This window comes from Sminthopsis crassicaudata, chromosome 4, assembly GCF_048593235.1.
Source record: "Sminthopsis crassicaudata isolate SCR6 chromosome 4, ASM4859323v1, whole genome shotgun sequence".
In the NCBI taxonomy this organism is placed as follows: Eukaryota; Metazoa; Chordata; class Mammalia; order Dasyuromorphia; family Dasyuridae; genus Sminthopsis; species Sminthopsis crassicaudata.
In genome coordinates, this window is record NC_133620.1 from 243,423,803 (window position 1) to 243,567,981 (window position 144,179).

Genomic DNA, 144,179 nt, shown 5'->3' on the forward strand with positions numbered 1-144,179 from the left:
ATGGTTTTGATGATCTACATCTAGGCCATCTTTATTTGCATTTTTTTCATTAATTTTCTTGAAATTTTTGATCTTTTGTTCTTCCAGATGAATTTTGGTTTTTCTAGCTCTGTGAGGTAATTTCTTGCATCCCCTTAATTTTCAATTCTTTACCACCACTAGAGGAACAGCTATATTTTTATAATTTTTTTTAATGTTGGGGATGTAGACATAGTAGAGATATTTTGGGGTATTTCGTTCTCTGGAACATCATATTCCAAGTCCTCTGATCTTTTAGTGTAGAAACTGCTAAATACTATATTATCCTGATTATGCCCCTACAATACTTTATGACTGCAATATTTTACGTGGGACCTCTAGAATTTGGCTATAATATTCCTGGCCATTTTAATTTTGGGATTCCTTTTAAGTGATCAATAGATGCTTTCAATTTCTATGTTATCCCTCTGGTTCTAAAAAATTAGGGCAGTTTTCCTTGGAAACTTTTTGAAAAATGCCTAGTCTCTTTTTGGTTATGGCTTTCAGATAGTTAAATTCTCTCTCCTGGATCTATTTTCCAGATTAGTTGGTTTTCCAATGAGATTTCACATTGTCTTTTCATTCTTTTGATTTTTTAAAATTAATTTTATAATTATAAAATTTTTGACAGTATATATGCATGAGTAATTTTTTATAACATTATCCCTTGTATTCATTTTTCCAAATTTTCCCCTCCCTCCCTCTACTCCCTCCCCTAGATAAGAGGCAATCCCATGCATTTTACATATGTTACAGTATAACCTAGATACAATATGTGTGTAAATCCAATTTTCTTGGTGCACGTTAAGTATTGGATTCCGAAGGTATAAGTAGCCTGGGTAGATAGACAGTAGTGCTAACAGTTTACATTCAATTCCCAGTGTTCCTTCTCTGGATGTAGTTGTTTCTGTCCATCATTAATCAACTGGAAGTGAGTTGGATCTTCTTTATGTTGAAGATATCCACTTTCATCAGAATATATCTTCATATAGTATTGTTGTTGAAGTGTATAGTGATCTTCTGGTTCTGCTCACTTCACTCAGCATCAGTTCATGTAAGTCTCTCCAAACCTCTCTGTATTCATCCTGCTGGTCATTTCTTACAGAGCAATAATATTCCATAACCTTCATATACCACAATTGACCCAACCATTCTCCAATTGATGGACATCCACTCATCTTCCAGTTTCTAACCACTATTAAAAGAGCTGCCACAAACATTTTGGCACATACAGGTCCCTTTCCCCTCTTTAAAATTTCTTTGGGATATAAGCCCAATAGTAGCACTGCTGGATCAAAGGGTATGCACAATTTGATAACTTTTTAGGCATAGTTCCAAATTGCTCTCCAGAATGGCTGGATTCTTTCACAACTCCAGCAACAATACATCAGTGTCCCAGTTTTCCCACATCCCCTCCAACATTCATCATTATTTGTTCCTGTTATCTTAGCCAATCTGACAGGTGTGTAGTGGTATCTCAGAGTTGTCTTAATTTCCATTTCTCTGATCAGTAATGCTTTGGAACACTCTTTCATATGAGTGGATATAGTTTCAATTTATCATCTGAGAATTGTCTGTTCATATCATTTGACCATATATCAATTGGAGAATGGTTTGGTTTCTTATAAATTAGGGTCAGTTCTCTATATATTTTGGAAATAAGACCTTTCTCAGAACATTTAACTGTAAAAATATAACTGTAAAAAAATTTGCTTTAGTATTGTTTCTACAGAAACTTTTTAGTTTGATGTAATCAAAATCTTCTATTTTGTAATCAATAATGTTCTCTAGTTCTCCTCTGGTCATAAATTTCTTCCTCCTCCACAGGTATGAGAGGTAGACTATCCTCTGTTCCTCTAATCTATTTATTATCTCATTCTTTATGCCTAAATCATGGACCCATTTTGATCTTATCTTGGTATATTGTGTTAAGTATGGATCCATATCTAATTTCTGCCATACTAATTTCCAGTTTTCCTAACAGTTTTTTTTCAAATAATGAATTCTTATCCCAAATGTTGGTATCTTTGGGTTTGTCAAACACTAGATTGCTATAGTTGTACCCTTTTTTGTCCTTTGTACCTAATCTGTTCCACTGATCGACTGGTCTATTTCTTAGCCAATACCAAATGGTTTTGGTGACTGCTGCTATATAATATAGCTTTAGATCAGGTACACCTAGACCACCTTCATCTGACTTTTTTTCATTAATTCCCTTGAAATTATCGACCTTTTGTTCTTCCATATGAATTTTGCTGTTATTTTTTCTAGGTCACTAAAATAGTTTCTTGGGAGTCTGATTGGTATAGCACTAAATAAATAGATTAGTTTGGGGAGTATTGTCAACTTTTTTATATTGGCTCGGCCTATCCAAGAGCACTCAATATCTTTCCAATTACTTAAATCTGACTTTATTTTTGTGGCAAGTGTTTTGTAATTTTGCTCATTTAATTCCTGACTTTTCTTCGGTAGATGGATTCCCAAATATTTTATACTCTCGACATTTGTTTGGAATGGAATTTCTCTTTGTATCTCTTGCTGTTGCATTTTGTTGGTGATGTATAAAAATGCTGAGGATTTATGTGGATTTATTTTGTATCCAGCAACTTTGCTAAAGTTGTGAATTATTTCTAATAACTTTTATTAGAATCTCTGGGGTTCTCTAAGTATACCATCATATCATCTACAAAGAATGACAGTTTGATTTCCTCATTACCTACTCTTATTATTTTAATCTCTTTCTCAACTCTTATTGCCAAGGGTAGCATTTCTAAAACAATATAATGGTGATAGTGGGCAACCTTGTTTCACTCCTGATCTTACTGGGAAAGGTTCCAGTCTATCTCCATTATATATTATGCTTACTGACCATCTTAAATATATGCTCCTGACTATTCTAAGGAATAGTCCATTTATTCCTATACTCTTCAGCGTTTTTAGTAGGAATGGATGTTGGGTTTTATCAAATGCTTTTTCTGCATTTATTGAGATGATCATATGATTTTTATTAATTTGATTTTTGATATGGTCAATTATACTAATAGTTTTCCTAATATTAAACCAGCCCTGCATTCCTGATATAAATCCTACTTGATCATAGTATATTGTCCTGGGGATGATTTTCTGAAGTCTTATTGCTAATATCTTATTGAAGATTTTAGCATCAATATTCATTAAGGAAATTTGTCTATAGTTTTCTTTCTCAGTTTTCGATCTACCTGGTTTAGGTATCAGTACCATGTCTGTGTCATAAAAGGAGTTCGGTAGGACTCCTTCATCCCCTATTTTTTCAAATAGTTTATATAACATTGGGGCTAATTGTTCTTTAAATGTTTGGTAGAATTCACATGTAAATCCATCTGGTTCTGGGGATTTTTTCCTGGGGAGTTGATTAATAGCTTGTTCTATTTCTTTTTCTGAAATGGGACTATTTAAGCAATTTATCTCCTCCTCTGTTAATCTAGGAAGCCTATATTTTTGGAGGTAGTCATCAATTTCACTTTTCAAATTTATTGGCATAAAGTTGGGCACAGTAACTCCTTATTATTTCTCTAATTTCCTCTTCATTGGTGGAAAGATTCCCCTTTTCATTTTTAATTCTAACAATTTACTTTTCCTCTTTCCTTTTTCTGATCAGATTTACCAAAGTTTATCTATTTTATTGGCTTTTTCATAAAACCAATTTTTGATTTTATTTATTAATTCAATAGTTTTTTTTTTAACTTTCAATATTATTGATTTCTCCTTTTAATTTTAGTATTTCAAGTTTAGTTTTTGGTTGGGGGTTTTTAATTTGGTCTTTTTCTATCTTTTTAAGTTGCAGGCCCAATTCATTAATCTTCTGTTTCTCTATTTTGTTCAAATAAGCCTCTAAAGATATAAAATTTCCTCTTATTACCACTTTAGCTGCATCCTACAAATTTTGATATGATGTCCCATCATGGTTATTATCTTGGGTGAAATTATTGTTTCTATAATTTGCTGTTTCACCCAGTCATTCTTTAAGATGAGATTATTCAGTTTCCAATTACTTTTTGTTCTATTTATCCCTAACTTCTTATGGAATGTAGTTTTTATTGCATTGTGATCTGAGAAGGCATTTATTATTTCTGCCTTCCTGCATTTAATTTTGAGATCTTTATGTCCTAATATATGGTCAATTTTTGTATAGGTTCCATGAACTGCTGAGACAAAAGTATACTCCTTTCTATCACCATTCAGTTTTCTCCAAAGATCTATCATACCTACTTTTTCTAATGTTCTATCTACCTTTTTAATTTCGTTCTTATTTGTTTTGTGTTTTGATTTGTCTAATTCTGAGAGTGCAAGGTTGAGATCTCCCACTATTATAGTTTTGCTGTCTATTTCTTCTTGCAACTCTCTTAACTTTTCCTTTAGGAAATTAGATGCTGTACCACTTGGTGCATATATGTATATGTTTAGTATTGATTTGGCTTCATTGTCTATGCTACCTTTTAGCAGGACATAGTTTCCTTCCTTATCACTTTTAATTAGATCAATTTCTGCTTTTTCTTGATCTAAGGATGGCAACCCCTGCTTTTTTGGCTTTACCTGAAGCATAATAAATTCTGCTCCAACCTTTTACCTTTACTCTGTATGTATCTCCCTGCTTTAAGTGTGTTTCCTGTAAACAACATATTGTAGGGTTCTGACTTTTGATCCAGTCTGCTATCTGCCTCCGTTTAATGGAAGAGTTCATCCCATTCACATTTACAGTTAACATTACTAATTCTTTATTTTCTGCCATCATATTATCCCCAAATTATGCTTTTTTAAAATATCTTGACCCCCCTGAAACCCTTCCCCAATATTTAATTTATAGACCCCACTTGTGATGTGCAGCCCTCCTTTTTTAGTATCCCTCACCCCTCCTTTTAAGTCCCTTCCCCTTTCTTGTACCCTTCTCTTATTCCCCTTTTCTTTTTCCCTTTTCCTTTCCCCCTTTTTTAATGAGGTGAGAGAGAATTCTCTGAAAAACAAATATGTCAACTATTTACTCTTTGAGCCTATTCTGATGAGAGTAAGATTCACACAATGTTTCTCCCCTTCTCTAAATTCCTTCAGATGTGGTAGATTTTCTATGCCTCTTCCTGGGATGTAGTTTCCCTCTTTTTATCACTCCTTCCCGTTTTTCTGATACTATCCCCTTCCCTTTACTACTTCCCTTTTTTATATTATATCAGTAAAATCAAATTATCCATGTGGATTTTCTGTATATCCACAACAGAGATACACTTCTCAAGAGTTCTTTTTACCTTTTTCTGCTTCTCTTCAGTCTTGTGGATGTAGATTAAATTTTTTGTTTAAGTGTGTTTTTTTTTCTTAAAAACAAATGGAATTACTCTGTTTTATTAAATGACCATCTTCTTCCATGGAAGAAAATGCTAAACTTACCTGGGTAGTTTATTCTTGGTTGCAATCCTTGTTCTTTTGCCTTTTGGAATATCAGGTTCCAGGCCCTTCAATCCTTTAATGTGGAGGCAGCCAGATCTTGCCTGACCCTTATTATGGCACCTTGATATTTGAATTGTTTTTTCCTCGCTGCTTGCAATATTTTTTCCTTAGTTTGGTAGTTCTGCAGCTTAGCCGCAATGTTCTATGGAGTTCTTTTTTTAGGGTCTTTTTCAGAAGGTGTTCGATGAATTCTTTCAACACATATTTTCCCTTCTGTTTCTATTATCTCAGGACAGTTCTCTTTGATGATTTCCTGTAAAATAGAATCTAGGCTCTTTTTTTGATCATAGTTTTCGGGAAGTCCAATGATCCTCAGATTATCTCTCCTAGATCTATTTTCCAGGTCTATAGATTTTCCCAGTAAGTATTTTGTTATTCTCCAGCTTTTCATTTTTTTTTTGTTTTTGTTTTTGTTTTTTGACTGATTCTTGGTTTGTCAATGAATCATTCATTTCTATTCTGTCCTGATTTTTAAAGTTATTTTCTTCATTCACATTTTTTAGTTTTTTGTATATGCCCAATTGAGTTTTTAAATGAATTATTTTGCTCTATTGAATTTTCCATTTCACGAATTTTTTTAGTGAGTTATTTTCTTTTTCCAATTCAGAAATCCTTTCTTAAGAATTTTTTTATCTTTTCCAATTCAGAAATCCTACTTTCCTGTGATTTTTTAACCTTTTCTAATTCACAATTTTTTTTTCCGCACCTCCTATGAATTCTTTATTTTTTCCAACTCAAATTTCAGGATGTTGTTATTCTCTATCATAGCTTCTCTTTCCTTTCCCCATTTTTCTTCAAACTCTAACTTTTTAATAGTCTCTTCTAGGAGAGAGCTATGTGATGGGGGGCAGGTATCATTCACCTTTAGTGTGTTATCTGGAGACTGTCGGTGTTAGCTTATTCAGGGTTGGATACCTGCTCTTTCTCTGTGTAGAAAGTGTCAATCATTCTCTTCAGCTTCTTACTCATTGTTAAAAATCTGTTGGGGTTTGCCCTTGGGGTAAGAAGTTTATTTACCAGCTTCCTCCCAGACCAGAGCAATGCAGACAGACCATGCAACAACCCTGTGCCTGAGCTAAGAGAGAGCTCTGGGAGAGAGTTCCCCTCTCCCCTCCCCAAAAATGCCTCAGAGGTGATTAGCACAGCTGCGCTGTGAGGAGTGCCCAGTGAAGGACCCGCTGTGTCGCCTAGCGACTGCCCTGAGGTTTAAGGCTGAACAGTGAAAGCATCACAAACCCCAGCCAATGCCTCCCATGGGGCCGTGGCTATCAGCAGCTGATGTGAAAAGCCCCTGCACTCAAACTGGAAGTGTGTGCCCGGAAACCCCGGTCCCTACTTCAAAGGTTCTGCTCCTCTGGTAATTCCACTGCTGCTAGAATTCCACTGCCTCAGGCTGAGCTCCGCACTAGGTGGATTAGAGGCTGCCTTGGGCTGTATCCCCGCTGTTCAGGCTCTTATCTACCCCACGGAGAAGCCCCTGACAGCAGAAGGCATCTGCACAGCCATGCAGAGATCTATTAGGTCACTTCCGGATTGGAGTGGTTCTAGGATCTGGCTTTATATTTTAAAGTGGCTTGATTTCTCTTCTGAACTGCTGTTTTGTAAGTAGAGAAGAGCTAACAGCCTGTGTCGGATTTCTCTATCCCAGTGGCTTTTCTGATCCCAGAGTTCTCCCCGGCCAGATTGGCACAGTGTGATAGCACCTAATCCTATCTGTGGTGGTCTTTTTTTTTTCCTCCCCTCGAAACCTTTTCTGTTGAAATTCCAGATTCTCTTCAGCTGGTAAGTTGTGTTTCTAATCCTTGTGGTTTTTATCAGTCCAGCATTATTTTTGAGGCTGATTTAATTGGTAATGAAGGGAGCTTACAAATTTGCATGTATCTTCTCCGCCATCTTGGCTCCACCCCCATTCTTCTGATTTTTTTCATTTGCACAATTCTAATTTTTAGGGAATTTTTCTTTAATGGACTTTTGTACCTCTCTTTTCCTTTTTGGCCAATTCTGCCCAAAAAAGTTATCAAACTGTTCATATCCTTTGATCCAGCAGTGTTATTACTGGGCTTATATCCCAAAGAGATACTAAAGGGAAAGGGACCCATATGTGCCAAAATGTTTGTGGCAGCTTTTTTTATAGTGGCTAGAAACTGGAAATTGAATGGATGTCCACCAATTGGAGAATGGTTGGGTAAATTATGGTATATGAATGTTATGGAATATTATTGTTCTGTAATAAATGACCAGCAGGATTAATAGAGGGGTTTGGAGAGACTTGCATGACCTGAAGCTAAGTGAGATGAGCAGAACCAGTAGATTATACACTTCAATAATACTATATGAGGATGTATACTATATGAGGATGGAAGTGGATATCTTTGACAATAAGAAGATCCAATTCAATTCCAACTGATCAATGATGGACAGAATCAGGTATACCCAGAGAAAGAACACTGGGAAATGTAGATCACTTACATGTTTTTCTTCCCAGATTATTTTTATCTTCTGAATCCAATTTTTCTTGTGCAACAACAGAACTGTTTGGATCTGTACACATATGTTGTATTTAAGAAATATTTTAACATGTTTAACATGTATGAGACTTCCTGTCATCTAGGGGAGGGGGTGGAGAAAGGGAAGGGAAAAGTTGGAAAGAAGTGTGTGCAAGGGACAAAGCTGAAAAATTACCCATGCATATGTTCTGTCAATAAAAATCTATAATAAAAAATATATTTTTCCTGAACTGTGATTTCATTGGTTTGAGGATCCCAAACCCCAACAGATTAGCAAATCACCAATAACTTATCTTAGCACTGACAAGAAATTCTCCCAGAGTAACCCAGCTAGCAGTCAGGATGTGCTGGAGACAGAACATAACTAAACCAGTCACCCACTGCATAGTCTCTCAAAATTACCAAATGTAGGCTAGTACACCATTTGGGGCTAAGTGACAGAATTCTTTTTGGAGGTAACTGGGGTTAAGTGTCTTGTCCAGGGTCACTGCATGTGACCTCCTGACTCTTCTGTATCCTCCTGACTCCAAGGTGATTGTTAAACCTACTTTGCCACCTAGTTGCCTTGTATACTTTTGAATTGAAAATCAAATAGAGGTGATTTTTACCAAGCTCACACTGCAGGATGAAGATATAGCCAGAATTAAAATCCAGAATGTGAGAGTCTTATAAGGAGGGAATTAAAAATATTTCAATTAGTGATATCTCTAGGGCATAGTAATATAATAGGGCATATGAAAAGTTCGATATTTACTTATATGTGGAAAACTCTGCAGGTTTCCCCCCCCCCAAAAAAAAAGGCTAAAGTTGTTCCTAAAGTATCCTTTTTTCTAGTAAACATTAGTATCTATTATGAGTGCAGACTGTTCTCCAAAAAGAGCTCACAGGTTAACTTGTCTTCTACCTTCCTTTTAAGACAAAGCCAATAAGGAAGTCGTGATAAAGACCTCTGAATTAATCTCTAAGTAAATGAAGTGTGTACCAGTACAGAATCATACTTCTCACCACAAATATCCTTGGCTTCAAGAAGTGCCAGGGAATGGAGAAATACTGGTTTTTCTGATATATAGTTTAGATGGGTTGATATTTGCATTATGTGGAGACCTGGATACTCTGAAAGTAAAAATCTGAAAAGTGAACTAGTAACCATTCTTCTGCTTCCCAAAGCCCACTTCACCACTGCTACTTTCCCATAGTTACTATAAATTCATGTCACTTTAGCACCATATTCCAAAAGCACAATAAGCCCATATAAATGTGCTAGGGTTCTGGAAAGGAAAATAAATTGATTTTGATTATAGGCAGGATGTGTGTGTGTGTGTGTGTGTGTGTGTGTGTGTGTTTCATGCACATGTGTAGTCTCATACAAGTGTCTTCATGTGCTTTAGGAAATTAAAAAAAACAACTAGTAAAGAACTTGGAAATACCCTCTTTAAAAAATTTTGCTTTCGCTTTGGAAAATGGAGTGCAGTCTACATGTAAATCCCTAAAAATTATATGAAATGTTAAATTGTGAATCAGATTAATTCAAATCACTAGTCATTAATAGTTTTCCTACAAAATTGCATGATTTGACAGTTATAGATTACATCAATTTATTGATATAACCATAGGGAAATTTGCTTAACTTTTGAAAGATAAAAAGAAAATGTTGAATTAGACCTTTAAAAATCACCAATATTTGGCACCATATTTCTAACATAATAGGTATTTAATAAATGTTTCTTGTTTGATGTATCTATTAGTAAAAATTATTAACATTGATTTCAAAGGATTATGATAACATTTTGTGCTCTTCCTCTTATGCACACATCACTTATGTGTACACATGTATTTCTCTAAACACACATTTAAATAGGTATCTATATTATATGACATCTAATATACACAAGCTATATATGTAAATTATATGTGTGTATACATGTACACACACAGAGACACATATACAAACACATACATATGGTTTATAATTCCCATTAGATCCTAAGTATTTTAATTATGGGGAATGTAATTTATATCTCCATCACAAAAATTATACCTAAAATGAACTTAAATACATGTTGAATGAATTAATTAATTTTTATATAGCTTTTTAATAAAGGATGACTTTACAGTAACAGATGAGGAAGTACTAAATAAATGTAAACTCTCATATATATATATATATATATATATAAATACACACACACATACATATATATTAAAAGATAAAAATCAAACATTTAGGCCCTGCATTCAAGATGACATTTATATAGCACATATATCATTTGAACTTCCTGAAGATCCTTGTGACATACATAAGAGCTTCTATCTTTTGTGATGATCCTATGATATCACTGGCATAAAAAGTTCTAGATAAGCAAATTCCTTGTATCCATTCAGGTTGTCACCACCTTTGTGTGTCCTGAAACTTTGCTAAAGTTATTTATTTCAAGTAATGTTTAGTTGAGTCTCTAGGTTTCTCTAAGTATACCATCATATCACCTGCAAAGAATGATAGTTTTGTCTCCTCATTGCTAATTCTAATTCCTTCAATTTTTCATTGGCTTGTTATAGCTTACATTTCTAAAACAATGTTGAATAACAGAGATGATAATGGACATCTTTGCTTTCTCTCTCATTGGGAAGGCTTCTGACTAATCCTCATTACAGATGCTTGTTGATGCAGATAAATAGTACTTATCATTTTAAGGTAAATTCTATTTCTTCCCATGCTCAAGGACTAGTGTCTTCCCTGTCATTAAAGAACTTATAAGATGGGACCTCCTTGTGGAAAAGGTGAGGTATATAATGCAGTTGTCATTATTTCCATTTTTCACTAATTAAAAAGCTAAAGGCTATACAACTACTAAGAGACCATCTGAGCTGAAACCTAGTCTTTGACTCCAGTATCTACTGCATTATAATACTTCTCAGATTAGTCAAGAACACCATTCTTAAACGTTCTTCACCCAGAAATCTCACCTCTTCATTTCCCCCCCCCCAGTTAGTTTATATCTCTTCATAAAATCCTTCCAAAAAAAAAAAAAAAAGAAGAAGAAGTCTAGAAATATTATCCTCTTGGATTTATGGGAAGGAAAGGGATGGGTATCTTGAACACCTAATATGAAGGAAAATTAGTCCAATATCATTTATAGGTTCAAATATATTGCTTCAATATTCATAATGCCATCCTCACTCACCTCTGAATTATCAAAGGCAATGATAAAAACACAGACCTAAGAAATAAAGGTCATTAATACAACCCCCTCACCTTACAGATGACAGATCTGAGGCCCAGGAAGGTTACATGAGAAGTTAACAGCAGAACAGGGATTGGAAATAGTCATGTGACCCTGAGGTCAGGATTCTTTCCTCTGTATCACATTACACAGTCAATGGAAATGGTGAGGGTAAAATCTTGAAATCTGTCAATCAGGCATGCATCCTGGTATAATGGCTCCTAGAGAAAGAATACATAGCTAGAAGATAAAACTTTTTTTTAATCTTCTTTTACACCTTCAATGTGCTTATTTTGGATTAAAAAACAAAAGAAAACAAAACATCAACATATCTCATTAGTAGAACCAAATGCCTCCTTAAAGGTATCTGACAAAATGTCACCCATGCGTATTTCTAAATTATATAGGGATTCTGGAAAGCCATTAACAGTGATAACCTTGTTTAATGACTCACTGGTCATTAATATCAAGTAACGCATAAAGCAGTGATAATATGTTTGTCAAAGTTATTCACCACTGTCAAAGAAGAGATGCAGAACAGAGTCCAATCCAGAGGGATTCCTTATAGATAATGAGGCCCTCCAAGTATTCTTATTTTCAGATGACATTTATGCTGATTGCACCAAGCCTCAGAACATTTCAGAGCTTCTTAAATGAGATCCACAATAACTAAGAAGATTTTGTTCTAACTATCCACATAGGAAAAACCAAGTGGACGAAGAATGCCTATTGTCCAGCTTATGACAAGCAATTGGATGAATAACCTATAGAGCTCATCCATCAGTATATATCTTGGACAAACACTGCAAATGTACAACGAAGTGGGCCCAGAACTGAACAGGAGTACAAGAGTGGGCTGACTTGGGCTGACTTGCCTTAGGAAATTGCAATTACTGAATAGTTTCTTCCTAAAACAAAAGGCCATTTTTTTTCCTTATTTACATTCTTTCAGTGTTGTATGACTGAGTCATAATGTCCCGTAGTCCCTGAAGAACTGAATTTGGTGACCAACCAAATTGACAGTTGATACAACATGATTATAAGCAGGCTGAAACAAATTATAAATGAATAATTAGTTTGGAGCAACAATGTTAAGTACATCATCAAGAAATGCATAATTAAAAAGATGGGCTAGTACAACCAAGGGATACCAACCAAGGTATCCCTTAGATGCCCATCAGTAACCTTTTAATGATAGGAGGAATGCACACTACAGATTGGACATATCTGTGGTAAATTAAACTTATTTTTTTTGTTATTTATTGTGGTAAATTAAACTATCTATTTATTTTTATTTATTTATTTTATACTATTATTTATTGTGGTAAATTAAACTGTCCTTTGACAGTGTCCAGAGTTATGCAAGACAGGTTGACACAAAGGGCATTTTTGTAACAACATTTACCTATATACAAGCAAAGTTAATTATTTCTTAAAAGGCAACTAAACTTTAATTAGTCCAGGGAATTAAGGAAGTTTTGAACTGTTTGTTGCTGTAGGTGTCGCAGCATAAGAGAAATCAGGAACTATACAGGTTTGACATGCCTTGCTGACCCTGTATGCCACTGTAGCAAATGAATAGGCAAGGAAAAACTGGGACTTTTTAAAGCAATGTTACCTCCTTGCTATCCTTTCCATTCAACAGTTAGGACACAATTAATTCAAATAATGAATCCCTTGAAGTGTCTTAGTTCAAATAATGAATCCTCTGAAGTATCTACACTATTCAAATTCACATTTTATATTTCCATTGGACTGAAACCAATGAACATATTTTACATAATTATAACTTTAAATATAGTATAATTTAATCAAGACTTAACAGTATTGTTAACTAAACCCATTAAATGTCTGAAGATCTATGAGTGGTTCATTCTATGTCAGATTTGAACCACTTGAGTGGACCAAATCTGACCTGGCCAGAACAGATAAATCCTATCTATTGTGAACATCATTGAGATTACTTACTCAAGTATGTGAATATTTGATAAGATCAAATGGGGAGAGTAAAAATGGTTATAGAACCTTTGCCAAATTTGCCCAAAAAAGTGAAAACACACCTACATATAGCTATTAAAGCTTAAAACTGCATTAAGAGTTTGGCACCTTCCAAATCACTACTGATCAGAGAAATGCAAATTAAGACAACTCTGAGATACCACTACACACTTGTCAAATTGGCTAAAATGACAGGAACAAATAATGATGAATGTTGGAGGGGATGTGGGAAAACTGGGACACTGATACATTGTTGCTGGAGTTGTGAAAGAATCCAGCCATTCTGGAGAGTAATTTGGAACTATGCCCCAAAAGTTATCAAACTGTGCATACCTTTTGATCCAGCATTGCTGCTACTGGGCTTATATCCCAAAGAAATACTAAAGAGGGGAAAAGGACCTGTATGTGTCAAAATGTTTTTGGCAGCTCTTTTCGTAGTGGCTAGAAACTGGAAGATGAATGGATGTCCATCAATTGGAGAATGGTTGGGTAAATTGTGGTATATGAAGGTTATGGAATATTATTGCTCTGTAAGAAATGACCAGCAGGAGGAATAAAGAGAGGCTTGGAGAGACTTGCATGAACTGATGCTGAGTGAACTGAGCAGAACCAGAAGATCACTATACACTTCAACAACAATACTATATGAAGATATTCTGATGAAAGTGGATATCTTCAACATAAAGAAGATCCAACTCACTTCCAGTTGATCAATGATGGACAGAAACAACTACACCCAGAGAAGGAACACTGGGAATTGAATATAAACTGTTAGCACTACTGTCTTTCTACCCAGGTTACTTATACCTTTGGAATCCAATACTTAACATGCAACAAGAAAATTGGATTTACACACATATATTGTATCTAGGTTATACTGTAACACATGTAAAATATATGGGATTGCCTGTCATCTAGAGGAGGGAGTAGAGGGAGGGAGGGGAAAATTTGGAAAAATGAATACAAAGGATAATGTTATAAAAAAAAATTACTCATGCATATGTACTGTCAAAAAATTTTTTTATAATTATAAAATTAATTTTAAAAAAGAGTTTGGGACCCCAAAAACATAGTAATAAAAAGTACCAATAGTGCTGTTGAACTTTAAAATCAACATGTAGCTAATAGTAATTTTAAATCTCCATAGTTCATTGATCTTTAAGAGATAATGTTGTAACTAAGCCATAATTAGCTAAATCATAATATCCAATAGTCAAATGAAATCAAATGTCATTTACTTAGTTTCTTCTCTGCACAACAAATTTTGATAGTGAACTAGTTGTTTATAATGTTTAACTAAAAATAAATTTTCTCCAACATGATCTGGTAAGAACAATGGCCAGCCTCCAACTACTGCTATTTGCTACCTTAGTGAACTTGGACAGTTTGCTTTTTAATCTCTTCTGAGCTTCAGTTTCCCTATCTATAATTTGAGCAGATGAAACTAGGTAAACTCTAAGGTCCCTAAACCTATGATATCTTTTCTTCAAATATATGTTTTCTATTAAATTATTTTGTCAGGTATTAACAGTAGGGTGTTAATAAATCTTTTGGGTTTTAGTACTGAAAAAAAAATTAATCATATGCCTAACCAATATTATACTAAATTGTACTGGTATTCCTTTAATACAATTATGCTGCATTAACATTTTAACGGAACGATTTTACTTCTATATTTAGTAACTCTTATTTAGAGATCTGGTGTTTTGGCATTAATTAAAAAACAAACACACAAAAAAATTCAAAAAACCTGAGAAATACTCGATTGTTATGATTAAGATTATTACTTGGTCGTCTAAAAAATAGCAAACTGATGCCTCCAAGATGTGTCTTACAAAAATTTTTTCATATAACTTTTCCAGAAATGGCAGTTTAACTTTGGGGGAAAGGGAGGATCGAGGAAGGGAAGGGAAGAAGAGTGAGAAAACTTGTAAAATGATTCCCGCGTTCACACTCTAGTATATATATTCATAAACATCGTATCTGGCTGACTAGATCTAAACTCCCCTTGCAACCCACACTTTCTTGGCTCTCTGTTCTCACTCCAGGGCGGGATAGCACCACTGGCCACAGTTAGCTTCATTCCTAATGGAATAGGGGGTGGATCTGTTGCCCGAGTTCCCCTCTATTGGATGAACCCTCCGGGACTGGCTGGGTTTCCTGGCCCTTCATTGGACCGATTTGCCCCCTCTCCGCCGAGCTAATTGGTGGATCTAGGAGGGGGGGGATGGAGGAGCTGGGGAGAGAGGGCGGGGGTGGAATTCCCCACTTGGATTTCTTGCCGGCGGTCTAGTTGTAGGTTGCGGAGAGGAGCGCTCGGTTTAGCGGATCAGGGCTGGGGTTAGAGGCAGGGGAGAGAGAGGAGGAGGAGCCGGCAACTGTGGTCCCGGGGGGCGGGGACGGAGTGCCTTGGTCAGGGGTCCTGGGTAAAAAAGAGCTCCTAAAAGGGAAGGTAAAGGAACCTGACGAACAAGTCACCTGCAGTGTGTCCTAGGAGGCTGGTTCAGTGCTTTCTTCCCTTTCTACTGGTGCGGCTCCCAGGCATCATTTGTCAGCGCTCCTCCTCCTGCTCTTCCTCTGTTCTCCTCCTCCTCCTCTTCCTCCTCCTCTCCCCCCTCCCCCTTCTCCTTCTCCTGCTCTCGCTGTGGCTGCTGCTGCTGCTCTCACGGCTGCTGCTCCTGCCCTCGCTGCTCTTGCCCTAGCTGCTCATGCCCTCGCTGCTGCTGCTTTCGCTGTTCCTGCTGCTGCCCCTGCCAGGGGCCTGAGCTCCTCAGGAAAACTAAGCAAAGCAAAGCAAAGCGAACACCAGCCAAAAGAAGAAGGATCCCGAGCTGCAGAACCGCTCGGCTGTCAGGTTAGAAGCGGAACCGATCCAAGGAAAGGAAGAAACACACAAAGAACGTGGTGAGAGGAGGAGGAGGAGTAAAATCGCAGGGGGGGAAGGGGGGCGGGAAGAAGAGGGAGGAGTGGAAGAAGAAGAAGAAGAAGAAGAAAAAAAAAAAAAAAGACGGCAACTGGAAATGCTCGGCTGCATTCCCTCCTCTCTTCTTTTTCTCCTGCTGTCTCTGCCTTCGTTGAACATGCTCTCTTTCGAGACAATACCCTGCCGGCTACTAGAGTCCGTCCCGGCACAAGGAGCGTCTCGTTGTAGCGGATACACTTCTTAAAACAGGGGGGTAGTTGCTCTCTCCTCTCTTTCTGGCCCTTACGCGTGTGAGTGTGAAGGGGGGAGAGAAAAGGAAGGAGGGGCAGAGAGAGAGAGAGAGAGAGAGAGAGAGAGAGAGAGAGAGAGAGAGAGAGAGAGAGAGAGAGAGAGAGAGAGAGAGAGAGAGAGAGAGAGAGAGAGAGAGAGAGAGAGAGAGAAAGAGAAGGAAGAAGAGGAGAGGAAAGGAGAGGAGAGATAAGCATCTCTCTTATTCGGGACCTCTGGAGCTTATCTAAGCGCCAGGGGTGGGGGTGAAGGCAGTTGGCTCTCCCCTCCCCCTTCCAGCAGCGCCCCAGACTCTGAGATCAGCCCCTCTGGGATCTCTCAGGCCTTTGCTGAGGAGATATAGCAGGGGTCGTAGAAGGGGATGGAAGGAAACGGGCCTGGAGGCAAGAGTGAAGTGCAAATTTTCCGCTTTGACTTTCCAAGGGTCCTAGGAAACTTTGCTGGCACCGAAAGACAAACTTTGATTTCCGCGCTGTCGCTCCCTGCCCTACTACCCTAAACCGGCGGCCTTCTCCCTTTGCCTGTTACTGCCAACTTCTCTCCTTCCTTTCTTTCGTCTTTATTTATTTATTTTTTTCCTTTTGACTTCCTTCATTTCTCCTCCTGGCCCCTCCGCCGCTGGCCTGAGCGAGGGAATGCCGTTAGTCCAAGCCACGGGACCCCTACCCCCTACCCCCCCATCTCCTCGAGATCGGTGCGTGGCTGCCCTCCCCCTTGGCGAATGTTCACCCCTCAAGGCCTTGAGCCTCATGGCAGGACCGAACCGATTTCCTGGGACTGGTGCCACTTTTGAAGTAGGGGAAAAGTTTCCTCGAGCCTTGGAAGGGTTGGTGTCCGCCCTCAGGACTGGGGGCACTGCTTGGGGACTCTTGGTTACTTCTGTATCAACCAACAACTTAGACGCCTGCAGGCTGGGGCACATCTGCAATCTGCTTGGATGTGTGTGGTCGAGGAGCCGGCAAGAAGATGCGGCCAGGAGCAACTCGGTACCCAAGCATACTAGTAAGTACATCATTGTAGTCTGATTGGTTCCCGTGGGTTTAGGTGTTATTTTTGATAAAGGTAAGAGGGAACCTGGGAGAGGCTGCTGCCTAAAGTCATCTTCTTTTTTGATGGCTCTCTGGATTCCCCTTCCCCCCCCCCCAAAAAAAAAAAAAAAACACCCTGGGTATTGAGTAGGTGGAATTATAAAATCAGGATTATGTCCAGAAACAATCATCTAGGCAAGTCCTCTCGTTTCATAAATGTGGAAACTGAGGCCCAAAGAGGTTAAGACATGCCCAAGGTCAAATAGGCTATAAAGGACAGAGTTGGTATTTCTGAAGATACTATACTACAGCTTATTGAATAGTAGGAAAAGCTGATTTCTTAGACCCAAGACCCAGGCCCATATTTGCACTAACAAGCTATGTGACCTTGAACAAAATTATTTAACCTCTCTGGGCCTCAGTCTTTAAAATGAGGGTATTGGACTAAAAGATATCTGAACTCTAGTTCTCTGTAGTTTTAAAGAAATGCTGATTTATTTTAATTCTGGAATTATGCCTACTTCTTTAGTTAGATAAAATATATAAAATAATCCCAGCAGTATATATTTGCATAAAATTTGCATGTGCCAATGTTGACCTTTCAGTCTATTCAGAAACAACTCTTAAGTTACTTTTGTTGCTACTTCTGGGGAGTTAGTCTCGAGAGAAGAGAAAAAGTTATTACTTCTGCAAAAGTGCCAGAAATGTTTGACAAAGCCAAGAGAGATAAGGAACTGCAAAAACAGAAACAAGGATAGGTCAGAGAAAATGGAGGAGTTGGGGGTGGATAGGGAGAGAGCTATGTTAAGTGCCGTTAAAAAATCTCTTCTGCCTTTGCTCAATTTAGAAAATACTATATCAAGTAGCTTTTTTCCCTCCAAGTTGCTCTTGTTTATTGAGAACTTTTGAAAGCCTTCACTCTCTCTAAAAAAGAAAATGTCACATCCTAATTAATCTTAAACTGATGTCTTTCTTGCAGGAATAGTAACCTATAATGAAGTATATTTGTAACTGACTTTAATGAAGGTTTGAAAACAGCTCCTTATTTTCAGTGTCATTTATGCTAACACAACAGAATTTAATAAAGATCTTTGTTAAGATGTGCTCATGACATGACAGATGTATATTTTAATGAAATTTTAATGGTATAAGTTAACAAGATCCGGAATAGCCTTGACATATTGTCACAGGTTAAGTGGTGATTTAAAATCTAACTTTTATTTTAAATTATTATATTTTTCCTTCATTGAGAGTTTGTGGCAAAAGAGATGTTTCCCTAACAAAATATGTGTGTGTATCTATGTATTTACCCTTTTAAAAACTTTTTAAAAATTGTCTGTTTATATAAGAGCAAATGAAATACTTATAGGCCATCGAAGTGTTATTTTGCCCTTCTTTAAAGATTATTAAAGTTTTGTTGCAGAGTATGAGATACTAAAGCAGAAAGTTGTCTTAAAAAGAATGAAGCATAAGAAACAGAGATAGAATTTGAAAGATATGGTCATATATCCAGCTTTGCTCTATCCCTGAATGAACCTGCCCTTCTTCCCAAGCCTCAGTTTCCTCAAATGTAAAATGAGAGAATTAGACTAGATGGTTTCAGTTTGCTTTCAGATTTTCATTAATGATCTATTGAATTCATTTTAATCTGGAGAGAGACAGAATGGCTGGAGAAATCTCAAATTGAAAGAATCATGAGTTTGGGGAATAATTATATTCCTAAGGAGTCTAGGTGAATGACTAGTAAATGGAAAAAAGCATAGAAGAGTGCACATTCTTTAAAGCAGAAATCCAAGACTATTTTTTAAGAATGGAGAAGTGGCAACATGGCCTTATCCAAAAGTAACCATGAAATCTAAAAAGGCCTCTTGAACAACAGGATTCCTAAAACCATGTCATTCATTTTAAGACTCCCACGAATGTTCCCTCTCTAGAGGGGGATAGAGGAGAAGAGAGGAATTAAGAGGGTAAGTATATCACAATCGCTCTGCAAATGTTTGTGGTATCCCTCAATGAAAATTTCACCTGGGCTAGAACCTTCTCCTCTCATTTTAATTTCTTTGACTACTTCCCAAAAAGAACCTTCCTCATTCACCTGCTTATTAGAAGTCTCTCTAGAAGGGGTGGAGAAAGGAAGAGAATCTCAGGACATAGTTTCATGGTCTTAAAGATGCATAGATTTCCTTCCTGGAGGATCTTTGCCTAGAGCTTTTTGTTTCTTTCCCCTCCATAGCTTCCAAATGAAGAAATAATGACTTCTTGGTGCTATGTAGAGTTAAAAAAGTTTGAGAAAGATAAGGCGGTAATACTGATCGGGAGTCTGTCCCTTCGAGAATCACAAACACTAAAAAATAGAACCATCCTCTCTGAAAATGATTTAGTTTATATACTAAGGTATATAACTGTGTCTACTAATTATCACTTCTCTTCTTTATTTCTGTACATCTTCAACTCTAAGAGCTCTTATACTTCTTTGCCTGTAATTTTCTTCAAGATTTCAAAAGAACCATGTTTTCATTGATAAATATACTTGCTGCAGTAATGGAGAATAACTTTTCTACATTTAGAAGATAGTTATAATGTTCTAGAGCCAAAAAAATTATAATCTCCTTCTGGTGATGAATGAGTGAATGAAAAAACATGCATTGAGCACTTACCATGTGCCATGCATAGTACAAATACAAACAACAAGACAGCTTCTGATCTCAAAGAACTAATATTTGAATAGAGATATATAACACATAAGAAGAGCTAGAGTTAGAAAGGGGAGATGAAAGAATGAGGAGAGGTGGTAAGGGTTTTAAGATAGCTAGAAAACATCTGGTGGCCTCATTTTGAGCAAGATTAGTTTAAAAGTTCATCTACCAGAATCTGCACTGGGGTCCAAGTTCTGATTATAAGAGGAGTACCAGAAAACAGGCAGTATAGTTTGGAGATCTTTGGTAAATGACAAGCTATCCAAACTTTGCTTGTCCATTTAAAGCCAGTGTTTGCATGAGCTTACATTTTGCGGGTGAGGTCTTCAAGAATCATAGGTCAACTCCATACCTCTATGCATGAGATTTTAGTGGAGGTTGTATAGTGTAGTGGATAGAGAGAAGCAGCCTTGAAGTCAGGAAGATCCACCTCTGACACAAACTGACTTTGTTACTGTGGATGAAAAGAATCAAAACTCTGGGTTCTCTAAGGCTTTAAATTGTAGAGAAGGTGTTAGTCTGTATTCATAGGAATTCTCTCACCTGAGAGTTCCATATACATCAATAAAATCATAGGTTCATTCTGTATATCCTTGTCTCTGAACCTACATTATTTTTAATAATAAATAAAAATATGTGGTAGAATTTCATGCTTTCAACAAACTAAGTCATGGTTTAAAACAACAAAAAAAAATATAGTCACACAATAAGTGACTGCCATCTTATTTGAACTGGGGTCTCAAGTTTATTCGTTTATTACTATACTGCCATTTCTTTATCTCTCAATTTTTCCATCTATCTCTATCTACATTTGTCTTGCTTAAATGTCTCATAAAACTTGCTACATAAAAAGAAGAGAAAATAAGGGAAAGATGATTATGAGGGACATTAGTAGCTCTGATATATATTGGGAAAGGAGAGGTCACTAAGTGATAACTATTGAGAGAGGTGACTGTTGAGTAAAGAACATATAAGAAGTATGGAAAACATCATACTGGTTCAGAACCAAAACTCCATCATCACTAAAACTTTTGTATTTCAGGTTAAAACTTCTACTCCTTACCCTTAATTTGATATACTTTTAGAAATACTAAATGAAGTTTCTAAGATGATTGATTTCTGAATAACAATCTAAATCCTTTTAATAGTGGGCAGATTATATATGTATATGTGTATATCTATATATGTAATATATAGATATGTGTGTATATATGATATATGTACCTTTCTTTGAAATAACTAGATCCTAATATCCAAAGGATATATGTATGCCCACACACATATATGTTTATACATGCATATATGTATACACATAAACATTTTGGATCTTAGGATCTAGTTGTTGCAATGTAGTAGAAAGAAGGGTTTTTATTTCTTCTTTCTGTAGGAAGAAAGGATCATTAATCTAGAATTGCAAAGGACTTTAAAGGCCATCTAATTTAATTTTTTTAGATGAGGAAATTGAGACACGAAATAAATAATCTTTTTAAGGTTACACTGGCAGTAAGAGGCAGAAATGGGATTTGAATTTAAGTCCTTTGACTCCTAAGTACTTCATTTTTCCTTGTACTGTGCTACTAGGAACTACCATCCACTTTCAAGTTAGCTTTTGGGAGTAGTACCTTCAGGGGAGCCAGTTCTGAGTTTCAGATTCAGTTAATGTTTAAACCTTTCTATAGCACTTTCTACTTTTCCAGAACATTTTCACATGCCTTGGAAACTCTTGAGTAAGAAACTACTTGTTGGTCTCACTCCTCCCTACCTTTTCATCAGTCTATCCATGTACTACTTACTCCCTAGCTAGTCTTTCTTAAATACTCTCATATTATTGTTTTGATCAAAAACTTTTGATGCCCATTAATCTATAAGCTCTTTTAACTAGTTGTAAATCTCCTCTAGGTCTGGCCCTACTTTAGCTCCCCAGCCTTCTTTGCCATGCCTTCTCACTCACTGCTCACCTACTAGCCAGTCTTTTCACTATACCATGGGCATGTTGTTCTTTTTCTGGCCTTCACTCATAAGGAGAACAGGAGCCTGGAAATCAGGAGACCTAAATTCCAATTCTGATGGTGCTACTAATCCTCTAAGGGACTGTAGGCCTTCTTTGAATCTCATTTTCCTCATTTTATAAGGTGTTGGGTTAAGTATTGGGGATCCCTTCTAGCTCTAACACTTGTGCATTTTTATTTCATTTCTCCTCTTCATGTGTATCTTAAACCCTATCAAACTTTTCCAGGTCTCACCTGAGGCCCAACTTCTTGAATCATCCTTTCACTATTGCAGGCCTCAGTAAATTGCTTTCCTTTGAGCTTTCATAGTATTTATAATCATTTATGTCTTAAGTCCATTTTTTACTGTTCATTGTTGCTTCGCATATTAGTGTTTTTGGTTAAAATATAGACTGTTTGAAGATAGGATCAATCCACAGTTTTATCTTCCTTCTGTATTTTCCACAATGAAATTACATGATAAACTTGCATTTTCCTGAGATGGAAGTAAACACTTCTAAGAAGGAGTTGTAGTTTGTATTTTAATCTCTTGTTAGAAGTATCAATAATCAGCAGAGAGCTCCTACCTTCAGATTTGTTCTCCTTCAAAGTTAATTTCTTGTCTGAGATCTTGACTGCTTTGAGCACATAATGTACTTTAGGTAAGCACCAGCATTCAGTACATAGCCATGGGGGTGTATACCAAGAGTAGGGAAGGGTATATGCTGGTAAGGGTAGTTCTGTTGATGTAAGTGGGACTATCATATTACCTTGGCAATCTTAGCATTTTTTGCTTGCTCTGATTCATTTTCATCTTCATTGCATGGTGCTGTGTCAACAAAAGGCCTATTCTTTTGAACCGTTTCATAACTTGGGATACTTTCACACTGTAGGGGCTGTCGAGTAGACCAACTAAACTCCTGGAAGAATTGCTCAGCCTTTGTGTTTGTGAGTTGGCCTGTATGTGTACATACATAACGCACAAATTACACTTAAATTAAGAATGGCGTCCTCCAGTTATGAGGTGCCATTATACATTGACCAAACTTAAGAAGACTCTCTCTTTAAAATGTGTTGACATTTAATTGACCTTTGAAAGTTCATTCTGTTAATCATACTCAAAGTGCTAAAGCTATGGTTGACTGATCTGGTGTTTTTACATTCAGTCGTGCTCAGCATATAAATTCTTCAGCATAATTGCTACTTATTGAGCAAGAGTTTCTTTTCTTCTCTGAAAATGAGAGTTGTGTATGCGTGTGGTATTTTTTTTTTTTAAACTTTACCTCCGGTTGGATACTTTTAAAGGGTTGAATCCAAATACTTTCCTGTCCCTAGTTGTGTAGGGTGTGGCTTGTAGATATGGGACTTCAAGAAATTCTGTTCAACTTAAATTATATTTCTCTTCTCTTAATCATTAGAATCTTTCAAGGTTAGTCTGTTTCCATTTTATCCCACCTTAAGGATTTCATAGCTTCCTTTCTTACATCATAATTGACGCTCAAGATAATTTTTATTCTGTTATCATACACTATTTTAATGCTAATATTTTTCTTAATTCCAAGGCTTAATAATCCATGTTTTATTAGCAAATGTTAAATTTAACCTCTGAATTAATGTAAATCTGTAAAGTTAGTATTTTGTAGTATCATTATAAAAGAAAAACCCCATTAAATATAAGTCCTTGAATTAATCTAAATCTGTCAAGTCAGTATTTTGTTTGTAGCCTTTTAAAAGAAGAAAATAAAAGGTTTTCTTACCCCTTTGCCCAGAGGTGGCAGGAGGCATTTCCTATAGAAATCTGTAGAAGTTTTAAAAATCTGAATAATTTAAAAATACACTGGATGTGTGAAAAAGTCAATATATGTCCTACAAATATGTATAGTTCCTTTTTGATATTTCTGAAGAACTATGAAAAGCATATAGCTATTAAACTTTCAATTGAAGAAAAAAAGATACTTGTTAATTGTCAAGAGCTTTTTCTCGCTTACACTCTGGAATAGGAAAATGAGCCTTAAAATAAAGAATAAGACTTCTATGAATGTTCTTATCTGAAAAAAATTTTTTGCATTTTTGGGAAAAAGTTTGTACCATTTTCCATTTTTCAAGAATTAATTTTCTAATGTTATAATGTTTACTCACAGCATAAAGTCTGTATACCTTTTCTATAAGTTTCAGTGTCCTCATTTTTACTTTCTATTTAGCAGTTCTTATTAAAAGGCTTCTTTTGACCATTGCTATATGTGTAGTGGAAGGAGAGTTGGATTTTGAATAAGAAGACCTGGGCTTAAATCAGTTTTCTGTTATTTATTCCTTGTGTCCCTTTGAGCAAATCACATTTAATACTCTCCTGTCAAATGAGTCTGAGGATGGCCTCTAAAGTAAGGGCCTTTCTCACTCAACTCTACAGTCATTTAGTGATCTTCATGTCCTAAGCCTAATTATAGTTTCTCAATTCTCTCATTATCATCTCCTTTTCTTTCCTAAACCTTTCCTCTCCTTCCTTTTCTAATTTTTATCTCTTCCCATTCTACTTTTAGAAAGTCCCAGCTCCAACACTAACTATAATCTAGCCCTTCTCTTAATTCTAGTTCTTTACTCAGTATTTCTCTTTTCCTTCCTCATATTGATATTCCTTTTACTTTCTATTCTTTTCTTTTTACCCTATATATACAGATAGATAAAAAGATAGATAGATGTTACCATATATTGATATGTGTGTTTATATAATCATATATTTATATCTGTGTGTATATAACTATGGACTTAGATCTAGAAAGAACTTTAAAAGCGTTCTATTCTAACCCTATATTTGATAAATGAAGAAACTAAAGGCCACGGAGCTTATATTGTGCCAAAGTTTTGTGGGTTTTATCAGAGGTGAGATTTAGACCTAGCTAATCTGATTTCAGAGTCTATAATCTTTCTACTTAGCCATATATTCATTCTTTCCCTCTCCACTTGCCTTCTTTCTCCTTTTCTTTATTCACCTTTGGTTTTCTTTAATGTTTCTTCTTCTTCCACTGGAGAATGGCCTTGCCTTGTCTTTTGTGACATGGAAAGTCAACAACTTAGTTATTAGGGAAAGTAGCATTCTATGTAAGAACTCGGCAATTCTGAGACCTGCTTTAATGTTCTCTCTTGCGTCAATCTGTCAGGTTTTTACTATTTACGTGATGTTCCCCTCTACCATAACTGTCTCTAGTATTGCAAGTTCTTATAGGACAGGAAATGTTTTTGGTGTGGCTTTGTATTCTCCTTAGCACAATGCCTTGCATAAAAGAGATATTTAATGAGTGTTGTTCAGTTAAATTGACAGCCAAGTCTGTGAAGAATGAACAAAATTATCTATTAATTCACAAATAGATTTCTTTGATGGATTTAGAATCTAGTTTGTAGCCAGTGACCCCACCAAGTAAGTTTTTTATTTGAAATTTAAACAAATGTTATGTAGAAGAATTTTTTGTGATTAATATAAAATAAAGGAACAATCAAGCTAATCGTGTTCTAAATCTGCCTTTTTAATCTACTTATTAAATCAAGGGGTATATATTTAACCTGCTTTCTTCTAATTGTCATAAATAACTTGGGAGTTCAAGTTAATATACTATGCCTCAAGACATTTTTTTTTCTTAACTTTATCTTATGCTAGAGTTATTTCCATTATATGTTTTATCTCCCCACTAGACTATAAATTCTATGAGAGTAAGGAATAGGTTTGATTTAACTGTATATCTTCCCTTGAACTTAGTTTAGCAAATATATCTGAAGCAGGTACTATGGCTATAGTACTGTGTGGTTTTATAGTCATATTTATAATATTACTTGTTTGTATTGCATACCTTTTGAAATAATCCTTCTTTATATAAGATTTCTCTTAGTTGGTTTTGGTTCACCTCTAGGAAGACTTTAACTGTTATGTCCATGAATGATTAATGTCCCCTGGAGACTCTATTCACTAAGACCCTAGTCCTTTCATTTTACCCTTCTTTTGGTAGAACTGATCAGCAGAGCCAAGAGGATAAGGAGTCATCTCATTTTCCCACAATGTTGTAAACTCCATTGGTAGGTGGAGGAGGAGAGAAGACCAAGGCTATTATTTTTCCCTTTTAAAGTTTTCATTATTTAGTGCAATACTTTGCCTACAGCAAATGTTTAACTATTGGTTGAATTGAATTGTTGAAAGCTATCAAAGTGTCTCATGGGGGATCAGGAATCAAGATATTACTCTCCCGTTTTCCTTTCTCTTAACTTTTATGAGATCTGCAAAGGATCTGTCTCCCTCCATCCCATGGTCATTCATATTTCCCTCTGTCTCTTGTCTGTGCTTTGAGGTAGGACACTGATGAGGAAGGAAGCAACCACTTAGATTACCTGGTTTCTGTCCTGAACCCCACTCAAGACCATGAAAAAAAATGAAGAATTCATTCTGTGAAGAATTATCTACCCAGAAGGGAAAAATAATCAGAACTATAATATTTCCACTAACTTTTGTAACCTATTAAAAGCACTGTATTCCAAACCCTGGAAAGAGTTGGGATGGGAGATGGAGATTGTTTGATAATCAAATAGAATGGACCCTGACATTAAGGAGTTCGCAACTCTTGGGGCGGTGCAATATGTATCCATAAAAAATGCTCTTTTTCTGCAACTTAGCTTCCTTTAAGACTTAGTGCCTTCTACAGATCTTTCCTAGTTCCTGCTTTTAGTGTCTTCCCTCCTAAAATTACTTTGTACCTACTGTTTATGTCATATATGAGAGTCTGTGTGTTTTAAGTTCCTTGACTGGTTTTGCTTTTATATGTATGTATGTGTGTGTCCCTAGTATTTAACAGTGCCTACCACATAAGTGCTTAATAAATATTTGTTGATTCATGTTAATTTTAGAATACTTTCAATGAAAGACAAATTAAACGAAGATAATGACCAGTAAAAATATACAAAGGGTTGCAGAGTAAAGGAGAATCTTCCTGCCTAGTTTTTGGTGGTGTTCTTGATTCCTCTAGACAATGTTTCTTTACAGATGTCCTTAAAATTCTTTTCATGAATAGGTCTTTATTTGATAAATATCAAGGGAAGAATTTTATAATCCTGGTTTCTTCAGTCATTGTTCTTGATTTTTAGTAACTTTTGGCATAGTGAGACATACATGTGTTGCCAAAATCAACAGAGCCATCCAACCTGTCTGTCTGCTACAGGTTTTGCTTTTCCTAAAGAGGTTTATGTCATTTTGTTTCATTTTGAATTCCATAGTAGGCAGATTATAATACCATTTTTTGGTATCCCCTCCCATTAGAACCTTGATGGAAAGTGATATGATTGGAGTTATAGGTATAGTAGAAGACTTGAGAGCAGAATTGAAAATTAAGAGCAAGAAGAGTCTTAATATGACTTGAAAGCAGAGTTCTAGAAGATTGATCAACAGTGATTGTCAAACTAAGTTCTAGTGTCTGAGCAGTTTTTCCTTTAATCTCAAGGATAGTTTTTGACTTAAATACTTAGTTTCAGGGAAAGTATAAAACTTACTTATGGATATACTAGAGATATCCTAAGCACCAGTAGCTTATTAAAAAGTAAAACAAAAACAAAACCCCTAGATGGCCAATCACTGAGCATTAGGAAGGACAGCCCCAGATTTCCGATGACTGCAGCCTTCTGACATATGCGGCATGGATTCATTTTGGTCTTCATGGGATCTATTGCATTGCTTCTCCTTTTCCTTCCTGATCTTGTGGCTGTGGCCTCCTTTGCCTTTCAAGCCAAAATTTGTTGCCTTTAGCTGGAATCCTAAAAAGAGTAAAAGTACAAAGAATAATGTCCTTCTCAGGTGGGATACTTTACATGGGATTTTTCACCAGCTCTGATCATTGAAATCTTCTGTAACAGCTTTACACTATTCACTCATTCCAGTATTGTATTATACTTGCCTAAGTCATGGGATTCAGGAGTACCTCTTCCTTCCAGTTAACCCCTCCCTCATCTTTTCTAATCTCTTTAAAGAGGCATCTTGTAGGAGTGGAAAATTTCATTCTTTTTGGCCTTTTGAGATTTATGTGTGCAGATTTGAGATGCCACTAGTAACTAAGTAATGTTTGTTTATGCTGGCAGTTTGACTCAGTAGCCATCATTGATGGAGTTTATAATACAAACAATATTGTTAGCAGAACTGCAGGTATTAGATTGGAATGTTTATCTTAGTTCTTTAAAAAACTGCCAGAACCTTAGCATTTACTTCTCAACATGTGCAAAAAAACCCTAAGAAGTCAATTTTAGAAGGTAGATTAAAAACAATAACAACCACTAATCACTATAATCTGAATATGCCAGTCAAAGATATGTTTTGTATACATATATACATATGTGTGTACACAAGTGAGTAGAAATTATATGTATGTTTATGTGTGTGTGTGTGTGTGTGTGTATACACATTTTTAATGAACAAAGTAATATCTAGTTAGATGAGAACTGAATTCTAAAGCAGATTCCTTGGAAAAATCTTGACTCCCCCCCCCCTTTTTTCTTTCCCTCACTGTCAAACTAGGAACTTTTCCAATAGGAATATATCATTCCTATTGGAATTCCTATTACATATAATCCTTCTCTTAATATTTAGAATTTAATTTCAGTACTAGTAATAAACTTACCATGAATGATGGGGAGGGATCTAATTGTCAATGCCACATGCCCAAGTTTCTTCTTTTTTATGCATCGAATAAGCATTTATTAAATGTCTACAATTTGCTAGATGCTTTATGACATTATAGTCAATGTGGTACTTCTTGTATACTTTAATTCTTTTCTGGGCCCTTAAATCATTTGTTTAGTGAACTGTCTCTATAGCAAAATCAGGTTATTCATTAGCTTATGTTAAAAGCTCTCCACCTGAACACCCAAGTGCAGTAGGGAAGTCAATCTATGGATTGTAAATAGGGTTAAATTTGGAGTGTTTAGTTAGTTTCCAAGTAACTGATGATAACAAACAAAAGATAGCCACTTTTTCTTGGAGTATGCAAATGTCCACTCAGAAGCTGCAGAAATCAGTTATAAACAGCTGTTCTTTTTTATCCTCTCTTATAATCCTCCTTCTTTTCTCTCTATTTTATTTTGTATCCTCTTCTTTCACAAAACCACAGATCATATCTAGAACATTTTGACTGGTCCTGGGTGCCACATTTTAGAAGGGACAATGATTAACCACAAGATTGTAGCCAGTGAGGGGAAAAGAAACTATATTATAGGAAAACTGATTTTAGAAACTGAAGATTCAGCCTTGAGAGGAAAAAGACTATTTGTCCCCATAGAGGATACACTTAGAAATAGAATGGAAAGTTAGAATTTGATATGATGAGGGGAGAGTGATGAGGGGCAATTTTTTAACTACTAGGAGTTCTCTAAATAGTAGAATGGGCTACTTAGGAAGTGGGGAACTCCTCTTCACTGAAGGTCTTAAGGAAAAGAGCTAGGATTGATCACGTTGGAGCTACTGAAACAGGGCATCATTTATTTTTCTGTTCTAATATTTTGACAAAAATAATAACGGCTTTACATAGAAGGGAATAGGTAAAATTAACTAAAGGAGAATAATAAATATGTTTTGTGAATGGAAACTGCACAGATCTTCCCTAAGCTACCATCTGATACAATTTAATGTCACTATTCTGCCAGTGGTGCCATATGGCCGTACGGGATGGAATGTCACATTACAGTGAACTGAAACTTTGGATGATCCAAGACTCATGACAGGTATAGACTGTAGCCAGTGATAACTTGTATACAAGAAGTGTCATGTAAGATTTCGCTCAGGAAATGTACGACTCTTTTTTCTGATCCTAAATATCCTGTATCTTTGCTCTATTTTTTGTTTCCTAACTAGCCTTAAAATATCAAAGTTATATGTTATATCTTTTCCTTTCTTTTTCTCAGTACAGACAGTTTTGGAAAACATTGTCTTTTATGCAGAATGCTTCATGAGTCTCTTACTAACTACCATGTCTGTAAATATACAAACTATTTTGTAGTCTTGCTATTTTTAAAAGTATGTGGGTGTGGGAAATGATGATGAGTGAAGTTAGGGTGATGTATGATTATACATACACAGACATAAATACATACATACGTACATATAGCTACATATATATATGTGTATGTTTATAAATATATAAAAAAACAAATTAACAAGAGGGCAGACGACCATCTATTGTGCGTGTGATTTGGCTGTGATTTTTTTGTTTGTTTGTTTCTTCTTTTTCAATTCCTCATGTCCTATATTCAAACACTAGAAGAATCATAAAAATCATAGGATTTTAGAGTGAAATCCTAGTTTTTTGCATTTTGCAGATGAAGAGTCTGAGTTCTAAGAAGATAAAGACTTTCTCTAAAACAAATGACTAGTTAATAGGATCAAATGATTTTTTTTAAAAAAATATAGTTTGCCTTGATCTATAACTGTGTTTTGTTTAGTTAGATCATCCTTCCTATCCAACTTTATTTCCCAATATTCCCTAACTTGAAACATGACCTCCATCCAGACTGGTCTTATACACCTCAACAACATTTTAACAAGCATATGCTTAGATGCTTGGGTGCCATAAATGTGTATTGGGTGAAATCAACTGATTTTCTCTTTATTTACTTTTTTCAGTGAATCTCAAAAAGTCCTGGCTACAGAAATTAAGGGTAAAAATTAATCAGGGGTGAAAGAAAAATTATGGGATTACAGTTGACTTGAAAGTCAAAGAACCTGGATTCAAATCCCATTTTACATGCTTATTATCTGTATGACTTTGGGTAAACCATTCAGTACTCCTGATTTTCAGATTCTTCCTTTTTGTAAAATGAAGAAGTTGGATTGGACAGCCTCTAAAAACCCTTCTAAGTCTAGATCTGTGACCTCATGCTTCCATGATTTTCATGACTTTTTAGGGTGGGTATAGTAACTCATGCTATGTGATATATACTAAGGAATAATGATCTTTCATTTTGCTGCCGTTCAGTTATTTGAATTGTGTCTGATTCTAAATTATTCCATTTGGGGTTTTTTTTGGCAAAGCTACAGGAGTTGTTTGCCATTTCCTTCCAGTTCATTTTATATAGAAGGAAACTGAGGCAAACAAAGTTAAGTGATGTGCCTGGGAACACACAACTAGTAAGTGTTTGAAGCTGGTTTTGGCCTTGTGAAGATGAGTCTTCCTGATTTACAAGCCCAGTGTTCTATCCACTTCATTACCAAGTGCCCTTGATATTTGCTTTACTGTCAAGTATTTATTGTTTTTTATTTATTTATTTGTATTTATTAAGTTCCTATCATATGCCAGGCTCAGTTTGTTTACTGAGAATACAAAGAAGACAAAAACAGTACCTGCCCTCTAGGAGTCTGAAGTCTAATAGAGTATTACCAAATGTTACTCCTTCAGGAGTCACAATAATATTACTTTTCCCCAAAATGTTTTCAGCTTAGAAGGGAGATTTCCACTTCTTAATTCATAGATTATAATTTTTATCAGTTTACATATAGACTAAATTGAGTTCACTCATCTGGTAAGATATCTAGGCTTTTCTTTTGAAAATAAAGTCTCTTCTTATTAGCATTCTTATCTAGTGTAGAGAAGAAAAAAGAATCTTATGGTCATACTGGATCTCTAGAAGTATCCTTATTACTTGCAGCAGTCCAGTGTAGACTGTAATGGATGTTAAGAGATCAGGGGCACTCCTCACATCACCTACCTACCCCCATCAATTCCAAAGGTAGCATGCTACAACTGAAATTGACAGTAAAAGTCTTCACATTTTCATGAATGAAAGGAGAGGGAGGCACTTTATAAATTTTAACACTGGCCCTGACCTTGGATTTATCAATTAACTTTTATCTCTGTCATCTGATAGAGATCTATAAATAGTAGTCTAAATAGTATTCATCAAAGGATTTCTTTAAAACTAATATCAAATGCCACCTTCTACCCTGGCCTTTCTTAGCTCTCCCAGATTTGTAAGGTTCCTAATATCTCTTTTATATATTGTCTATACCTATTTATGTGTATATTGTCTACACCATTAAAATGTAAGTTCCTTGAGGACAAGAACTCTTTTTGCTTTTTCCTTTTTCTTACCAGCACCATTACAATGTTCCACTCTTAGTAAACATTTTTAAATCCGTGTCAATTAGTCTTATCAGTCCTAGGTGAACAATTATAGAAGTTCACTTGACTTCTTAAAAGGAAGATACTGAATACATGTGCAAATGGGAGGATTTTAAAGAGGCTGAAACAAACGACTTCTAAAATATTTTAAAATGAAAATTTATAGTCGACTTCTATTGCGTATTGTGACCTTGCTGAGATAGTTCTAATTGAAAGTTCCTATTGGGAGAACCAAGCTCCAGTAGTTGTAGCAGTTCCCACTAAGTAGAGGGGTCTAGTCTTTATATCTGTCTTCTAAAGGTCAGCCTAAATATATATATTCAGTGAAACTCAGCAGCAGTGGATTATCAGCTTTGATTTTTTAAACTACAAAAATTCATGACAAACTAAGGAATGCAGAGGTTAAATCTATATTTGTAGAGGGAATACTTACTGATGAAGTCATATGACTTTGGAGATACTAAAGAATATATAATAATTACAGAAAGTTGAAAATCTTATAGAGAGTTTGGGACTGCAAAAAGAAAAATACAGGTGCATCTTTTTAGGTGTGAGGGTACACTTGAACTTAGAGACATTCTTTTTTCTCTCATCTACAATTTCATTAGCAACTAATAGCAAATTTAGCCCTTCATTGGAGGAAGCTTGATGTTAAAACATACTGGACTATATCTGAAAGAGAAGTTGGGCAGTTCACTTATTGTCTCCATACCCCAGTTTCTTCATGGGAATAATAAGTAGGTTGTATTAGTTCATTTCTAATTTACTTTTTCAATCTAAATTCTGTCTATGGTAACAAGGACAAAGCCAAACTTAAACTTGATTGCTTCAATGGATGAGCCATTCTTTTTCAGTTACAAGATGCTCTCAAATTATCTGGAGTTACCAGCTATCTGGAGAAAAAGGTTTATATTTAAGTGGTTGTTATTTCTAGGAGCTACTTGGCTTTGTACCCTCTGTTGTCCTAGTCCTAGTCAAGTGTACCTACTTGCCTCTCCCGGTAAACTCAGAATCACCTGGACTCAGAGACCAGTTGGGCCTCTTGAATAGACTCTGAATTGAAAAGAAGATCCTACCTCAAGACATTTGACTCTCACTATCAAGCTCCATCTTTGTTTTTGCTAGTTTCATTTGCCTTCTACTCCAACCACTTGTTGGTCTTTTTGCCTCGGTTCCTTGCCACTCTGTGAAGAGATCCTCTGCCTAGTGTCCTGACCCACGATTAGCCCATGCTCCTAAACTAATCCTAGTCTAACTGAGTTTCCTAGACTTTGCTCTATCAGTCCTCTTCTGTCTAGAAAGCACATCCCATCCACTTTGTACTGCCTTATTCTGTTATTCTCCAAGGGTGGATATGAAGCCAATTTCACAGTATACTATTTCTAATAAAAATAATTTTGTCCATCACTGCTATTAAAAAAGAAAGAAAGAACTTATGTCCACCTTGGGTTTGGAAAAAAATTGTTAATACTGAGAGAATATTTTCCTTTTTACTTGTAAAAAAAAGTAACTTGTTCAGAAATTCATGGTGTATTGATTGCTTTTCTTCAGAAAACTTCCTTTTCCTTCCTCTGGCCCACTGTACTTCCTAGATTTGCTGTTTTTTTCCATTTCTCAAAAAAGGTATGACTGAGCAGCAAAACTTTCCTCTAGTTCAGAGGAAAGTCTGCTAAACTTGTAATCATAGAACATGGATTTGAATTTTACCTCAGACACTTAATATCTTAGGTGATTCCAAGCAAATCACTTCACTAATCAGAAGGGATTGGACTAGATAGGCTGCTGAGGTCCTTTATAGTTCTATGTTATAGTATGAGCAAAGCTTCTTTAATTGTGGGTCACAATTCCATGTGGCGTCATCATGTTGTAGTCATGAAATTATGATTTATTATCAGGAAATATTTAATTTATATATCGTATATCTGGGGTCATATAGAAATTTCTTGGGCAAAAAAGGATTGCAAGTGGAAAAAAGTTTAAGAAGCCCTAGTATGTAGTATATAGTCTATAGTAGTCTGTAGTATAAACTATAGTATCTATTGAAGTCATCCCTTCTATACTGGAAAAAACTTTTTCCTCTTGAATTCTATTCTGTTTAAATGTAAGAAAAACATCACATAATATAATTTAGAAATGAGTAGGCTCAATTAATAAGTAGGGTCTGGGCTTAGTAAAAAGTTTTGTATATTTTGATTTCTGATTGATATTCAGTTACATGGAAAATATTTAGTGACTAAAATCTATCCTCTTTGCTGTTTGCATTATGTAAAACTCTATTTGTAATTTTCTTTATCAGTTTGTAATTTTTTTCTTAATTTACATTACAATGTCCTTTAGACTACAGTGGAATCTCCTCATAAGTGGATACCTCTGGTTCCTGGTGAATATAGTAAAAAGGAATAGACTATACAGCAAAATCCTGACTACTCATGTGCTACATTCCCACTATTCAAGCTTGAGCTGTTTAGACATTGGTAGAATCCATTAAATGGAAGATGTCAAAAAAAGTCTTGGCTCATATTAGGCCAGAGGTATACAAAACAAAATAGCAACTTATAGTGATGAAAAAGTGGACTCAGTCTGTAAAATGTGATGTGTGGGTCTTTATGTATGTAGTACATGTCCTGTATGTGTCCCTGATTTGAAATTGTTGTGGGGTTTTTTTGTTGTTTTGTTTTCTTTTGGGACTTTTTTGTTGTTGTTAGTCTTGTCCAGAGCCTCTTTAATAAGCCTTCTATAAAATTATTTCAACCAGCCTGTTATCTGTTATCCAAGACTATAATGCTTTCATTTTTAGCAAGGTGACAGTGTATTTATGTTCCATGGTAAATATTAGAAGGGTGAAATATGTTTGACATTTTCATTTTTAAAAAAAATTCTTGAAACTTTATTTCTTTCCCTGAAGTCATACCACAGCTTAGGATATCAGCACAAGAGTGTAAACTTCATTTCCAGAAAAAGTAACTTAATTCCACACCTAATTCTTTTTTTAAACTTCCAACTTTTCATAATAGTGCCTGTTTGACCTGAAATGCTTCCCCATGGGCTAGTGCACATAGTATCAAATTCTCTATGGTGGAAAGGTTTTTTCTTTAAGGGAATATAAAACCCTCATGGTTGGTCATAAAGATGGTCTCTACCTCCCGTAGTTTTTGTGTGCAGTCTATTGGAAATCAGGCTCAATAAACCTTTGCTGCTTTCTTGCTATTTCCATCATCAAATCTAACCTCTCTTTCTGGGAGTGGGGCAGGGAGAAATGTTAGCCCTCTATTTCTGTTAATTACAGAAACCAAGCAAAGAAGGATTAAGGCTAAGCTTTCTTTTTCACTAAATGCTTTTTGTTTTTAGCATAGAGGCCCTGACAGCTTTTAGCCTAGTTCTCTGCCTCTAGGTACTTGCTCAATAAATGTTTGGGGAATTGACTTACCCAATATAGTCTGATGGTGATGATGATTCCAGGATGGAGTTCCTGGAATCCAGGCAGGGTCCTTGTCTACTTGCACTCATTTTGTGCCTTTAGAGGAGTAAAGGAAAAACCATCTGGCTTTAGTCTCTGAAGGATTATATGACTCCTGGAGTATGGAAACAGTGGCCTGACTACATCAATGCAGCTGCACCAGACATATTCTATTTTCAGAAGGTTGAGAGAGAGAGCTGTGGGAATAGTGCTCTAATGGTGACATCTTTACATAGTCTTGAAACACCTCCATTTTGACTTCTGAAATCACAGGACTTTTGATAATGCCATCACCCTGGACTTTTAAATATCTAGAGCTTAGGGGAAAGCTCGGATACTAGGGAGGCTGAAAATAGGGGACAGGGTATTGACTTCCCTCTCAAGCTTGGCATTATCCATAGGCAGAATAAGCTTTTACTCCTCTTTCTTTCTTTCTTTTCCAGCTAGATATTTTGATGTATATTAAATTGGAAATACCCAAGGAAAGAAACATCTTAAATTGTTATTAGTCTTGTTTCCATAAGGATAAGGACTAGACCTGTGTTTTCATTAGTAGAAAGGATTCTCAAGTATGGGAAACCCCATTACCAATGCATGTAAGCTCCTTCTCTGAAATTTATAGCCTTACATAGTTGCCTAGAACATGAAAAGGCCAAGTCATTTGCTCAGGGGCACACAGCCAGTATGGATCAAAGATATAAAATTCATGATTTTGGTTCTCTATTAAGTATGGCATCATAGGAATAAAAGAACCTTCCAAAAAGCTGAAGATACAGGCAAATGACAAACATTATTACATCACTTAGAATTACTCCTGTATTTGCCATCATCTTTGGAGAGTAAAAATTGGTTTCTCTCAAAATAAGAGAACATCCTTAGGACTTGCCTCCAGTGCAAGATTTCCAAATTATTACACTGCGTAGAAAATATTTCATGAACATACAAAACACTGGAAGAGGATATAGTTTTCTATAAAGTTTTCTAGGAGTATCTTGTTTCGTCTCTTGAGTATTTGTCAAAGTATTTAAGAAAAACCTGGGTTTGATTTACAGGATACAATTAGATTTTATTGAGATTTAATCCTGATACCTAGGTAAATTAACCAATCATATTTCTCAATTTGTTACATAAATTTTGGATTCTTAACACATTTTATTTAGTTCTTAATTGGCTTATTTTTAAAAGCCCAACTCTCCCAAATGTTACATAAACAAACTAAGTACCTAGAAAACAGAGCAAATAGTTGAAACAGTTAATAGTGAAATTAAAAAAAAATAAATAAATAGGCTTTTATTGAGTGAGCAAAATTATGCAGCAACTTATTGGAATGACCTTGCTTTGACTTTGGCCCAGATCTGATCTCTCTTGTATCTTGCAAAAGCTGAAAGGGAGCTGTACATAAAGACAGTGAAATACTGTATTGTTGTGGATACAATGTCCTTCAGCTAATGAATTCAGACAACTAAAATCTCGTGGTCTTTCATTTTTCTTTTAAAGAATTGTCAATGCTATATTAATAAAGTTACAGATGAAAGGCTAATCTGTTCCAAATTGGGCCAAGGTATCACCAAATTGTTTGTTAGTGAAAGGCAACATGAAGGGGCTTGCATCCTTTCCTCAAGTTGCTCTTTTTTCTGTTTTAATTTAGCAGTTTTTTTTTCCTTTTTTTTTTTTAATTTAAAAGTAGTAAGATTCCAAGGCAAGTAGGAGGCCCTCCACTTAGAAGAAAATGCATTGGAGTAAAAACATTTTCTTTATGAAAGTAGTTACCACTGAGTTTTTTGTTGTTGTTGTTTTATTCTCCAAGCCGCCCTCCATCTGTCCAGGGTGGACAGCTTGGGGGAGGTGGTTTTATTTATCTCTTTTAATTAAAAAGCACCTACTTTGTTTGTGGCTCACTTCAGTGAAGTGGGCACCTTGGTGAGAACTTCATAAAGTTTGCAGGGGCAGTTCAGCTTCAGAGATATACTCATTCCTCTCCAGGCTGGAGTGGTAGATGGATGCCAAGTGCTAAGAATTTCTGGAATGTAGAATTGCACAGCACTGATAAAGTTTGCTTTGTTCCCTTATGTGACTTGACCCATTGAGAAAATGTGGTTCCCTAGGAGGTTTTAATCGTTCAAAGTCCATGGTTAATAAAAGGAAAGGCCACAGCATAATTGAGCTTGTTTTCACCTGCTGCCTGAAAGATTAACTTTCTTAACCTTCCTTAGGAAGGTAAAATAATCCAAGGTTTTTAAGGAGTGATTTGTGGTGCTCTTCATAGTTATCAGCCTTAGTAAACACTGTTTGAGTGTGGCTTTTTCTCCCTCCGATCCCAGACTGCTAAGTAACCTCTTCAGCAAATGGTGAGGGCCTTATGGCCACTTCATCTAAAAACAAATCCCAAGAAAAGGCCCACCCACTTTTCAGTATCAACTTCATCTGTTACTGGACTTGGATGGGTTTTGAATTACTTCAGGAAAATAGTTGTTGCTACTGCTTAACCTTTGGTTTTCCTCATTTATTTTCGTAAGAGAATGGGAGTGGAATCTAAGGCACCCTGGTTGGACTTAATTTGCGTCATGGTGTGGCAAGCAGGAGTTCTGTGTTTTTCCAGGGGGAAGTATTGATCTATAAACTGGAAAAGGATCTAATTATTCCTTTATCATACCTTACCTTTATCTCCTATTAAACTGATTTTTTGCAGTTTTAAAAGTCAGCCAACTGTGTAGTTCTTCTCAGGGAGGACTTAGGAAAGAGGGGGAGCAAAGGGAAATGAATGAGGAACATGTGTAAGTCTTACCACCACTTCATGATTTTTAAAGTAAGTATTTCATGTTTTAAGTAGCTTGCTATATATACACTTCACCCTTAAATATTAGGTCTTAAGTATTAAAATGAAATAGAGTTAATTACTTGTTTAGAGAAAGACTTTAACAAATTAATGCTCATGATGTTATATAGTTTATTATTTTTGCCACCTTGTTTTCTATTTGCTTTAAGTAAAGCAGGAAAAAGAAATGTTTGCTTTCCACATTCCCAATGGATAAAATATTTCAAATTCCATGATAAATACTATAGCTGCATAATTGAACCTCCAAAGGTTTTTTTTTAGTTATTATCATTATAAATAAATAAATGTTTGTTTGTTTGTTTGTTTTTAATTTCTCCAACTGTTTCTACCAGAGACCTGGTTCTACCATCTGAATGAGTTTTTTTCCATCAGCCTGGACAATGATGTATGTAAAATCTTCAAAACACCTGCTTGGGACCCGCTTCAGGTTAACTAAATAAACAGCCAAAGAATGCATATTGCTGTTGACAGTGAGCGGCTGTAAACATCCTCGACTGGAAGCTGTGAAGCAGCAGATGGGGCTTTCAGTCGGATGTTTGCAGCTGCCGACTGCCTCAGACTTCAAGGAGTGTTGCCACTTTAAGGACAATTAGCATGTTGGTTTCTGTTTGCTGAATATTTAACAAAGTGGAGACAAAACTTTGGAATTTTAAAAATTCTATATATATCTTTTAGAAGATTTCACTCACCCATAGACCTTAAACCTCTTTTTCCCACCTCCCCCACCCCCACAAAATTGTGTGTTTATAAACATGTAGTGTTTTTTATGGGTGGTTATAAGACATTTGAAAAAATGGATCATATTCTGTTGTTAGGGGGGAAAAAAGATGCATACTTGCCTGCTTCTAGACACCTGCAGCAACTTGTTTTGCTCTGCTAAATTCAAGGCTTAGAATCCAAATGTGAGAAGAGATTGTAGCACAATGGAGAAAGTGCTAGATTGGGAGTTAGAGAAACTGGTAATATCCCAATTTTATTTACTGTCTATATGACCTTGGATAAATCACTTAACTTTTATTGGCTATCTCAGTTCCCTCATTTTTAAAGTGAAAGAATTGGATGATATGACTCAAAGGTACTTTCTAGCTATAGATCTATGATAATGACAAAATTTTATTGCCAGTGAAAAATAACTGACATGATTACCAAAGATCTGTATCTATAGAATCTGTTTTATTTAGAAAGGGAAGATAAGGGGAAAAAGGAGGTAAGAACAGAAGGAATTAAATGACTTTGTAGCTTCTTGGCTTAGTATTTAAGTATTGGGATAAGAAAGAAAAAAAATGATGTCATTAATCCATTAGTTTTCAGGCTAATGTTTTAGATTGAAAGATTTGCACAGAATATAAAATCATAGAATCTGGATAATCCAGTCCACCATGCATATTCGCTTTATATTTGAGGAAAATAAAGCTTATGGTAACTTAGTTCCTTGCCTAAGATTATGTGGGACCTAGGATTTCTTCTAAATATGATGCTGCTCTACTTTGATGTTGGTTAATTCTTATTTTCATTTGTTGTTCTTATATAAATTTGTTTGAGATTTAGTTTAGACCTTTGTAAAAGTGATCAGAATATTTTATTGGAGTTAGTGGTACTGAGGAGGTATATGCTATACTTCATAGGGCATTTGAGTTTGAGACAGGAAGATCTTGTTTAAATCCCCATATAACACTCTCTTAAAATTTAATTTATTGCAATATAGCTGATCTGTAATCTGGGATGTTAGAAGGATCCTTGATATATTGACAGTGGCATTACACCCACTCCGCTCTGCAGGTGTCCTATGGTTTACCCAAAAGATGAGTTGCTATTCTAAATTAAGGATTACTTGCAATTTAAATGAATACCAATTTGAATCTTTGAAAAGTATTCATCCCCATAATTTGTCATTAGTATAATTCTGTATTTTTATATATTATGTTTGCATAAAATGTAGACTGCAGGAATAAACTAAAATTGTGGATATCTCTGATCAAATGTAAGCTTCACGAGGACATTTCATTTTTGTCTTTATATACCCAGCATTCAGCACAGTGCCTAATGCAGGGCAGATTCTTTGATTGATGACTGTTGAAAGATTTCAGAAAGCAAGGCATTCTGCGTTAGATTTGAAGTCTGAGAATCTGAGTTCAAATCTCATCTGCCATTTGCTTCCTATGTGACTTCTTTGGGTCTCAGTTTGACAATTTATAAAAGAAGCAGTTTGGGTTTATCAAATTCAAAGTCAGTATTACAAGATTTTACCAATTACTCACTTTATGCCTCTTAGGGGAATCATACCAATGGTTTTGATCCATACTTACTAGCACCAAAAATACCCAGAAATAGTAAATAGATCAACCAATTAATTTCACATTCCTTACTAGACAGCACAAGAGAAGCATACTGCTGTCAATAGATACTGCCTTTCAATAGGTTTTTTTAATTTAAAATTGCCTTCCCCTTAAAGTGGATTAAATGATCTTTTAGGTCTCTTTCAATTTTAAATTTCTAATGCTATGAATTTATCATAAAATTAACTTGCACTTTAGAATTAATAATTTTTTTGTTGTTCAGTCATTCCAGTAATGTCCATGACCTCATTTGGAATTTCCTAGAAAAGATACTAAACTGTTTTGCCATTTCTTCTCCAGGTCATTTTATAGAAAAAGAAACTGAGGCAAACAGGTTTGAGTATCTTGTCCAAGGTCACACAGTTAGTAAATATCTGAGACCACATTTGAACTCATGAAGATGAATCTTCCTGACTCTAGACCTGACACTATCCACTATACCATCTAGTTGCTCAGAATTAATAGTAGATGTTATAAATAAATGGGGAACAGTATTTAATGTAATATAGATGGTACAGTATTTAATATAGTAGAAGAGTATTTAGAATACTAAATACTATAAATGACAAATAGTTCAAGGGAGAATATAGGAAGAAGTTAGCTAAGTGTAAGTTAGAAGTTAGGAAATATATAATTTTAGCTTTTTAACTTTTTAAACCTGTGCTTTATTGATAAAATTTTGCAAGACAATTATTTTGACTTACCTAACATATAAATTTACTTTTATCACTTATTTGTTTGTTGACAAGCTGTGGTAGAGAATTTATATTCATAGAGATTTTTACATCTTGACTAATTAATTTAGCATTAGAATCTCCAATAACTTTGAGAGAAAGAAATAGGTAAAATAAAACAGTTAAATTTTCCCTAATATGTAGAATGACCAATTACAATTTTCAGAGTTATACACACAGGAAAGGATATAGCAGATACAGTCATATACTGCTTCCCTCATATCAGTATTCATAGGTTATTAAGAAAGGTTGCTACTTCTTTCAACTTGTAAACTTAAAACCATTTTGTAAAGAAGAATAATTCATCTGAATCCCAGGACACCAGATGAGATTTTCCAAGTGAACAGCTGTAGTGTCAGAGAAATGTTTATTCTTTCCCCAGCTTTCCCATTCCATTCATAGTCTCCCAATTATTTCCCTTCCACTCCCTCACCTCATTGCTTTTCTTCAGTCTACTTCATTACCCCCATTCTTACTTTAATGCTATTATATGAATCCTTTTTAAAATTTTAAATAACTTTTCTTAAATCAAGCATGTAGATTCCCCTAGTCCTTGGTTAAAATAAATAATCTTAAAATTTAAGAATGATGATCATTCTTTGTCATGGGCATTACTAGCTCACTACCTTAGAAAACAGTGTGATACTTCTTTAGAACAATATACTGCTGTGTTTCTAATTGTGTTCAGTTCTAGATGTCCTTTGTTACTGTTGCATTTGATATTAAATTTCAAAACATTAAGAGTTTCACTCTTAAACATTCATAGAGCAACATAGTCAAAATTAACATCAACTTCAGAAAAGAGGATTTACATCTCACATAAACTAAAATGCTGAATTGCTAATTGCTTCCCTAGGGTTCTGCTCCTTGATATTATGTCTTTAATATCATAGTAATTTAGGTCTAGCAAAATATTGCATATTGTGCTCATAAATATGACTTATTTCTGTTAAGGGAAAAAACTTTCCTTCATCAAGAGGCTGACTACAAAGCAGTGTCAAAATTTGCTTATGAAGCTAAATACATACATCTCTCCCTATGAAATTTGTAATGTTTTAAAACACAATAGCAGTATACTGAGTGATTAAAATAAGGATGGCACATTTAGATTTATATTCATTGGCTTTTTCAAATTGGCGGTGTGTTTGCCCCTGAAAGTAAGATTTTTGAGTGGGAAGGAATGATGTAACTAGCTCTAAACATGGTGATGGTGATTCATTTCATTGACATTTCTTTCCTGTCTTTAAAAATGTTTTGAACTAAGACTCCATTTTGTAATGATACTGTACAACTGTTGCACATCTGCCAAATCTCTCCACTGCCTGAAGTTCGGCAAAAGTAATACAGTAGAGAGAAGGATGTTTGCAGTCGAGAAGGCTGCCAAGCGGACATGCTGATTTCTATCAGAATTCCCCCTTCTTAGCTAAAACTTTCCATTCTATATCTTGGCTGAAAGGTAACTGCCCATTTTAGCTTTCTGGTCTTGGTTTAAAATTGATTAACTTTCCAAGGGATAAGTTCCCCAGTTAATACTTAATTTCTACTACTTTGTATGCAATTTGAAGAAATTTTAAGAGTGGTTCTTGGTTCTTACTGAAGAATAGTTCCTAAGTAATGGAGTTGACTTTCTTGATGTGCTATGTTTTTACCTGAAAGCTATTTTAGAATAATGGAGTTTCTTATATAGAATGACTGTGATAGGAGTAGTTTTTTGTGCTTGCAGTACTGCAGATGGTAGAGCTATGCAATTCAGACATTTGAGATGTTAGGTTCACATTACCCTTTTCTTTCATTTTGTTTTTTCAGTTTCTAGAAGCAAAATAAAAACTCAGGAAATAAAATACACACACACACACACACACACACACACACACACACACACACACACAGGAATGCTATTTCTCCAAATGTGCTTTTAGAATGAACACTACATTAGTTAAATATGTTAAACTGCATGCTTGCCATTAATGAGGTCTCTTTCAATGGTCATGTATAGTCAAACATTTCTCCCTTATGTATACATTTTATTTATTTGGTTTGAGTGATGTTGGCAAGTTAAAGTTAACCTCTGATACTTAAATCTGCCTTTTATATATCTAATTACTATAAGCTTAATGGCACAGTACGTTGTGAAAGAGGATGATATTTTAATAAAAATTAAAACAAAAATTAAAACAAAGTAAATTGGGGATCTATTTAGCGTGGACCCTAAATGTAAAATTGTCATCCTTACAGACTTCAGTGCATTATCTAATTAGAGAAATCTATGTGACTGTTTTCTTGTTTATGTTAACTACTTGAAATATACATGAAATCTCATCATATTACCCATTTCTTCCAGTCTTATTACCCTTTCTTCATCCTTCCCTAACTAAACTACTTGGTATTTATGTTTATTTTACATACACCTATATATGTACATGCATATGTCTTCCATTAGTATGTACGATCCTTGAGGGTAGGATAGCTTCATTTTTTTTCTTTGTTACCTTAATATATGCCTGGCATATAACAGGTACTTTATAAATGCTTGTTGATTGATTAAGATATCATCTATTTCATGATTTGAAATGCACACTGTGAAAACATACTGGAAAGTATAAAAAATTAGGTATTAACATGTTTTCTTATTTATAACCTTCACCAGACCTACTACTCAAAATGTTTTTGGGTTGTTTTTTTGTTTGTTTGTTTGTTTGTTTGTTTTTTGGTGTATATTTGGTGCTTTGGGCCTAATGCAGGAACTTGCTTGAAAATAAATCTTAGTCCCAGTGCCAACATAGACTTTTAAAATGTGGGATTGTAGTAAAATCTAGGAACACATATGTTATTGATACTTAAAATAATATTTCTATGCTACAATAGAGAAAAATTCTAGCAATAATTCATCTAGTAAGAAAAAGTGTTAGGAAGATGGAAGATGTTAACACAAATAAAAAAAAATGCTGCTTTTACATTGGAACTGAACTTGGTCTAGCACTAAAACTATTCCCAACTCAAAATTTTTAAAATTAATGTTAAAAATGGTAACACAAAATTGGGAAAAATAAATTGTTAAATTTTAAAAAATTTTCAAATAAGAAATATTAATCTTGAAATAATGTGTTTAAGTGGGGAAGTACCTAATACCTAAAACATGCTAGGAAAAGGTTGGATTCTGTTCTTAGCTCTTTCATATTTAGTTGTATTTTGGTATTAGGAACTAGTTAATGGTTAATATATCACTAAATTTTGGATTATCCACTTTGGAGAGTTAGACATGAAAGGAAACTTCAAGGTCACCTAATTCAAACTCCCCATTTTACAGATGAAGAGATAAAGTTAATTTAATAAATAGAAGAGTTATGGTCTGAACACAAGGTCTATAATTCTTTCTCTTTTTCACTATGTTATGCAGAATATATAGTTTTGAAACATTCTTTTAAAAATAATTTCAGTACCATCATGTATTTTCTGACTTCTTCATATTTCTCCCCCATTTTCTCTTTTTTTCCTTACACTTGTAAATCAGGTTAAACCAGTGTTTAGGGTTTGTTCGTTTGTTGTTGTTTTGATATCTATATTCTTGTGATCAAACACTGGACAGGAAATCCACACTATGTTCTCTTTTCCCAATCAAAGCAGAAAGCTTAAAAAAAATAGATTTGTTTCAGTGCCTGGTTTAATGTAACTGGAGTTAAAGGCCAAGAGAAATAAATAACTATGTCCCCTCTCAATACCCCCATTTAATAGGACCTAGAAAGGCAGATTTAGGTTATCTTAGCAATTTTTGAAATGAGAATTTTGTCATTTTTAGAGGATTGCTAGATTTTTAGACAAGTAAAACTGATTGTAAAAGGAAATATAGCAAAGGAAAAATGCTAACAAATATAAATGCACTATTTAAAAGGAATGCATTATCTTTGTTCTATCATCATAGCTTTTTTGTGCTGCCAGATCACAATAGCAGCAGTTTCTATGATCCAAACTTGTGATCTCAGAATTCAAAAGTGTTAGCAAGAAACTTAAATACTTGTACCATCTTATTTTGCTTACCATATGGATTGGTTGTAATTTTCTTGGCAAGCATAATTAACACTAATCTTCTAAGAAAAATGGGTTCTTCTTTATTCTATGATTGTCTTCTGTGTTTTAAGAATAGGAGAATTAACCAGCTGGTACTGTAGTGCCAGAATTACAAAAATGTCAGGGCATGGATATAGTGTTTGAATATTATTAAGAGGTAGATAATTTTTAAAGGCATTTACATGAATAAAGGAGGGGGCTCAATTAATATTAGTCTCCACAAATTAAGTTTAGCAGGGTGCAATGGAAAGAACCTCGGAGGGATGAGGCGACTTTGGGAAAAGCTCTCCACTTTTTTGAAATTCTGTCTTCTCTGTAAAGTGAGGGTAAGTAGGCTAATATCATCACTTAGGCCTTCCTTATCTATAACATTCTTTGAGTCTATAGTCACAATCATTAGCTTATTATGCTATTAGACAAATATATTATGGCCTGGGCGTTCTTTGGAAGTGTGACATAAATGCTTACATGATTATTCTGAATATATAAACTCTGCTTTCAGGTAACTTCATAGATATGATCTAATAACTTTGCCTGCCCTTGTGGAGGGTGGGAAAGTTTACCGACTTATGACAGTTGCCAAGATGGAGCTCTCTTTTTTTCAGGCTTGGAGAAGGCTATCAGTCTAGAATTATATCTCTTCAACCTTGTCAAATATTGGTAGTCTAGGAGATAATGTTTTCACCTCTAGAGCTGCTTTTCTGAACCCTTAGGGGAAGCATGATAGCTTTTAGTCTCTTTCAACCAAAGGCTGCTTATACAAAAGGCCATCACAAAAAAGCAAATTGAGATTAAACCCATTTATCCAAGCAAAATAGCATAGGGAAATTGGAGACGTTATGCAGATTAGAATATACCAGAGAATACATGAGTGAATTAGCTTTTTAGCTGGGAGCAAGATAAAATCTCAGCTCAACCCAGAAGAGAGGGCCTGATCTCACTCCCAGGGAAGTACTCTCCATAGTTTTTACAAGAGACTAACTAGAAATCAGGGACTTGTTGAGGAACTGACTTCCCTTTCTATGTATTTCTCTCCTAAAGAGTTTCTCCAAATTCAGTAAATCCCTTGTGCAGATACTAGGTATATTCATGGAATTCAGGAGCATTTCATGTTCAGCCATTTCAGTCATTTTTGAATTTTTATGACTCCTTTTAGGATTTTCTTGGCAGAGACACTGAATTTGCTTGCCATTTTCTTCTCCAGTTTATTTGACAATTGAAGAAACTGAGGGAAACAGAGTTAAATGACTTATCTAGGATTATATAGCTAGTAATCTGAGGCTGGATTTAAACTGAGGAAGGTGAGATTTCATGACTTCAGGCCATGTACTACTCTATCCACAGAGCCAAATGGCAGGATGTAAAACACCCCAGATTTGAGTGGAAGATCATTTACATAGGATTTTGATCTATGATGTACTTTGAACTTCAATTAATCCAAACCCTTCTTTTTTACAGATGAAAAATCTTCTTTTAAGCAGTGGACCAAACTGCTACCTAACTTGGTGAGGTAAGAGATATTAATTTAAAAGAACAGGGCACCAAGGAATATTTTTTTAAAAATATTCTAGGAAAAGAAAAACCTCAAGCAGATAATTAGATTTATTATACGAGTCTTGAGAAAATAGGAAACATCCTAATATAGGAAATGAGAAATTTTAATAGTTATAATTAGGAAATTCTAAGATTTTTAATTACCCAATTGTTTGGGAAAGTTGAAGAATTATTTTTTCTCAGGACACACTTTGTCTACTCCTGTTAAGGCCTTGTACAAGCCATTCTATCAGTTTAATATATCCTTATCCCCTCCTTTCCATTGATTTGAATGCTGCCCATCATGAAGGATCAATCCAAGTCCCACTGTCTTCCTCTTAGTAAAAAATGTTCTTGGCTTTAGGTCATAAAATAATATAGATCAATGTTGTTTCATCCTTTTTAGTCATGTCCAACTCTTGGTGGCCTCCTTTGGGATTTTCTTCCAAATATATGAGAGTAGTTTGCCATTTTCTTCTCCAACTCATTTTTATAGATGAAGAAATGGAAGTAGATATGGTTAAGAGATTTGCTCAACTAGTAAGTGTCTAAGACTGCATTTGAACTCAGATCTTCCTGATCCCAGGCCCAACATTCTCTTCACTGTATCACCTAGCGGCCGGACTATACATTATCATAAAGATACACACACACACACACGCACACACACATGTGTGTGTGTGCGTGTGTGTGTGTGTGTGTGTGTTGATAGATAGATAGATAGATAGATCTGGAAGGAACTAAGAGATCACCGAATGCAGTCTCCTCATACTTAGATGAAAATACAGCTAAGTGTTAAATTACTTTTTCAAAGCTATAGGTGCCAAGTGACAGAATCAGTATTTGAATCTAAGTCTTCTAACTTCAGATTGAGTGCTCCATCTGATGTAGTTACTATTTTTAATACTCATTTGGTACTTGATACACACACACACACACACACACACACACACACACACACATATATTATTAGTTATCTTTTGTCTGTATATGCCTAGTCTAAGCTAAATTATAAACTCCTTAAAGGTAGAGACAATGTTGAGTACTTCTTTGTACATCTTGCCTAGGGCTTCACATATGGACACACTCAATGCTACTTGAATTCAGATTTTTCATGACCATGATATATGGATATAAGCTAAATAGCATTAAGTGTTCAAGCTGGAAGAGGCTTAGAGATCATATGGTACAATAGAAGGCATGCTGGGTTTAGTGCCAGAGGTATTAGGCCTGAATCTTGTCTCCTTGACTTATCTATTGTGTGAACTTGAGAATGTCCCTTTTCCCCTAGTGGTCTCAGGACTACCTGAACTCTATGATTACTTCTTTCAATCTATGATACTAAATCCTTTTATTTTATGCATGAGGGAACTGAAGTCCAGAAAAAGAAAGATGTTCTGATAATTTGGGATATTATTAAAAATTACTTAGCAATAAGAAAACAAGCAATGGGGCCTTTATGAAGTATACTCACATAGAAATTTGATTTTAAGGGAAGATTAGCTATGCAAAAAAAAAAAAAAAAAAAAAAAGGAAATTTATAAGCTTTAACTTGGATGATAGCATAGGAAAAGAAGCAACTTCATCTATTCTGAGCAGTTCATGAAATCAACTGGGGCCTCTGGGGTGTCACCATTCAAGAATTGTTGGCAGTATCATGTAGTGGAAAGGGCTTGGGCCTAGGAGTCAGGAAACCAAGCCCCAACTGAGCAGCCTAAAATTTTAGAGCTGGAAGGAACATTAGAGATATATTGCCCTTATTTTCTTTATCTTTAGTCTGTTGAGTAACTCTTAAGAAGTCTATCAATTCAGTTCAATTCAATAAATATTTATTAAGCACCTGCTATATGCTAGACACTGTGTTAAGTACCAGAAATGCAAATTTTAAAAAAAAGACAAAAGACAGGCCCTGCCCTTAAAAATCTTAATGGGAAAGATAATGTAAACAAATATTTAATACTTTTTATTTCTCTGATGAAGTTTTCTGTAAAATAAAGCTGATGCTTACTCTATTTTTAGGTAGGGTTGTGATGAGAATTAAATCATGGACATAAAAGCAATATGGAAAGAAAAGTACCAAGGAAGTATAAATTATTAAAGTCAATAAAATGAAGGCAATTAGACCCAATGGAGAGTCATTTGCCTGGAGTAACAATGACCTGAGTTCAAATTCTGTATCAGACATAAGCTGTGTTAACTCTGGACAGGTCATTTAACTTTCTTGTCTACCTAAATTTTCTCACAAGTAAAATGGAGATAATGAAAATACCTATTGCCTAAAGAGTTGTTTTCAAAATAAAATGAAATAATATTTCCAAACTCCTAGTGCTAAATAAAAGTTTATCAAGGATGTTTTTGTGGACTCCTTTTTGGACTGAACCTAAGATTTCATCAATATAGGTGAAATTTCTAGTGAGGAAACACCTTCCCCCCAAAGCAGATTTATAATTAATTGTGCAGTTTATATTTTGGAAGAGTTGTCGTGGAGGCAACTATGGGGGGGTGGGGAAGAAATGTCCTTTGAGAGTAGGAACAGCCTAAATTTTTACATCTTTATCCATGCCATTCAGCATTTAATGTTTGTTGATTGATTTTAAGAAGACACTTAACATTATGGATTTTCAAAAATCCATATGATACCAATCCTTAAGAGTTTATAGAGAATTTAGAAGCCAATTAGTCAATTCTATTCTTCCCACTCACAATTCTTCATTTTACAAATGATCAAACTGAGGTTTCCAGAAAGATTGTGTACTCCCTACCCCCCATCCCTGCCAATGTCTCACATTTAGTAAATGATATTATTTTGTTGCTTTTCAAACTTCTGTAGAAGCTTATATGGAATATATATTTTAAATTTATTCATTTTTCTCTTTTATTTAGCAGGGGAAAAAGTCTTTTATTTGGAAGAAATACCGGGGCAGGGTGGGGGGGGGAGAATTATAAGTCTCTCTTTTTAATTATTTTTTTCCCTCTCCTCCCTTATCCTCTCTCTTATGTTGGACTAGAATGGAGAATACATAGGGACTTAATCAAAGTTTATATATCCTGAATATATCTCTTAGTCTCAGCAGTCGTCTGTGACTTTCTCCAAAAAATGAGATTTTTCTTTAACTTATAGGAATAAATTCTCCTTTTCCCACGAAAGAATTTATTCACTCAGAAAATAATCTGCTTTGCCACACCCTCTCTGTGGTTGTCAGATCCTGTCATCATTTTATAGTTAATAAAGCTTCCTTGTGTTTACAATTTGTATCCTGCCCTAAGAGGTCACGGTGTGCTATGGAATTTATCTCCACAATGTCTCCGTGAAGGAGGGGAGAGAGAGCCTCCCATGCCTCAGATGCTGAAGGAATTAATTAAAGCCACACACCAAGTCAGTAGCAGAGACAACTCAGCTGTCCATGTGTGGAGGGCTTTGTGTAATATATCAATGGGCTCTTCCCCTGCCCCTCCAACCAAAGAGTCTTTTGGAATCCAGTCAATTTCTCAAACTATCTTTCCTGTTTTAAAGTATTTCTTCTCTCTCTCCATGCTCTGTAAATAGTGTCATCCTTCCAGCATAAGGTAAAAGCATTGATGAGTCTCTGAAAACCCAGAGGGCCTCCATATAAGAGGCAGAGAATTCCATTTTGAAAAACTTGGCCTGAAATCATGATGCCTCCCATAAATAGAATGAATGCAGGGGCCACTCAGAGAAAGGTATTTGGAATTACTCTATCAGTAAAGTAACCAGACATTCCAAATGGAAAAGCCTGTATATGGCTACTCTGGAAAGAATGTGGGGGTAGTGAGTAAAAACCTCCTTCAGACCAGAGGGGAAGACTAATATGCTTTTAATAGTATGAATTACTGCATAATAAAAGAAATATAGTTTATTCACTTAGTCTGTGCCCTTAGAAAATTCTCATTTATGTTATAGTTATTTGTGCCGTCATACTCTTACCCACTGCAACATGGACTAAATCAAACATTCTTTGGAGACACAGACTGTCTTATTTGTCTTTTTAGCTCTCTCTGTTCAGTGTTTTAACATAGTTTTATGCAAATAGCATTGCTTTTAAAATGTTTGTTAAATAAATGAATGCATATTATAACCAGAACTAAGCTGACAAAGTTTCACTTACATTTTGGAGAATTATTTTATTTTAAAACAAAACAACAACAAAAAAAGATTTATAGCTAACACATCAAGTTTATATATAAATGGTTACTTTTAGAATGCTAAAAGTTTACTGGAGGACAGTTTAAACTAGTTAATGAGAACAGTTTTGTGGATGGCTATCATTTTGCTTTGCAGATTTCCTTCTTTTCTCCTGCAGTTTCATTTACCTCATATCTAAAATCAATTGAGCTTTGCTGTACAAACACATAATACAATAACTTTTAATATAAAAGGTGTTTGGTTATCCTACAAAGAACTTTGTTTTTTAAAAAAATACAGTTATAAACATCTGTTAAACATAATTTGTGTTCAACTTTTAAAACTTGAAAGTTCCCTCCCTCACAAAAAAAGAAAAAAAAAAAAGAAAAAAAAGAACTTCAAATAGTTTGGCCAAAAAAAAAAGTTTTCCCAAACCAGATGAAATCAGAATTTCAGTGCTTGAAGGGATCTTAGAGGTCTAATTATTTTGTCTTACAAATGATGAAAAAAAGGAAGACCAAAGAAGTTAAGAGATTTGCCCACAATTACACAGATGGTTGGCACAGTCATTCAATTTAAAGTAATCTAAATGGCATGCCCAGTACCACTGGAGCCCATGCTATAACTGTGGCTACCTTTGTGGAAAAAAATAAACTTGAATTTTTCAGGGTTCTAAAAGAACAAGAGAAGAAAACTTCTATGGGAGCATGAATTCCAAATTCCAAACCTATTTAGTCACAAACAAATATTTGGAATATAACACATTTATAAATTGACTGAACTTTGTATATTCCTTGATACGTCTGCCATGTGATCCATATGGGTGTTCTGTTCACGGTACAGACTGTAACCTGTCCAAGCCATTTCATCTAATCTCGTTCTTGTCCATGTCTTTTTATAAATCCAACACATATCTGTCTAAAACACAGTAGAGGCTTTTAACTAAAAAAGATAAGAAAGGAATGCATGGAGAACTGTTTGAATGTATGAAGTTTAGCTTCAAGTATGAGGAACTCTTTAATATTACAGTTTGGTTGGAATGAAGAATTTATGAAGGGAAATCATGTCAAATAGGAAGGTAAATTTCATTGAGATTGTATAAGACCCTAAAATGCCAAACTAAGAAATTATTATTTTATGTTATAGGATAAGGAGCAATTGAAGATTCTTGGGTATAAGAGGGACATCATCTGGCATGTGCATTAAAAAAGTAATTTTGTAAAGGGGGGGAAGCAGGGTGCTAGATATTAGCCTTATTACTATTTTGTGAATTATTGACCTTGAGTATTATATATAACTTTATTAGAAATAGTTTTCTTCAGATTTCATATTTATTATTTTCATGGAAAAAACACTAAATAAATACTAATATGAGTAGGCTTAGCTTTTTTCTATTTTCCTTAAAGTCCTAGGATCTAGTGATTCATTTTAGTTAGCATATTGAGAGCCACAGAGTGATTGATGTTGTACTTGATAACTTTGAGAAGACTTTAGATCTAGTCTCTTAACTACACATTCTATTTCAGACATCAAACCTGAATGACTCTGGCAAAACTGTGCAGGGCTTTCATGGTTGTTTTGAAAATTTTTGTGTGAAAAGATCTGCTTAAGCATATGGCGGACTACACTTTTTTTTTAAATGTGCAGAATTATAGGATAAAGTTATCATGCAGACATGCTTTCTTTTCCTTGAAAGCTATAAAACAAGGGAGGACTCCGGCTGCATCTGTAAATAGACTGCTGTCTTTTTTTTTTTTTCTTTTTTGTACTTGTCAAGTATCTTTCATGCCAGTGTTCTTAATGAGATGCAGCAGCTGTTAAATGGATTATATATTCCATTCAATGAGGGGCCTCTAACTGCCACTGCCTCCAGGCTGCTCCCGTGCCTTCCGGCCAGGCTGGTTTGCTTGAGTAGCAGTTCTCCGAGTTATTTTTAGCCTAGGAGATTCTGAAGCCCAGGTCAGACTTGTCCGGCAGAGGAAGAGGACATTCTGGCATCCCCTTTGAGTCATTTCTCACTGCCATGTGCTTCACCAAGGCAGTTTGGAGGCTCAGGGGTACTCTCATCAAACACCCTAAATACTTCTACTCCCTCTACACACATACACACACAGCACACACATACACATACGCATACCCTGTTTGAGCCAAGACCACTTTGTGCTTTCTGTGCTTTGGAGAGAAGTGGGAAGGAAGCCCACATAATAGACCTGGTCAGCTGCTTTAGGCTAAACCTTTGTCTTAATCCTAAATTATATGGCTTGGGTTTGGTCATGCCCAGGAGCAGCATCCTGGCCATACTCTTAAGAGTTCAACTCTCTTTGTGCATGTCAAAGATCAAGCATGAAATTATAGTTGAAATTTCCCAACGTCACAGCCTAATCACTTACATAGCCTGTCCAATTGGTTAATGAGGATCAAGTCGAGAATAACTGCTGATTTTTCTCCACTTTGAAAGTGAATCTTGAATTCTGTGATTTTAGAACTGAGCATTATAAGGTATAAGATAGGCATATGTATTGGCCTGCTGGTCACACATCTGTCCCTTTGACCATATTTAGAGTAATTATTCTTTAATATCATTGACAAATGTGTGACCAGCAGATCTTTTCCATACCACATGCAGACTGTAATACTCTGGATTTAAGATTCTCCCCACTCTTAACTCTCTCCTACCTTTTTTTATTTTGTGGAATTAAAAAAAATAAAAACACAGTGTTGTCTTTTTTGTTGTGTTTAAAAATTAAAACACAACAGCCACCCAACTTGTAATACTTAAGTTAAGCTCTACTAAGCATCTCCCAAGCTTTGGTGCAAACATTAGGGGATTACACTAAGAATTCTTAAGTCTATGTGGTTTTCTATCAAGAATCAAATTATACATTTTATGCCTTGAAGTACCACCCAGACTTAAGTCTCTTGGCTTTTAGTGAATAAATCTGCTTACTTAGATTTTGGTAACATGTTTCTGAGAATGATTGGGTCAGCAAATAACAGTGCTCCCAGTTGGTCCAAGGACACCTGCATGCATGACAGCTGCTAGGGCAGTTAATGTCCAGAGTAGACAGAAGTGGAGATTAGCATTTTAGGAAACCATCTTACATTCCATCCCTCAGAGTCACAGGGAAGAACTACAGAGCTCACCACTTATATAATACTCCCTAACCCGGCCCCTGCTTGGACCTTGAAACTATGTACCTTTTTGAGTAGTAAAGGAAGTAAATAAATAAAGGATTCTAGCCTGGAAGAATAATAAGTGAGCATGGATAAGAGCCAAAAGTTATTTACCTGGAGCAGTCTAATTCATAGTCCTACTCAAGAGCTAGAAGTATGCTACTTCTATCCGTAGTGTCACTGTTCTGGAAAACACCATTACTGCTAAGTATTAAATCTTAGCTTGGACAAGAGAATGGATGAAGTCAGAAAGACTACTCTTGAGTTCAAATCTTGACTTCAGATACTTACTAACTAGATGATGCTGAGCAAGTCACTTAACTCTGTTTGGCTCAGTTCCTCATCATAAAGTGGGCTAGAGAAGGAAATGGCAAAACACTCAATTATCTTTGCCAAGAAAACAGAGTTGGATGTGACAACAAAAACAATAGGCTGGGCAAGGTACTATCAAACACTTGAGTAAAGATCAATTCAAGATTCCTTAAGAGGAGAGAAAAGCTAAAGAAAGAAAACTCTGAATGTAGTCTAACAAAAGCTGCCCTGGATAGAGATTCAGATGACTTAGATTCTAACTTTAGTCGTGCTACTCAACTAAGCTTTCTGGACTTCAGTTTTACCATCTCTGAAATGGATTAAAATGATCTCTCAGGCAGATTCCAAGAATAAAATGATCTGCTGAGCTATGCTAAGCACCAGCATGTGCAACACACTTCTTACTGGTATATACTCATGAAATAATATTTTAATTTTCTAAGGTGAATATTTATTGAATACACAATCATAAAGGACAATATTTTCATACCTGGCACTTAGTAAAAAACCTAATGAACACTGTCAAACTAAAAAAAAGACTTCACTAAAACAATACCTCCCAATTAATACATTACACAGAAATATAAACTTTAAAAATGAGAACCAGATTGTCAATTTTTTGGAAATGTTGACATTTGCCTACCCTGGATATTTGCCTATGGATGCTAAACTTAGCTAAGTTTACAGTAACATTAGAAAGGGGAAGAAAGTCAGAAAACAGTGGCTTTGTAGTCAGAATACCTGGATTCAAATTCTGCCTCTGACAAACCCACGTGTGTGACCTTGGGCAAGCTGCTAAAGCTGGCCTCAGTTTCTGCTTTTGTATAGTAGGGAAGTTAGACAAATGACCTTCAACATCCTTTCTAGCTCTTCAGTCTGGGACCCTATCCTCAGTATAAACACTGTAGAAGGAAAACAGATTAACTTTTAGTCATTATTTGAAGTAAGAAGTTTGTTTTGAAAACATAGACAATGGGAGTCAACTGAATGTGCCACAACTGATTTCAGATCTTGTGCAAACACTCTACCAGAGTGTTTCAGGCAGAGGCAGGATACTCCATAGTGGTGCTAGGGTGGAATACTTCCTGCACAGCTGTCTTTCCTTAGGAGTTGTAGTCTATATGGTTTTTGATAGAAGGGTTAACTGCTACCCTCCACCCCTTTCATTTTTTTTTCCCAACAAACATTGATTGAAGACTGTTTATATTTAGTCATTAAGGTACATAAGATCTGAGTCCTCCAAGGGGCTTACAAAATCCAGATCTGATATATCTATCATTAACTTTGAAACAGTAGGATATATTCTAAATGCATTAGAAAGCTAAGAACTCACTCAGTGCTATCAAGAATTCAGAAGAAGGAATAGCTTCCTCCAAGCTAGAGAATATCCAGAAAGCATGAGACCAGAGAAAAAGCACATGACAAAAAGTTGGGTGATTCCATTTTAGATATTAACTCTAATTAACTCTACTGGGTGATGTGGACCAAGGCAGTTCCAGATATTGGTTTTTCATTTTCCTTAGCACAGTGTAGCAGAAAGCCTGGAGTCAAGAAGACTTGAGTTCAAATATCATCTCAGACATTTATTAGCTGTCTAACACTGGGAAAGCTAGCAAGTCATTTAACCTCTCTCTGCCTTCTTTTTCCTTGATTGTAAAATCAGGATTATAACATCTACTTCCTAAGGTTGTTGTTTGGACCAAATGTGATATTTGTAAAAAGTACTTAGTATAATGCCTGACATACAATAGGATCTATAAAATGAGATTAACCTAAGTGGATTTTTAAGCAGTGATTCAGTTGAGATATATTCTATCATTCATATGGCTCCTCTTGCTCTTTTTCCCCTGCTTTTATAAGAAAAAAAAATATTCAAACAAAGCTCTCTTGTCCATATCTATAGTTGTATTTGCTTATATTTTGCTATCTAGTAGTTATTCTAAATGTAATTATTTATTGTTCTATTAGTGTTTTGTTGGGGGGGGTGAGTTCTTTGTGGTAGTTTAATGGAAAAGAATGCTGAGTAGGATCAGAATTCCATCTAATTCAAAGACTACTGTGGGAAGTAGTCCCATATGTTTCACACCCTACTGTGTGCAGAGCACTGTGCCAGGCATTGTGGAAAGTTGTAAAGGAAGTAGAAAATGCAGGCCCTGCCCTGGAATATTACAAACTAATAGATCATTTGTTTTCAAAAAATGCATCATAGATTTTTGTTAAGTGATAGATTTAAATTTTTTCAGGTAATAGTGAATTAATACTGTGATTGCCTTCTTCCTCCTCCAATAGATATTTACTTTTACCATGTATTATATGACCATTTATATTTATTTCAGAGCTTCTTACTTCTAGAAGGTCTAATTTTAATTGTTACTTCCTCCTTCCCTTCCTTCCTTCCTTCCTTCCTTCCTTCCTTCCTTCCTTCCTTCCTTCCTTCCTTCCTTCCTTCCTTCCTTTCTTCCTTCCTTCCTTTCTCCTTCCTTCCTTTTTTCCTTCTTTCCTTCCTTCCTTCTCTTCCTTCATTCTTTCCTGTCTTTTTCTTTCTCTTCTTTTCCTTTTCTTTCTTTCTTTCTTTTTTTTTTTCTTTTTGAGACAATTGGGGTTAAGTGATTTGTCCAAGGTCAAGCTAGTATTTGAGGATCAATTTCAACTCAGATTATCCTGATTCCAGAATCAATGTTCTATGTGCCACCTAGCTGCCCTAAATGTCCTACCAGTATAGATTTCAACCTACTTTGAGTCAGGTAGACAGTGTTTGAAAATTGTTATGGCTAAAAAAAAATCCATCACTATGTAGTAATTATTATATAGGGTAATAGTAGTGTAGTAGCTTATTAGAAGCTCCTCTGATTTGAGCTGAGCTAGCTGTGAGATCCAAACTTAACCATATGTACAATAAGTATTACAAATTCTGATTTTTTTGAATAACTACTGAGATCGAAGCATAGGTGATGTGGATATATACATATAAATATATGAATATATTTGTTCATATACAGTTCCACATATATGATGTATGTGTAATTTTAATTCTAGTCTCACCATTTCTATCTCCCCAAAAGTCATTACAGAGGTCAAAACCAGATATTAGCTATATATATATGTGTGTGTGTATATATATATGTGTGTGTGTGTGTGTGTGTGTGTGTGTGTATAGAATACTTCAAGATGTTTATCTATATAAAGATTCTATCATGTGTGTATATATACATATGTGGGTGTGAGTATATAGATAATATATATGTATATATGTACCTTAGTTGCTATAAACACTTTGAGGTGTGAGTTGTGTAATAAACTTGATTTGAGTTTTACTCAATAACCCATGTCACAATCTAACACAAAGCAAAAATTATCCACTGATTAAATACATACATAAACACATACACAGACACATTATATGTGTGTATGTATACATATACATACATATATATTTTACATTATATAGATATAGATATACACACATATGTGAAAGAAAGGAAAGAATAAGGGAAGACAAGGCAGAGACAATACAGATATTAAACATTCTATAACAAGGGAATCATAAAGATAAAAACCCAGATGTGGGTACATACATATAGATAAACACGTTAGTATGCCCACCTATATTCTCCTTTCCAATTCACATCTGTTGATTGTCACTCGGTGATTGCTAGTGTATTTATAAAATTGAGCTGTTGGTATGGCAGGTGCTACATACAACTTAAATCTGTTTTTACTGATTATTGTCAGTTCACATCTGTTGGATTCTATACGTAGAGCAGTACATACATATTTCTAAACAGAATTCACATTTGAAAATGGAGCTAATTTTAGCACCATGAAAGGCACTTAGAATAACATCCTTGAAAAATGATTTCTTTCTTGTTGTGGGGGAAAAAAGAAAACAGTTTATGTTCTTAGTTTATGCTCCTTTTAAAGACTTTTTTTTTCTTTCCTTTTTTTTTTCTTTTTTTTTTCTTTAGAAAAGGAACTGAAGAATAAATGTTCTCACATGTCACAGCTAACACTCCTGAAATACTGCTTATTAATATGTTTTCTAATAATATGCTATTCGCACAGTCAAATGAATCTCTCTATAAAATAAAAATATCCATTTGTTTAATAAGCATTTACTAATGGCTAGTATGCATAATATACTTATCTAGCAAATATATGAAGATAAATAAGATGTTGTCCCTGCCACTAGTGAACTTAAAATATGAGTGGGACAGATAAGACATAAAGAAATAAAATATACATTAAACACTTATGTTTATTGTTGTTCAGTCATTTCATTTATGTCTAATTTCTTCATGACCCCATTTGGGGTTTTCTTAGCAAAGATACTGGAGTGCTTTGACATTTCTTCTCTACCTCATTTTACAGATGAGAAAACTGAGGCAAATAGAGTTAAGTGATTTGCCTAAGAGTCTCAGAGGGTGTCTAAGGCCAAGTTTGAACTCAAGTTTTCCTGATTCCAAGCCTGGCACTGCATCATCAACTGTTTAATGTGGATAACAATATCACATGCCTTACAGGGTTGTGAGGATGAGATGAGCTAATTTTTTTAAGTACCTAGCACTATGCCTTGGTAGGTAGTAAGTGTTTTATAAATACTTATTCCCCCTTCCTGATTAAATGGATTTTATACAAAGCAAATAAGTGTGCATCCTTGTATACATTTTTATCTTAAATCATTGTGCATTCCCATTTCTCTTATGTCACATCTGAGACAATTGCATCAGTAAACAATTGCTATTTTTCTGAATAGATCATCTTTGTTGATGCCATATAGTGCTTCCTTTAGAGAATTATTTGGGAGACGGGGTTATGAGCCCTGAAGTTTTCATTCAATATCCTTCACATCTCTGAAAAGCAGAATTCTTTGCAGAGTACAGATCTATATTCTTGCCAGAATATAACCAAGACATTCAGGGTAGGAGGAGAAAGCCACAAATTTTTTGACTGCCCTGCAGGAATCTTCTGGTGTGCCAGGGATATAGGGGGGGGGAATAAACAGTGTAATTTCATTAAATTTATTGCAAAAGAGAAAGTTATTAATACTAAGCTTGAAAAGGAAAGCTGTGGGTTTTTTGGAAATTCAGTTCAATTCTCTAAGAGCCTACTACATTCAAGGTACTATACTAGGTGCTGGGGATACAGAAACAAAACCCAAACCTTTCCTATCTTCAAACTGTTTATATCCTACCAGGGAGGCACAAGAGATACATAGAGGAGGAAATACAAAATATATGCAGAGTAAATACAATGTAATTTCAGAGATAAGGCAGGACAAATCAAGAAGAATCTTTTCTGAAAGATGGTACCTGTACTGTGCTTGGAAGAAAACTAAGGTTCTTTGAGATGTGAGTGGTGTGATGAGGAGGGGGAGTGAAAAGGGAATACATTCCAAGTACAAATTCTTTTAAGACTGTCAGGATAGATTGCTTAGCTGCAGAATTTGCTAGATTTTTGTTCAAACTGTTTGTTTAGAAGGAAGTTTAGAAGCAAGTTTGCTATCTGTGTGACCTTAAATAAGTCATTGAACTCTGGGTCTCAGTTTTCTCAGTCATTTAATTCAACAAGCATTCCTTAAACACTTAATTCAAGTTGAGCACTAGACATAGAATTTGAGATACAAGTATGAAAACAGTCCCTGTCCTCAAGGAATTTACATTCCACTGAAGAAATAAAAATGTATTTTCAAAACTTTTATATAATTTTTTAATTTGAGATAAAAAATTTCCATAACAACATATAATAATAATAATAATAATAAATTACACATGAGCCTGCAAATCTATTATGTACAACTTGCTATTCCATTTAAATAGATAATGAAGTTATGTGAATTTTTTTTCACATTCTTTCCAGGGATGCCTACATTAGACACAAATGTCTGTGTGTATGTGAGTGTATTAGTGTATGTATAAAATCATTCTAAAAGTACTTCTATTAGTTCTTTCTTTCCATAGGAGTAATTTTTAACGGAAGAGGTCATAAGTAATAGTTAGGTCTTCATTGTTAAACCTAAAAAGTCTACCTACTTCATTATACTTTAAGGGTGGATATGTCTCCAGTTTTTGTTTTTGTTTTTATAGACATCATCTTATTAGGTAATCATTTTTTAGAAATACTCAGTGGTTGAACACCTCCATAATCTGTTGTGGTCAGGGGGACTTAGTGCAGAAAACAACAGTGGGACTGTTTTGTTTAACCAAACTTAAATGCTGGGAAGGTTTCATCACCATGAAGTTAAATACCATTCCTTCAGCACCACATATCTAGTCTTAAGAAAAATCAGAAACACAAGCCACTTTATCTGAGTAAACCTTGTTCATGGTGGAAGAAAAGATGTGTCTGTCATTATTCCCTAGTTGTTTTTAGTCATGTGAGTAGTTTGAAGTGACTGTTGAATGCCAGCACACATCAAAGCCATTGTGGATGCCAGCAGACAGTGTCACATGACATCTGCTCAGCAGATTGGTTCTTGCCAGTATAGAATATGAGAAACCCTCTGCTGAGGAACTGAGGTTGAAGTCAGGGAGTAATAAGGAAGGGCATCCTCTGCTGAGAGCTTCTATTTACAAATCAACTGCCATTTTAAATCATAGAAACAATTGAGGCACGTTGGTAATGACAAAGTAGACTTTTAAAAAATAATATTGATTAAAATATCCACCATTTACAAGTTTGTTTCTATGCTACATGATTAAGGGCTTAATGATTTAGTTAACCAATAACCTGTGTTATCATAATGCAAAGCAAATATATATATATATATATATATATATATATATATATATATATATATATATATATATATATATATATATATACACACATACAGACTTTGTTTCTGGCGACATTATCTGTAATGGTGGGAATACTGATGTGCAGAATATTTCTTCTAGGATAATAGATCTGAAGGTGATCATTTAGTTCAATTGTTTCATTTTACAGATGAAAAAACTGAGACCCAGAGAAGTCAGTTGACTTTCTTCAAGGTCACACAGCTAGTAAAGTGACATTTGAAGTCTGTTTCCATAACAAGAAGTTAGGAATGTTTTCCAATACATTGCACTTACCTTCCTCTTTGTAGATTTACATTGTCATAGAAGGTATTTAGGTTTCCTTCACTATCAATTTTCAAAAAATAAAACATTTTAAAAAAACCCTTTAAGACAATCTAGTTATATTTTTATTTTTGGTTATTACATTTTTCATATCCTTGTAGGTTTTCCTTGAAGATATTGCCCCTGTTTCTCACCTTTTGAATTTTTCTAGGTGGAGAAGAGATAATTTACTAGGAAATAAATATTATTATTTATAATTCACACAAAATACTTAAAATAGAATTTTGTAGGTATGGTGATATTTGGGGAGGATATTTTGTTTTTGAATACTGAAAATGAATGAAGTATAAGTACATTCTAAGTGTGGTAGAAAGGAAAACATTCCTAACTTTTTGTTGTAGGAACAGATTTCAAATGTTAGCTTTGCCACTTTGCTACCTATGTGATCTTGAAAAAGTTAACTAACCTGTCTGGGTCTCAGTTTCTGCATCTGTAAAATGAAAGAATTGAACTAGATGATCATCTTAATATCTATGATCAAATAATGAGGGCCTTTTTTTTTCTTATGAGTTCATCATGCCTGTAGTATCCTATTTTGCATGTGTAAATTATGTACTATCCTAATAAAGAAACAAGGGGTATTTGGAGATTGCTCTTTATTTAGTATTTTTTAATTTCACCTGTCATCATTCCAAGACCATTTGCACATGGGTGGCCTAGAAGTATATCAAAAAGAATAGCCTGATATTGTATTAAGAAGATTGGTCAGTGGAGGACAATATCCCGCTGCCCTTTCTACTCAAGATTAAGTTCTGGTATTCTTCATACAAATCCTGAACAATATTTAGGATCACCATCAGCTTCTGGAACACATCCCAAGCGCTACTCAATCTCCCAATATTTGGTTTATTTAAGGCTTTTCAATGAATTTTTAGCCTTGGGTTAGATAATTTGATTTTCCAGAGATAACATGTGAAGGAGTTACAATAAAAAGATCATCCTGAAATTCTAAGCTTTTCCTTGGCTTTTTATCTTGATTCCATAAATTATGCATTTTGGCCTGAAAAATATTTTGAACATTAATAAAAATGATAAAAGAAAATTATTTCTGTGGTTTTTAGAACTACTTGTTCTACCTACGTAGAATTTACACAAATAGGAAGATTTAAGAATTACATAGAAATGAAGGCAAAATGCCACAATTCACTGAATGACAAATAGCATCTGCCTGTTGTTTCCCAGAGTCTTATTGCCTTCTGTCCCTCTAACTAAATTTGAGTGAAAGAGGAAGAAGATCATAAAGTTTTAGGGTTGGAAGAGACTATTTCCACGCTAAGTGCCAAAAAAAAAAAAAAAAAAAAAAAAAACAACAACACTCTTCTATAACATCCCTAAGAAATGGAAATCCACTCTCTGAAGACCATGAGTATTAGGGGAGCCATAGTCCATAGCAACTTTACTCAGTTTATATCACCTGTAATTAATATTTATATAGTCTTTAAACTTTACAGAGTATTGATGAATATTACATCATTTTATCTTATATCAACTCTGGAAGGAAGGTGCTATTATTGCTACCATGTTATAACTGAGGAAATTAAGGCTAACAGTTTAATTGACTTGCCCAGCTTAATACCACTATATATAGGTTCATTTCTTCTTTCTTTGATTTATTTGGAATCTAAGCCTAATGTTTATATAGCTGGGTCAAAGAACATGCAAAGTTTGGTAGTTTTCTAATCGGTTGTAAAATGTTTTTCAGAATGCATGGACCAATTCACAGCTCCATCAAATAATCGTCTCTTCCCCAATCCCTCCAACTTGTGTCATTTTTCTTTTTTACCAGTACCTTGAAGTTACTTTAATTTTTATTTCTCTTAATTATTAGTGATTTAAAGTATTTTGAATGATTTTGGAGGGGGGCAGTTAGATGATGCAGTGCACTGCATAGAGTGCTGTGCCTGGAATCAGGAGGACTCCTGTTCAAATCCTGCCTCAGATATTTACGTATGACTGTGAGCAAGTCACTTAACCCCATTTGCCTAAGCTTCTCAGCTGTAAAATGAGCTGGAGAAGGAAATGGCAAACATTCCAATATTTTTTGCCAAGAAAATCCCAAATAGAGCCATGAAGAGTCAGACATGATGGAAATTACTAAATAACAATGTAAAACAAAAAGATATATTCCAAAAGAATTCCTTCCAGACAGTTGTTCAATTTTCCCAGCAGTTTTTGTCAAATAGTTATTCCTTTCCTGGGAACTGAGATATTTTTATTTATCAAAAACTTTACCACTGTGTTCATTTGCTTTAATATGATACATATATCTAATATATCCTAATGATCAACTTGTATCTCTTTTATAAAACTAATACTATATTTTTATATTATGTCTTTGTAGTATAGTTTGAGTTCAAGTAGCGATAGACCTCCCTTTCCTTTCTACTTTTTTTTTTCATATAATACTCAATATTTTTGAAAATCAACCAAAATAAGTTCTATAAAATGGAAAGCTAAATGTTTTATATACATTTTCCTTGCTGTATTCTGCCATGTATATGGAATGCCCATTTTAAACGGTATTTGTTAATGTTAGAATGATTTTTAAAAATAAAATTAAAATGTCAGAAAAATAAGTAAAATTAGTGGCTTGGACTACAGATGACCTTTGTGGTTCTGTGGTTCCTTCTAGATCTAAATATATAATGCTGTCACTAAATATTCCCCGACATTCCTTCCAGCTCTACATCTGTAACGTCTTTAAATTATTGTTATTGCTAGGAAAGTCACTTCCCCTTTGCTAGCTTCACTTTTCTCCTTTATAAATTGAGGAAATGAGACTGGGTGACCAAAAAGAACCCAATCCAGCTCTAAAGTCTATGTGTATAAGTGCTTCAAATATAAATCCACATGTGGCATCTTTTTTCCTGAGTTTCTCAAAGGAGCACTAAACCATTATCTTGAGGAATTGTCAGTGAACTTGGAGGCAGGTATATTTTTAACCTCCTTTCAGACAGAAAACCTAGGGGACAAATGAAAATATATTATGGAATAAAAAATAAAAAAACTGACCTTGATATTAGGAAGACCTGGATTCAAGTCCAACTACTGATCCATATTGTGTTTTTTTTGTTTTGTTTTGTTTTTTTGTTTTTTGTTTTCCCCTGAGGCTGGGGTTAAGTGACTTGCCCAGGGTCACACAGCTAGTTATGTCTGAAGCCAGATTTGTCAGGCCCAGTGCTCTATCCACTTCATTACCTTCAGTTCCTCATATCTCTATATGCAAATTATCTGTTGCCTTAATATTTTCCTCCTGGTAACTCATTAATTTTTACTTCTTTCTGCTTAGTGTTCCACTCTATAGCTTGATTGAATGGATGATCCCAGTATTCATTATGTAACATATTTTTAACATGTGGCCAATTCAGATGATTAAATGAGAGTAATGTCTTTGGATTTCAGGAATCTCCATCTCCCCCACATCCACAAACACACACATATACATACACTAATTTTTTTCTTTTTAATTCTTTTAGGAATTTTTCAGATTCCTTGTTAACAATGGATGGTATTCTGACTGTGAACATGCTGTACCAGATGTGTTTCCTGAAGCAAGTCTCATTGATTAAAGTAAGTCATTATCATCTTGAAAACCAGTTAAGTAACTGCTTACATGTAGATCTACACAGAATGCTGTATAAAAATATATCAATATAGGGTCTGTTCTCTGGGAGTTTATAGTTTAAGAACAAACATTAATAAAAACAAATACAAGAAGACAATGTTGTATCTATACAGAAGTCTGCCTAATATTGAGTATCCAGGAGTATGGAGGGGAGGAAGGGAGCAGTATCTCAGAATAAAAGATCTTTGAGGCAAACTAATGAACTCAACTAATTAATTATCTTTTCTACAACATCCCCACCACAAATGGTCATCCAGCCTTCATTTAAAAACCTCTAGTGGAGAGGAACTACATCCCTCTCAGGTACTCTTATCCATTTGTTGTTTTAAAAAAAAAAAAAGTTTTCATGAATGTCATTTGTTTTTTTACATTATAACTTTCCCTAGTATCCCTTCCCCTTCCATAGTGCCATCCCATATTTTAAAAGAATGTTTTAAGTGATTAAAAAAGTTAAATTAATTGATCAGTACATCAAAAAGTCTGAAAATATGTTGAGTGTACATTTTTGGACCTCAACAACTACAAATGTTTAGGGTAGATTGAGAGATTCTTCATATATCAATTCTTTCAAGCCACATTTGTTCTTTATAAATTTGCAGCATTTTTTGTTTTTTGTAATTTTGTTTGTTTTTTAAAAATTTTGTAATTCTTCCTATTTACTTATATTGTTTCAAATATTATTTTCTTGGGTCTATTTACTTCCCTCTACTATATCAGCTCATACAGATTTTTTTCACATTTCTCTTGATTCATCATATTTGATATTTCTTAAGGGATAACTGTTCCATTATACTTATGTGCCACAATTTGTTTAGCCATTCCCCAACTGATGAGTATTTACCTTATTCTCAGTTCTTGACTATCATAAAAAAAAAAGTGCTGATATAAATATTTTGGTGTTTGTGGGAATTTTCTTATCATTATTATTTTCTATCTTGGAGGATAAGCTTATTGGAATCTCTGGATCATAGGGCATAGAGATTTTAGAATCTTTAATTTCATAATTCCAAATTGCTTTCCAAAATGGTTTGACTGATTGATAATTCTACTGATAACATACCTATTTTCCTACAACCCTTCCAATATTGGCTATTCCCAACTTTTGTCATCTTTGCTAGTTTTCTGAATCTGAGGAAGAATCTCAAGGTTTGTTTTGATTTGCATTTTTTTTTTTTTACTATTAGTGATTTGGAGTATTCTTCATATGGTTATTCATAGTATGCTATTCTGTGTTTGAGAATTGTTCATATCCTTTGATCATTTATTGGGAAATGTCTTTTGTGTGTATACATACATCTTTATTGTTTACACATATGTATATATACATGCACATACAAATATAGATGTATATATGTGTGTATAAATATATAAATGTATATGTGTATATGTAAGCACATAAATACACATTATATATCTTGATTATCAAATCCTTGTCAGAGAAGTTTAGTACAAAATATTTTTTTAGCCATTTAAGTGCCTCCCTTTATATCCTAAATGCATTATTTTGTTTGTGCAGAAGCTTTTTAGTTTCATGCAATCATAGTTACATTTTTTAACTTCTGTAATTTCCTTTATCACTTGTTTAGTTAAGAATTTTACCCTTGGCTGTTAGAAGTATATGATCTATTTCTCTTCTAATTTTAATAGTATTTTCTTTAATTTTAAAGTCACTTATTCATTTAGAGTGTATCACAGAATATGATGGATAATATTAGTCTAAATCTTATTTCTGCCACAATGTTTTCCACTTTGCTCAGCCCTTTTTATCAAATAGGGAATCCTTTCCTAAGAAATTTATGTTTTTCTGATTTTATAAAACTTTGGGTAAATTTCATTGTTTCTAATTCTCTCTTCTGTAGCCTGTTCCAATTATCTACCTATCTATATTTTAACCAATATCAGTGGTTTTGATGACTTCAAATTTATAACATAATTCAAAGGCTTCCAAACTAACCTCTTTTCATCATTTCTCTTGAAATTCTTGATCTTATATTTTTTCTAAATGAATTGCGCTATTATTTTATTGGGGCATCTAGTTGGCACAATAGTTGTGGTGGTGGGCCTGGAGTCAGCAAGATTCATCTTCCTAAATTCAAATCAGGCTCTAAATCACTTGCTACTGGACAAACCACTTAAATCTGTTTCCTTCAGTTTCTTCTTCTGGGAAATGGCAAACCACTCCAGTATCTTTGCCAAGAAAACTCCAAATGGGTTCACAAGGAATTGGACAGGATTGTAATGACTGAATAACAGAAAAAAGCAGCATTCTGGAAAAATATGACTATTTTGAATCTCTCTCTTTCCCCTTCTGGTAATTTCCTTACAGGTGCAACATCCATGCTACATTTTCCCCCTTTGAGGCAATTGGGGGTTAAGTGACTTGCCCAGCATCACACAGCTAGGAAGTATTACGTGTCTGAGACAAGATTTGAACTCAGGTCCTCCTGACTTCAGGGCTGGTGCTCTATCCACTATGCCATCTAGCTGCTCCATCCATACCACATTTAAATAATGAAATGCCTGGCTCAGCAGTGTAATGGTTAACAAAGTATACTTTGCTTCAAAAGCAATGTAAATACATTTTAAAGAATCAGATAAATTTAGGAAAAGGCACATGCTCTTGGGAATTAAAAAAAAAAGGAACAGAGAAGAAAGAGGAGGGAAATGAGCACATTCAAAGCATTAAGTCTTCCCTTTAAAGCATTTTTTTAAAAAATACAAACCCACCTTTCACAGATCTCATGGTAACAAAGGCTGGCACTGGTGGAGAAATACAGTCCTTAGGACTTGGTTCCAGCAGTGTCTCCCTTGTGGGGCTTTTTACTACTGCACCTTTTTGACAGCCACACATGGCTCCTCTAGTTCCCAACTTTGTGCTGCTGCCACTTCTCTGTTTCTCTTACCACTTCTTCCCCAAATTTGTAGTCCCTGGTGCACTTTCACTAGCCACTTGCTGTAACTTAAGAGGGACTCACCCAGTCATGCTGACCACAAGTCAGGGGAACTCCTCTGAGGGCAAGGAAGGGACTGATGGGAGATTCCTACCTGCCAATAGGCATTCATCTCCAGTGTCTTGTTACATAAAGAAAAACCAATAAGGTAAAAATCTGGGAGCTGAAATCAACCACAAGTTAAACAGAAGTCCACCATAATAAAGCTAGTATTAAGAAACTTTCCCTGAGATTTTTTAAGTACAAGATGGTATCCAAAAACCCAAAATGAATCCTGCTGTAAGATTCCACTTTCATATATTCAACTACTGAAATGTATCTGAATCTCGAGAGATACTTGTAGTGAAATAACAAATTATCCTTCAGATTCCACATTGAAAAAAAGACAAAAAAGAAAGAAAATTGCATTCTATTTAATTAAATATGTAAAAAAAAGTTACAAAGAGAATAGCTAATTATATCCAACGTTTATAGAGTATTTCACCTCCAGAATAAAACATAAAATCTTTAGTTTGACATTCAAAGCCCTTTATAACTAGCCCTTCCAACACACTCTTATTACACTTTAATCAACTTATTTCAATTCAGTGACATTGGTCTCTTTGCTGTTCCTCTCATTTTCTAGGTTCTAAGCCTTTGCACTGGTTATTCCCTGTTCCTCTACATCCTCATCTTTGCTTCTTGGCTTCCTTTAAATCCCAACTAAAATTACATCTACTACAGGAAGCCATCCCTTTTAACTCTAGCATTCTCTCTAGTGATTATTTTTACTTTCTTCTATCTGTAATTTATGTATACATATTTTTGCATGCTCTCTCTCCCATTAGACTGTGAATTCTTTGAGAAAAGGGACTGTCTTTCTCTTTTCTTTGTATTCCCAGCACATTCCTGGTACATAGCGGGTGCTTATTGTTTATTGGTGGGCTCACTAATATATTTTACCTCATTTCATCCTCACAACAATCCTTTGAAACAGTTGCTCTCATTTTACAGAGGACATATTAGAGAAATAGAAAGGGACTTGCCAAGGGTATCAGGGTAAATGTCTGAGGAAGGATTTGAATTTGAGTCTTCCTGATTTCAAGGGAAATACTATCCATTGTAGTGCTTATAGCAAGTAAGTAGCTCTGTTTACTGCAATACTTATAGTAAGCCCTCAGAGGTAAAATTCACATATGTTTTAAGTATGGAAAGAAGCATTTTACCTTCATACTCTTGAAACAAAAATGTATTTAAAATTAGGTGGAGAGCTAGCTGTCTGTCTTACATGATTTAGAAGCTTATAACTAAAGGGCTGGTGTCAATTCTATCAGTAATTTCTGCATATGGTGAAATGTCACTATTCTATATATGAAGGATTCTATACATATATGTGTGTGTATATATATATGTATATATGTATATATACACATACACACACACATATATATATGTATATATATGTATGTATTTCAGAAACTTTATAGGAAGGATTTATTGTTCATTTTTCAGTCATATTTGACTCATTGTGATTCCATTTGGGGTTTTCTTGGAGAGATATGGGAGAGGTTTGTCATTTCCTTCTCCAGCTTATTTTACAGATGAGGATACTGAGGCAAACAGGCTGAAGTGACTTACCTAGGATCACACAGCTAATAAATCAGAGTTGAAGTCCTTTTGACACAAAGAGAAGTCCTTTTGACTCCAGACCTGGTACTCTATCCTCTGTGTCATTTAGCTTTAGTTAAAATAGAATAAGGTGAGAAGTACCTTCTTCCCCCTCCACCTCCAGTAAACAATCAGTGAAAGTTTGTGGAGTTTTTTTTGTTTGTTTTTGTTTTTTAGTAAATAAAATACATTGGATTCATGTATGATTGTCTCCTAAGTCCAGGGAGGACTTAGTGCCTTGAGATTATATCAAGGGGACAGAAGGAAGTAAATGTTTTGGCAGAGAAGCAGAACTTAACTCTTTGTGGTCCTACTTGTGCTTTCCTTTACATATTTTCATTTTAATTGGTTCTATTTTTACTTTTACCATGGAAAAAGTAATGTCAGTGGTTAAAGTTAACATTTTTTCTATAAAACAGGATTCTCAGAGATTATTAGTATACTAAGTTCTGATATAAAAAGACTTATTAGACAAATATTCATTTAGTTCTGATAAGGAATAACTACATAATTGAACACAATTGTAGCTATGCTTTAGGTTATACTGACATCTGGTGGTAGTCTACATTGTGAGAATGTTTTGTATTTGTCATTGTGATTTTTTTTGTTTTGGGGGTTTTTTTTTGTTTTGTTTTTTTAAAGGAATTATCCTCTCAGGGTATTTCATCTTCTCTTGTAGCAGTAAACTTGAGACTGCAAAGGTTAAAGATTCTTTCTTTTCTTCCTTGTCTTCCTCCTCCTCTTCCTTTCTGCTGGGCTCCCCCTCCCCTAGGTCTAATTCTGCTTCTTTTATTACCATGCATTTAGGGAAAGAAAAAGCAAGTTAGCCTCTCATATGGCTCAAGTTTTTTGTATCACAATCAAATCCTTTTCTTAACTAAAGACCTAATGTATAAGAAGAGTAGTTCATTCTCCACATATAGTACTGTAAAGCATTCCAGAGGCTATGTCTAATCCAGTTCCCTCATTTTACAGGTAAGGAAACAGATGCTCAGAGAATATTGTGCCTAGTATCACACAGGCACTAAGCTATAGATGGGAGGGGAAATGGAATTAAAATCCTTTATCTCCAAATAGACCAGATTTTTCTCCCATTATTTCAAATATTAAGTGTTAATTAAGGAATAATTTTAAAGTTAGCTTAGGTACTTGTATTCTAATGATTAAAGTACTCCCAAAGTATTCCTATAGGTTTGCATTAGATTTAGGAAGCAGAAAACCAGATTGTTGAAATGACTCCTAAAATTTATACATATTTAAATTTTAAATGTTACATACACACACACACACGTGACATGTATTTCAAAAATATCTTGATATTTATGGTAAACATTTATCACAGAAACTTGAAAGACCTCATTTCTTGAGCTTATGAATGATGAGAAGCATTCTCCCATGCTGATGAGTCCTCTAATGAATTTTCACTTATGACTAATATGCCAGCAGACATTCACTTCTTTCATATTCTAGTCATCTTATCATATTGTACAAGTAAGGCTCACATTTATAATTATAGTCTAAATTTTGTCAACCTATAACCAATAGCCCTATTTACAAGACGTGGAGTTTGAAAAGTGAAGACATTGTCAAAATGTTTCTAGCAAAGATAGTTTTCCCATTGATTTTCATTGAAAAACCAGTTATGTATTTTTACAACAATCTTCTGGGCTCAAGAATATAGAAAACTTATAAAATGTCTATTTAAAAATAAATAATTTGGGAGCAGAGCCAAGATGGCAGAAAAGAGATCCTTCTTTATCTGAGCTCTTCCTGATTTCTCTCAGATCAACACCAAATCAAGTCTCTGAACTAGTTTTGGAATGACAAAACCCACAAACATTTAAAGTATAACACATTTCCAGCAGAAGATATTTTGGAAGAACTTCAGAAAGGTCTGTTTCAATGGGGAAGGGGAAGGAGAGGGGAAGGAACTGTTGAATACAGGCACAGCACAGGGACCCAGGATGTGTGTCATCCACACTCTCGGGAATCTATTAGGAGGCTCTTAGCCAAAATATAGCAATGTTGGCAACTCAGTGGATCAGCAGATTAGCTGTGAGACATCCAACATAAATACAAAAGGCAAATAGTGAGCCTTATCCCCTGTAATAATTCAGCCAGCACAAAGTCAGCAGCACCAGCCAAAGGCAGTTAATGGCACTTTTAGAGGATGTTTGGGAGTCTCTCCTTACCCTAAGAGCAGACCTCAGCCTTTTAAAAAATGAGCAAAAAAAGCAAAAAGTACTCTAACCATATATAGTTTTTATGGAGAAAGGGAAGAACAGATCCCAAATCCTGAGGATACTAAAAGCAAATCATCTGCAGAGCCCCAAAGGGTGATACAAGTTGGTTCCCATTTTACAAGGCACTCTTAGAAGAATTCAAAAAGAATCTTAAAAGAGAGAAGAAAAATGGGGAAAGAAAATTAGAACATTGCAAGAGAGTTTAGAAAAGAAACAGAAATTATCTGAAGAAATCTCCTTTCAAAATAGATTTAATGAAATGGAAAAAGAAAACAACTTCTTGAAAAACAGAATTTGTGAAATGGAAAAAATCCATTGAACAAAACAGCTCATTTAAAAATAAATAATTTTGTGGTAAAACAATAATAATAATAATACACAATTTAAAATACTCTAGCAAAGTGCATACAATTTGTTTTGTTAGGGCATAGAATGTTAAGACCCTGAAAAGTACCTCTGTTCCTATCCAGGCTTTCCACAACAAAGCTAGAAATGTCTCTCTTTCTGATGAGTGATACTTTTTCCTCAAAATGTGCAGCAGCTTTTCATTTTTCGAAACTAACAAATTGCTCTGGATTGAAGAGAGAAAGCGATGTTGAATAAGCATTTCAAAATGGAGTAAATAACTTTATGGAGAATTCTCACAGGACAAGAATTCACAATGTGATCAGAAAAAGCAATGCTTTCTTAAGAACTTTTAAGAAACTTAAGAATTTTAGAATCTGAAAACGAAGGACAACAACACAGTAAATAGACTTTGAAGTTCTGGGTCTCAAAAAATGCTGCTAGGAGAAAAACAATGAACAAAAGACTGTGTATGGGGGAGAAAGTTCAGAAGACATTGGCATTCCACACTTTCCCCTTAAGCTGTCTTCCTATTGGGTTATTACACAAATGGAATACACCCAAAAAAAGCTCATCCTTAGGATGCCTATTACCTCTGCACTTTTCTGTGTGGAAAAGCCTGTCCTGGGATCTATTCTTATCACCTTAATTCTGCCCAAAGGCAACAGCATTGCAGTGAGTATTATTATATTCAGTGGACTCTAATTACAATTACAATCTACTCTTCCTTTCCTTCAAATAACTTAGCTAAATTCTACCCTCCATATCAGAATAGTGTTGCAATTGCTTTTGAGTTTACCTGAGCCTGAAGGCACCAGTTTCTCTTTTCTACCTTGCTAACTGCTCTTGAAGTAGGGAGAGAAGAGTTGGTTCTCTGATACACATTTTAAATGAATTAATGATTAAGCATACTTCTATACTAAGAAGCTTTTAAAAAACCATTAAATTTTAAAATTGGAAGGTACCACAAAGATGGCATACTAAAATTTCTCCCGGAGACTTTGGTTCATGTATTCAGAATTCATTCCTTGCTTTATACAACATTTTATCATAAATTGATTGTTTATAATGAGAGAAACCTGAACTTGAGAAAAATTAGCATTTTAGCACCGGATGGCTTTGAAGAGATCAAACTATAATATCACTTTTTAGATGAAGTGAGGCCCACAAAAGTTCAGCAATGTTCGTGAGTTTATACAGTTCATTATTTAGTGATAGGCCTAAATATAAGACTCAGATTTTCTTATTCCCAGGCTATAGCTGCCTCCTTCATTTCATCTCAGTTTTTAAAGTTGAGAAATAAAGGGGCCTGACTAAAATGAACAAAATTAAACTGTGGGACCTTTTTAGGAGGGTCCTTATTCTTCTAGTAACTCTTTTCTAAGCACATGGAAGATTTCAAATGCAAAGATAATTTTTTTTTTCATTTTTCATTTTTGATTTTTGATTTTCTTATTTCTAACCATTCCCTCACAGTATATTTCAATTTAGTTTGGTACTGGGATATCTCAATACCTTCACTGAATTTTGTGTTGGGGGGGTAGTTATTTTGTATCTTGCTATTTTGTTATAACTATTAAGTATATCATTTTAGTTAGCTTGCTGATTCCTTGGGGTTTTCCAAATCAGTAATCTTATCTGCTGATAGGGCAACCTTGTCTCTTCTTTTACCAACTTATTTATTCATTCTTTTTTTGTTCCTGATATCATCATCATTTGCTAGAATTATGTCAAACCACTTTAGTAAGAAAGCCTTTGTTTGTTTCCATGTTGTAGATTTTGATAGTTTTGATTTTAGAGATATAAACTTAATCATATTAACAAATTTGGCCTTTTCTGCATTTGCTGTTTGGGGTACTGGGTTTTGGGTTTGGGTTTTTTTTTTCCCAAGTGTAACTGAATGTTTTTTTTTGCATGTATATTACTGATATGATATGCTTGATAGCATTTTTCTTTTAATATGATTAATTTTATTATTTTTCCTTTTATTGAACTATATACATATAGTATAAATCCAACTTTGTTGTTGAGTCATTTCAGTCATGCCCAACTCAATAGAGTAGTTTGCCATTTCCATCTTCAGCTAATTTTATAGATGATTAACTGAGACAAACAGGGTTAAGTCACTAGTTCAGGTCACACAGCTAAGGTCAGATTTGAAGTTGGGTCCTATTGATTCCATGCTTGGCAGTCTATCTACTATACCACATATGAATATGAATCCAATTTATCTCCTCGAATAGTATTTTGGATATGTTCTTATAATCTTTTTGCTAGGGTTTTATTTAAAATTGTGCATTGATATTCATTTTTATTTTATCCTTTCCTGGTTTTAGAATTGGGATATTTGTTGATTAAAGAGTTTGATAGAGGGTTTTCTTGGCAAAGATACTAGAGTGGTTTGCTATTTGATTTGAGCCCAAATAGGGTCAGACATAACTGAAACAGCAGAACAAGGATAGAAAAAAAAGAGGCTTTTCAACACTGATGAATATGAATCTCAGACATAGCTACTGGATTAAAGGAAAAAGAGATACATTTCCTACCACTACCTTTATCTCATCTTGAGAACTAAGAAAAATAAAGGCGAAAGAAATAGTCACTTTAGGAGTATTTGACCAATAATAGCTTGTGTTTCCTAACTTAAAACAGATTTAGATTTGGAAGCCTAACCTTTTTTTAGAATTTATGATACTGGAAAGAGTAGTGCCCTCTGCATACAATAATAATTTAGGGTAACTTTGGGATATATATATTCTATTCTGCCATTTCTGGAACAAAACTAGTAACTTTCAGCTGCAAGAAAGTCGAGATTCAGAGGGAAAGGAAATATCATAGAAATAAGGGGAATGAACAAATGTAAATTGGTTAACAAGTTTTCAGTACATACCAAAATCTTTAAAAAAAAAAAAAAAAGACTAAAGGGCAAAGCTATACTTTAAAAAAACATAGAACATTAATTCAATCAACAAGTATTCATTAATAACTTAATACATGTAAATATTGTGCAAGGCTCTAAATAAAGACAGAAATAGTTGCTGATCCTCCAGTTTACTTCCTTTTGGAGAGAACTATACATATCCACAGCATCAGGAAGATTTGTCTCCATGCTTTCAAATTTGGCCTCAGATATTTACTAGTGGTGTGACCCTGGGCAAATCACTTAATTCTGTTTGGGGGGAAAAAAAGAGTCAGTCATGATTAAAAAAACAACTGAACAACAAAAATTCCTACACATGTAAGTAATTACAAAATTTCTGCAAAGTACAAAGTAATATAGAAAGAAGTAATAAATAGAGGGATCAATAAATGCCTCAAATAGGAAGTGGCATTTGAGGGGAACCTGAAGGGAATTAGAGATTATAAGGGGTATGGAGTTTTGTGTTTTAAAAAAAGAAAAAAAAAAACTTAGAGGATCATATTTTTAAATGTACTTATGGTGATTTTGTGCTAGTTTTTTAGATACTTGGATAATATCAAATTTCTAGGAAAGGCAAGGGGGAAAAATAAGAGTTCCATGATAAAATAATAAAATTTTAGACTTATGTTTGGGTGGTTAAAATCACAGCTTTTATGTAATGAAAATTTCTTTGATGACTGAATTTAGTAAGGGTGTGGGCCCTTCCAGTTAAAATATTTTTTAAGTCTCTGAAAGTAATTATTCTCTAGCCAGACCCAACTATTAGTCTCATTTCCTTTCTTTCTTGTCCATTTTTACATTGTTTACAAAGACTTCTCCTCTGAACTTAATATGCACCCTGACTGCCTTTTCCTCATTTGGAATTCATCCACACACTAGGGCTGCCTCACTGAAGTTTATTTAGCACTACCAAAAGCCATGTTTCTTATAGGAGAAAAATTTGCCTCATCTGTCTCTTCTTTGTGAATCCTATAGAAAAAAACACATGTTTAAAAAAAATAAATTTCTAGCAACTGAAAAATCTCTTTTAGTTTGAAAATAAAATGGGGTGTCATTGTATCACACATTTAATAAATAATAGAAATAGGTTTTTTCTCCAGTATGAAGGGGCCCAATCCATAAATAAATTTCATTTTTATTTTTCAGTACAGAATATTAAGTAAGAAATGATAAATGGCTCAGGAATGCTTATTATGGATAGTCATATTTCAGTATGAAAATAGTCTTTCCCCATTTAGCTCCAGAATTTCCCACAATTCATCTTTATCAGGAGTCAATTTAGTGAAGAAGAAATAGTACAAGATTTAGACTCAGAGGACCTCTATTTGAATCTTGGCTCTCCTTATTTCTCCTTTGTGATCTTGAGCAAAGCTCTCATTTTCTGTGAGCCTCAGTTTCCTCCTCTGTAAAATGAAATAGATTACAATGCCAGTAGTCAGGTAGATTTCTCTTAGTTCAAATCTAGCATTTATGTGATCTTGGACAAGTCACTTCACTCTGTTTGCCTCAGTTTCCTCATCTATAAAATGAGCTGGAGAAGGAAATGGCAAACCACTCCAGTATCTTTGCCAAGAAAACCCAGAGAGCAGAAAGAGTCAAACATGATTGAAAATGACTGAACAACCAAAACAAAAATGAAGTGATTGGAGTAAGTCACTTCTAAGATCCTTTCCAGATCGATGATCTATGATCAAAATATAATCAATTTGACAAGGGTAGAAGTTTGTACAGTTCTACACATGGGCTAGTGATGCCCATCAAGGACACTTCCTAAGGCTGGAAGGCTTGTGAACATATTTACACCTCAGACAAAATTGAGTCACAGTAATCTGGAATGAATGGATTGGCTCAGGCTGCTGTGCATATATCAATTCCTTAGAATTAACTGTATTAAAAAATGCCAAAACCAAAAACCATTTTGCTAATAGATAAGTCTGTTTTTGTTGTTCAGTTGTGGCTGACATTTTGCAACCCTATTTTTTTTTCTTTAGCAAAGATACTAGAGTGATTCACTGTTTCCCTCTCCAGCTCATTTTACAGATGATCAACTAAGGCAAAGTTAGTGACTTTCATGGAATCACACAGCTAGTAGTCGAGTCTGGTTTTGAACTGATGAAGATGAATTTTTCTGACTCTGAACCTGACATTCAACCATTGCACCACTTGCTCGCTCCATAGATAAGCCTAAAATGCTTTTATAGCCAGTGGAGTGGGGCAATCCATAAGGCTAGGACACCATATATAATAGCTTATTTTTTAATGTATTGATCAATTTTGCTGAATTTTGTTTCTTTTTGTTTTTCTTTCATATAAGAGAAATCTTTATTATAAGGGATGGCCCCCCAAAAGAGGTAGACACAACAATAACATTATTCTTTAAAAAAATTTTTTTTCAGCTTTAGAAATTTATTAGCTGTGTGACCCTCAGCAAGTCACTTAACATTGCTTTCTTCAGTTTTCTTATTTATAAGATGGGGGATAAATTTATTTACCTCATGACTCTTGTGAGGAGCAAATGAAATATCAATTGTAATACAAGGTGCTTGGCACATGGTAGGCATTATGGATACACACATATATATAATATTATTATTGTTATTATTACTGTCATCTGTTATTTCTCTGAATTTCTTCATTCAACATTTCTTATATCACAATCATTTCCCATTACTCATAGAGAGAGGCAGTTAGGCAGAGTGGATAGAGAAAAATAAAATACAATTTAAGAGAAATAAAAGTATGATTTAAAAAATGGTCAAACATTCAAAAGAATGAAAAAATAGAAGAAAATGTAAAATATCTCATGGTAACGACCTAGTTCAGTTTAACTCGGACAAAATCATTTGTGTCTACAAATTGCCAAGAAGATACTGTTCTAATTTGCAAAAAATCTTCAACTGAAATCTCCTATAATAATGAAAAATGTGATTAGAAAATATTCATAATAATATATATTTAATATATAATAATAATATAAAATATTCATAATAATAGGACAGCTCCAGAGTTTTGGTGTGAAGATTCCCTTTTACCCTATTTTCTTATTTTTCTTCTTAAGGTAATTATTTTCATTTCATTCATGTAACAGTGTCTTTGGCAGTCCATGTTGCACAATGAAAAAAAAGAAATGGCTCCGGAATTAGAGATATATGGTTCAAATCAAATTTCTGCTGATTACTTCCTGTGACATCTTAGTCAAAATTGGGCTTCATACTCCTTATCTTTAAAATGAGGGCATTTGACTAAATGGTCTCCAAGATCCTTTTTAGTTCTTTCTTTTCATTGTACCTATCAAATATAATCATTTGTACATAATCAAAATTATCTTTTTTGTCACCCAATTACTTTTTGCTTGTACGTGTTCCTCTAAATTTTAATTTAATGGAACCTCCTTCCAATGTCTCTGTTTTTCCCCATGAGATCTTTTATATTTTCTTCTATTTTTTTTCATTACAACTCCTCTTTCATTCATTTTATTCCATTATTTCATAGTATTTCCAGATTGCCAATACCTTTAAGCCACATCTGAATGTCCAAAACTCTTCTTTCTGGTATCCCTTTATCTCCCCAGATCTATGCCTAATATTTGTTCTTTTTCCTCCCTTATCTTCTACTTCTCATGACAAAACACTATCTGTCTCTCTCTGTCTTTTTTGCTTTTTTAAAATCATATTTATTTTTCTTGAATAGCATTTTATTTTTTCAAATATATGCAAAGATTATTTTCAACATTCGCCTTTGCAAAACCTTGTGTTCCAAATTTTCCCCAGGATTGTGTTCCAATCCTTTCCCCAAGATGGCAAATAATCCAGTATAGGTTAAACATTTTCAGCTCTTATAAACATATTTCCATATTCGTCATGCTGTGCAAGAAAAATCAGATCAGAAGGGTAAAGACACAAGAAAGAAAATAAAACAAGCAAACAAACATCAGCAACAAAAAAATGTAAAAATATTATGTTTGGATCTACATTTAGTCTCCATAGTTCTACCTCTGGATGCAGATTGCTTTTTCCAACACAAGACTCCTGGAATTACCTTGAATCACCTCATTGTTGAAAAGTGCCAAGTCTGTCACTGTCGATCATTACGTAAACCTTATTGTTGCTATTGTATACAATGCTCTCTTGGTTGTACTCATTTCTCTTAGCATTAGTTTACGTAAATATTTCCAGGTTTTTTTTCAAAATGAGCCTGCTCATTATTTCTTATAGAATAATAATATTCCATTACATTAATATACCAAAACTTATTTAGTTATTTTGCAATTCATGGGCTGTTTGATTCTTGATATATCACAGACTCATGAGCTTCCACTTGCCCATTTCTAATTTTAAGGTATTGTTTTCTTCAATGAGCTTTTGTCCTTTTTTTCCTATGATATGGCTAATTTTACTTTGTAAGCAGGTTTCTTTTTATAAGTTGTTGATTTTTATTTTCATAATTCTCTTCACCACTCTTTTCTTTTCCCGGTTTTTCTTCTCCTTTTCTTATATGATTTTTTTATAATTATATTTTTTAATTGATTTTATAATTATAACATTTTTTGACAGTACATATGCATAGGTAATTTTTTACAACATTATCCCTTGTACTCCCTTCTGTTCCAAATTTTTCCCCTCCTTCCCTCCACCCCTCCCCTAGATGGCAGGCATTCCCATACATATTAAATATGTTATAGTATATCCTAGGTATATATATGTGCAGAACCGAATGTTGTTGTTGTTGTTATTGTTGCAAAAGAAGAATTGGATTCAAAAGGTAAAAATGACCTGGGGAGAAAAACAAAAAAGTGCTAACAGTTTACACTCATTTCCCAGTGTTTCTTCTCTGGGTGTAGGTGATTCTGTCCATCATTGATCAATTGGAATTGGATTAGCTCTTCTCTGTGTTGAAGATATCCACTTCCATCAGAATACATCCTCATATAGTATTGTTGTTGAAGTGTATAATGATCTCCTAGTTCTGCTCATTTCACTCAGCATCAGTTGATGTAAGTCTCTCCAAGCCTCTCTGTATTCATCCTGTTGGTCATTTCTTACAGAATAATAATATTCCATAACATTCATGCACCATGATTTACCCAACCATTCTCCAATTGATGGGCATCCATCCATTTTCCAGTTTCTAGCCACTACAAAAAGGGCTGCCACAAACATTTTGGTACATACAGGTCCCTTTCCCTTCTTTAGTATTCCCTTGGGATATAAGCCCAGTAGTAGCACTGCTGGATCAAAGGGTATGCACAGTTTGATATATTTTTGGGCATAATTCCAGATTGCTCTCCAGAATGGTTGGATTCTTTCACAACACCAACAATGCATCAGTATCCCAGTTTTCCCACATCCCCTCCAACATTAATCTTTATTTGTTCCTGTAATCTTAGCCAATCTGACAGGTATGGAGTGGTATCCCAAAGTTGTCTTAATTTGCATTTCTCTGATCAATAGTGATTTGGAACACTCTTTCATATGAGTGGAAATAGTTTCAATTTCATCATCTGAAAATTGTCTGTTCATATCCTTTGACCATTTATCAATTGGAGAATGGCTTGATTTCTTATAAATTAAAGTCAATTCTCTGTATATTTTGGAGATGAGGCCTTTATCAGAACCTTTAACTATAAAATGTTTTCCCAATTTGTTACTTCCTTTTTAATCTTGTTTGCATTAGTTTTGTTTGTACAAAAGTATCTTAATTTTATGTATTTTCTATTTTGTGATCAAAAATGATCTCTAGTTCTCCTTTGGTCACAAATTCCTTCCTCCTCCACAAGTCTGAGAGGTACACTGTCCTATGTTCCTCTAATTTATTTATTATCTTGTTCTTTATGCCTAAATCAGGTATTCATTTTGATCTTATCTTAGTATGTGGTTAAATGTGGGTCCATGCCTAGTTTCTGCCATACTAATTTCCACTTTTCCCAGCAGTTTTTGTCAAATAATGAATTCTTATCCCAAATACTAGATTGCTATTTTTATTCACTATCTTGTCCTGTGAATCTAACCTATTCTACTGATCAACTAGTCTATTTCTTAGCCAATACCAAATGGTTTTGGTGACTGCTGCTTTATAATATAGTTCTAGATCAGGTACAGCTAGACCACCTTCATTTGATTTTTTTTTTCATTACTTCCCTTGAAATTCTAGACCTTTTGTTCTTCCATATGAATTTTGTTGTTATTTTTTCTAGGTCATTAAAATAGTTTCTTGGGAGTCTGATTGGTATAACACTAAATAAATAGATTAGTTTAGGGAGTATTGTCATCTTGATTATATTCACTCGGCCTATCCAAGAGCACTCAATGTCTTTCCAATTATTTAAATCTGACTTTATTTTTGTGGCAAGTGTTTTGTAATTATGCTCATATAACACCTGACTTTCCTTTGGTAGATATATTCCCAAATATTTTATACTATCGACCATTATTTTGAATGGAATTTCTCTTTGGATTGTGTTGGTAATGTATAAAAATGCTAAGGACTTAGGTGGATTTATTTTGTATCCTGCAACTTTGCTACAGTTCTGAATTATTTCTAATAGCTTTTTAGCAGAGTCTACCATCATGTCATCTGCAAAGAGTGATAGTTTGATTTCCTCATTATCTATTCTAATTCCTTGAATCTCTTTCTCAGCTCTTATTGCCAAGTCTACCATTACAATATTGAATAGTAATGGTGATAGTGGGCAACCTTGTTTCACTCCTGATCTTACTGGGAAAGGTAACAGTTTATCGCCATTACATATGATGTTTATTGACAGTTTTAAACATATGCTCATTATTTTAAGGAATAGTCCATTTAGTCCTATACTCTCAAGTGTTTTTAGTAGGAATGGATATTGGATTTTATGAAATGCTTTTTCTGAATTTATTGAGATGATCATATGTTTTTTGTTAATTTGGTTATTGATATGGTAGATTATGCTAATAGGTTTCCTAATATTGATTTTCTATAGTCTTTTTGCTAATATTTTATTTAAGATTTTAGCAATATTCATTAGGGAGATTGGTCTATAATTTTCTTTCTCTGTTTTCAGCCTACCTGGTTTAGGTATCAATACCATGTCTAGGTCATAAAAGGAATTTGGTAGGACTCCTTCAATCCCTATTTTTTCAAATAGTTTATATAGCATTGGAGTTAATTGTTCTTTAAATGTTTGGTAGAATTCACATGTAAATCCATCTGGTCCTGGGGATTTTTTTCTTGGGGAGTTGGTTAATAGCTTGTTCTATTTCATTTTCTGAAATGGGACTATTTAGACTATTTACTTCTTCCTCTGTTAATCTGGGCAAGCTATATTTTTGAAGGTATTCTTCCATTTCATTTAAGTTATCGAATTTATTGGCATAAAGTTGAGCAAAGTAGCTCCTAACTATTGTTCTAATTTCCTCTTTATTAGTGGTGAGTTCTCCCTTTTCATTTTTAAGACTATCAATTTGTTTTTCCTCTTTCCTTTTTTTAATCAAATTTACTAAAGGTTTGTCTATTTTGTTGGTTTTTTCATAGAACCAACTCGTAGTTTTATTAATTAATTCAATAGTGGTTTTTTTTTTGTTTTTGTTTTACTTTCAATTCTCTTAATCTCACCTTTTATTTTTAGAATTTCAAGATTCGTGTTTAATTTGTTCCTTTTCTAGCATTTTTAGTTGTAAGCACAATGCATTGACATTCTCTTTCTCTATTTTATGCAAGTAGGCCTCTAGAGATATAAAACTTCCCCTTATTATTGCTTTGGCTGTATCCCACACATTTTGGTATGATGTCTCATTATTGTCATTTTTTTGGGTGAAGTTATTAATTATGTCTCTGATTTGCTATTTCACCCAGTCATTCTTTAGTATGAGATTATTTAGTTTCCAATCATTTTTTTTGTTCTATTTTCCCCTGGCTTTTTATTGAATGCAATTTTATTTGCATTGTGGTCTGATTTTGAGGTTTTTATGTCAATTTTTGTATAGGTTCCATGAACTGCTGAGAAGAAAGTGTACTCCTTTCTGTCTCCATTTAGCTTTCTCCAAAGATCTATCATATCAAACTTTTCTAGTATTCTATTTATCTCTTTGACTTCTTTCTTATTTATTTTGTGGTTTGATTTATCTAATGCTGAGAATGCAAGGTTGATATCTCCCACTATTACAGTTTTGCTGTCTATTTCTTTTTGCAGCTCTCTTAATTTCTCTTTTAAGAATTTAGATGCTGCACCACTTGGTGTATATAGGTGTAATATTGATACTGCATCATTATCTATGCTACCCTTTAGCAGGATATAATACCCTTCCTTATCTCTTTTAATTAGATCAATTTTTGTTTTTGCTTGATCTGAGATGAGGGTGGCTACCCCTGCTTTTTTCTGCTCCACCCTTTTACTTTTAGTTTGAATGTATCACCCTATTTCAGGTGTGTTTCCTGTAAACAACATATAGTAGGATTCTGACTTTTAATCCAGTCTGCTAACTGCTTCCTTTTTATGAGGGAGTTTACCCATTTACATTTATGGTTAGAATGACTAATTCTATATTGCTTGCCATCCTGTTAACCCCTGTTTTTGCTTTTCTCCTTTCCTTCCCTCTTACCCCCCTACCCAGTATTAAACTTGGGAACATCACTTGCTTTTCACAGCCCTCCCTTTTTAGTATCCCTCCCCCACCTTAAAATTCCTCTTCCTATTTTACCCCTTTTTCTCACAATTTCTGTATTCCCTTCCCCTTAGTTTACTCCTTCCCTCTCACTTTTCAATGAAGTGGAAGAAGTTTCACCATAAATCGAATATGTCTATTGATAAACACTATGTTCATCTCCCTCCTTTCTTTCTCTCAGATATAATAGGTTACTTTTGCCTCTTCATGAGATGTAGTACCACCACTTTACCCTTTTTATTTTATAATTTTCTTTCCACCTCTAGGACAAATTATACATGTGTTCTTTACATATCTTTATGGCAGAAATATAGTTCTCAAGATTTCTTTTTACCTTTTTAGAAATCTCTTGGAGTTCTGTATTTGAAGATCAAACATTTTGTATAGGTCTGGTTTTTTATCAAGAATAGATGGAATTATTTTATTTCGTTAAATGCCCATCTTCTTCCCTGGAAAAGGATGCTCATTTTTGCTGGGTAAGTTATTCTTGGCTGCATACCAAGTTCCTTAGCCTTTCGGAATATCATGTTCCAGGCCCTTCGTTCTTTTAATGTGGACGCTGCTAGCCTGGGTTATCCTTATTGTGGCTCCTCCATATCTGAATTGCTTTTTTCTAGCAGCTTCCAGTATTTTTTCCTTTGTCTGATGGTTCTTGAACTTGGCCAATATATTTCTTGGTGTTTTGATTTTAGGGTCCTTTTTAGTAGGTGATCTACTGATTTTTTCAATGTCTATTTTACCCTCTGTTTCCAAACCGTCTGGGCAGTTCTCTTTGATAATTTCCTGGAAAATAGTGTCCAGGCTCTTTTTTTCCTCACATTTTTCAGGGAGTCAGATTATTCTCAAATTGTCTCTCCTGGATCTGTTTTCCAGGTCTGTTGTCTTTCCAATAAGATACTTGACATTCTTTTCAATTGTTTTGTTTTTCTGGTTTTTGCTTGACCACTTCTTGGTTTCTCCTTGAGTCATTCATTTCTACTTGTTTGAGTCTAATTTTCAATGTTGTATTTTCTTCACTCACGTTTTTTATATCTTTTTGTAATTGTCCAATTGAGTTTTTAAATGAGTTTTTTTCTTCTATGGAATTTTTTTCCATTTCATCCATTTTATTTTTTAGGAAACTGTTTTCTTTTTCCAACTCACTAATTTTATTTCTCAATGATTTGTTTTTTTTTTTTTTTTTATCCACTCTGTCTTTAAATGCCTGGGATGACTTCTCCAGACTCTCTTGCCAAGCTTCCCTTTCCTTTTCCCATTTTTCTTCTAGCTCTCTTTTGAGAGCCTTTTTGATTTCCTCTATGAGAGTTTTATGTATTGAGGAGCAGATCATATCCCCCTTAGGAGATTCCTCTGGAGACAGTCTGCTTTTAGTCTCCTCAGGGTTTGAAGTCTGCTCTCTCTCCATACAGAAACTGTCAGTGGTTAGAGCCCTTTTAAATTTTTTATTCATTTTGTCAGAGCGGGACCCAAAGAAAAGAAATTGACAAGAGAAACAATTGGTCTGTTTCTGGGGGGGATGGGGCTGGATGGTGTACCAGGCTTCCTCTACAGACTGCAGGAGATAGTAGTGATGCACTAACAGGACAGAGATGGCTGTGCTGCTTCTATGCTCTGAGGCTCTGAGAAAGCGCTGAGTCACTCTGGGTGGGGGTGGGGGTGGCTGGGTCCCAAGAGACACTAGCTTTCCTGGGTTTTATTCTTCACCTCTGGTGTTTACACCTGTGTTGTTTCTGGCTTGCTGCCAAGACGGAATATTCACACTGGGGTAAAAGTCTTTTTGCAGAAACAGAAGAGATTGCACCCCTCCCCCCTCGGGTATGCACAGTGTGAACTGCCTGCCTTGCTCTGGCTGCTTGCCCTCAGTCTGCACCCAGTCTGTTCATCCCCTTCCCCGAACAAACACAGATCTTTTCTGGCGAATTTCAAGGATCTCTTCTTTTGGTGATTATTTGTGGATTTCTTTTCTGGTCAAGCATTAATTCTGAGGCTTGTCATGAAGTAAGTTCTGAGAGAAAACGTGGAGCTCAAGCAGCTGTCTGCCTCCACGCCACCATCTTGGCCGGAACTCTCTTCTTAAAATTAAACAGAAAGAAATCTGTAGCTGGCATTTTTTTCTGAAATATCCAGGAGAACTAAAAACCAGGGATTTGAATGATTTAGGTCCTGGGGGAGCATCTATCTGTGTATTCATAATAGTCTTCCCACTAAGAATTGTGAATATCAGCTTTGGGAAGGAAGCACAATGAAGTTACATGAGTTATGTGGCCCAAGAGTTAGAAGTGACCCCAAAAACATGACCCAGGAAGCTATCTGTCATAGCTTCTTAGGTGGAAAAACAAAGAATTTCTTAAAACATATATTCTTCTAAATGGATGTCCATCAATTGGAGAATGGTTGGGTAAATTATGGTATATGAAGGTTATGGAATATTATTGCTCTGTAAGAAATGACCAGCAGGAGGAATACAGAGAGGCTTGGAGAGACTTACATCAACTGATGCTGAGTGAAATGAATAGAACCAGAAGATCGCTGTACACTTCAATGTTGTATGAAGAGGTATTCTGATGGAAGTGGATATCTTCAACATAAAGAAGATCCAACTCACTTCCAGTTGATCAATGATGGACAGAAATAACTACACCCAGAGAAGGAACACTGGGAAGTGAATGTAAATTGTTAGCACTACTGTCTATCTACCCAGGTTACTTACACCTTCGGAATCTAATTCTTAATATGCAACAAGAAAATGGTATTTACACACATATATTGTATCTGAGTTATATTGTAATATATGTAAAATGTATGGGATTGCCTGTCATTGGGGAGAGGGTGTGGAGGGAGGGGGGGATAATTTGGAAAAATGAATACAAGGGATAATATTATAAAAAAAATTACTCATGCATATATACTGTGGGAAAAAAATTCTAAATAAAAAACATATATCCTTCAACTCAATTACATGAGCCTCCTGATTGCTTCACAAGCAAGGCTCTCCATCTCTCAGCTTGGGGTATTTTCTTTGGCTCCTGTGCCTAGAATGATCTCCCTCTCAATTCCTTCCAACTTCTTTGTCTTTTTTTAAGTCCCAATCAAAATCCCATCTTCCATAGGTGCCAGTCTTTCATAATTCTAGTGTCTTCCCTCTAATAAGACTTCCCTCTGTTAATCATTTCCTATTTTTTCTGTATATAACTTGTTTATCTATTTGTTTCAAAGTCTTCTCCTTCATTATATTATGTTCTTCTAGAGGAGCTTTTGCTTCTTTTTATCATCTGTGCTTACAACAGTGCCTAGCACATAGAAGATACTTAATAAATTCTGATTTAATTCTGATTGATTCATTGAACTTAAGTTCTTGACCATATTCATAGAGAGGAGGAGTGATATAACCTGTAAGCTTAAGAAATGGGATTTCCTCTTCACTTCCCCTCTCCTTGCTTTGCTATATGAAAAGACACCAAAGTTTCTAGCATGAGCATTTAGTAAATGGTCCTAGATCTGGAAGAGCTGCAAGGGAATTGAGAACACAAATACTGTAATTCAAGGGAAAGAGCAATAGATTCAGAATCAGAGGATGTTGACTTTAGTCCTGACTCTGCCACTTTTTACATGGGGTAACAATGGATACTTTATCCCTGTAGACTTCAGTTATCATCTCTGAAATGAGAGGGGATTTGACTAGCTGACTCATAAGGTCTCTTTGAGACCTAAATCTGTGATCTGTGACATGGAGGAATGATAAAACCTGCCTTAACTTTGCCTTCTGATAGTCATCATTTTACCAGTCTGATAGGGAAAAGAGTTTTCTGACTAACAATATCAATTTAATTTGCCTCCACCCAAGAGAGTGAGATGGTGTTTGAAGTTCTTAAAACCATAAAGTTCCAGACCTTTAAAGGTCCCTGAGGTGAATGGACTCAATGGAATGTTGGGTTATTTTGTTTTCTAGCAACCCAAAGTTTGTTTTCCTTCTGTAAAGAGTATAGGTCCTTGGAGTATAACATAAACCCAGAGGACAGATGTTTTGGGATTCAGTTGGATGTTGAGTTGTCTTTTTCTAGCAGTGCCAAAGTAAATTTTTTTCTCTAAAAATAATAGGGTGCTATCGACAGAAAATTCTCCCTGGATGAGCAGAAGGTGGCAATTACTAAAGAAAAGAGCATTATATTAGTTGCTTCTAGGCTATTTTATATTCATTGTGCAAAACGAACACTTCCCTCTACCAATTATACATTAATTTCTTAAATATGTGCACAGGCACAAAAGATTTCACTTCTACATCTCTAGAAACCAGACAGAAGCAATCTTTTTGACGTTCCCAGAGAACATGGTGGGTGGCAGTAAACTGAGCCAAAAAAAAAAAAAAAAGAATAATTTTTGAGAAGGGTGTGCTGGAGCCAGCTCTAACCACCAATTGTTTAATTTTCAGTGTGAGTATTTACAACTCAGAAATATACAAATCAGGATTAATTTATTGTTTTGTTTATCATCTAGTCTTTTCAGAAAGAGGAGAGTGAAGAAAATGGTAATTATAAATGAAATCTAAAAGTTCAATATGTTGTGGTTTTTTAATTTGGGAAGGTTTGGTTTTTTGTGTTTTTTTTTTTTTTTTTTTTTTTTTTTTTTTTTTTTTTTGCCTTTAAAAAGCTGGTTGTTTAACATTTAGCATCATACCATGGAAAGTTCTGCAAGATTGATCATGTAAATCTAGAGCCTGGAGTGCTAGACTACAGGCTACACATAGTTTGATATTTACACCTTCTTTGGGTTCTATTTGTCTATTTTAAGCCCTGAAATAATTCTATTCGTATTATACACTAGAGTTGCTGTAGTGATTATTTTGGTTAGATTCTCATTGTCCTAAAGTCCTTTAACATTAATTTGGAAGAGTTGATCAAAATTATTACCTTTTTTTAAATGACAAATAGATTACATAGGTTAAATAATTTTTCTAAGGGAAAAAGCTTGATATACTGGAAAGAATTCCTATATAGATTAAATGCAGGACTGCAGAATTTTCTCAACAATAACACAGAACCTCTTTTTATTCTACAATCTCACTTTGTCCCTGAATATCTCTCATTGGACATATGACTCAGGAAGAGCCGTTTGATACAATTGGATCTTGTTCTGGTCTCCAGACCACCCTTCCCTGCTACTCATTATGGTAAGTAAGTTTATGAGTAACCACTTTAAAGCAGCAGTAGCAGGAGATAAGGCTACTTAGGAAAGTTATAAGCAAATCATCCCAAAGATCAAAGGAACATAATGCACAAAATGTATCATATAGTAACCAAAATTCACATCCTAAAAATATGTGCTGAATTAGGAAGAGCTATCCCAGCACTATGGTCAGGGCCTTTAGGTCCTATAATGTGTTTACCTCAGACAAATTCCAGACATCCTCAGTAAGATCAGCAGAATACCAAATGGTATTAATACATTGGAGAGGGAAGAAAATTGTTAATTTTTAAGTTTTACTGACAACTTTGAGATGTTTTATCATGTCTTCATTTTTCTCTATGCTCTGAATTTTCTTTACAATGTCCTCAATTAGCTACCTTCATCTTCTTCCCTTTCCCTTCAACTTCCTTTACATGTTTTCATTCCCCATTAGAACCTAAGCTACTTGCATGTAGTATCTTTCTGCTTGAGTTTGTATTCCCAGCAATTAGCACAATGCCTGCACCAATCTAGTTATTCATAGTAAGCACTTAATAAACATCTGTAGACTTGAGGAGTCAAAGAAATGCTAAGACAGGGAAGGTTCTTTACCTGGGATCCACAGATTTCCAAGGGCTTCATGAATAAGGAGTCCACAAATTTGGATGAGGGAAAAATGTGACTTTATCTTCACTAACTTTTGGCTTCTTTTATAATCAAGTAGGTTTAATGAATCTAAAAAGGGCTTTGGTTTTGTTTGTTTTTGTTTGTTTGTTTGTTTGTTTGTTTTTTGAGAAGGCACCAGTAGGTTTCACCAGATTGTCAGTGGGGTCCATGACACACAAAAGATTGAGTCTGTAAACTGAAGACAAACTTTGGCCCAAAGTATGCTGGCTGTTATTAGTTAGTGCTTGCCAGGGATTTCATATAGTAAACCCTGGGTAAGTCACTTAACCCTGGTTGCCTTAATTCCTTAATTGCAAAATGAGCTATAAACAGAAATAGCAAACTGCTCCAGTATCTTTGCCAAGAAAACCCCAAATGGGATCATAAAGAGTTGAACATAAATGAAATGACTTAACAACAACTAAATTCAGGCAGCCAGGTGACACCATGCATAAAGCACTTGGATAGGAATTGAAATCAGGAAGACTTCATTTTTTTAGTTCAAATCTGATCATAGACACTTACTAGCTATGTGATTCTGGGCAAGTCACTTAATCCTGTTTGCCCCATTCCTCATCATTAAAACTAGAGAAGGAGATGGTAAACCACTCCAACACCCTTGCCAAAAAAACAACAACCCTAAGTGTGGGTCAGGAAGAGTTGAACATGGCTACGACTCAATAACAAAAATTAAAAGGTATGTTTTCATACCTATGAGCATGGGCTGGACAGACTGATGTCTTTCTTAGCACTAGTAGTCAATGTGCACTTTGCTTCACTTTGAGACAAAGCATCAGTTATTGCTGCTGACAATAAAATATAAATATATATATATACATATATATATATATTATGTGTTTTAATCTATCATAACATCATAAATTTAACAAAAAACTTATGAATGTACAATTTTTTTTTAACCATAAAAAGTTTTCAAATTCCTACAAAATGTTCTTTATGAAAAGAATGCTTTTTTTTTTAAAGAGAGAAAAAAATCAAAGACTCAAAGTATAGGTGATTCTTCGCTGTCTAGGGATCGTCAACAACTCTATCCTAACTTATATCTCCTTTATTCTATAGACCTACTTATTCTGAGACATAATAGTATTTAAGATTTGTTTTTACCTCTTCTTTGACATCTTTTTGTATCATGGACTAATTTATCATGGAAGGTCAAGATTACACAAGAGCAAACAACATTGAAAAGACCATAGACATTGATTAACATTATTTGTGTTTATACCTCCAAATGCTAAATTTTTTCCTTTCACATTACATAGAAATTTTTGCATGATACTACCAGTTATACCATTTTTATAGATGTATCTTTCACTCTAGCTTATTTATTTTTCATTTCTCTTGTTTGAATTTATGACCATATAACCTATAATTAAAAGTGACTGATTTCTCTTCTTTTGCAGGCTCATGGTGCTCTGTTATATATAGAAGTGAATCAGAATAAAGTTTCACACATTAGCATGAGAGACACAGCTAGATTCTGGATAGTTTGGGGAGATTGTGAACAGAAGGGTGGAATGTTTTGGAATGTTGTTAGGAAATGACAAAAACATCCAGAATCTAGGTCCATACAAAACCAGAGTTGGAAGCCCAGAAAATTAATTAAGCAAAGGAAAAAACTTGCAAGCAAAAGGAAGCAAGATTTATTTGAGAACACAACATGGCTCCACATGGAAATCAGGTATGTTCAAACTCTAATTCCACACTTAAAATTCCAAATGATCTTATATTCGCATTACTCAACCAAACTCAGAAATCTCAAGTAATATTTCTGCAGTTCAGTTGTAACTTCACGGATGTGTCCTCCACTGATGCTATCTTGCTTGAAATTTGCACTGGTGACCTCAAGCTCATTTTGGAGAATACTGAGTGACAGATATTGTAAACATCCTACACTCTCAGCTGTGGAAAGTGAAAAAGCTGGGAGAAGGCTGTTTACTCTGTCTGCCTTGGAAATCAGCTGAAAAGAAGAGAATCAAGGGCATTCTTATGTATATATGTGTCTCTTGCTGCAATTATTATTGCTGTTTGTACCAGAGGTCAAATTTGTAAAAAAGTGGGGAAGAAAGGGGTTGTCTGGGTCATGAAAGAAATGTGACAAAATTATCTCCACACATTTGACATTGTTTAGGGGAAAAAAGATTCACAATCACCTGAGAAAGCTACATAATTCATATTCTTCTACTGTAGAAGCCTTACATCAATAACAAAAAAATATATATGTGTGCTAACCAAAATATTCTATAGGCAGCTTAAGTAGCATATTTGCTCAGAGTTGAGCATTTCTAAAATAGAAACACAAGTCTGGGATTTACCAAAATTTGTTAATCACCAAAATCTGCAAGGCTTGGAGAAGGCAAAAAAAAAAAAAGTAACCTTTTATACCTGAGTTTCCATCTTACTAAGCATGTACATATGTACAGCCTAAATAAATACAAAATAATCCAAATTATTTTTTAGAGAAAACCTATTATTTTAAAATGACAGCAATTTCTTAAAACCTGTGTGGCTAAGGCACTTACTTTCCTCAAGTCTCAGTTTCCTTATCTGTAAATCCAATTGCTTTTAAGGTCTTTTCCAGATGTAGATATATGACCCTAATGTTCAGTAGGTATACGCATAAAGGATGTTTTTCAAAGCAAGCCTCCAGATGTCAGAAACATAGGATAAGACTGAGTGCATAAAGGAAGAAAATAAGCATTTATTAAGTACTCACTATGTTCTAGGCGCTGAAATTTGTAAATATGATCTTATTTTATATTCAAAACAGCTCTCAAAGGTAGGTACTATTGTAATTCCTGTTTTGTAGTTGAGGAAACAAGACAGATAGAGATTAAGTGATTTGCCCAATGTCACATAACTAATTAGTGTCTGAGGCTGGACTTGAACTCTCCTCCTGACTATCACACACTATAAAGGAGAATTAAGAATTATCAGCTGGTCGTATGTATATATGTATACATATATGCATATATATGTATGCATAATAAAACATTCTTTTTAAAATTAAATAATTAGCTTAATGCTTCTTTAGAAGATGAAAAAGAAAATAGTCTGCTATCCTACTTTGGTTATATTGCTCTAAGATATTATTATCATGTGGGGCTTCCTACTGTTTTTTCAACTATTAGAATGACATTTTACATTCTCCCCCATGAAAAAAAAGCCAACTTGGAAGCAGGTAGAGATCTTTACTTTGGGTTTTGCTGTTTTCTTTCTGTATTTAGAAACTGCATTGTGTTGCCAGTGGCAGGTGATTTTGAGGAAATGTTTGAACAAGGCCCGAGTTTACTGGGGTTGGGAGTAACTCTTGATCGCCCTGCTTAGCAACTGCAACTTTGCAGTGTCATGAACCTCTTTAGATCCCTGAGACAATGCTCTGCTGTGCCTCAAAGAAGCAGCTATTGTAGGCATTAAATTTGCCTTCTGCCAGGAGTTGAAAGCATAGGAGGGTGTTCAAAGGAATCTTATAGATAATGGGGGGAAAAGGCAAGGGGTGGAAAAAGGGGAAATGGAATGGGTCTGCTTTTGTTTAACATTTTAGAAAGCCTGTTTTCATGGAAAAGGAAAAACCCCAGTCTTTTTTGGATATACTTGAAAGTGATTTTTCCAGGATAGCTCTACTATGGAAGGACAAAATTTTAATACTCCACTAAAATAGTGGAGTACATTTGTCTTCTTGTTTCTTTATGAACTTTAAATGAAGGCTTTAAAAATATTTCTAAGCTATTTTTACAGAGATTTTGGTTTTTGTTGTTGTTGTTTAATTAGTAAGAAGTATAGGTCCATGGAAAAGAGAAAGAATAGCAAAGTAAAAAGGAAAGGAGAGAGGAAGAAAAGAAAGGAGGAGGGGACGGAGGAAAGAAGGAAGGAAAGAAAAGAGGGAGGGAAGGCTACTGAAAGTGCTTTTTAAAAAATGCACAGAAATTAACTGAAGGGAGTCCAGAAAAAATCACATATAAGCAAGACAGTTTTGAAAATTACATGTTGAATTTATTGTGTTTTAAAGAAGGAAAGTAAGTGCTAATTAATAGTGGTTTGTGTACAGTTGTTTTTCTTTTATACTGTGCTTATGGAAATACTCATTTTATTTGGCATTTTTTGGTTCAGAATAAATTATATTTAAATGTTTTCAAAATATTGCCAGATATTCTTGCAGAGCAACATTATTCCAGATGTTTTACAATTTTCACTAAATTACTTTATGATAAATAATTCTGTGATGGTTGATTTCCTGTGGACAGGGCTTTTAAAGAGACCTTTGTGCATATTTATTTGAGATTATACTTTTGTTTTTGAATGTATTCTCAGTAGATATAAGATGATGTTTTAAATGTCCATATCACATCAGCTGTTATACTTTGTATATAAATATATATATACATATATGTAACATTGTAACATTTATGTTTAAACATAATGTCTTTGTATGCTATAAACAAAAATATGCATTAGAATCTATTAATTTACTATTTTAAATTATTTCTATAGAGGTTTAGATGATATATGTTTATGGAAAGAAAAACTTTGTTAAGCAAACTCTAGAAAGTGAAAAATGAGAATAATATTTTATGTGAGAGAACAAACTGTTCTCAAGTTTAAAACATTTCATATAAACAATCTACTAGTTATGTCATTATTAATCTCTTTAAAGAGATTAGCATAATAGCACTATGTTAGTGCTAGTAGCACAGTAGCACAATTTAGCAATACTTTGCTAAATTAACTTGATTTACAAATTTTAAAATAAAATAACTTCTTTTAAAAAGAAATACATTATCTAATTAAAATTATATGATTCTTTTTTTTTTTAAATAGTTGTAATGTCGATGACTCACTTTCTACTTGTCATGATTGGTCAGGTTTTATTTCATAATGATATATTAATTTTTATTTTGTCTATATATTTTATATACTATATTTTGTAGTCTTTCCACCAAAGTAAATGCAAAATCTTCTCTGGATTTCCCTGAAGAGTCATAGACTCTTGGAGTGATCAAATTGTTTGGGAAACATCTAGTCCAACTCCTACCTGAAATGTGAATTTCTATAAGCATTAGTTAGGCCTACCAAAATGGTCACTTCCAGTGACAGAAACTTAATTACCACTTCATTTAAGTTCTTACTATTTAGTCCAAATCTGTCTCCTGGTATTTATTACCTAGAAGATTTAGATTCTGCCTACTAAAGTCAAATTCAATTTCATAAACATTTAAGAATGTAATATGAGCAAAGAACTGTGTTGGACCTGGAAATACAATAAGTTCCACTGTAATGCTTGTTTTGAAAACAGCTTGTTGCAAGTTGACCGATATATTTTATTAGGGAATAATTTGAGTATAGGGCAAATGTTGATTTTGCTCACGTGAAATTTCCTTTGTAAGAAAGAACAAAAATTTAGAAAATTGCATCCCATTGAAGTGAGCTGCATGGGAATACACAAATTACATACAGATATACAGAAGAGGATAGTGAACCCTACCCAACATATGTGATCTTACAATTTTCAGCATACTTTACTGTAACTTACAATCTATAACATTCCAAAACTCACAACCACAAACCTACTTTAAGATAAAGTGCCATATTGTATATTCACTTGGAATATGAACTGTGGGCTGCTGAGGAGTACTGGTCAGCACCCCACCCTTCCCTCTACCTTCTGCTCTGGCCTGGGGGACTTAAGTGTCTTGGAGGCCACTTTTTCATCTATATGGGACTGCTTTGCAAACAGTAAGTTTAGCAACAACTCAAGGTTGCTGTCTTTGCTGCTATTTACTATAGTCTTAACCATTTAAATTTATGCTGTCCTTTTAAAATTAAAATTAAAATTTCTATCTTTTGGGGGGCAGGTAACTGGCTCAATGGACAGAGTTAGGAAGACTCATCTTCCTGAATTCAAATCTAGTCTTAAACACTTAAGAACTGTGTGACTGTAGGTGACTTAACTTTGCCTCAGTTTTCTCATCTGTAAAATGATATGGAGAAGGAAATAACAAACCACTTCAGTATTTCTTCCAAGAAAACCCCAAATGGAGTCAGGAAGAATTAAACATGACTGAAAACAACTGAGCAGCAAAAAAAAAAAAATATTAATGTGTCATTGATGAAGTTTTTTAATGTTGGTTCATTTTTCCCAGAAGTCTTGTGGTGTTTATGCGATTTTGCATATCTTAATGATTTTTAGGAATGCTTATATCACATTATAGTATAACTCTGACATTCCACCATTCTGGTGCAAGCCCTATATAGCCAGACTCAGGATATATAGCCCCTCAGGCCTGAACTATAGCCAGAGTTTGCTGGGTGAATTTGCCTGTTTCTTTCTTCCATCCTCCATTCATCCATTCAAGTGATTTTCTTGTTAAACTGTGAGCTCCTTGAAAACAGGAACTATCTTTTGCCTCTTTTTTGAATCCTTACCACTTAACATAGTACCTGGCCCATAATAGGCACTTAATAACTATTTATTGGGGGTAGCTAGATGGCACAGTGGATAGAGCAACAGCCATGACTTCAGGAGGACCTGAGTTCAAATGTGGCCTCAGATACTGGCCAGTAATACTGGCCTTAATACTTCCTAGCTGTGTGACCTTGGGCAAGTCATTTAATCTCAATTTTCTTAGCAAGAAAATAAATAAAAAACTGTTTATTGATTGATGGATTAAATCACTGTACAATTCTATAAAAGTTGGAGGTGGGTACAAGGATATACTGGTAAATATTTAACAACTGGCTCTTGTAAAAAGAAAAGTTGGTCTGACATACTTGATTCTTATTTATTTTTAGAGGCAATTGGGGTTAAGGGATTTGCCCAGGGTCACACAGTTAGTAAGTGTCAAGTATCAGAGTCCACATTTGAACTCAGTTAGTCCTGACTGCAGGAACAATGCTGTATCCACTGCAAAACCTAGCTGCCTACACAACATATTTTAAAATTAATCTTCATTCTTAACATGTTCTCCATCTTCTTAAGTCTCTAGACAATCAAGAAAACAACAAATCAAGCCCTGATTTGTAACACTGACCAATTTCTAAGGTATATGCTTACAATGAAAATGTAACAATTGATCAGACAATATAAGCTGGCTCCAGCTCACCCCAGGTGGCTGTCCTAGCTTCATAAATACTAGGAATATAAGGAGTCTCAGGGGCAGGTTGAGAGAGTGGATTCCATGTTTGGAAGACAGTTCAAAGGCACAGAGATTGAATGTCAAGCTCAGGGAACAACAAATGGGCCCGTATAGTTGGAATTTGGACATTTTGAAGGGGAATTATCTTAAACTTGGAGAAATTGGCTAGAGAAAAGATTATAGGTTACTTTAAATGCCAAGTTTAAGAGTCTGTATTTAATTTTGCTATCATTAAGGAGTCTGAAATTTTTGACTTGGGAAATGAAATAATCAGGGGTTTGGAAGACCAATTTAACATTTAGAAAATAGAAGCATTTATACAGCAGTTTAAAGCACTATGCTAAGTGCCTTACAAATATTATTTCATGCTGTCCTTACAACATCCCTGTGAAGTAGGCAATTTTATGATTCTGTTTTAAAGTTGAGGAAGGTAAGGAAAGTAAAAGTTAACAGATTTTCTCAGGGTCACATAACTAAATAAATATCTGAGGCACAATATGAACTCAGGTTTTCTTGGCCAGACCCAGACCGCTGTTTACTTAACTGCCTAAAAAAGAATATTTTCTTTCTGATAGCAGACTTAACAGACCAAGTACAAAATGTAGAAATGTTGCATCTGCACTTCAGCAAGGTAAGTGCTGACACCTCTTGATATTCTTTGGTACAAAAATCTATGAAAATCATAAATTGATGCTAAGATAAAAGTATGAATTGGAGGGGATGATGGTAATGGTGATGATAACAGTTGTAATAGTTGTCATTGTTTATAATACTATAATATTACTAATAGTCATTGTTCAGTTGTTCCAGTCATGTCTGACTCTTTGTGACCCCATTTGGGGTTTTCTTGGCAAAGATGATGGAGTGGTTTGCCATTTTCTTCACCAGCTCATTTTACAGGTGAGGAAACTGAGTTAAACAGGATAACTTGCAGGGTCACAGCTACTAATTGTGTGAGGCTAGAGTTGAATTCAGAAAGGTGAGTCTTACTGACTTCTGGTGCTCTATTTACTGAGTCATCTAGTGATATAATTTTGCTTTAAATTTTCCATATTGTTTTATATGCATAATCTCACTTTAATCTTATAAAATGCTGAAAAGTAGTATTCCTATTTTAGAGAGGAAGAAATTTAAGCAGTGGTGGTGTAAGGAGAAAATAGGATGGAAGGTGTGATCAACAAAACTAAAAATAATTGCTAACATTGTATCACATAGTACTTTAGGGTTTGCAAAGTATGTTGCACGTTATTTGGTCCTCACAACAACTCTGTGAGATTAGTGCCATTATTATCTTCATTTTACAAATGCAGAAACTGAGGGAACCAGAGTTTAAATGACTTGCCTAGAGTCACACAGCTAAAATAGGTAAAGCAGTATTTTTATTTGGGTGTTCCTTATTTCAGGTCCAACATTTCAAGGACCTGGCCCCTTCAATTGCTGGTTCTCTTCTTAATATCGTGCCCAACTGAATGTAATGCTCTGGATCTGTTTTAACCTATGTACAATACTTAACTGTGAGTAATAAGTATTATCCCAAGTATTTATTACCTCACTTACTCTAGAAATTATATTTCTCTTTTCATTGTTATTGTTTAATTCTGTACTTCGCACTCTCAAGTAATCATTGAATCAACATGTTTTAAGTCAGGATATCAGGCCATTTTCCACCTGTGAAGTTTCTGTTGTTTGTTTTTGTTTTACACAAACTGCTTTTTAGGAAACTGATTTTTTGGACCCAACTAACTTTTACATTTTTATTACAGTCCACCCTCTTAGATTTAGCACAGACATCTATTCTGTGAAATCCTTTTTACATTCAGCATATTAACTAGCCCTCCTATGTTTATGTCTTAAAGTTATTAAATTTAATGTCATCTATGTCATCCTCAGAGTCATTGATAAAAATGTTGAACAGCATAGAATTATTTGGTTCTTCCCTTTTTCTTGATATCAGTCCATTATCTGCCATCCATCTTTTTATGCAAAACTATCAGAAGATTTCACCAGATATCTTGCCGAAGTTCAGATACATTTTATCTATAATATTCCCTTAGTCTACTAGTTTAATGTCAAAAAGCAGATATCTTTTTTTAGGCAATTAAGTGGATAAAGCCTTGATCTGGAGTCAAGAAGAACAGAGTTAAAATATCACCTCAGACATTTACTAGCTAAGTGACTTTTAACAAATCATTTGATTTTGGTTTGCCTCGGGGTTTTTTGTTTTGTTTTGTTTTTAACTCTAACATGAGGAATAGCATCTTCCTCACAAGGATGTTGTAAGGATAAAATGAGATTTGTAAAATACTTAGCATGGTACCAGGTACATAGTAGATAATATATAGTCATTTCCTTTCCCTTCTGGGAAAAAAGAGCAAATAAAATTAGTCTAAACTGACTTGTTCTTAGTGAACCCATGTTGGCTTCTAGGAATCAGTGCTTCCATTTTCTAAATGTTCCCAACCACATATTTAATAATATGTTCTATAGTTTTATTTCAAAGCTCCCCTCTGCTCTACATTTTACAAATATCAAAGAGAGGTCTTCTAAATACAATACTTGTGTTTTCTTTAGGGCATGTGACCACTGACCAGCTCAGTCATTAAAAATCTGCACAGCTGGAAATTTAGTTGCAAATCCTGTCTAAACAGTGACTAGGAGGAAGCCAAGCAACATTTTGCTCTGCTTCCTTTCAATATTTCCTGCCTCCTTTAATAAAACAATACCCTAGGAAATCTCCAATTCAGCATGTACAAAGACACTTTCAGTAATATTTTAGGACACCATAAACTCTCAAAGACTGTATTCAGAAAAACTTTGTCCTTCCTTCAGAACATCTTACTACCTCCACAGGACCCTAGCTCCCTGGGGAAGCCCAGTGGTCCATTCATTTCCTCTTCTGCCTCTAATTTCTCCCCCCACCCCCCTAAAAAAAATGACATGAAGGGAACAAGGCACAAAATATTGGTGTCAGGAACCCTTCATCTTTTCTCATTTGCTACTGCAATTTCCACAGCCTGTTTTACATATTATAGAAAGGATCAAAACATTAATAATTTAATTGGCTTACCATCAATTTAGTTGACTTTTCTAAGGTCATCTGAGCCATTAGTGGCTACATTTGAACTAAATACAAAGTATTATAATCAGATCTGAGGATGATAGTTTTAAGAAGGATTGGATAAGCTGGAGAAGAAAACAGAAGAGGACCACAAAGTTGGTAAAGGAATTTGAGTCTATGTTATGAGTTCAATTGAAGGAAGTGGAGATATTAAAGCTGGAGCTGAAAAGATTTAGGAACATGATAGCTATGTATTTCCATAGCTACTGTATGAAATAGCTAATTTTTATATAGTACTTAATATGTGTGCTAGGCACAGTGCTAACAAAGCACTTTGTCATTATTTCATTTGCTCCTCATAACCATCTTTGGAAGAATTAATATTATTCCCATTTTATAGATGGGGAAACTGAGGCAAGAAAGTTTTGTCCAGGATCGTAGCTAGTAAATGTCTGAGTCAGATTTTGAATTCAAAGTCTTCATGACTCCAGGCCTAGTACTTTTTCCACTATACTATCTAGCTCTACCATATGATATATAAATATAAATACATATGATATATATGTATATATACATACACAGAGTGGAGGTGTTAGAAAAGATTCAGAGAACATGATATTTTCAAGTACTTGAAAGGCTGTTATATGAAAGAAAAGAGTTACTCTGTTTTACCCCACAGGGGTTATCCAGAATAATGGAAACTCCAAGGACATAAATTTAAGCTTGATATCAGGAAAACTTCCTAATAATTAGAGCTGTGAAAAAGCAGAAAGTGCTATCTCAAGAGGTTGTGGATATTCTTTTCTTGGAGGCTTTTAGGTGAAAATCAGATGAGTCTTCATCTGTTATATTGTTATAGGAATTCATTTTTTTCTCTTGGTTTGAATTAGATTCATGCTGAAGTCCCTTGTAAGTCTCAAATTGTATAAAATAGATTTTACAAGCTTCTAACTTCTTTTCTAGTGCTTTTTTCCAGATATATATCCATCGCCAAGAATGTGGAGAAAAAACATGCATCTACTTCAATACCCAGTTTGATAAGGTTTTAAAGGATCCCACCCTGTAGAGTGAAGCATGCCAAAAGAATTTTCATTTAGATGTTCATATTTTTAACTTTTTAAATGCTTGCAACTATTCTTATTTTTGCCTTTGAAGGGTAAAAATTTCTTGAGATTATTGTTTTCCTTCTAATTTACCTAAGGCAAAACAATTTGCAATGTGCTCTTTTATAAGTTAAGCACAAGCTCAACACCTCAGTATTATTCCTTGAAGGCTAACACTGAATATTTTAAATGCTGAATGCTGAGGGATATGTTTTTTGTGTGTCAATTTTATTTATAAAAATTTCATATATTTAATTAATTAAAACTTTGAAATCTCTCTGGTACCTTTCTTAAATTGTTGCACTACCCTAACACACTACAGCTCATGCACTCCACTGGTATCATTCCATGTTATTTAAAAAAAAAAAGTGAGAAAAACTCTTGCATTTTGGGTAGAACTTTGGGTGTGAAATTATGAGGGAACATGTACAACAGATAAAGAATAGTAAAGTATGAATGGGCTATGGTCTTCATCCCTGAAGGAAATACCATACCAGTGAGATTATAGATCTATTTTAATATTTGAAATATTTGAGTGCCCTAACTAGTACCCATATAATCTGAAAGAGTTAAGTTAGAGAATCCAGATTATCTTAAAAGAAATGACAATTATATAATTTAAATTGCCAACAAACTGCCTGGAAAATTGCATCATAATCCCTAAGTAGCTGCCTAACATTCCATAATGTTGAGAATATCAAATGCCAGTGGAAAGTCAGGTATCACTCTCATTGCTTTTTCCTTTTGGTTCAGAGAGAAACAACATTTCTTATTATGACTTCAAAGAGTCTTACAGGCCAGCCACATATACTTACGGTTCTGGAATATGATTTGCTCAAGAATCAGACTATGGGACTTCCTCTCATTATATTAGAATCACACATAGCAATTTTGGCATTCAGGAAAAAACAGATGAAAAGAACCTTCAAATCAACTTTATAATCAATCAATAATCTAAGTGCCTATGTGCCAGGTAGTGTGCTTTGTGATTTGTGAGGTGAAAATTATATTAGCAGGTAAGATAAATTTAATTGGGCAAGAAGTATACCATCTAAAGGCAAGCAAACAAGATGGTACAAAATGCCATATGAGAAAACATTTGGGGAAATGGAGATATTTAATGTTACTATACATTTTTTCTATATTGCTGAAGGAGTATAGTATTAAATATGTATTCCATCATCTAAATTTGAGTGCCCCTGGGGCACAGACCTGGTTCATTCTGCCTAGTTACAGCTCTCCATTGCACAATCCCAATTCAGCTACAGATAGCTAAGCAAGATTAAGAAGTTTAAAAGTTTCCTTGTAAACACTACTTCTCCATGGCCTTTGATTTTAAAGATAGTATTGGACTCCTGATACTATATAGACCTATAGGATACTGCCACTCATAGCTGGTTCTTTCCCATTATGCCAGTATAATAATTTGTGTTTAATTAGCCATCATAGATAAAAAGTAAGTTCTTGAGGAGCAGAAATTGTCTCACTTTGATCTTTGTATCCTGAGAACTTCAGATCTTACCTGGAGCATTGTTATTGTCCAATCATTTCAGTTTTGTCCAAGTCTTTGTGGGTTTTAGGGTTTTTTTGGCAAAAATACTAAAATAGTTTGGCATGTCCCTCTCCAGCTCATTTTACAGATGAAGAAATTGAGGCAAATAACCAAGAGACATTGACTTTTCCAAGGTCACAGAGCTAATAAGTGTCTGAGAGGTCCAGTGTTCTATATACTACATCAACTTGATGTCCATATACAAGGCACATAGTGAACATTTAATAAATGCTTCTTGCTTGATTACTAGTTGCAGTTCCAAACATGTTCTTTGACTTTGCTTCATGACCTCTGAGGCTACATGGTCATTTATTCACATTAGTGCATTCACTAATTCTTCACATAATTCTTAATTGTTTTATGCCAGACCATTCTGTCTTTTGTCCATTTCTTCCTTTTTCTCTGAAATTGTACTTCAATGAGCTAGTCACTATGATTCATACAAAGTATAACTGGTTAAGTAGCCATCCAGTTGTCACTTATCCTTTTTTTCTTATCCTTTCAAGCAGATCAAGGATGGCTTGATTGCCAATTGTAGTATATTGCCTTTTTTTCCAGGACCTCACTGCCAGTGACTGGTGTTACTTTTCCATGTTATGTATGGCAACAGTGAAATGACTTAAATAATTATATCTGACATCAACAGGTCCAAGTTCAAAAGCATGCAATAGGTACAACATGGCCATCCCTAATCATTTAATTTGGCTGGGACTAGATGCTTTAATAGGTGCTGACAGTTTTTTGGGGGGAGGAAGGTGTTTTGGGCTTTATTATTTTTAAACTCTAAGACAACTATCAATAATATATTTCAAGATGAGTGATTTGATTAAAATATTCTCTTTATAAAATGTCTGGTTACCTATAACAGGACTTCTTAAACTTTTCCCACTCACAACCAGAGAAATTTTTTACATGATTCCTGATAAATAGGTATATAAAATAGATATTCAAATCAAACATATACTGATAATGAATCATAATTTCACAACCTCTACATTCAGTTGTGAGACCCCATAGTTTAAGAATCTAGAACCTGTTTTCTTTATATAGTTTAGTATGCAGTTTTATTCTTTGTTAGATTTAATGTTACTTCTCCATCATATTAACTCTATAAATAACCCACAATCATGACCATATCATTTGTTTTACACAAAATCATTAGATAATGTGTGTTATCATGTGTGAATCCAGAATTGTGTGTGGCTGAAATTCATACTGGGAATGTGCCAAACAGCATCTATTCCGGCTTGTGAATATGAGAGAACAGGCTGTGATATCTCTGAACAACAGAACTCCAACATGATAATGAGCTTATGAACCTCTATCCAGGGACTAGGTACTAGTAAAGACTAAATATTGAAAAGCCTTGGAACTCTGCCATTGGGGATATGCCACTGATCTCTATCAGCACATTTGTGGGCATTAGCATAATTGGGAAAAGACATGGCTCTTGCCCTCAAATATTGTATCACTTGAATAAACTGTTTCACTTGATTCTACAACTAGCAGTTTCAAAGTATATGTCATGAGGTTGATAGTTTGTTGGGGATTTTTTGTTTTGTTTTTTTTTAAGTTTAGAAGTTTCCACTTGTGACTTTACATCATCATACATGGAAAATTCTTTAAGATGGATACTAATAATTTTGTACATTATCACAAAAATTTTGAGCCTATCTAAAACTATTGTTATCCTTAATATATAAGTAAAAGAAAAATGAAAATGCAGTATGTGTGTAAATATAAATGAATTTAAATTTGAAAAGATGGTTAATAAATTATGCAATGAAGTTTAATAAAAATAGTGTTACCAGGGGAATCAAGAAAAGTACTTTCAAAAGAAAAGTTTTCTTGGGCACTGCTTTTTGTTGTTGAGTTGTTTTTCAGTTGTGTCCAACTGTTCATGTCCCCATTTGGAGTTTTCTTGGAAAAGACAATAAAGTGGTTTGCTTTTTCCTTCTCTAGTTTATTTGACAGATGAGGAACTGAGGCAAACAGGGTTAAATGACTTGCCCAGGGTCACATAGCAAATAAGTCTGGGGTCATATTTGAACTCAGGCCTGGTGTTCTAATCATTGTAACACCTAGCTGCCTCAGGTACTGCTAGTGCCCTAAATTTAAATGAGGTAATGTTCTTAAAACTTTAACCCAAATTCCACAAATATACAAGAACCATCATGTATATATGAGTGGATTTTTATGAATCATACATCTTCAAAATACAAATGACTAATCTCATTCTTTTCTGTAAACTACACAAACACAAATTAAACTTTTTCATGTTTCCAACCAAAAAAAAAAAAAAAAAAAAAAAAGATTCTTTGATGGTTTGGGTAGAATTGACATTTTCCTGTGGTGATACAACTGTTTTGTTTTTGTGTGTCTTTAAGAGATTTTTACTTCCTTTAAGAAATAAAAGAAAGAGTGGATGAAATTATATTGCTATGTGTGAACTGTGATTCTTCCAATAGGCCTTTGATGCAAGGTCTATTTAATTACAGTAAGTCTTTGGTTTTTTTTTTTTTGTTTTTTTTTTAATTTTTCTTTAGGAGTGAGAAAGTTGATTTGAATTCAGTTATGATGTTCTTGTGATCACAAGCTCTTGAACTTCCTTTTTTCCTATCATATCATATCAAATATCATATCAAATAATACATGTATTTACATGTACATTTTATTCTATCATCACTAAATGTATAATTACACATTCATAAAATATTTTAAGATTTATATAGCTCTGAATAGTTCTGTGAGGGCAATATTATAAGTTTTATTCACCCCATTTTACAGATTCTCTCTGATTAGATAATTAAGTCCAAAGCCTGGAGACAAAAAAAAAAAAAAAAAAAAAAAAAATTGTTTTTGCTATCTTAATTTGAAATCGTCTTTTCTTGAATATATATTATAACTCCTATACCATCCATGAAAGAATGTGATAAAATATGTTTATATTGCTACTCATATGTGAGAATATTCAAGATATATATGTTTGTAAGTATAATGTGTGCATAAAATGTATAAGGACAATTAGGTGATACAGTGGATAGAGTGCTGGGCCTAGATTCAGAGAGACTCATCTTCTGAGTTCAAAAATGGCCCCAGATACTTAGCTCTGTGACCCTGAGCAAATGACAGTGTTTTTCATTTATAAAATGAGTTGGAAAGGTAAATGACAAATACTCCAATATTTCAGCCAAGAGCCTCCCAAATGGAATCACAAAGAACTGGAAAGAACTGAAACAGTTGAACCAGGTACATACTATGTATATGTTTATATGTATGTAGGATACTATTTGTATATATGTATGTAGGTATGCACACACACATACATATATATGCACACACAGATTTGTGTGTATACACTAATATTGATCAGAATAAGAAAATTCCATGGGCCATTCCAAGAAGTCAAATGCTAATAGTTTCAAAAAATAATATTAGTGATGTAAATGTGGAGTTACCTGATTATATAAATAAAATAAACAATGAAATCTATGAGAAGATACTAGTGAACCAGTCATAAAAGACTTGGTTTTAAGTTAAAAAAGCAGAGAGATAGCAAAATTAGTTCACTCAGCTTTCTTTCTTTCTTTCTTTTTTTTTTTTTTAAGATCAGTTATCTGAATTTAGATAATTATTATAGTGACTTTGAATCAAGATATATATATATATATATATATATATATATATATATATATATATATATATATATATATATATATATATATATCCCTGCAAGTCCTCATTGAACCTCTTTTCAGATAAGGACACTACAAATGAATAAATGCATTAAATGGGCCAATTTCCATATGTGAGATGTAATGTACACAGGCATGAACAATCCCTCAGTGTTCTCTAGGTCAAATATATTTGAGAGCAGGGCCCCTGGTTAAAGACAAATTACTAAAAATAGAAAGAAAACTATTATGTGCAAAAAAAGACATGGGACAATTTGTATCAGTTGATGCAGAATGAAATGAACAGAATCAGAACAATAAACAGTGACTACAATAATATAAAAGAAAAGAACACAAAAAGGGAGCCAGATTCTGAGTGATTGTAATGACTAGTCTTGATCTTGGAGAAGAAAGCATGGAAAACACCTCCTACTTTTTAGAAGAAAGGTGAAAGTTTGTGGTGGGGGTTGAGGAAGGATTAGGGGGAGGGAAGTGAGCTGTAGAAATTTGCATACACTATACTACCAGGCAAGGTCATTGCATGACTGATTTTTGTTTAATTGGTTTCATTTGATTTAGTTACAGAAGAGAGTTCAGTTCTGGGAATGGTATACATTCAAAATGAGCATGATATAAAAACATAAGGCATCAGTAAAAGGCATCTTAATTGTATTAAAAAATAGAACACACTAACTTGAGATTTGGTCTTCGTGTGGTAAGGTGTGTAAGCAAGATTGTTAATTTGATTAAGTGGAAACTGTTTAATACACTTAGGAGTTACCTGGTTTATCATGTCTCTGGCAAAAGAATAGCAAAGACTCCAATGTCTCCCCCTTCAAATGTATAATTCCACTCTAGCATGACACAGTACATCTGTAGAGGCAGCCTAATTTCAATATCTTTTTTGCAACTATTTTACCATTTTATTTTGGGACAATGGTATTCATATATCTACTTTTTCAGTTTAGAACATCTTGGATGTATAGTCAGCTAAAAACTATTTTTAGTGTCTGGCATTTTTATTTAAAAAAATAAAACAATCTCTGTTTAGATGGGAAAACAATGATGAAATTTAACACTGGAGAGGATGGGGGTGGGAATAGAAAGATATGGTGTTTTTTTGTTTTTGTTTTTGTTTTTTTTCCCTTTATCTTTGCTCTCTTTAACCTGCCTAGTACTTTCAAGTGGTTTATGGAAAGGATTAAAAGTAAGAAGTGTAAAAGACAAATAGAAGTTGTTTCCATTGTCAGTGTCTGAAGTTCCCTGAGTAGACTGAAAGTTCAATTGAGGTCTATGAAAATATTAGGGAATGCCAAAGGGAGAGCAGCCAAGAATTGCGTCTTTGTACAAGAACTGAATCACTAGCAGCAGCTCAGAAATTCAAAAACCTTGGCAGGAAAAGAATAATCCTGTAAAAGGAGGAGAAAATATATTGAAGCTTCCAGATTTAGAAATGTATAAAAGAATTGCCACATTGAAGTTCTACCCCTTGAGGTGAACAAGTATAATATTAAAGCATGAAGATGAATTAAAAAAAAAAAACAAAAAAAAAAAAAAACTTAAATGCCTGTTTGTTTCCATACTCCAGTATGAGCTAATCTGAGGCCTTTCCATTAAAGACAAAACCATGCATAATGACTAATAATCCTGTCAGTTTCCAAGATACGGATTACAAACTTAATGAAGTAGATGGAGGGCTAGCATTGGAGTCAAGAACTGGTTTCAAATCTTAACATGGATGCATCCTAGTTGGGTGACTACTGATGAGTCTCTTAACCTCTAAGTGTCTAAGGCAATTTTCAAAGACTGTAAACTAAAAGAATTATAAACTAAATTATATCTGAAGAATTGCTTTTTTTACTTTTTGGAGGACTTCCACAACAAAAATCACAAGTATTTACACCCAAATTTTATATCTCTAAATAGCTACATGAATAAAATAAAGAGATCAGTGAATTAGATATGCAACTAAAAAAGCTAGAAAAAGAAATTAAAAACTCTCAATTAAATATCAAATTAGAAATTCTGAAACTCAAAGGAGCTATTAATAAAATAAAAATTAAGAAAACTATTTGACTAAAAAAATTTTAAGTAAACTTTTGATTACTTAGATCAGAAAAAGGAAAAAAAAATCCTAATCACCAGCATCAAAAATGAAAAGGGTGAACTTACCATCAATAAAAAAGAAATTAAAGCTATTTAAGAGCTATTTTTCCAACTATATGGCAGCAAGTCTTGACAATCTAACTGAAATGGATATTTACAAGATACAAATTGCCCAGGTTAACAGAAGAGGAAATAAATTACTTAAATAGTCCCATTTTAGAAAAAGAAACTGAACAAGTCATTAATGAACTCCCTAAGAAAAAATCTCCAGGGCCAGATGGATTGACAAGTGAGTCCTACCAAAAATTTAAAGAATAATTCTAATATCAATACTATGTAAACTATTTGGAAAAATAGGTAAAGTGCAAAAGTACAGCCAAATTCCTTCTATGATATAAATATGGCTCTGATACCTAAACCAGGAAGGACCAAAACAGAGAAAGAAAATTACAGACCAGTCTCCCTAATATTGATGCAAAATTTTTGAATAAAATATTAGCAAAGAAACTACAACAACTTCTCAGCAGGATAATACACTATGACCAAGTGGGATTTATACCAGGAATATAGAGGTGGTTCAATATCAGGAAAACTATTACCATAATCGACCATATCCATAACAAGACCAACAGAAATAATGTGATAATCTCAGTAGATGCAGAAAAAAGCTTTTGGCAAAATACAGTAGCCATTTCTATTAACACTAAAGAGCATAGGGATAAAGGGAGCTTTCCTTAAAATATTAAGCAGTATTTATCTAAAACCCACAGCAAGCATTATTTGTAATGGAGAGAAGCTGGACACATTCCTAACAAGATCAGGGTGAAATAAGGATGCCCATTATCACCACTACATTGTACTAGAAATGCTGGCTTTAGCAATAAGAAAAAAAGGAATTAGAATAGGCAATGAGGAAATAAAACTGTCACTCTTAGCAGATGATAAGATGATATACTGAGAGAATCTTAGAAAATCATCCAAAAACCTACTGGAAACAATTCAAAGCTTTAGCAAAATTGCTAAATAAAAATATAAAATAAAATAAACCCACACAAATCAGCATTTCTACATATTACTAACAAAGCCCATCAACAAGACATAGAGAAATTCCATTTAAAGTTACTGTAGACAAAATAAAATCCTTGAAGGTCTACCTGCCAACATAAGAACTATATGAACACAAATACAAAACATTTCTCACACAAAGTCAGATCTAAACAATTGGAAAAATAGCAGTTGTTCACAGCTATGATGAGCTAATATAATAAAAATGGTAATTCTACCTAAATTGGTCTATTGTTCAGTGCCATACCAATCAAACTTCCAACACATTATTTTGTAGAACTAGAAAAAAAAAAATTCATCTAGAACAAAAGGTCAAGATATCAAGGGAATTAATGAAAAAATATATATAAAAAATTGTGGCTTAGCAGTATCAAGCCTAAAATTCTATTATAAAGCAGCAGTCATTAAAACCATTTTGGTATTAGCTGAGAAATAGAGTGGTGGATCAGTGGAATAGATTAGATGTACATGACACAATAAGGCCTATAGCAATCTAAAATTTGACAAAACCCCAAACTCCAGCTTCTGGAATAGGAATACACTATTTGACAAAAATTGCTGGAAAATTGAAAAATATATAAAAAATTCGGTCAACATGGAACATGATTTGGGCATAAAGAATCATCCATAAACAAATTAGGAGAATGACGGATAATTTACCTGTTATATCTTTAGAGAAGGGAGAAATTTATGACCAAAGAAGAACTAGAGAACATTATGAAAGGTAAAATGGTCAACTTTGATTACATTAAATTAAAAAGTTTTGCACAAAGCTAACAGAAAATTAAAAGGGAAGTATAAAGCTGGGGGAAAAATAGCCAGTATGTCTGAAAAAGGTTTCACTTCTAAAATACATAAAGTACTGTGTCAAATTTATAAGAATACAATTCATTCCCCGATTGATATGAACAATTTTCAGGTGATGAAATTAAAGCCATCTATGATCATATGAAAAAATGCTCTAAATCACTATTGATTAGAAAAATTCAAATTAAAACAACTCTTGAGATACTACCTCATACCTCAAATTGGCTAAGATGACAGGAGATGTGGGAAAATTGGAATACTAATGCAGTGTTGGTGGAGTTGTGAAATCATCCAACCATTCTGGAGAGCAATCTGGAACTATGCCTAAACTGCATTTCCTTTGACCCAGCAGTGCCATTACTGGGTCTATATCCCAAAGAAATCATAAAAGAGATAAAAGAACACAGTGCAAAAATGTTTGTAAGCAACTCTCTTTGTGGTAGCAAAGAATTGGAAAAGGAGTTATTCCTTTTATTTCTAAAGCCCATCAATTGGGGAATGGCTGAACAAGTTGTGGTATATGAAGGTAATGAAATATTGTTGCTCTATTAAAAAAAAATAATGGTGAAAACATTGATTGTAGAAAGGCCTGGAAAGATTACATGAGCTAATTCTGAGTGAAACAAGCAGAACCTGGAATACATTATAACAGCAAGAATGTGTGATGATCAACTATGAAAGACTTGGTTCTTCTCAGTAGTTTAGTGATCCAAAGCAATCCCAATAAACTTTGGACAGAAAATGCAATCTACATTCAGAAAAAAGAACTAAGGAGACTGAATATAAATCAACACTATGTTCACTTCTTTTTTTTCTGTTTTTTTTTTTTTAATCTCTCCCATGGTTTTTCCCTTTTGCTGTGATTTTTCTCTCCCAACATGATTCATAAAGCAATATGTTTTAAAAAATTAAAAATTAAAAAAGTATTTCTACTCCAATATAATATATATATATATATATATATATATATATATATGTCACATACATAAAAATTGGTATATACGTGTGTAAAAATGTAAATGCTTTGGGGATCCATTTGAAATAATAGATGACACCTAGATGCACAAAAAGCTAAAATGAGGAATTTATATGTTATCTAAAAGCAATAATCAGAAATTTTAGAACTAGAGAAGTATTTGGTGCATTATATTTTGAAGTTTAAAGAGCTGTATAACTTTAAATTATTAGAAACATGGAAACTGAAATGTAAATGAAAGGGGATGACAGTAAAGATGGGTTGTTTCATAACCCATGTGTAAAATAAGAGAGTTAAATTAGATAACCTCAAATGTCTTTTCGAACTCCCAAAAAAATCTTTAAGCCTATTATGATCCCATGGTCTTATTCCCCTAAATATTAAATTAGGAATATATCAGAGTATTCAGTGATTTTAAGGAGATGTGAGGTCATAAAAATTTGGACAATATTCCTTGGCTTTATGTTTCAAACATTGTCAAATATTTTTATATATTTTACTTTACAAAGAAAATTTGAATATTACATAAGATTATTTGATTATGACATAATATTTACAAGTCACTTAAATAAGATACATATATATGTATGTATTCAGAATTGGAAGTGTTTCCCAAATTGACATATTAACATTTTCTATTATGAACAGAATTCATCAATTTAATTGTTATATAAAGAATAAATGTTTGGTTTATGATTCCCCATTCTTAAAACAATTAACACATTTTCCCGTAATGAAGAAAAAATAACAATAGAGGGCACTCTAGTTCTCTAACTGATTTAAAACTCTTCAGAGCAATGATAGTCATTTCAGCCTACCAGAAAAATTCCAGAGGAATGGACAATTGGAGAATTTGGATATTTGTAAAGAATAAATGAAAATGTAATATAAAACTGCACCATTTCTACTAGCTTGTTTAAGAACATCACGCCATTCTCCTTAACTATATGTCCTTTTTCTTTTTTACATGATTAGGTACCAAACAAGAGCACAGAATATTATTCATCATTCTGAAATTAATAGGTCATTTCAGACATTTTCCTACTTAATTAAAAAAAAATCTTAACATGCATGCAGAAATTGCTTGATTTTGTGGAATATATCTAATACAGGAAGAAAAACCCAGTAATCCAGAAATGTTAAAGGAATAAGTTATAGATTACTATCAAAGGCTCAATTTCCCCATTTAACAAATAATTATATAATTCACATAACTTTAAAATTTATAAAAGACTTCACATATATTTTCATTTAATCTTCACAATAATTTCTGACATTGGTATAATTACTATTCCTATTTTACTTATTAAGAGACTGAATCTGGGAGGGGTTAAATGATTTTCTCAGAGAAACACAGTGTATGCAGAGGGATTGCAGGTTGTCCTGATTCTTATCTCTAGTACCCGATCTACTATACTACCCTGCCTCTCTTACTTTAAAACTACTATCTATAGGTTACCAATTTTCAAAGGATGCAATACAACACCAAAAGTTTTCTGAACATTATTTAATCTTTCTGTATTCAAAAGGTCATTATCAGGCCTTGTAGTATTTCAAGATTATAAATATAAATGAAGATTCCTGGAATTTTTTTGTTTTTGTGTATGTATATGTATGTGTACATGCATATTCATACACAAATGTGTGTTTTACCCAACTTATGATTTCAATTTAGGGACTTCCAGGTCCAGGAACCACCATTTTATATCACTACTATCTCTGGAATTAACAGGCTTTTTTTTCATTAGCAAACATTAATTTTCTCAGTCTTCCATCTGTTCTAACTTTAAGGGGGAAAGGAATTGAACTCCTGGAACAAATATACATAGTTTCATTCTGTATCTTGAATTTTTTCTATCAGAAAGTAGGTACCATATTCCTCAATTCTCTGGATTCATGGTTGGTCATGTATTGATAGGAGATCCTAAGATTTTTGAAGTTTGTCTTTATAATTACAATTTATAGTCTTAGCCAGTTGCCTGGAACACTGAAGGGTTCAATGACTTGCTCATTGTTAATATAGCTCAGCATCAGTATTAAAAGCAAGACTTGAACCCAGGTCTTCTTGATTCCAAGTCCAGCACTCTAAACATTATGGCCCACTGCCTTTCATTCTGAAAATTACCCTTTAAAAAATAAATCCCTTATATCAGTTTTCTTGGCTTACTGTTGTATCTTCATCATAAAATTGGATTTAAAAATTCTGGTTTCCTAAGTTTGAATCCCATATATATTAACATCTAATGTATGGTATATTTCTGTCTATACAATTTAGAGTCATCATGATTTGAATTTTGGGAAGTTTGTGCTTATACCAGAATAGACAGCTTATGTTAATAAATTGGTTTAAAATATTTCCTAATCTTTTGGAGCCACACATTAAGTTATTAAGAATTATACTGAGCACAATTTTTTAATAAAATGGAATTATAGTACTAATGAATAGAACACAATGCTTGACTCAGGTCCTACAATGACACATATAAGGATCTTGCTAAAAGAGAGGAGTGGTCCTGAGAAGATGTAGTTAACCTAATGGTCTATCTCAATCAGCCTTAATTAGATTTATTAAACTGATTCTTCTACATGACTTTAGATTAATCTCTATCTCTGTCTCAGTTTCAGGACTGGTTAAATTAAACTTTTTTTTTTTTCATGATTCTTTGTTAGGCTATGATAATTAGTGAGAGAACAAGTCTCTATAATTCTCTTTGTACCACAACACACAGTTAAGCATCAAAATATTCTTTGATGATGGTGATAATGATTAAATAGAATTCTTTTAATGAGAAACTCTATGAATGCAAAGCATATAATAATGACTATTGGTAATTCACGTGAACTAATCCACCTTGTAGGAGGAGAAAGAATGGCAATGCCCACTAGAACAGTAAGTGAGGTTAATACATGCAGAAAAAAGTATTCCTCTATCAGAGAACCACTACTGAGTAATGCAATGATAACTAAATTGCATTTTAATACTCGTTATTCTCTAGTTATTCTTAAAGATATAATACCATTTAGCATATTATAAAACAGTTATTAAAAGAAGATATATTAATAAGAAACTACTCATCAATTTTTGAGCTTCATAATCTTTAAGGTTTTTTTCATCAATTTTTAGTTCATTTCAACCAGCATGTATTATTAGATGACTTCAAAGTACTAGGCACTGTGGATGCAGACAAATAAGGAACAGTTCCTATCTTCTATCCTTACTACTATGTATATTCTTTGGTTCTTTTCATGTCACTCTGCACCAATTTGTACCATGTCTTTTTTTATAATTGTATATTCTTTTTGTTTCTGTAATTACAATTTAATGATTAAAATTTGTAGGGCAAAATCAAATTAAATAATTTAAAAATTAAAATTTATAGGGAAGCTAACTGGTATAGAGGATAGAGTGCCATCTGGAATGGATTCATCTTCATTAGTTCAAATATGGCCTTAGACCACTTATTAGCTATGTGACCCTCGGCAAGTGACAACTCTCATTGCCTCAGTTTCCTCATCTGTAAAATGAACTGGAAAAAGAAATGGCTAGCTACTCCTCAGCAAGAAAACCCCAAATGAGACCACAAAGATTCAGACATGACTGAACAACAATAAATTCCAGTAGAATTTTTAAATGTATAATTGTATATAATTACATATTACAATTATATTTATATCCCTGCTTATGTTAAACTGTGAATGTGTAAATTCAATCTTTATGATTATACAAAATTTATCTTCATTTGTTTAAGTTATTCCAGGATAATTTAGGCCCTAGCTTCATTTATATTTTCCTTTAATTTTAAGTCATCCTTGGTTAAATATGGATAATGTAATTTCTGGGATATCAAACCTAAGCTATATCCATGAACACAGTGAAGTACTTGGATAAAAATAATTTATAAGATGTTCAAAAGCAAGAAATCATTTTTAAAAGTAAACTCATTTACACTTTGAAAATGTAGTTATGTTTAAAGGCAAAGGACCTGAATTAGATAATGCTTCTTCCATTTTCTACCTATGTTGAATTTTGCCCCGCCCCCAGGCTGTCTTAAATTTATAAAATCTAATGTATTGTTTAATATATATTGGGTTATTTGCTGTCTAGGGGAGAAGTGGGGTGGGAGGGAAGGAGAGAGAAAAACATTTGGAACACAAGGTTTTGCAAGGATGAATGTTGAAAATTATCTATGCATATGTTTTTTTGGGGGGAAAAGCCTTAAAAAAAAATCTAATGTATGAATTAGGCAATAGCCAGCCTGATTATATCATAATCAAGCCCAAAGAGCCCATGCTATAACACATTTATGGCATATCCTTTAACTATACAATTAAAAAAAATTGGACATAGTAGGGGCATAATAAGTGTTTATTATTGTTAAGCTTTAAAGAATGGAGATGACCTCAGTCTGGGGAAGATGTTGACCATGTATTTCAAAAGCCAGCTAGGCGGTTCTTCAATTTCTTTTCTAAGATGGAAAGGAAAATATACTAAATGATAAAGTAACAGACCAAAGAGATCCTTAAGATTCAGGTTACTGAAATTAAATTTATATCAACTGAGTTTGATGGGACAATTTGATGTTTCTTAAATTGATGTAAATGCACTTAGTAAGAACCTAACATTTCATAACATAGAACTGTCTTGAGTTGATAACCAAGTCAACCAGAAAGCTAAAAAAGGAAACAGACTTTGAGAAATAAAATTATTTATCCAAAGTCACATAGCCAAAGACCAAAGTATGTTTTAAACCCAGTTATCCTAACACTAAATGCAGCACTTGTTCCTTTTACTAATACCAGCCTTTGTGCTTTGTGCAGAGAAGTGCTTTTTAAATCTCATAACACCACTTATAAATTAATTTATTGATCTCAGTACATATTAAAAATAGCACCAAAGGAGATAATGAAGCATCCAAGCTGAAGTTAAAAGGTGCCCTGAGGAAGCAGCATGTATCTGGCAGGCCAAACTCCTATCTTTTCCTCACTTGCCACCTCCATTGAGATAGAGGCAGAATAAGAACCTGTTCTTAGCAGCTGTTGGATTAGCAGAACCCCACGACATTCCCCTAGCATTTTCCAGTTCTTCAGCCCCACTTGCTTCAGCAACCACAGCTACTGAAGATCCAGAAAAGAAAATTCTTCATTGTTAAATGGTTGTGTCAATGGGAATGATACTAAATAAGATATCTTCCCATTTGATTTGATGTTGCATCCTAAGGACCTCTCCATCTGTTCCTCATCCAAACCCTCCAATAGATATTGTTTCACCCTTTCAGAATGTAAGCTCCTTGAGGATAGGGATTACCTTACCCTTCTATTTATATCCCCCATATTTAGTACAGTGCTTTCCATATGGTAATTATAACTTTTTAAGCACTTAAACGGTTTTTCATTTACTAATTCAAATCAAATCAAATTTAGTAAAATTAAGTTATAATTCAGGACCCATGTTAAAATATATTTCCTAGACAATGGATGGGAGAGTTATAATTGGACAATAGTTCCTGTGAAAAAGACCTGAGAGTTGTAATGAGTAAAAGAATTAAACAGTAATCAAAAGGGCTTATTTTATACTAGACTGTATTGAACTGCAGTTTCCAAAATGAGGAAGCTAATAGTTTGTATTCTACTCTAATCAAACAACTGAAGTATTGTTTTCAGTTCTGAATGGTTGCTTTTTAAGTAACACAGGCAACCTGGAGAATATCCAAAGGAAGAAATCTGGAATTAAAAGGAAAATAGAGACCATGCCAGACAAAGTTTATTTGAAGAAATTTGGAGTGGGGGCAAGGATAAGGTTAGTATTTATCCTAGAGAAGATTTAATGGGGAAAGGAAAACCACCTTCAAGTTATTGAAGAGTTATTGTGTGGAAAAAGGATTAGATTTGTTCTGTTTTGTTCCAGAAAGTAAACTAAAGAGGCAGATTTCAACCTAATGTCAGGAAATATTCCCTAAGCATTAGAGTTGTTTAAAAGTAGGAATAGGCTGCTCTGGGAAATGTTAGAGGTGTTTTCATAGAGAGTAGATGATCATCTATCAAGGATATAGAAGGTTCTTGTTAAGGTTTAGACTAGACTAGTCTCAAGTACTTTTCAGTTCTTTGATTCTGCAACTATAGTATTGTTCCAGAATTCAGGATGGGGAGAGGAGGGAATGAGGACCATAGGAATTGAGAGAAATGAATGGAAATTCCGTAAACTAGATGATAAAGTATGGATAGAATTAAGATAAAGAAGGAAAGGAAAGGCATTCTAAGTGAGAGGGCTATCATAAAAGCACAGAGACAAGAATAAGCATGGTATATTCCTGGAATAGTGAGATGACTAGAACTAGAACAGAGTGTGTGTTCAGGGAAAGGGAATTGAAGCTTGCATTCTTCCATACCTGAATAAATTGTGACCTCATCAGTGCTGAATGGATGACAAATAGATCTGGCATATCACAATGTAGATCCTGGACAGTGTGGATGTATGGAGAACTAGGGCCAGAAAATGAACAGGAAGGAGAAAGCAAGTGATAGGATTTTTGGGGACTTGTAGTACTTTTAATAACTTCAAACTTCTTTGAGAAAAAAGCCACCCCTCAGAGCAGAGATTATTTTATTATTCATATATATGAGTATACATACATATATATGCATAGTTTATGTTTATATATGTATATATGCATGTATATGCATGTATATGTATATATGTATAATAGATTTTTAACAACAACATTCTTCTTTGTCACCTGAAGAATTAAAGTTCTTCAGTCACTGATTGTCATTGGAGAGGAACAAAGAATATGTTAGTCGATCAAAACATATCATTAAAAAACTGTGGAGGAGATTCACTGCAAAGTATCTCTTCAGAAAACTGTTTGACTAGAAAAAGAAGTGGGACAGTCACATGCTATTAGTCATGGATAGCCCATGTGCAATTTCAGAGGTAAAAAGGACCTGAGTAGGCTTGAAAAAGAAATCCTTGCTACAGCTTACCTCACAAATGATCATCCAGCTTTTGCTTGAAGATTTCCAATGAGAGGGAATCCCCAACCTCCCAAAGCAACTCTTTACATTTTTATAGAATTCATAATTGTTAGGAAGACTTTTCTCTTTACAATAATTTTAAATCTGCCTCTTTACAATTCAATGAATTGCTCCTAGTTCTGTATTCTTGAACTAAAGTATCTGCATGATGTAAAAAAAAAAAAAAAACCTAAAAGAAGATCTCTAGAATACTAGGTGCAGCCTCATGGAGTATTTGCTGATGGGCATCAACAAATGTCCACAGGATGAGATAACATGAATTAATTACCTTTGTGTTTCCATTTAGTTTAGCTCAAAAAGACAGTCTCAATAGGGAATGATAATGCTTTCCTGAAATCTTTGCTTTCTTGGAGGCTGAGACTAAGGATCTCTTGAAAACAAATCAAAGCTCCCATGCTAATGCCAGAGACACAGAGAGACAAAGACAGACACAGAGATACACATAGAAAATCCCAAAAAACTTAGACTTCATCTTTAAGTAATCTAGCTTAATCTACATGGTAGTCCCTCCATAAGTATTTATTTATTCAGAAAATCTAGAATTGCCAGCAGGAACTTTAGAAACCATCCAAGAGAAAATTGAGACCAACTTGCCAAAAGATATAAAGATAATAAATAGCACAGCCACGTTTAAACCTAGAACCTCTGATTCCAAGTCTTCTGTGTCACTTATATTGATTGATGGGGATTATCACTTCTGACCATTTCAATAAGGTCCTGCTTATATAAGAATTAGCTTTTTGTCAATCTGAAGCTTAAGGAATATAGAGGCTTATGTCACACATAAGTTTAAAAAGCTACTGAGCCATACCAAAAATTACTATTGCAAAATCCATTTGCTTTTTTCAGAAGAAGAAACAAATATTTATTCCTGCTTTATACGAAATTAAAGAAGTTTTGTGATTTGGTTTCCCAATCCACAGCCAATTAAAAACTACAAATTAGAAAGCATAGAAGGGGGCTAGAAACAGGCAGTTTTCTAGTCCACCAGAAAATATCTATGGTGACTGAAAAGGGTCAGTTCCATATATCTCTAGCCATCATAAGGAGGGAACACTGAAGGAGGGAAATCTAGGCTCCTTATAAATAAATATTGAAAATAACTCTATATTTTCTGTGGGTGATTGTTTAAAATTTAAAATATATTAACATAGGAATGGAATAAGGTTAGGCAGGTGATCTCAGCATTTGTGTTCCAAACTCTACCTTTCCTAAGGAATATACAATAAAGATGTAACATAGAAGTCTTCTTATGTTTGGACTAGTTATTGAGTATCTTTTTAGTGTTTGCATTCAAGCTGGAAATTATATAAACATTTCATTCTTCAATTTCAACCAAAACTTGGTCATTGAAACTATTTGATGATAGTTTTAAAAATTTTATTCTACATGATAATATTTCTTGTAAAGTTGACAAGATCCATCATGGCTTCTTTTTTTTAGACTCTCCACTGTTTTTCCAACATTTTTCCCTCTTAAAGTCAAGAAATATTTCATTAACTAATGAAAGGTCTCTTTTGCCAGCTATTATTATAATAATGGCATGACAATGGCATGACAATTAGCTGCTTTTGGATAATGAAATCTAACCTTTATTTCATGAGGACTTTTGTTAAATATTGGTGATTCAATAAACAGTGATTCATAAATCTCACACTTTCTAATTTGATGAGAAACATGAATATCTTTACATCTTCCAAGAAAACATTGCCAAAGAGGCCAAATATATGTTGTCAAATCAGACTGTTCAGAATCAATTTAGCTAGTAAATGAACCATGGCAAAATGCCCTTCTGTATTATTGCTCTTTAGTTTGAATTCAAGCTGTGACATGACAAAAAGTTGTACATGAGAATCAATGGTGAAAATTGTTTATCAAATTAAATGTATGTTTAAATATAACACTTCATAAAGATTTTCCCAATACCAAAACTTGATTTTAAAAATTAAAAATACATATCTCAATAGTCTGGACTTTTTTAAAAATAGTACTCTTGCAAGATCAAATATTTGTTTATTGAAGTCCTCATGTGCACAAAAGGTAGTCAAACTAATGGAATCCAATCCAACAGTTCTTGGGTTACTCCATCACCTTTCACAATACTAGAATCCATCAAGTCTAGCAACATGCTTTGAAATATTATTGTGGCTGCTGTTGATCACTGAGAAGATAGTTATAAAAAGTTGAATAAAAATATCATTGTGATCTTACAATTCAAAGGAGATTTTGTAGGGTTTCATCTAATCTAAATTCTCTAATAAGTAACACGTGTGTATGTATATGTGTGTGAATATGTAAAATATTATATACTCTTGATATCTTCCAGTACTTTTAACTACCTTGTAATCAACAGAAATAGGTTCTTGAGTTTGTAGTATGGCAGTTCAGGATAAGAAACTGAGACAATATCAGCCAAACAAATTGCTCCAAAAACATTTGTGTCTTTGTTGGGATTCCTGAAAAATAGTTTGGATACAAGAAACAAGACTGGTTTTCATCTTTAAGAGTCCTGCATCAAAATTATAGATTTTTACAACATATTTAGTTATTTGACTAAGTTGTCCTTGGAAATCTTTTCAATTATCTTTTCCCAGATCACCACTCCATAGAAAGTGGTTTGGACTGTATAATGAAGAAATTCATTCTGAGACACAGCTTTCTTCCATAGTCCTATAGTAGCTCCTGGTTCTCATGAGGGTTAGAGACATATGGAACTGTCCCTTTGCAGTCACCTGAGAAATTTGCTGGTAGATTCTTCCATGTTTATATATAGGAACTTGTGATTATTCCCCACATTGCCTAGTGAACAGAATAAAAACCAAGTATAAAAGAAACAAAAGAAAATTTAAACCTGTAATTTCAATCTTAAATATGAATTGTTTAAATAGTTCCATAAAATGAAAGATGATTATTATACAAGAAACACATATAAAAAATAAACAGAATAAAAACAAGAAACTAGAATAAAGTTTACTATATTTTAAGTTATTCCAAAAAAGCAGGATTCACAATTTTGCTTTCAGATAAGACAAAAATAATTTACATTTCCAGATAAAAATTACATTGTGCTGGTAAGTTCCATAGATAATGAAACAATATCATGATTAAACTATATGTAACAAGTGACTGTATCTAAATTCATAAGAGGAAAGCCAGAATTGCAGAGGAGGGGAGGGAGAGAGAGGCAGGGAGGGAGAAGAAGAGGAGGAGAGAGAGAAGGGAAGAGGGGAAAAGAAGGGAGGGAAGGAAGAGGAAGAAGGAGAGGAAGAGGGAGGAAAGGAAGAGGGGGGAGAGGGAAAGGAAGAGAGGGAGGGAGAGAAAAGAAAATTAAACAACAATTTTAAGAAACTTTAATTCCCTCCTCCTAGAACTGCATAAATCTAATAGGAGTGGAAGCAAAAAAGAAAGCTTTAGCACTGAAAAAGCTATTGAAAAAATAATTGAAAGACATATCATGTCTTTTAAGTAGAAACATTAAACAACTTGCAAATTACCCAACTCAGCCAGCTGGTGATCCAGTGCCTAGAGTACTGGACCTGGCATCAAAAAGACCTGAATTCAAATCCACACTTAGACATTTATGAATTGCATTACCTTAAATAAGTCACTTAATCTCTTTCTACCTCAATTCCCTCATTTGTAAAATGATAGCAATATCTACTTTGTAAGTTGTTGTGAGGTTCAAATTAGATATTTCTAAAGATTACTTAACACAGTGCCTTACCCATAGTTGACCCTATATAAATGCTTACTCCCTTCACTTTCCTTTCTCTTCTTATAGTACAAAATAAGTAGATCCAAAAAAAAATCATAGAAACAGCAATCATGGAAAAGAGAATGGCAACTATGAAACAAAACTATAAAATCATGAATGGCAGATAATGAAAACTTAGATCTCTGAAAATGTAAACAAAATAGAAAAGGAGAGCATCAAGGTGTCTACAATGTAAAAACAAGGAATTCATAAGGTTATAAGCCAAAATAAGTAGCAAAGAAGAAATCTTTTTTAAAAAATAGATAAAAGTTAAAAATAAAAGACTATAGAAATTACAATAAAAACTAAGTGCTTGTTATTAAAATAACAAAATCAATAAGCCTTTAGCTAACCTGACAAATATTAAGAGCATAAAAATCAAATTACAAAAACCAAAAGGGAAAAAAGTACATTTCAATAGAAAGAAAGTAAAAAAGATTACTAAAACTTACTATAATTATACAAGGAGATAGAGCAATGTTAAGCTAGTAAAACTTAAAACTGCACTTAAAAGTTCTGCTCCCAAAAATTTAATGAGAATTTAATGGAAATGGATTATCTGCAAAAAAAAAAAAAATTAACAAAACAAGAAATAGATATCTTAAATAACTCAACAATGAAATTGAACAAATCATAAAAAGAATGAACTACAAGGAAATCCTACAGGAGCATCAGAGGCAAATACCAAAAACCCTAGATCAAAGAGAAAACTTTATAAGCAACAAGAAGAAAATCAATATGATGTAGCCTTAAAATCCACTGGTCTTTGAGTACTATATATTGAAGAACAAAAAACTGCAGTTGGGGCTGAAAATATGATGCCCAGCAAAAGTAAGCATAATCCTGAATGAAGAAAATAAATAAATATTCGATGAATTGCCAGGATTTTGTGGCAAAAAGACCTCAACTTAACTGAAAATTTGACATATAAGATCTAAAATAAATATAAGGTAAACATCAAAAACTAATTTCAAGGGACTAAGGACAGACTATGTTTTATAAGCAGAAATATAAACCACATATCTAATATTGTCATTATTAATTGGGTAGTTAGAATGAAAGATAATATGATTCTAAAAAATAAAATCATGTAGGAAAATGTAAAAAGAGTTAACATGTTATACAAATGAGGTACAAATACAAATGAGGTATGAGAGCAAGAACTGACACAGAGAATTAGATGCATATATATATAAAGAGAGAAAGAGAGAGAGAGAAAGAGAGAGAGAGAGAGAGAGAGAGAGAGAGAGAGAGAGAGAGAGAGAGAGAGAGAGAGAGAGAGAGAGAATGAATGAGAATGTGTTGCAAGAGTAGGGGATTATAGAAGGGTATCTAGATTAACAGAAATGGAATAAAGAGGGAGGGAAAGGGGGGGGAGATAAGGGAAGGATCCTTGGAAGGGGAGCAAATTTCTTCTAGTCTGTTCCTAAAACAAGTAGTTAGCAAAAAATTCCTCCCTTTTCTTTTGGCTTAAACCAAAGAATTCATTATACTTTCCTTCCTTGGATTAATTTCCACTTATTCTATGAATTTAAAAGTTTAATTAGGAATTATTCCTTATTCCATGACATTTCTTATCATCTAAGATACTGAGAAAAGTCTGTTATATGATCTACCCTGCCTGCCCCATCATATCTAAGAACTGGGAATAGGGGGGAAAATCTCATGACTAAAATTTCATCAAATTCTCCCTCTTTTTTTTATTTTATTATTTTTAAAATTTTTTTGACAGTATATATGCATGAGTAATTTTTTTTATAACATTATCCCTTGTATTCATTTTTCCAAATTATCCCCTCCCTCCCTCTACTCCCTCCCCTTGATGACAGGCAATCTCATATATTTTACATGTGTTACAATATAACCTAGATACAATATATGTGTGTAAATCCCATTTTCTTGTTGCACATTAAGTATTCCGAAGGTGTAAGTAACCTGGGGAGATAGACAGTAGTGCTAACAATTTATATTCACTTCCCAGTGTTCCTTCTCTGGGTGTAGTTGTTTCTGTCCATCATTGATCAACTGGAAGTGAGTTGGATCTTCTTTATGTTGAAGATATCCACTTCCATCAGAATACATCTTCATACAACATTGAAGTGTACAGCGATCTTCTGGTTCTATTCATTTCACTCAGCATTAGTTGATGTAAGTCTCTCCAAGCCTTTCTGAATTCATCCTGCTGGTCATTTCTTACAGAGCAATAATATTCCATAACCTTCATATACCATAATTTACCCAACCATTCTCCAATTGATGGACATCCATTCATCTTCCAGTTTCTAGCCACTATGAAAAGAGCTGCCACAAACATTTTGGCACATACAGGTCCCTTTCCCCTTCTCAGTATTTCTTTGGGATATAAGCCCAATAGCATAAATGCTCCCTCTTATGTAGTTTAAATAATTGGAAGGCAAGGTGTCAGTAGAAGTAAAGCAGAAGAGTCAGCAGGGTTAGGAAAGAAGAGATACACACAAATGTGATAATGATCAGAAATAGAATTTTTTTTTTTTAAAAAAGCAAGGGTAGTAATCATTGATCTCAAAGTTAAAGCTAAAATAGATTTAATCAAAAAAGAAAATAGGGAAACTACGGCACATGTCAGCCATAATAACCAATATTGTTTTAAACTTTAAAAAATAAAAACTAGATAGTATAAAGTTGGAATATTGCCATGGTATAGGAAATGAATTGGTGGATTTTGAATAAATTTTTAAAAATAATAAAATAAAATAAGGGATAGGGCTGGATCTGTGATTTCGTTGTTATAGGGAAGTCCCTGGATGAGGAAACTCTTTTTATCAATGCAGGTCTGCTATGAATTGAACCAACCCTCCTAGAAAAATAATTTTCAACCCAGAAAACAAAACAATATTTTTTAAAAGTATCTAAGCTTTTTTATACCTTTTTGACAAAACATTTCTACTGCTTTGTTTATACCCCAAGGAGATCAAAGACTGAAAGAAAATTCCACGTACATTAAAATATTCATTAAAGTACTTTTTCTGTTATGTGCAAGAAACTGGAAACAAAGTGGTTTCTATTGATTGGGAATTATCTAAACAAATTGTGGCATGTGAAGGCAATGTGATACTGCTGTACTATGCTTTACCATGATAAATATGAGAGATTCAGAGAACCAGAAAACTTTTATGAAGTAAGGCAGAATGAAGTCAGCAGAACCAGGAGAAAAAAAAGTACAAAAGGATACTGTTTAAAAGTGGAATGCTAGGCAGTTAGGTGGCACAGTGGATAGAGCACTAGTCCTGAAGTCAGGAAGACCTGAGTTCAAATCTGATCTCAGATACTTAACACTTCCTAGCTGTGTGACCCTGGACAAGTCACTTAACTCCAATTGTCTCAGAAAAAAAAAAAAAAAGTGGAATGCTATCTAATTGGAATAACTAATCTTGCCTCTACAGAGTAAATAAATAAATGCATCTCCTCCATTTCCAAAGAAATGGAGAGAACTGGATCGTGACCATAAAATTGTGCATGAACACAATTTGGTCCTTGAATTTGTTTTGCTTCTCTGCTTAATTATATTTCTTTGTTATGAGGAAAGGCTCATGAGGGCAGGTATTCAGAAACAACTATTAAAGCAAAAGGCCCCCATAAAACTATTAAAGTAGAAAAATAAAACAATAATGGTTCAAAAGAACAATGAATGAAATATAATGACCTTCTCTTAGTAGAAAGGAAAGTAGAAAGACAGAATTCTGCTTGAATTATCAGATATACTAATCAGATTTCTTTCCTTTTAGTCTTTGTCTAGCTGACTTTGTTACCAGAAAGTGTTCAGTTGCAAGGAGTAATAAAGTTATGCCCATAAGTAGCTTATGAGAAAAGAAAAGTAGAAAACAACAAAATTTATTTTAAAAATACAATTTTTAAAAAATAAGGTGCTCAGAATTGAGCACAATATTCCAGTATCTGACCAGGGCAAAGGACAGATGAATTACAAGATTGTTTGAAGCATATCTGGAAGTTATCTACAATGTTTTTTAATTAGTTGGCCTCCACTAGTTATATTCACATTTCATTAATGTGGTTGAACCAGACTAGAGCAACTTCACTTTCTAGATTTTTTAATGATATCTGAAACATTTATATTTTTTAAAATATGATTATTCATTTGTGCTTCCTCTTTAAATGGTGCCATTTCTTTCTAAATATAAATCAGTTACATGGATGTGTTTCTGTATCTGTTTTAATGAACATATAATAATAAGTTGCTCAGTCCTTTCAGAGAAAAATCTCCCGTTAAATTCAGTGGGAGTTACATGTGCCCAAAGCCTTGAGGACTGAGCCCTGACACAGGGTCAGGATTTAATTATTGACGCCACATACTTCAAGTCATTATTTCTTACTTGGCTTTCTCATCTTGTCACTCTAAATTGCTGACTCTATTGTTTAATGTAGCAAAGGGAAAATTGAAATGTCTGCCTTCATCTCAGTTGAGCAGTCTTTATTGTTCCATTTCCTATTCATTTAGTAGATGTACTGACTGTAGATTATAATCAAGGAGACTCCTAGCTCTCCTTACCTTCCTCATACTCAGATCAGTACATTTGTTCTATTGAATTTGAAGTTGAAGACTCATATATTTTAATATGATTTGGGGCATTTATAATTTCAAATTGTCCCAGCTGATGTTTGTGATTTTATTATTCAATGGAAAAGCAGGTGTGCAGTGGAATGCAGTGGAAAGAGGAGTGAGTTTGGGGAAAGAAAAATGGAATCCATGTCCTGGCTCTGTTCTTTATTACCAATCTGTCCCTTAGAATAGTGTTGTGTATAGACAACTGATCTTCAAAAGGGGACACCTCTAACATTCTGGTTGTTTTATCCTGCCTCATTTGTAAAGTGAAAATGACTTCCATGATCCTTTCTAGCTCTAAATCTGTGATCTTCCAAGTTAATCTCTCTGAGCTCCAGTTTCTTTCTCTGTAAAATGAAGGAATTTAACTTATTAAAGATAACTACTAAAGTCCTTTTAAGTTTTGCAATTTATGATCAAATTTTGAAGATCCAGATTATTGTTGTTGATGTTGTTAAATTGTTTCAGTCTTATCTGAAATACCATGACTCTATTTGGGTTTTGTTGGCAGAAATACTGGAGTTGTTTGCCATTTCCTTCTCTAGGTCACTTGACAGATGAGGAAACTGAGGCAAACAGGATTAAGTGACTTGTGCAGAGTCACACATTTATTAAGTGTCTGAAGCCAGATTTGAACTCAAGAATGAGTTTCCTGATTTTAAGCCTGACACTCTATCCATTATGATTCCATCTAGCTGTCCTTCCAAATAAGTTTGGCCTTATACATTAACAGGTTCAGAAGATCATAAATTATATATTTAGATCTGGAATATAGAAGTCATCTCAACCCTCTTATTTTTTCAAATTAGGAAACTAGGATCCAAAGAGTTTAAGTAATTATCTAAAGGCCCATGGGTAGTGAGTGATAGAGATAGATGTGAATCATTTCTTTATGGTTTATGTTTAATGTCCCCTTTTTTTTCAAACCCAGTCTGAATGATTTCTAGAACCTATAATTATCTGTGAGGGATAAGAAGTCCTACTCCTTTGAAAAAGAAGGAGAAAATATGAAGTAGTGTAAATAAAGGACAGAATATGAGTTGAAGTTTGACATGGTGGCTAGAGAAAATGACATGGAATCAAGAATACTTAAGTTCAATTTCATTTTAGAAACTTAACTATCTGTGCTATCCTAGACAAATCACTTACCCTTTCTGAAGCTGAGTTTCTATATCTGTAAAGTGACCTTTTAGACTCCTTCCAGATGTAAATCTTTGTTCCTGTGAAGAGGCATTTCATGCAGTCCTATAAAGGACAACTTGAGGGCAGTTAGGTAGCAAAGTGGATAAAGTACCAGGCCTGGAGTCAGGAGAATTCATCTTTTTGAGTTCAAATCTGGCCTCAGACATTTACTACCTGTGTGACCCTGGGAAAGTCACTTAACACTGTTTGCCTCAGTTTCCTCATCTATAAAATGAGCTGGTGAAGAAAATGGCAAATCACTTCAATATCTTTACCAAGAAAACCTCAATTAGGGTCAGTGATTAAATCTAGCTTAGCATTAATTTAATCCTACAACAAATAATGGTTTCCTAGTGATATAATGATTAGTATGTGCTTAGTGTACAGCATATAAGCAAGAAGCTCTCAGGGCCAGACACACAAGCCCACTCTCAAAGGTGGAGACAGATTCATTCCATTTTCCACCTTTGTGCTGGCTGGAGGCTGAAGTACAAAACTTTGGATTAGGAGACATTCGGAGGGAGCTAGAGACAGAAGCTGACAGAGGCAAAGGACTAACAGCAAGATAGAGAAGGCTTCAAAGTTGCAGGATACAAAATAAATCCACATAAATCCTCAGCATTTTTATACATTACCAACACAATCCAACAGCAAGAGATACAAAGAGAAATTCCATTCAAAATAACTGTCAATAGTATAAAATATTTGGGAATATATCTACCAAAGGAAAGTCAGGAATTATATGAGCAAAATTACAAAACACTTGCCACAAAAATAAAGTCAGATTTAAATAATTGGAAAGACATTAAGTGCTCTTGGATAGGCCGAGCAAATATAATTAAGATGACAATACTCCCTAAACTAATCTATTTATTTAGTGCTATACCAGTCAGACTCCCAAGAAACTATTTTAATGACCTATAAAAAATAACAACAGAATTCATATGGAAGAACAAAAGGTCGAGAATTTCAAGGGAAGTAATGAAAAAAAAATCAAATGAAGGTGGTCTAGCTGTACCTGATCTAGAACTATATTATAAAGCAGCAGTCACCAAAACCATTTGGTATTGGCTAAGAAATAGACTAGTTGATGAGTGGCATAGGTTAGGTTCACAGGACAAGATAGTGAATAAAAATAGCAACCTAGTGTTTACAAACCCAAAGATCCCAACTTTGGGGATAAGAATTCATTATTTGACAAAAACTGCTGGGAAAATTGGAAATCAGTATGGCAGAAACTAGGCATGGACCCACACTTAACACCACATACAAAGATTAGATCAAAATGGGTCCAAGATTTAAGCATAAAGAATGAGATTATAAATAAATTAGAGGAACATAGGATAGTTTACCTCTCAGACTTGTGAAGAAGGAAGGAATTTGTGTCCAAAGGAGAACTAGAGATCTATTATTGATCACAAAATAGAAAATTTTGATTACATCAAATTAAAAAGCTTTTGCACAAAACTAATGCAAACAAGATTAGAAGGGAAGTAACAAATTGGGAAAACATTTTTACAGTTAGAGGTTCTGATAAAGGCTTCATCTCCAAAATATACAGAGAATTGACTCTATAAGAAATCAAGCCATTCTCCAATTGATAAATGGTCAAAGGATATGAACAGACAATTTTCAGATGATGAAATTGAAACTATTTCCACTCATATGAAAGAGTGTTCCAAATCACTACTGATCAGAGAAATGACAGGAACAAATAATGATGAATGTTGGAGGGGATGTGGAAAAACTGGAACACTCCACTGTTGGTGGAGTTGTGAAAGAATCCAACCATTCTGGAGAGCAATCTGGAATTATGCCCAAAAAGTTATCAAACTGTGAATACCCTTTGATCCAGCAGTGCTACTACTGGGCTTATATCCCAAGGAAATACTAAAGAAGGGAAAGGGACCTGTACGTGCCAAAATGTTTGTGGCAGCCCTTTTTGTAGTGGCTAGAAACTGGAAAATGAACAGATGCCCATCGATTGGAGAATGGTTGGGTAAATTATGGTATATGAGTGTTATGGAATATTACTGTTTCTAAGAAATGACCAACAGGATGAATACAGAGAGGCTTGGAGAGACTTACATCAACTGATGCTGAGTGAAACGAGCAGAACTAGGGGATCATTATACACTTCAACAATGATACTGTATGAGGATGTATTCTGATGGAAGTGGATATCTTCAACATAGAGAAGAGCTAATCCAATTCCAATTGATCAATGATGGACAGAATCAGCTATACCCAGAAAAGGAATACTGGGAAATGATTGTAAACTGTTAGCTTTTTTTTGTTTGTTTTTCTCCCCGGGTTATTTTTACCTTCGAATCCAATTCTTCCTTTGCAACAACAACAACAAAATTCGGTTCTGCACATATATATTGTACCTAGGATATACTATAAGATATTTAATATGTGTGGGAATGCCTGCCATGTAGGGGAGGGGGTGGAGGGAAGGAGGGGAAAAATTCAGAACAGAAGGGAGTACAAGGGATAATGTTGTAAAAAATGTTATAATTATAAAATTAATAAAATAAAAAGATCCAGAAGGCTTCCAGAAAATAAGCTGAGCCCCAAGTGAAGTAGATAAGATTTTGATGGAAACAATAAAGGATTTGGACTTTAATATCTGGATTCATTTGAGGTGATTATTACTCAGAACTGAAACGAAGGCTGCTCCCAGGAGTTCCCCAAGAAACCTGCTCCCAGAGAACGATTACATTTTAGAGAAGAACATTACAATGGATAGACTTAAATGGAATAATAAAGAACAAAATGAGCAGAACCAAGAGAACATTGTAAACGTCAATAGCAATCTTGTCTTAAGAACTGCAGAAAGCCAATGAAGAAAGACACTATCTTCCTTCAGAGAAAGAACTGATAATAGAAGTATATATATAATATATACTTATATACATACAATACACATATACACATATTTGTGTCTTATGGTGGTCATATCTAATGGAGGAAACGAAAAATTAAGGAGGGAAAAAAGTTGCATGATTACTTGATTACATATTTAAAAGCAATAGCAAGTTGTACATAATAGATTTTCAGCTTCATGTGCAAACATCTTTTTTTATTATACTGTTATAAAAATTCTTTATTCTTACATTCAGAATGAAATAAAATTTATAAGAAAAAAAGAAAAGAAAAAAATATGACCCTTGTATTGTGGAAGCTGAGCAGCTTTATGTTAGATGCTATAGGATATAGAAAAGGGACCATATACTCAGTATCCTCAAGATAAGTATAATATAATATAAAATATCCCAATTACTGAAACATCATTCACTCTTGGAAAACATATAAGAATCTTATTTTAGCAAATGAATTGACTTTTTTCCTTAAAATTTTGCCTTGGTTATTATATTATGTACATATATGCTATATATTACCATATATTATTATATATTTATTATATTACCATGTATTGATGTGTGTTTTACTGTGTGGGTTTACTGGGAAGTACATTGTTACAAATAGAAAACTTAAGTGAATTCTGTTTATTGAAATGAAAATTTCTAAAGGAAATTATATTAAATTCAGTGTTATTTTTATTCCCACATAAAATTTAGTTATGGATACTCTGAAAATATTTTGCATTGTTTTCAAAAAATATTTTTAGTAATGTATCTTTAAATTAGAGAGGCCTTGTAGTATCATGGAGCTGAATTATGTGTTTGTTTGGTTTTTTGTAGGAGATACTATTTTATTACTTTTTTTAGTTTATTTTAATATACATTGTTTTATGAATTATGTTGGGAGAGAAAACTCAGAGTAAAAGGGAAAAATTATGGGAGAGATTAAAAAAAAAACAGAAAAAAGAAGTGAACACAGCATACATTGATTAACATTCAGTCTTCTTAGTTCTTTTTCTGGTTGAAGATGACATTTTCTGTCCAAAGTCTATTGGGATTGCTTTGAGTCACTGAACTACTGAGAAGAACCAAGCATTTCATAGTTGGTCATTGCACAATCTTGCTGTTACTGTATACAATTTATTCCTGCTTCTATTTGTTTCACTCAGCATCAGTTCATGTAAATCTTTCCAGGGCTTTCTATAATTAGCTTGCTCATCATTTTTAGAGAATAATAATATAATGGAGCTGAATTTTAAAGTTCATAAGAACTTGAATTCAATATCCGTTTTTGACATGTATTGACTATATGACCCTGGGCAAGTCACTTAGTGATCTAGCCAACTATTTAAGATTGTAATTTGCAGAGAAGGTACCAATCAGCTTCCAGAGAAAGAGTTTCTCCATACTTATGCCAGAGAAATTATAGTCTTTATCTCTACTTTAAATACCACTGGATAGCAACTAAGGAGTCAAAAAGACCTGGCTTCAAAACCAATCTGCAAGGAACAATGTAAATGAAAGTTAAAGATAAAACTATAACAATGACTCCTCAGCCTCTTAAAGACTTGCTGAAGGAACTAAGAACCTTTTAGTAGTCCCAACAGCCAAATTGTTTGCATCAGATTTAGAGAGTATCCAGGAGAAAAATCTAGTTGAGAATGTCAAAAGCTAAAGAAAAGTAAAAAAGGATGAGAAGTGGAACATAGCCCTGGGATTAGCCATTAAAACATTAATGGTGACCATAGCAAGAGTCTTTTCAGTCAAGAATTGAGATGGGAATCTAGATTGCAAGAATTTGAGAAGTGAAAGAGGGAGTTGGTGAGTCAGTGTGAGGAAGTGATGGTATTGCCTATGGGAGATTTTTTTAGGAGTCTGATTATAAAGAGAGATGTTTTATATGAGTTTAGCTCAAGGAAATGGCAGAGTTAAATGAAGAGTTTAAAAATGTTTAAGGTTGTCTAAGAATGAAGAATATGCATATTTGTAATCAACAAGGAAAAGACCAGTAGATTAAAAAGAGATCCAAAATGAGAAAAGATAGAGGGAAGGAATGAAAGGACAAATTCCCAGAGAAAATAGAAAAAAGACATGGGTAAAAGGATTAAGTAAAGGGTATGACTTCAATAAAAGGGACACCTTTTTCTAATATTGGTGCAAACGGAAGAGAGAATAGGCACCACATTGATAGATTTTAATTTATAGAGGAGAATACAGATCTCATCATCACAGTCTGAATTTTCTTTGTAAATGAGCACTGTCCTCTGCTCAGTGGGAAAGGGATGAGAGAATGAAGAGGACTTGAAAAGAGTAATAGCCTCTGTGAAGAAGGCTACAGAGAGTAGTAATCAAGGAAGTATAAAAAGGATTGCCATTTGACCACAGGACAAAATTAGATGACATAAATTTGTGGTAAAATGGTTCTGATAATACCACTTATCCCTCAGGATTGTTGTAAGAGTAAAGTGAGATATTTATAAAGCTCTTTGCAAACTTTAAGGTTCTATGTAATTTTAGTTATTATTAGTGGTAGACAGCAAGGTGGCAGAGTGGCTAGAGTGCTAAAGCTGGTGTTCAGGGAAAAAAAAAAACCTGAATTAAAATCTGATCTCAGGAATTCATTAGTTATATGACCTTGACCAAACCACTTAACTTGTTGGCCTCAATTTTCCTCATCTGTAAAGCAAAGATAAATGATACCTTTTTCCCAATGTTGTTGTAAGGATGAAATTAAATAATATTTGTAAAGCACTACATAAAATGCTAGATGTTATTATGGTAGTGATTATTGTACTGGACTTACTTGGTATGACTATACAACTCAAAAGCAATATGAATTCTTTTTAAAAGATAGAGGAAGTGAAAAAGTGAAAATTTAGGATTGGGGTTTGGCAAAACATTGAAAGGACAAAAGTTCAAGGGACTCCCTGTCCCTGTCATTCTCATATCTACATAGTAGTTACTGGTGACAATAAAGAAGAATCTTAAACAGTGAAGCAAGAAGAATGGAAGCATTTAGGTGTTGTGACTGGAAAGGAGAATTTAAAAGTTTTAAGATCACTGAGAAAACAGTTATGGAAAATAAGTTCTAGATTATGAATGTCATTGTAGCTAAATGAATGAAGATTTAACTAATGAAAGTTGAGTTTGAAGAACTGGGAACCCAGGGGATTTGAAAAGGTCTTAATAGGAATATTATTGTCCCTAGGTGTGAGACTAGGGATTCTGGAGATCAGAAGACTATGAGTCAGATACTAAATTCCTTGAAAAAGTGAGAGAATGACTATTAGACAGTAAACTACCTTAATAAATATGTAGTTTAATAAGTAAGGACTTCAAAAGAACAGAGAGTCTTTAATGATGATATCCAAAGGAAAGTGTTAAAGGAGCAATAAGGAACAAAGAACATATCTTGTTTTCCTTTTGACCCAGTACATTAAAAGGAAAAGAGGCAAATGCAGTGTTTACAAGAAGGAGTCAAATTTATCTGATTACAAGAATATGCTTCCTTAATTTTGTTTTACTCAAAGACAGAGTTTCTTAACCAAGGGTGAGTATACTTTTTTATGTTTTGATAACTGTATTTGAATATAATTGGTTTCTTTTGTGATTACATACATTTAAAAATATTTTTAGGAAGTATCCATAAGTTTTACCAGACTGCCAAAGGGGTCCATGACCTAGAGATTCAAATCCTTTGAAGGTCTACATCTAAAGATATTTTATAAACAATCATTTATCAAATGTTTACTATGGACAGGTACTCTGCTAATTGCATTGCAAAATATTATGTCATTTGATCTTTACAGCAACCCTGTAAAATAGATCCTATTATTATCTACATTTCATGGTTGAGTTGAGAAAATTGAAATAGAAAGAAATTAAAGGATTTTTCCAAGTCACACAGTTTGTAAATGTTGGAGGTAGATTTGAACTCAGGTCTGCCTGACTTCAAACTCAGCATTCTATCTACAACACTATCTAAATGTCATAAACAGTCTGGGTTCTTACACCCAAAATGGATCTAGAAAGTGCTGGAAAAGCCACATCAAAGCATTCCTATCAAACTTTCCATGTTTCCATAGCTGAATATAAGCTATTCATGTGCATGACATTGTATGAGAGTCTTACACTATTCATTGTATGCAAAGACTCATATTCATTCACTTCCACACAAGCAGAGTTTATTTCTGACTCTCTGTCCCTGTCATTCTCATACTATTGTTTTTTTCCCATTCTCCTCTTTTTCTTCTCTCTCTCCAGCCCCCATACTCAATTATTGCTTTGCATTCCATTAAAGACATCTAGCCATTAGCTTCCTAACATGTTAATTGTCCTGATTAATAGTGGTAGGAGAATGCATTGACCAGTCTTTTATACCCCAGGCTGTTAAGCAACATCTATTAGCTACTATCATCACTCTTCAATTCAAGCATACAGCTCCTACATCTTCAATGTCTATTACCAGTATAGTGGAGCACATAGAAGATATTTAGGGTATGGGATTCACCACCTAGGGGATAATGAAAAGATCTGTCAAACTATCTCATAGGATCTTTTGGTATAAATATTGGCAAAGAGCCAATTTTGACCTCCTATACCTAGCAATTCTCTATAGGTATTAGGGTCGTAAGGTTCATGTTTGTATGCGGTTCATGTCAACATCATACTAGACAGCTGTCACTCCTAGGTAGTCATCGACTGTGGTTCATGAGATGAGTGCTAGGACAAATAAAGAATAGAATCTATATTCCACAAATAAAAGCATGTTCTGGATATATGAGCAAAATATAATAGTAGGAATAAAGTAACCTTGTCAGCCTGGTGGTAATGTAGCAGCAGAGATAATGTTCCAATTAGTGTGTTCTGCCCAGTGCAAACTGAAAATGTTCCTAGAAGACTATGAATAAATAGCATAATTCAAAAATACAAATAAACTGGGGACCCTGGGTGAATATTATGTAACAGGGAGGCATAAAAATGTTCTTTAGGATGGTCTAAGTAACAGTAGGAAACCTAGCAGATAGGATAAAAATATATCCCTGGTCCACTGGTAGACTGTCATAACAGAAGCAGAATACTTTCTATTGAATCCCACTAGGAGGGAAATATAAGCAAGAGTAGGAGAATAAGAACCTCCTTAAAAGTGGTCCTAATGAGAGTATGGGCAACATGCCACTCTAGACTAGTGTCTAAATATCCCCTGCTTGTTACTATCAGATGCAATCTGATAAGTTCCATTAATTTAAATGGCTACATATTGAATCTAGTAGAGAACCTGCTCTATAGTAGCATAAGATTTTCAGGATACTTCATCTCCTTGCAAAAGCTTGCAAAGGTATTCATTGCTGTAATCTTCAATACTCAGGACCCTATAGAAGTTCAAAACTTTTGGTAATCATGGCTAAGAAATGATATCTGCTGGAATGTCCAGTTTCAGAAGTTTATATTTGGGGCTAAAGATGCCATAAATATCTATTTAAATTCAACCTTTCCAACCATTCTATATTCTCTGAGTGGTGGCAATAATGGATTTTATCCCAGATGTGTCTCATTTAGAAGGGGAAGTGGTGACCTCATAGTTCCCTTCCTAGGGTGATCTATGGATAGGTTCTACCTAAATGATAAAGATATATGTAGACCTAATATACTTTCTTCTGTTTTCTTTTCTCTCAATAAGCACACTAAGAGAAATATACAGACATGACTGCATCAGAGGCACTTCTAGAGACCTCCCTCAAATAAGAAGAGTTTTATCTTCCCTCCCCATCACCCCTTCCTCCCATCCCATCTAGCCCAAAACAGCACTTATGAAAGATAATATTTTTTTTTTACTTCTGAACCAGGATCAGCCTGAAATTGCTATCTGATTACCAATTAACAACTAGCTCATCAAAAAAGTTTGACACACTTTTAAGTTTAATTTACATTATTTTCTCCATTGCTTTCTTAAGTCTAGGCAATCAATAAAACGATAAATCAAGACCTGAATTATATCATTTGCTGATTTCTGAGATGTAACTGCTCAGATTGAAAATTCAGCAGTTTCAGGAATCTAGATGCTCCAGCACATCTTTGCTGTAAAATGACTCGCACGGAGAGAATTCTAGCTATATTCAATATATGGATCAATGGGTTGACTTCAGGAAAAGGCTCTCTGTCTAAAGAGAGTTCACTTATTAGTCTAGGGCAGGAGTAGGGAACAGAAGTAACTGACAAAAAATTACCAAAGCTTCAGGGCATTAAGTTGAATGAGAATAATGCTTAAAACTCCAGTTTGTAACTCATCCCCACTACACTGTGATTAAGATTGTTCTTTTTCTATTCCAAGATTTTTCTAATCACAAACACATCTTGACTCCAATGAGGCAGAGCTGGTGAAAGAAATAATATTGTTTGACTCCCTTAATCAATGACCTATAGCTGATGAACAAACTGCTTATCATACTGAAGGACTTCCAGAAGGGGGCTCCAGAGACTGGGGAGTTGTGCTGACAAATTTTCTGAGCTCCCTGGCCATGAGACCGAATGGATTTGTGAAACTGAAGATAGTAAACTTTTGGCTTAACTGTCTTGTGGAATCATTTTCCTTAGAACTAGTTGGAAAAGAGAAGGTTGCTCTACCCGCCCCACTGCCGCCAGATTTCTTCATTGGGTTGGTCCTCAGTCCAGGGAAAATTATTTATGGACATTTACTATTAAATTCTCCTTAATGTTTAGGACAACATGGCCTTCATGGTCTTGCTTAGTTGGATAGCCTGACTGACAAGTTAACCCTCTGCTAGACCTCTTTAAAAATATTATCTTTTGTTTTTTTACATCACCTAGATTTCCTCATGTATTCCTCTTCCCCCTCCCAAAGAACCATCCCTTTTAACAAAGATATAAAAATAGTTTTCTTTAGGATAACGAGGAAGCATTGATTCAAACAGAAAGACCTGATCTGTCCTTTGAAGCTAGCCCTAATTAAAAAAAAAAAAAAAGGAGCATTATAGTATCTCCTGGGTATCAAGTCAAAGCTTGGCTGAAATATTCCCTAGAAATTTCATTATTAGTTTAGGGAGTAATCAATCAATGAACAAGCATTTTGTGAGTTCTATTTTGGAAATACTGAATTTGGTTTGACTAGGGAATATCCAGGTAGAGATAAAAATCAGATAGTTAAAAAGATTCAGGACTATAGCTCAGGATAGAGCTAGAGTTTAGAGCTATAAATATGGAAGATTTCTACACAGAATTGATTTTATAGGAGCTAACTGAGCTCATCAGGAGAGAGATGGGAAGGCACAAAACAAAACCCTAGATTATAACATATATATACATATATATATATACATATATATATATGTGTATATATATATATATATATATGTATATATATATATATATATATATATATATATATATATATATATATATATATATATATATATATATATATATATATATATATATATATATATATATATATATATATACATCTATTGGGTAGAAAGAGACCAATGAAAAATCAATGTTATAAAAACCCAGGGAAGTGAAAGTATTCAGGAGGAAATAATATCCAGCAATAACAAATGCAAGGGAAAAGTCAAGAAAAATGAGAACTGAAAAATGACCTTTGGATTTAGTGATAAAGAAATTAATGATCCATTTCCATTACTAGTGAACAAAGTCAGATTGAAGAGAAGATGAAAAATTGAAAAAATAAAGACAATAGTGATATTGTTAAAAGAAATTTTTTTAAATAATTGGGCAAACTTGGTCTTGTTTATAAACATCAAAGAGTGAAAAATGAATATTAGAAGAGGATTAAAAATTAGGATAAGAGAGGAAATATTCAAAGACACAAGTTCCTAGAAGAGAGGGGATGGGTGACAAGAAAGATATAAGGAAAAGTATTACCTTTGGTGAAAAGAACCAAGTTGTCCTCTAATACTTGAAAAAAAAAAAAAGAATAGGAGATGAGGGCTGATGCTAAGGTATATGAAAAAATGGGGAAGAGAAGTTCAATGCAGATAGTTTAGAAATATTTTATTGATCCCTGAGGTAAGATTCTCTTTTGAGAAGGATGGAAAAGTGGTAGCATAGTTTGAGAAAAAGAAGACTTAGAACAAGCACTTTGAAAAATGTGGTAAAGTGTTTATCAGAAAAGAATAAATTCTAATTAAATATTACTGTAATTCTAATTAATATGCAGCAATGAAAACCCAGGTAAAATAAAATAACATAAATTTTGTAGTAGATGTAGTCAAGCATGTTTTTGTGAGCTCACAGGACCTCAAAGTAGCTCAAATATTTATTTATCTATCTGAGTGACCTTTAGCAAATCACTTCACTATACTGGATTTCATTTTTCCCATCCATACAATGTGAGGGTTGAACTAGATGATCTATACTACTGGTAAATGTATAATGATTTCCTGAGGGAGAAAATATAAGCACAATATCCATTTAAATTTATTATGTTTATTAGTTTCTTCATCATGAGTTAAGACTAGACAATCAAGAAAATAATACATCAAACCCTAAGATGTTTGCCAATTTCCAGGATACAAATGTTTACACTGAAAATTTAACAATTAGCTCCCAAGAATTTGTTCAAGCTGACTCCAGCATACTCATTTCTAAATTCTACAATCCTATATGATAGTTACTAGGATCTTAATTCTTAGCTCTGCACAATGATCTAGACTGTACATGCCTATCCAGCAACACCAGTGCTAAGCCTATATCCCAAAGACATAAAAAAAGAAAAGGACCTATTTTTTAAAAATAATATTCCTAGTGGGTAAGAATTAGAAATTAAGAGGATGTCCTTTAATTGGGGAATGGTAAATAAATTGTGTATATGATTGTGAAGGTTTATTGTTATGCTATAAGAAATTATAAGCAGGATGATTTTTTTTATTTAGAAAGACTGGTATGAACTGATGCAAAGTGAAGTGAGCAGAACCAGGAGAACATTGTACATACTAACAGCAATATTAAATGATGAAGAACTGTGAGTTGATTTTGCTATTCTCAGCAATACAATGATCTAAGACAATTCCAAAGGATTGATGGTGAAGCATATTATGGAAGCATAGTAGAAAAAGGACTGATACTACCTAAATAAAGACTGAAGCATTCTATTGCTTCTTTCTTGTCTTTCTTACTTTTTTTTTATTTGAGTCTTCTTGTACAAAACAATTTAGCATGGAAATATTTTACATGATTGCTCATGTTTAAACCACATAAAATTGGCTGTCCCAGAGAGGGGAAAGGGAGAAAGACAAGGAGGTATAGAATTCAGAACTTAAATTTTTTTAGGAATTATTTTTAACCTGTAATTAAGGAAAAAATTACATTAAATAATTTTCTAGAACAAAGCAATATACTTTTCACCTAAAAGAACAAAAATTCGCTTAACAATTTAAGCATTTATGAACATGAGGACTGGTGGAAAGAGGAACCAAAAAATTGTGCTAATCAATTATATTTAAAGACTAAGGTTAATAAGCATATACATGCCTAGAAATTATTTCACTTGGAACAAAAATAGTTGGGGGAGGGTGATGGATAACAAAGATAAAAACAGCCCAATCACTTCCAGAAAGGAATGATCCATTCATTCTTCCAAAGTCTACCTCAGGGCTTGGAAAGGAAGGTAGATCCCAGGAGAGTGCCACAGCAACAGAACCTTGGGCAAGGCTAAGAGGTGGTGTGCTTTCTGGGTTATCATGAGGAGAAAGGGTGCCCACCCTGACTTACCTTCTATGTCAGAATATGGGATCAAAACCTTGGTAAATACTCTACTTAAGATTCTCAGTGATTTTATTCAACATTCAATAGAACTCAAAAGTTACTCCATCGGAAGAAAGAGGAAAAACATTTCTAGCAGCTGTGCTTGAAGAGGCTTCTGTCAGTATCTGTTACATCAACTATGTTTAGAACATCTGTGTCAGCAGTCATGAGTGATATTGTGTCAGCATTTGTATTTTATTCTCCTTCTTCACATACAGATATATGTTATATATTTGAAAATATGTTCACATATCCCTATTCTATAGTTATATATATACCAATGAGAGGGACTGGTTTATCTATAATTCAATGTGGAAATATTAGACATTTCTATAAAGCCTTGTGAGTAGTATGTTTGTGAAAGAAATCTTTTGTTCGTTGTAGGAGAGATTCTAGGATAGCTATAACTTTTAATGATCTACTAAGGTTCACATCCAAAAGGAATACATATGATGAGTTGGACATTACAGGAACCTGTGCTGTGCATCAACCATCTTCTTTTGAGAGCTTGTAATCTTTTCTAAGAGAATTTCTGTCCTGACTTTATGCTTTAAATTTCTAGTACTACTATACAGAAACAGTCCCAGAGTCTATTTGTAGCACCTAATGTGAGAACCAAGGCACTTGTATTTTTGCAAAGTTAGAAAATCTACATTCCCTTTTCTATTCTCCCTATTTTTCCCATAGTCCCACCTCCAATGATAATAACAAAAGTATCAATGCAATTTTATCTCTTAAAATAGGTTTTAAATGTATAATTCATTTTTGTTCCAAAGTACCAATAATAAAACATACCTCCTACCTCAGCAGAGGAGTTGAATTAGAGGTATACAATAGTGTATACATCATCAGATACAATTGCTCTATTGGTTGGTTTTATTTCACTGGTTTTCTTTATAAAGGAAGGTTCAGTTGGGGGAGAACAACAGCACCCATATCCCAGGGTTGTTGTGAAAATCAAATGAGATAGTATTTGTAAAGAGCTTAGTACAGTATTTGGAACATTGTAAGCTTTGTATAAAGACCAGGTAATCAGAAGGGAGGAGGAGGAGAAGGAAGACGAGGAAGAGGAGGAAGAGGAGGAAGAGGATGAAGAGGAGGAAGAGGAGGAGGAGGAGGAGGAAGAGGAGGAGAAAGATGGTGGAAGAAGAGGAAGATGGTGGAAGAAGAGGAAGATGGTAGAGGAGGAGGAGGAAGAGGAGGAAATTTCCATTTGCAAAAGCTAATCAATGTTAATTGGTTAAATGGAACCAAAGAATTAATTACTTGGTGCTTAACATCAGAGGTAACATCACAATGGAGGCTCAAGCTAATATATAATATAGCATTAGAAAAGAAACACTTCAGACTCCTTGGTAGTACCCATAAAATCCTGAGAGACAGATGTAGCCAGCCTCTCCTGGAGAATGACATCAGAGCAATTACCACATTGACAAAACAGTATTGTTTCTTGCAGTAAATTTCCTCCCTGACCTATAAATAGACTTCCTAATTTATATTTCACTTTCTATGAGCGCTTCCTTTTTGAGATTGAATAGTCCCCTCTACTGAACTAAAATGTCTGTTCTTATTCAAAATTATTTTTAAAGGCAAAACTACTTTTTAAACATATCTTCTTAAGCCTAGAGGCCTCACAGGTATAGCTAATGAACAGAAAATGTAAATTAGAGTGTTTCAGACCAGGTGAGAATTCCATCAAGTTTCACACATGAGAGTGCTTCAGCTGCTGGGGAAATTACACGTTTCTTACTGGTATGAGAATTGTCTGTTTTAGCACTGTGTATTTTGTGCAATTTTCATATCATAAAGCTGAAATAATGGAATCTTAGAACTAATTTTCTGGGAGAAGAACATTTGATTGAGGAGCCATGAGTCTAGATTTAAATTTTAAAGAGAATTTTGAGGAGGTATGTCTTGTCCCTATTAAGGTTAACTCTTCTATTTGCGCTTTCCTTCTCTGAAGATTCACCCCATCAAACATTCCTTCCCTTTTGTTCAGCTTTAATCTTTTTATTTATAGTGCAGAGTTCTTTTTTTTTTTAATTAAAGCTTTTTATGATTCAAAACATATGCATGGATAATTCTGCCACATTAACCCTTGCAAAACCTTGTGTTCCAATTTTCCCCACTTCCCCAACCTCTTCCCCCAGGATGGCAAGTAGTCCAATATATGTTAAACATGGTAGAAATATATGTTAAATCCAAAATAAATGCAGAGTTCTTAAGGTTCATGGACCCTAGGTTAAGAATCCTTCAGGCAGATTCTTTCTTCTTCTATATACTTCCATTTCCCCAATTTTTGAGGTCAAAAAAAAAAAAAAAAAAAAGGAACTTAATTTGGCCTTGCCATGTTCTCAAGATTTCATCCTGTTTCATTCATCCCTTCCATTTTCAAGCTCCTAGAAATAATTCTGCTCTTACTGAACTCATTGTTTTACTACCCACTCACTTTTCAAATTCTATCATTCAGATTTCTGAATGTAATACTCTTCTGAATTTACTCTCTTAACACATACGTGAGTTCATCAACAGCCTAGACAACTCTCTTTTCCTTTCTGATAAACCCCACCTACTAGGGACTTAGAGAGTTTATGCAGACTTAAATTATTACTCTTCAAGCAAAAAATACTTAGAGTTGTTATAGAATAATCCTTTCCTCTAATCACCCTTCACTGTGGGACCTCTAATTTTTAGTTCTTCCTTATCAGGAAAAATTTTTCAGTTGTGACCCACACTGTGACCTCATTTTGAGGTTTTCTTGGCAAAGATACTGGAGTGTTTTGCCAATTTCTTCTCCAGCTCTTAATTGCTAAATCCAATGATCTTTTTTTTTTTCCAATTCATATTCTCTATTATTATCATGCCTTCTGGAAGAAGGAAGAGCTCTAATTTCTTCCAATTATATCCCAAAATCTGTTGGGGATGCCAAGACTCCCATGATAACCTTAGTTGTTAATCACAGTGGAACTACAAATCTGAACATCTACAAAATAATTCCCATTTTTCTTGAGACAGAGAGTTTAAGGAATATGATAAGCACAGAAACTATAGGAGAAATTTCATCAGATATGTCAATATATATTTTAAAAAACTTCCATTAAAATGAAATTCTAACAATAAAAAATTAACAATAATCTTAAATTTACAAAGCCCACAATTATTTCTGTAAAGAAAATTATGATTAATACAATTTCTAAAAGACCAACGGACTTTTCAAGTCTGAGGTGGGGGAAGGGAAAGAAAGAGGAAGGGAAATAGGACAAAGGAAGGAGAAAAAGAAGAGACA

General features: G+C 34.1%; 1 protein-coding gene across 2 annotated transcripts; it reads left to right on the top strand.

Moving 5' to 3' along the window:
• Nucleotides 1–15,513: 15,513 nt before the first annotated feature.
• On the top strand, nt 15,514–104,861 carry LOC141566241 (uncharacterized). Of its 2 annotated transcripts, XM_074310557.1 has the most exons (5): nt 15,514–17,432; nt 47,162–47,213; nt 65,461–65,554; nt 89,454–89,521; nt 91,605–91,739. In XM_074310557.1, exons 1-5 carry the CDS (start codon nt 17,066–17,068, stop codon nt 91,627–91,629), a joined length of 606 nt encoding a protein of 201 aa, XP_074166658.1. In that variant the 5' UTR covers nt 15,514–17,065; the 3' UTR covers nt 91,630–91,739. The 2 variants fall into 2 exon arrangements, with proteins under 2 accessions (XP_074166658.1, XP_074166657.1); XM_074310556.1 differs by lacking the exon at nt 89,454–89,521 and having other exon boundaries at nt 91,605–104,861.
• Nucleotides 104,862–144,179: the final 39,318 nt, after the last annotated feature.

Coding starts and splice junctions, on each gene's coding strand:
- LOC141566241 (XM_074310556.1), top strand. CDS start 17,066: ATGCCGTTAGTCCAAGCCACGGGACCCCTACCCCCTACCCCCCCATCT. Junction 17,433..47,161: donor CTCGGTACCCAAGCATACTA/GTAAGTACATCA, acceptor TCTTTTTTACAG/ATGAAAAATCTTCTTTTAAG. Junction 47,214..65,460: donor CTGCTACCTAACTTGGTGAG/GTAAGAGATATT, acceptor TAATTCTTTTAG/GAATTTTTCAGATTCCTTGT.